Source organism: Sabethes cyaneus, chromosome 3 (assembly GCF_943734655.1).
Source record: "Sabethes cyaneus chromosome 3, idSabCyanKW18_F2, whole genome shotgun sequence".
NCBI lineage: Eukaryota > Metazoa > Arthropoda > Insecta > Diptera > Culicidae > Sabethes > Sabethes cyaneus.
Window position 1 is genome coordinate 136,741,848 of NC_071355.1, and position 118,084 is coordinate 136,859,931.

The following is a 118,084-nucleotide window of genomic DNA, read 5'->3' on the forward strand; positions in this document are numbered from 1 at the left end:
CGAGCACCTCCATGGGGCAAGATAGGCATCTGTTTGATAAATTAATTGAATGACATTCCTATTGTTTAAAAAAAACCTTAATGGTGGTTGGGCTGACATTTTTAAGCAACTCAAGTAGTCACTTTAAAGTCTCGAGATTTAGGGATTAAAGTTTGTTGAGGGATAGAGGGATTTATGAAATTTGCTGAGCAAGTCCTATTTGAAAACCATTGCGTTTTTATCGAATAAACTAGCTGACCCGACAAACTTCGTATTGCCACAAATTAAACTGTGTTGTATATAAATAGTGAATCTCGGATGAACTTTGTCTGCTCGTGTTTCGCAAGTTTCTGAGGAGTAGTTCATGGGTGGTTTAATATACAAATTTACCTCACAGTAACGTAGAAAACAACTCCCCCCATTGCTTAGTCTGATAAAACAAAAAGCGGGTAGCATTTAAATATTCGCCATAATTATATAACATTCTGCCCAATTGACCAAACTCGTGACTTTAGTCATGACCTTGAAATGCGGTCAGGCATATATTAATATTTTTTTGAAACGATGATTCTACAATTGATGAAGGGACGGTAAGGGAAAGTAATGAAGAAGGATTTTTTTCGGGAATGAAGGGGAAGAGTGGAAAGGAAGGGGGGGGGGTAATAGGTAACTATGCTTAATAAGTTGTCGTTGTGACTCCTATCTTTTGTCCAATGCTGGAAGGTGCATGGGTCGAACCAAGCTGTAATCAGAGATTATAACCGGATTTGAACCCACAACACCTGCCAGGGCGTGTCGCTCACTGGTACCCGTGTACCTTTGAACCACAGAGTCGCTGGACAAAAGAAGTCTGGACAACCCCCCTTATTAACCATAGCGACACGGGTTGGTCTATTTTTAGACACAAATTGTGCCTCTTCCTCCACCTACTGTATCTTTCTTTCTTTCTTTCTTATCTTTCTTTCTACTGTGTAAGACCTGGGAAAATAAATAAACCTAGATAGAGGTGATCTCTGCGCAGTGGCCGGCGCTTCCGACGGCGGTCACCGGAAACACTCGCGGCCTGCGGCGGTCTCGCCCTGAATCATCTAGTTTTACTATTGATAGCTTTTGGTAATCTTGTTATTGACTAATGTTTTTTTTCCTTGTTGGGTACATTTTGCACTGCGACCAGTTATTTGATCTATTGTGGCAGGCCCCTGTTTGTTCTACGCCACATCACCCAAGCAACCAGAAGTTTGAATATTACTTGACATTCGAACTCGAAAGTTCACAATTCGTTCAAATTCAGCTCCGTGGAACTTTGTTGCTGATTAGTAGTGTATATCAAGTATACGTAGAACTAAATGCTTTAAAAAGTGCTGCTAAATTTTAGTTTTTTCTAAGTTTTTGACAGTTTATTTCGAAGCTGCTTTGCGTTCTATGCAGCGAGCCCAAGACAGCTTGAAAGTTCGATTAATCACTTAAAATGACGCTGCTTAGCAAGTTATAGATTAATATACATAAAGCTGTATAGCCCTCGTTAGACACCATTATTCCAACTCTTGGTTGCTTGGGCAGGGTGTCGTATCACTATTAGTATGAGTGATTTCCACTTGCTGATCGACACTGTCCCAATAAGATATTATACAACGAATAAAGTTTATTGCCTTATTGGGAGAATTCATCCATACATCTGAGGGTTATATTAAAGCCATGTCAAAGAAAGTTTTTCTTTTATGAAGTAGAGCCACGCAATTGTATAGTAGATGTTCCGCATTTTCACTTTCTAGGTTACAGAAGCGACACGTATCATCTTTTAATTTTCCTAGCTGTTTTAAGTGATATTTACTTGCACAGTGGCCTGTTACGAGGCCACAGTAACTACGTAACTCCTTTTTAGACAGGCTAAGAAATTTTTGGGTTATTGTTTTATTAGGAGATATAAATTTCTTTGATTGTCGAGCTGTCAAGTTTTTTTTCCAGATATCATCTATCATTGATTTTACCCAGTTTTTTAATTCCATTCTAAGGTACATTCTGAGGCCCCACAGAATGGTTCTTGTCCAATGAAAGATTTAATCGATCCAGGTTTTGCATTCCGCTTTTTCCTTGCTTTTTCATTGCCTTCAATTCCACAGTGTCCAGGGACCCAAAACAGATTTACTATGCTTTTTCTAGCCACCTGCTGTAGCAATTCGCTATGACTGCGTGAAAATTATTTCCGACATATTTCTGTCTTTTGCACTCTTTAACAAATCGCTATTCTGCTTCACGCAACTCGAAACTAATGTAGGCGCCGTCATAGCGCATTGAATGCATTCCCAAACCAGTTTAGATGAACACGAAACTGACTTCAGTGCTTTTAAAGCAGCCTGGCTGTCAGAAAATATGCATATATTTGCATGTGTATAATTTCGTCGCAGACAAACTGTACCACATTTAATAATTGCCTGCATTTCTGCTTGAAAAACAGTCGGCCATTGGCCCATGGATATTGATATGTCGACTCTGGGGCCCGTTACACCAGCTCTAATTTTGTTGTTTAGTTTAGAACCGTCAGTGTAGAAGACTATTGATCGTGGTCGATTATTGGACCCACCTAATTCCCACTCCGTGCGACTTGTTTCTGTCACATGGAATAGTCGTTCAAAGTTATATTGCCTATCCATCCAGCCCTCATGCTTTAATATGGGATTAATTTTAAATTCCTTTAAGATACTGGCCCCTAAGGTCTACATCAAATAACTTTTTTGTTCTCTTTAACCTTAGTGCATTTTTCTCAGCTTCTAGTTGAACAAATAAGTACAGTGGAAGCAAACTTAGATTAGTGTCTAACGCTTTTGATGGCGTACTGCTAGTTGCTCCGGTTATGGAGACTGTAGCTAATCTTTGCAACTTCTCTAGTGAGCATATTCAATCTTTGTTTTCGGCCACCAAACTAAGGCCGCATATGTTATCCTGGGTCTTACTATTGCTGTGTAGATCCAATGAATCATTTTAGGTTTCAGTCCCCATTTATTTCCGAAAGTTTTTCTACTTATCCATAAGGCATTCATAACCTTATTTAACACTTGATCCAAGTGTAAATTCCAGTTTAATTTGCTATCAAGAATCACTCCTAGATATTTCACTTTGGGAGAAATATTTAATTTTGTTCCTTCTAAGTACAAGTCAGGTATTTTAGTTTTCCTTCTTCGCGTGAAAGAAATAACAATAGTTTTGTGATGGTTTATAGAAAGACCCTCATCTCTGCACCACGATATTGTAGAATACAGAGCATGATGCAATCTATCTTTTATAACTTGTTCATATTTCCCACGAACAATAATTGCAATCATCAGCGAAACCAATTATTGCAAATCCTGACGCTTCAAGATGTGATAGTAGTGCGTCAATAACAAGTGACCGTAACAAAGGCGAAAGAATTCCTCCCTGTGGGCAACCCTTTACAGTCTTTACCATGACTGTTGACATTCGATGGCTACTAGTTATTTCTCTTTTTTGTAACATTTGACAAATCTAATCTACAATTTTATCGAAATTACGTTTTATCATAACATTTTTCTAATGTTTTATGGAAGAGTCTAAAATTTCTCGAGTTCGATTAGTTTTTGAGTTACTCAAAAATTTCTGTTTTATGTGTATGAGAGTGCTTATCCCCCTACAACAGGGGTGAACCATCATAAAACCATCATAAAAAAAATTCCTGTCTAAAAACCCCCGCATGCCAAATTTCGTTTCATTTGCTTGATTAGTTCTCCAGTTATGAGGAAATGCCCATGCCAAATTTTGTTCCATTTCCTTGATTAGTTCTCGAGTTGTGCAGAAATTTGTGTTTCATTTGTATGGGAGCCCCCCCACCCGCTCTTAGTGGAGTGAGTGGTCTTTAACCATCATAGGAACCTTCCCCGACCCCAAAAACTTCTACATGCAAATTTTCATGTCAGTAGTTTTCGATTCTATAAGGAACATACAGACAGACAGAAATCCATTTTTATAGGTATAGATGAGAAATTTTGTATTTTATTATCTTGAATGTCAAAGCTCCAAGAGGGTCACTCCATACAAGCATTTTTAATTTCAAGGATGTTATGGAATATCCCTTTCTCTGGTTTTTTGCTGATCATGGTCTTAAACGGGCTCATTTCATTGCCTGCTGAAACATTTTGAGATATCATCCAAGAATTTACATCGGCATGTCATGGTTTTGTGCGTTTCTTCCATTTCTTCTAATGGAATAACCTTCACATCCATCCACCTCATCAAGCGTAAGGGAGGCACTGTGCGACGATCCTGTAGCAGAAACGACGATAATATTGTTCCTGAAAGACTGCAGCTTATTCGACCAAATTTAAATTGAATGCTTTGGCAGAAATAAAATTGAATTTCTTTACTTTTTACAAAGAGGCGAACCAGCCGCAGACTGAAAACCTCTCTAATATAGAATTAAAAAAAAAACCTTCACATTCAACGTGAATATTTTTAAAAAGTTATAAAATAAAAAAAAAGATTAGTAAATATTTTTAAACGATTCAATTGGGAAAGGAAATGTTGTTACATCAGCCATCTTCAAAATATCAAAAACACTCCAGCCTGGCACCAAAGTAAATTGATATATACCAGGTATGTGACCATCAAGGGTTGCATTAGTGTGTGTAGAAAGAAGAAGAAATAGTTCTGAAATATGGTGGAACTTGCATGAAAATTAAAACTAAATTAATTGTAATTAATGAATGCAGTTATATTATTCCAGAGAAATATTTGAACATTTACAATGAAATGTAAGGAATATATTTTAAAGTCATTTGCACTTGTAGCCTTCTTTATTATGCGTAAAAAATTTGAGAACATGGGTGACTAACTATTTCGATGTGCAATTGAAAAATGAATTAATGTTAATGTAATACTTCACGATCAATGCGGTATACGGTTGCTTGAATTAAAACACGTTCCATCCAACATTTTGCTTGCATGATGCTCTTGAATATCTGCCTTTAATGTCTTCTTTTAAAAAATAGTTTTATTCGAATAGATGCTTGTGCTACTGCTTGAAAATCCTTAAGTTGAAGTCACTGTTCCAAGATGATACCTTTTTATCATAAATTTACCCGTCTCAACACTACGTAGAAAACCATAAAAAGTAATCTTAGATTGCTACAAAACGGTCTTAGAAGATAATTAACACTTTAAAAGCTTACCAGAAATCAGACGAAAAATATCGCGGGCGGATAACAATGTTGCTCATGCTGCTTATTGAACAATCATGTCCGAGCATTTTAAAAAAAATCTTTTTTGTTTTACTACTTGTAGGAAAGCGATATAACGACATTTCTTTGAGACATCTTGATACCGCTTTGACGAAAAAATTTCCGCTTGCAATTTGGAATGTTGCACTTCATTGTATTCATGAAAATACATACTAGAAATAATGTTCTAAGCATAAACATAAAAGCTGTAAGAAAAAAAAAAGACAAATCTTGCGTATCCAACGATTTTTTAAAAAAATTAACTAATTTTCCATACAAAATGCTCGAAATCTCAGAACTAGTGTAGATGTGTTAGTGCAAAGTGTATATGACAGCTCGCATTGTCATATACCTGGTATATATCAATTTACTTTGGCCTGGCACCTCTGCCAAAAGTGGAGAGACAGTACCAGCAATCTATCTGTCAAGTTAAAGCTGAACTACCACATACTAGTGTGTAAATTAGAAGGTGGATGTGCACAAACATGTAGGCAATGCATTGCCACGCTCGCACACATCTTTTCCCACCAATACACGGTGGTCCGGAATCGAAAAGGTGCGGACATTAGCAATTGGGTAAAAACACGCCGAGGACCCAAATCAAATCCCAACCCCGCAGAAGTCACGAATGACATAAGCCGTTAAAGTTACTATAATCTAACAAAAAAAAATTGGGTGAAAAATGCGTAATTTTTCAAGGGTGGTGTCTTCGGACACCGGAGTTTTATAATGAAATAAAGCGCATTTTTCTGCACTATTAGAGTAACCATGAATTTAACTATTAGGATGATACGAACTTTTGTTTTTTTTTAAATAATTTCAACAAAAATTTTTTCCCCAAAAAGCAGCAGAACATACTAAAATAAGCAACTTTGTAGTAACTGTATGTAGTATGTAGTAACTATCTATCTCTTACGGCTTGCGAAATATAATGATGTGTTGAAAAAGTGCACATAAAAATCAATTATGCTCAATAACTTTGCACACGATTGTTGACGTAGGACTACGTCTTTGATTTCTATTCTATCTATATGAGGGTGTACAATCCGTACAAAACTTTGGGAAAATGAATGTGGGGTCGGAATGAGCAATTATACCAAATTCGGTTGAAATCGGAGGTGACCCAATACAACGGATATGATCACTAGAGGGGGGATGACCCCTAAATAACCTTGAAAATTGAATTTTTCAAAACACTCAAGATATAATATTTTAAGACCTTCTCTAAATTAATTGTTTTGATTAATACTAGCATCCTGTGAAGAGAAATCTGAGGTGCATGTAAGTTAAACAATAAGTGCCTTCGGACATAGCGTGCAGCGGCTTTGGTAGGTGACAGACAGGCAGCTTTCGAGTCACATCCGTGGCTTCATTCTAAAGGTTCCAAACTGTCCTTTTTAGGACGAACTAATTCATTTATGAAGAGATACAAATTTTCTTTACGAATCGTAATGAAATTTCTAAATGTAGCTGTTTTGTTAAATCACGAAGAACTTTCTTGTGATTAGATCTTTGAAAGGTAAATTTGTGGCGGTGAACCCGTGTCCAAATAGAATTGCTACAAGTTGTGTTACACGTCATGGATAAATTCAATATAATAAACTTCGAAAGTAATCTATTTTCTGTGACTTCTGTCTACCGTACTAAAACGTATTGAACAAATTTATCTAAACGATCATAAACATAAAAGTCTATCCTTATTACAGATCCTACCAGTAGCGTTTGTCCGGTAAACAATATTCCCAATAGTGTGAATCCTCACACCAATAACCCATCTAAAGGACGAGAGTTTACAATGGATATTACGAGTCAGAAATTTGAGAATACAAGACTAACAAACGGACCTTTCCAGGTCCACAATTTAAGTTATCTGAAGAGTTGAAATTACGAATTTTTCACATGTCAGAACACAATCCTTTAATGCGCAACTTGGGTATCTATACATAAAATTCATACAAAAATCGTCGCTTTTATCATTGGGAGACGAATTGCTCTACATTCGTAGTCCTACGTCGAGCCTGCGCCCTTGTCACTAGGCATGGACCCTTGTACTTTTTATTGCTTTCGAGTGTTCTCTGAAGACTGTTTGTTGCTAGGATGCATATTTATTGAGTTATTATATTGTTGATTGCAAAGAAGATTGTCTAATCAATAAGTGCGCAATCGCTCATAAAAGTGCTATTTTGGCTTAAATCGTTTCGGTCTCTTAGGTGCACTTATTGCTTGGAATGTAACGAAAAAGTGCGCCGAAGATACCAATACGATTTAATGCAAGATCGCACTTTTATGAGCGATTTCGCACTTTGGAGGGTACAATTTTCCTTGCAATAAGCAATAAAATTTATGAAAAAAAACGCACTAGGATTCAAATTTTTTTTCAGCTCCGTGCAACTTCGCGCAAACCAGAGAACTATTAGGTGAATGTACTATATTTTGTCTGTAAAAATAAATATTTCCATCAGGAGATCTCCAAAGGAATCCCAGAAAAAATCAGTTGAAAAATGTGTTATGTTTTGCTAAAACTTTTGTCGGGAGGAGTGCGCTGTTGCTTATCATTTGTTTGGGCGCGAGGAAGAGAAGAATGTTCTTGATGGAATGTTTTTGACAAAACCCACTCTGTTTAAGTAGAATATTTCATCTATATAGTTGAAATATTTCCAAATTCACAATGTTTTGAAGGGTTCAGATAATTGCAGATACTTTTTTATATTTCAATTCTACTTATTCGTTTATTTTTGTTTTATTTATTTGTTTTTGTATTTGACCGTGAAAGAACTCATTCAATGAGAAAATAGGTTTTGGAATAGCATCCTCGTCCTGCATGTATATAGGTAAAGCAAGTATGGTTAATCGGAATCCTAAAGATAATTCATATTCATCGGAAGTATCGTCGAACCAAGACCGAAAAACTCATTCAGTTATATCGCCGTCAAAAAATCAGACACGAGAGGGCGAATGGGATACGAATCATTGCAATGTTGCAGAACACGCTAGTAATCAAAGTAGCTCGCTGGCATGCCAGATGGATCCTTCATCTTCTGTGATTCTGCATCCACATAATTTGTCAAATATTCCTAGCACATCCAAAAATTGGATTGATATGTTAAATTTCGATAGTTGCGGTTTACCAACAACATCTTCATTTCAGAGCAGTGTTCTCAAAGATAGCAATTTCAGTACAAATGTATTTTTTCCATCTGCTATCGATATCGATCGATCTTCTAGTGATATTTTATGTGTTCAGAAATCCCATTCATCGAAGTCACTCAAACAGCATAACCAATCAAAAAACAAGAAACCGAACCCAACCGAGTTCACTGCCGCTTGGTCTCGCAATTGCACTCTTTCTCAACCGGATGTAAATCGCTCAGTTATTAGCTGTTTAAACACATTACAAGATAACAAAGAACACTCTCAACAAGACCAATAACGTGAGTTTCATTTATTATTATTTATTTTAAATGGTATCAAGTTTTTTGCAATAATTTGCAGCAATTAGGCTTCTCAAGAAATCTTATTTTAGCAATTTCATTTTCTTTTCAGACTCTTAATAAATTAAATTTTATTTCCGGTGGCTTACGCAAAACATGAAAATTGGATAAAAAAGACAGGTATCTTATACATATTAATAATAAAAATTACTGCATTTGCTATGAGATTACGTAATCAAGAAATAATGTTTTAATAATTGTTTTGAGAGTTTTCTATACAACAAATGAGTTATAATCGCATTGATTTTACTCGTGAATCAGATGTTGATATTGCAGCAATTATACAGATAATGTAATTACCACAAATTGCTATTCAAACATACACTTCCTTGCGGGGCAAAATGAGCACCTCTTTACAGAACAAGATCGTCCCTGCAATAATTGTACATATATCCCTAACTTTAAATCAGCAACTGTTTTAGCATAAAATGTTTGTAACCAAATTAACATGCATACTTATTTATTTTCAATAAAAATGCATTGTTTAACGTATCTCAAGTTTTTAGTCTTAACCTTGAAATGCGGTCATACATATATATTAATATTTTTTAAAACGATGGTTCTACAATTGAAGGGACGGTAGGGGAAAGAAATGAAAATTTTTTGGTGAAGGAGGGGAAGAGCGGAAAGGAAATGGAGGAATATATTGGTAGCTACGCTTGACAACAATATGCCACGACCATGAAATTGAGAATGCATTTAATTGCATATTAATACAATTTTATTACTTTTGTCTGTCAAAGAGGTTTCACGCGGTAATGGCAACCTGTTTAATATGCATATTACCCGTCATACATGCCGGAGTAACGCCGTTGAATTGAAACAGCGATACCTGTGGCCAAAAGTCTTCCGGGGTTTTAACGCAGTAGCCATTTTTTCATTTATTTACCCAAGAAGAGTTGACAATCCAGGGAAAAATTTGGCCAACGTGCATACGTTGTCAATTATGTTATGCTGGCGAGTCTTCAACATGGTTTTAAACTATTTAAAACAGTACGGAAGCATAATGGAAGTACGGCAACAAAATGGATGATGAAACATCTAATCCGTGCACTCGAAGAAGTTGCCAGCAAAGCATGAGGTTCAAGCGCTTGAAACTAAAAGGTAGAAACAGCCTCATCACGCCGTCGTTGATGGGAGCTGCGAATCCTGCCGTCCAGGCTGTCGTGGCAATGAAAAAAAATAACGAGATTCGATCCAAAAACTTAGCGATTGCTAGCCTTACGCCTGAAACCATCACACCACATGATCCGCTTGAATGTGTGATGGAAAAATGCGAAATAAGAACAGATCGGTTGCTGCGCATGCAGTTTGAAATCATCACGGATATTAGCTAACTCATCATTTATTTTGGATATTAGCCAAATTGTTTCACGTCGTGTGCCTCCTGAAATGTAATTTTGTACATTCGGCTTTCGTGGGGATGTTGTTTGGGATGTATACTATCATGTGATATTATGATCTCAACATTGGAAAAAATGGCATATTAGCCAATTTTTCATTTATGGGCAGCACAGAGGAATTCGAACTTTCAATGAACAACTTTTTGTAGTTAAATAAAAGAGCCCAAATTTTTCAAAGAATTTATACACTATTATATAGTTAATGGACAGCTTTAATTTCTGATATTGATTATTTAGATCATACGTGAAAAACAACGATGATTTAATAGATTTTAGAAAGCATGGTTATCTAACCTTGCTCCACAAGGGTGGTCATCTTGCCCCGCAGATTGGTAAATGCACAAAAATCGGTGCATTTTTGCTCGTGAATATGCGTTATAACTTTCAGTATCAAATATACATACCGGTTATAGAAAATACCCTAAAAGAGAAATTATCGAGGGTTTTGAGATTTTTGGTATAGATTTCTATGTATATAGTTTATAATAAGCTTAAGGTAGGCATCTTGCCCCGTGCTACTCTAAGTTGTCGTTATGTTGCATTAACAGTCAGAGTATCTGTGCTCGTAAGCTATGTAAGCTAGATGAATTACGTCGAATCCATTCTGTCTCAAAAGTTGATATTGCTTGTGTTTATGAATCTTGGCTTAACAAAAAAAAAAAACTGCTGATAAAATAGTACCTGGGATACCTAAAATCGGGAGTAGATTAACCCTCAATTGATCAACTCAAAAATCAACGCAATCTGATCAACCGGGTACAGGTGTACCAACTTGCTGCGATTTTGTTCAAATTTTGCATGCTTGTTCGTTTTCTGAAAATTGAAGACCTATACTTTTTGTTTGGCGCTTAGGGTTCCCCCTTCATGACTTAGGTTAGGGTGGTGCCACGAATAATCATCCTTGCCATTAAACCTATTTGAAAAAACAACTATTGAATCACTCGACCGATTTTAATAATTTTGATAGCAAATGAAAGGTATGATAATGAGCTTTAAAAAAACATAACCCAAATGAGCTTTATGTTTTACATGAAAAATATTGGATTGAAACCCAAACTTTCGCATAATTTCAAATATATTGAATTTTGCTGTTTTCATGATGTGATACTTAAAAAGATCTCAATTTTTCTATAATTTCTGAAAGTCTGAGTTTCAGAAGGGGGGGTTGCCCCCCGCAGTGGCCGGCGCTTCCGACGACAATTATCTAATTATCTAATGTTAATATTGATAGTTTTTGGTGGTCTTGTTATTGATTAATGTTTTATGAAAAAGTTTAAAATTTCTGGAGTTCGATTAGTTTTTGAGTTACACAAAGATTTCTGTTTTATTTGTATGAGAGTCCTTATCCCCCTACCACAGGGATGAGGGGTCTTCAACCATCATTAAAAAAAATCCTGCCCCAAAGCCAAATTTGGTTCCATTTCCTTGATTACGTTTCGAGTTATGAGGAAATTTGTATTTCATGTGTATGGAAGCCCCCCGTCTTAAAAGGGAGAGGGATCATTATTCCCCTCCTAAAGAAGAGAGGGGTCTCAATTCACCATAGAAAAAAAAAATTGCCTGCAAAAACACCCACATGCTAAATTTGGTTCCATTTGCTTGATTAGTTCTCGAGTTATGAGGAAATTCGTATTTCATTTGTATGGGAGCCCCCCTCCTAAAAAGATAAGGGGTCTCAATTCATCATAGAAAAAAATCATGCCTCCAAAAACACTCACATGTCAAATATGGTTCCATTTGATTAATTAGTTTTCGAGTTATGAGGAAATATGTATTTCATTTGTATAGGAGCCCCCCCTCCTAAAGTGGGGAGGGGTCGCAATTCACCATAGAAAAAATTTTTGTCTCCAAAACACCCACATGTAAAATTTTGTTCCATTTGCTTGATTAATTCTCGAGTTATGCAGAAATTTCTGTTTCATTTGTATGGGACCCCCCTATTAGTGGGAGGAGGGGTCTCTAACCATCATAAGAACCTTCCCTGGCCCCAAAAACCCCTATATGCAAATTTTCACGCCGATCGGTTCAGTAGTTTTCGATTCTATAAGGAACATAAAACAGACAGAAATCCATTTTTTTAGGCATAGATTTGTATGGGAGCCCCCCCTCTTAGTGGGGGGAGGGGACTTTTGCCATCGAGAGAACCTTCTGTAGCCCCAAAAACCCCTACATGCAAATTTTCACGCCGTTCGGTTCAGTAGTTTTCGATTCTAAAAGGAACATAGAAACAGACAGACAGACAGAAATCCTTTTTTATAGGTATAGATTTTTTGTGCGGTACTAGTCAACATGAGTTGTCTAATATGTTGTGCCGGCGTTTTTAATGGAAATGCGAAGGATGCTCCAAAAACTTTTATGCTGCATTTATTGGAATCAAAAGAGAACATGAACAGATTGTCAAGGATTACATGCTCTCCGCCTGTAGTAGTTGCCAATCTGGCTTCAGTATCGGTTCGTTTGTTACTTTCGGAACAAATCAAACAATGAACAATGAAATCAAACAGAACTGAATCATCGTTCAACTTTAAAACTTCAGAATGAAAGCGTTTTTCACGAAGCACTTGACTGGTTAGAGCAGTTGTTGCTTACAGACTGGGTGGTGGTGTCGTTTCACGGGGTCTCCGGGAGATTTTTCTTGGCAAACTTTCAACCCTTTTGTACGTCTGGTCACTGGGCGTGTGCGAAGCGAACTTTTAAATATTACGTAGAGAACAAATGAACCTAATGGACTTTCATAACTATTTTTGATGACACAAAACAGCTTGGTTAGGCAGATCATACACTTTTTTTTATTTCTTTTGATAGGAGAGGGGGGGGGGGGTAACTTTGCATGCATCAAAGACGCTTACTTGTAGCACTTTTTTTTTTATTTCATATATCACTGTTCGGTATCGTTGCGGTCGGGACGAACGGTGGTCGACTTGCAGGCAGGAACCAGGAACGGGACCGGAACTGACGACTGGAACGGGAACTGGCAATCACGACGGCAGGAACGACGGGAACGGGTTTAACGACGGGCACTGGCACGGGCACTGACGGCGCTTGCAAGCCGTATCGAGGGCGGCAACTCGGCCGTGTAACGGGTGGCCTAGTGTTTCGGGTCCGGGAGTGGTAACGTGCACATTATACACCTTCTTCGCGAGCGACTTCGCACTGTCGATTGGGGTTTATAACGTTTTTCGCGGTCGGGGCAATTCCTAAAGCCCCAGTCCCCGGTTTAGTCTCACCCAGCGTCCAAAATGGCGGCCACCGTCCTAATGTCGCACTCGCGGGATAACTGCAGTTTTATTCTTCTTGGGACTGGGCTTTCTAACGTGAATACTACACTTATCCCAATCGGCTGATCCGGCCAGGAATTAACGTTCGTGTAGTTCTTCTGGCGGATCGTGCTACGGATCTACAAATCCCACTAAACTGTTCAATTACTGAAACGCGGTTCAAAATGACGGAACGACGCTGCCGCTAAGCTTCACTTCCACGGACCGATTTTATCAAGCAAAAAGACCTCGTTTGCGCCATCCTGCCGCTTGTTACATTTCGAAATTGAATCAACAAAATGCCGCACAATTGCCCATTGTGCACAAATTATCATTACGCAGCCCAATATCTGCAGTAAAGTATGTGCGTCAAAAATTAGACCACCTCTCAATTGGAACTTGCGTTGCGTTGCAACAATTGCGTTAGAAGGCTCTTTTCGTGCTAAGCACCCGAACACACTCTTACAGATAAAGCCTCAGTTTCCGGTGAACCTCTAAGCAGGTGAGTTGCCACTAAGTCTAATGTGCCAGATAACGTGGTTTATCGAATACAACGCCCAGTGATCAAGAAAAGAACGCTCTGTGCAGGTCGGTCGCGCCGATCTGGGGTAGTCAAGTGCGGTGTATACGTTTTTTCCGCAAAATACGACGAGATTCGAGTTATACTTGATTCCGGACACAAACGCACAGGTAGCTATTACCTTCAATCATTATTGAAGTCTGAACTGCAATTATATGGTTCACTAAATTCACCAGTCAGCAGTCGATAACCATCGTTCCATCAAGGACAGGTGATAGCAAGGACCCACGTGCAAGATCACAGGCAGCCAGCAGACGACAATCATCGCTCATATTAAGGACCCACTGGCAAAACCACGGGCGAACATTGGGAAGGCTTATCGTCTCACCTAACGGAAATCGTCGATACCTCCGTTGAGAGCCACCAGGTGAAACAAAAACCCGTAAAGAAGGTAAACCATAACACCGTTCAATTTGATTCTGGTCAATACCGCTGCATTCGTTGCAGGGCTTTTTTGTGGGTCACTAATCGGCCTTTCAACGACACTTCTTCAGTGTACTCAGTCGGCTAGGCCAACACTGGCTATACGGTGACTTAAATAGATAGCCACATCCCTGGCAAAGATCAAGCCCTGATCAAGCAGAGCAGTAAAGCATCGCGGTGCACTGATTCTGTGAAGTTTAGTTAGGCGGACGAAGTCAGTAATAGATCGGCGGTGACGGAGCAGAGCTCGTTCACCTTAAATGTCGTAGCAGTCATCATGGGGCCCCAAACGCGATCCAGGTGATGCCTGAAGTAAGAAGAACAGGCAGGTGTAGTTCTTAAGAAACATAGAGTTAAGTTGTGGCAATCGGTGTTCATATCATTAAACTAAATGTCTCGTATACCTGCGCATTTTTGTAATCAGTAGCTAATCACTGGCAATCCGGAGGACACTAAGGTAATTTCTCGATACGCGGAGTGACGTGACATTCGACACACGGGTTGTCTTTACGCTTCATTTCGTAAATCCGCAACACGCTTTTTATACCCTCTTGCGGTCATTGGTGTTCGTGATCGCTCCTCTCGATGACTCAGCAACTCGATGACAGTTCTTACGGCGGGCTAACAATATTAAGTTGGTGTCCCGAGCAAAACTAATTTAATGGTACTTTTATGGTAAATGTTGCATGTAGATTTTTTTGATATTTTTGTTCAATTTTCTACCTAAACCTAACCTGAACTAAACCTAACTTGAACCAAATACAGAATACAGAATAAACGTCCCTCAAACATGCAAGCATGGAGGACTGCCATTTATTCTGCCTTCAGACATTTACTAACAATATTAACAAAAAAATGACAATGTTTCACAGGGCGTAATTCAAGCTGGCCCAGTGACCAAAACGTTTTGTGATCACAAGATAAATCACACAGTGATGGCCAAACTGTGGCCCGCGGGCCGCATGCGGCCCTTCAAGATGTTTTATACGGCCCGCGGACTGATTTGAGAAATGGCGGACTTACGAGTAACTTTTTTGATAACACAGGGGTCACTCAAATCAGCCATAATGCCTCGTGCATTTTGTAGTTTCGAATGCTTTCCGGTTTAAATCTTGTGGTAATTCCCAGAAAATGGTTTTTATTGCCGCATATTTTGCATTTTGTTATGCGCAGGAATGAGAGAGGAATTTGCGGCCCGCGACATTTATGGGGCGATCTTGTTTGGCCCGCACCATGCCTATGCCTGGGCACCACTGGGTTAGAGACTCAGCTCGACGGCATAAAAAATGTGCTAAGCTTAACAAACAAAGGTTACTCTACAACTGCCACTGCTACCATAATGAAGAACCATATATCGTCACTGTCCGACGATATGATGTTTACATTTAAAAAAGCGTAACAGGGTCACTGAAAGCGACATTTGCTGTTCGTTTCACTCTGCACAGCCGGTATGCTGGCAGATGGGTATTATTTTCAAATCTTAGCCAGATTTTTGCAAATAATACCCACGCCGGCAGTAGATGTTGGCTACTGTCAAACACATTGAGTAGGGATAGGGTTGCCAGTCCCTTGGGTTCTCCTAATTTGGTTGACGAGCTTGTCGATCTGGATTTAAATTTATTTGCTTCAAAATCGGTTGAAGGATCAAACTTAGAATCGGGACCATCAACAAATTCGGGATGGTGGTGGTTTAATGGACGGAATACAATGTGGAAAAGGTGGAAAGAAAATTGGGATCATCACGATAACGTAGCTTATAGGCGCAACCGGCGCAATATAAATGCCAATAACAACATCCATAACAGCAACTTCAACAATTGACCAAACTCGTGTTTTTAGTCTTTGATCTTGAAATGCGATCAGGAATTCATATTATTTTTTTTTTTTTTTTGAAACGATGTTTTTACAATTGATGGAGGGATGGTAGGGGAAAGTAATGAAAATTTTCTGGAAAAGGAGGGAAAAGAGTGGAAAGGAAGGGGGGGGGGGTAAGGCGTGGTACACAAATTACGTAACGCAAAAATTCCGGATTTTTTACCCCCTCCCTCCCCCATGTAACGATAAGTAACGCTTGGCATAACCCTCCCATTAAATTACGTAACGTTGACCAAACCCCCTCCCCCCTTGACATTTAAAAAAATTACATAAATCGTATACCTATTTTTTTATTTTAACGAATTGAAGAAAATCATATTAAAAACAACAATCAGGCACCGATCCATGTTGAGGTCAATTGGTTTTCAACCATAATATTGTTTCGCCAGCACTAAAATTGAACTTCCGAAAAAAACGGCAAATGATTTTTCTGCCGGTACGGTACGTACATTAAACTTAGTGTCGGAGGTAGTGCGCTGTATAGCAAATAAGACGTGCTTCACAGCGCACTACTTCCGACACTAGGTTTAATGCACGGTACGGAAAAAAATGGTGCCGTTTTTTCGGAAGTCCAATTTTGTCCTGGTTACACAATATTCGGAAATGTAGTAGGAACGTCTTCATCAGCTACAAACTAGAATTTTAAATTTGAATCTCCATCAGTCTAAACCAATTCACTATTTCACGCCATCAACACGTCCTTTCTTCGTTTTGCAGCTATTTTTTGGTATTCATAATTTTGTTACGTAACTGTTCTTCTGACTCCCCCTCCCCCCGTATGTAACAAAAAGTAACGCAAACTCGACCCCCCTCCCTCCCCTCCAAGCGTTACGTAATTTGTGCACGAAGCCTAATAGGTATCTAGGCCTAACAAGTTGTAGTTGTGACTCCTACCTTTTGTCCTATGCTGGAAGGTGCATGGGTCGAACCAAGCTATAATCAGAGATTATAACCGGATTTGAACCCACAACACCCGCCAGGGCGTGTGGCTTGCTGGTACCCGTGTACCTTTGAACCATAGAGGTGCTGGACAAAAGGAGACTGCGCAACCCCCAGCTACATTAATAAGGGGGGTTGCGCAGTCTCCTTTAGCAATTTCATTTTCTTTTCAGACTCTTAATAAATTAAGAGATTGAATTAGATGTAAGTTTTCGGCATTAACGACGCTTGACTCACTAATAGTCAATGAGCACATAACCAGTTGTAGTGGAGAAATTTTAATTTACTGTCAAAATTTGAATAAAATGAAGAGAGTCGTATAAAGGTAAATGAAATTTATAGACAGGTTGAAGCTTGTACTTACTTATTCAGCCGAGAGCCGGGGTGGCTCTTGCCGTATCAAGAATTCCTCTCCATTTTACTCGGTCCTGGGCTACTCGTCGCCAATTCGTTGCGCGTCTCGACACACGCAAGTCGGCTTCAACCTGGTCGAGCCATCTAGCACGTTGAGCCCCTCTATTCCTGGTGTCGGTGGGGTTCTTGAAGAGAACGGATTTCACTACACAGTCGACCAGCATCCTTGCGACGTGGCCGGCCCACAGTAGTATCCCAACTTTCGCCAGGTGTACGATGGGAATCTCTCCAAGCAGTGCCTGTAGCTAGTGATTCATACGTCTCCGCCACTCTCCGCTTTCCGTCTGTACTCCGCCAAAAATAATCCGCAAAACCTTTCGTCAAAAACGGCAAGTGCACGTATGTCTTCCGTAAGTAAAGTCACTGTCTCAAGTCCGTAGAGGACTACCGGTCTGATTAGCGTTTTGTACATCGTCAGCTTTGTGCGGCGGCGTATGCTCCTTGATCGAAACGTCTTGCGAAGGGAAAAGTAGGCTCGATTTACAGCTTGAATGCGTCGTTGGATCTCCTTACTCGTATTATTGTCGGCGGTGATCAGAGATCCCAAATATACGAACTCATCAACCACTTCCAGTTCATCGCCGTGAATAGACACAGTCCGTGGGAGGCAATCGTTACTTTCTCGGGAGCTTCTTCCTACCATATATTTGGTTTTCAACACCTTAATTTGTAACCTTATCCTCCTAGTCCCCGTTTTTAGTCTGGCGTAGATTACCTCCGCCGTCCCACGGTTTCTAGTAATGATTACTCCGAAAAACCTTACGCGGGATGTACCATTTCACGGAAAATCTTTTCGTGGAAAGTACCATTTCGCAGGGGTGATCCTCTGCTTACTCGCTGTCGCTCGTTCGGGTCCAACTGAAGGAAAGTAATAGAGGTCAGTATACCTAGGAAAATAAATAAATCTAGATAGAGGTGATCTCTGCGGAGCGGCTGACACCCCCCGCAGTGAACGTCGGATCGCCGGCAACACTCGCGGCCTGCGACCGTCTCGCCCTGACTCATCTAGTGTTGCTATTGATAGTTTTTGGTGGTCTTGTTATTGGATAATGTTTTATGGAAGAGTATAATTTCCTCGAGTTCGGTTAGTTTTTGAGTTACGCAAAAATTTCTGTTTTATTTGTATCAAAGTCCTTATCCTAACACAGGGGTGAGGGGTGTCAAACCATTATAAAAAAATTCCTGCCTCCAAAACCCTCCACATGCCAAATTTGGTTCCATTTGATTGATTAGTGCTCTAGTTATAAGGAAATTTGTATGTCATTTGTATGGGAGTCACCACTCTTATAAGGGGGAGGGGTCCTAATTCACAATAGAAAAAATTTCTGCCTTCTAAAACCCCCACATACCATTTGCTTAATTATTGCTTTGCTTAATTGCTTTGTATTTCATTAATACAGCAGCCCCCCCTCCTAAAGGGGGGAGGGGTCCTAATTCACCATAGAAAAAATTCTTGCATCCAAAAACCCCCTCATGCCAAATTTGGCCCTCTGGTTTGCTATCATCTAAGATGTGCACCAGACAAATGTTTGAAAAAAATTTTGATCACGTTTCTACAAAAACATCACGCAGATAAACAATACGTGTTTTGGCCGGATAGAGCATCATCGTATTATCCCAAAAAAACAATCGTTTCTGAAATCCCGTTCGATCCCATTTGTACCCAAAAACCACGACCCGACAAATCTATCTCAGTGCGCACAATCGAAGATTTCTTCGGGATTTTGAGTTCCTTGGGGTGCAAAAAAAACTGGAGAGCCACGAATTGCAAACAGTTGATTGGTAGTTGATTCAATCAAGAGATGCATTCGCAAAGTTGACATGACGGCCGTACAACGCTCCTGTTCCGACATCAAACGGAAGCTTCGCCGAACAGCCGATTATGGACCGTTTTCAAATGCACACTAATTTTTTTTAAACAATGGACAATGTATCTTTAATTTTGGTAAATAAGATCTTCTTCAAATATCTTTGTCTTCTTTTGACAGCTTGAGAAATAATTCCAAAATTTTAGTTGTCACCCGTTAGATGACGAAAATGATTCTCTTTTGATAAATACCCATTGTAGGAGACAATGAAACGCTTCATGCTCTTTTTGACAAAAGTGCAGAGATTTGACTCCATCAAATAAACCATGTCAGAAGTTGTGACTCATCACAACAACCGATACTTAGATTATTTACTAATATGTCGGATGATTTCTGCGAGACTGAGGCACCCGCTCCTGTACGGAAAAATGAAGATTTTCATACTGCCATTAGAATATTCAATATTTACCCACAATAACAGCATTTTGTTAGATAACGATATATCTGAATTATACTATGATTTTAAACTATAATCTATTAAAAATAAATTAAGCTCTGTCGATTGGCAAACTTTGATTCGCAACTTGAATAATGAACAGGCTGTTGATGCATCTACCATCTACTATGATGGTAGGCACCTAAGAAAAGAAAAAAAAAATCAAACATTTTCAAAACTCCGTCATGGTATAACCGAAAAATTATTAATCTTAACAATAGAAAACAGAAAGCTCATAAAGCCTATTAGAGTGACTAGAATGATGAAAATCTTTCAATTTATCTAGCGACTTGTGATCAGTTGAATTTTGAAATTAAAAATGCACATGAAAAGTATCACAACCAGGTAGAAAACAACATTAAGTCATACCCAAAAACTTTTTTCAACTTGACCAGAGGAAATCAAAAGTCAAATCATTTTCCATCAAAACTGCAACTAAATTACAAATCTGGAACAACTGCCAAAGAAATCAGTAACTTATTTACTGATTTCTTTCAGGATGTTTACACAAAACACTATGTCGTCATTATGAATATTTTTCATACCTTCCTGACCCACTAAGAGATGTCACAGTAGACTATATCCCTTAACGAAGTCATGCTTTCACTCAACTCTTTGAATGCATCGAAGGGAATTAGTCCATGCGGACTCCCGCCTGTATTTTTAAAATCAATATCGAAAGAATTAGCCAAACCTTTGTTCTGGCTTTTTACCTCATCTCTAGAATCCTCTATTCTTCCGTCTTTTTGGAAAAATTTACTTCTGATTCCGATTGTCAAATGTGATTAGAAATCAGATATAAAAAATTATCGCGGTGTGTCTGTATTATCATGTATTCCAAAATTATTCGAATCAATAATTAATCAAAATATTTTTTCTTGAGTTAAAAATGTTATTTCAAACAAACAACATTGATTCATTAAAGGTCTACAAATTTGCTAAACTTTGTGACGCATTAATAGAGATGCGATGGACAATGGTAGTTATGTTGAAAAGTTATATACTGACTTTAGTAAAGCCTTTGATAGCGTTGATATTCCACTGTTACTATTTAAATTAACAAAGTTATAGGTTTTAGTCAAAGGTGGGTTCAGTCATATTCAACGGACAGAACTCAACGAGTAAAATTTGAAGGTTGCAAGCCACAACAGGTGTTCCGCAAGGTTCCCATCTCGGGCCATTACTGTTTATTTTATTTGTTAACGATGTCGAACACATTTTAAGCCTGGTAAATGTTTTAATATATGCAGACGGCATGAAACTTTTCCTGAAAATATGTAACGCATCTGACCTCGAAGTCTTCCAGAGCGAAGTTGACAACTTTTATACCTGGTGCATGAAAAGCTTATTGGAACTTAATGTGAAAAAATGCATTTCCACTTCGTTTACAAGAAAGCGAGTTCTAAGACAAGGACTAATAAATCTAATCAAAAAACCAGTTGCAAGATTGACAGCATCAGGTTAGAGACTTAGGGATTATACTTGACTCAAAAGAAAACTAACCTTTTCTGATCACTACTATAACATTACACTCAAGTACTTTTTTTACACGGTTTAGTTTTTTGAGTATTAAGAACGGGGTAACTTAGAGACCATTCATTTATTTCTCAATACATTTGGGAGTAGCTCGACATTCCTCACGTAGATTGTAAATAGTTCCTTAGCTGCACCGTTTTCGAGTAATCGAAAAAAACAAACCGTGTAAAAAAAGACTTGAGTGTACGTATAAGGCAAGCAGTATGCCAGGATTTATCAAAAGATTTAGTTTGAATTTTAATGATCTCTACATAATTAAAACATTGTATATAGCATACATAAGACCTTTGCTTGAATACTGTAGTATAGTTTGGGCTCCATGTCAAGATATCGTACTGAATTCATCCAGCCTCATTCAAGCCTAGCGGAAGCTAGGTCGACGGTTCCACTACCTGTTAATTAATTTAGAGAGTCTTAAAAATCGAAGAGAGTTTGCTATACTTACTTTTATAAACAATGTTACACAAAGAGTATACACCAGAGAAACACTAGAATATTTGAATGTTTATGCTCCCACTCGTGCTTTAAGACTCAGAAACTTATTTTATATAAATACTCAAAGAATAACCTATGCCTAAAATGGGCCTATGAATAGAATGTCTTGCTATAGCATGTATTGTGAAGTTATCGATTTGAAAAAACAATTTTTTCTAGTTTAGTTAGTAAAGAAACTTGTTGTAACATTGGTCTACGATTGATTGACGACGAATAAATAAATAAAAAAATAAATCAAAAGTCGGGGCATTAAACTTTGACGATTAAAAACTTTAAAAAAAATCTGACACGTTTCGATGTAAATGATTGAATTTTCTTAATTTCGTCTAAATAATGAGGATCTGAAGCGTTTTAACATTATTTCAAAAGGAACATACCGAAATCGGAGCATTTGTCTGTGATAAAAGGTTGCAACCCGGTTGATCAATTGAGGGTTAAATAAAGTGTAGATATAATCGATAAACTACTGTGTATTACGATGATTTGGTCTGTTTCTTATTGGTGAATGATCAATTGGTTTAAACCACATTAAAAAAATAATGATCTGTATCTATTATACGAATTTCTCTCAATTTCAGGTTATCTGATTAACGATTCTGGTTAAATAGTATTATGTAATGGGAGGATATTCGATAGATCGTATTAAGTATACCTATCTTTTAAATGATATTGTATTGTGAAAATTCATATAGACTGATGCAAGCCATTAAAATTAAATGTACATTTACAAGCAATGAAAGGGCCACATTATCAATGCTTTTTACAAATTATATAAAGGTGTATCTTCTCCATGAATTGTCTTTTTTTTCAACTTTTAATCGATGACGTCCATTTTTATAATCACCTATCACCTAAAACTTGGTTAAAACTACTCAAAATGCCCTTAAAGTGTACAAACTCTGATTTTGTGTAGTTTTTCAACTAGGAACTTAAAAGTGCGTTATTACAGAGAATAATTAAGTTATCGGTAGCAAGTAGCCAAAATTGGTTTTTTTAATTGAATTTTTTACCCAAAATTTGTGACAGTTTTTTCATGGGTTTTCTATCAAATTTTCTCAACGTAGTAAAATCCGTATGCATTGTGTCTGGGCCTTAACCCATGAAATAACCTCCCTCTTTACCTCACTTGTACATATGGTTTCTTTCCGGAAATCCCGAAAATGAAATAATAACAAAGCCTTTTTCGATTATATCAAGGAATATACAACTTTTGATAAAATTAATCGAATTGCAGATACCAGACTTACTTCAGCAACTGTTAGTAAGCGATAATATGCTTCGTTGGTTCAAGTCATACATCACTGAACGCTTCATGTCTATCAAAGTAGAGTGACTATATACTAAAGTGACCAGATTTTTTTTTTGCATGAATGCGGGACATATTGAATGGCTTATTTGCTAAATCGGATTGATAGTAAAGATTAGAAATACTCACAGTAAGAGATACGCGGAAACTAAAGCCAACGATTTGGCATCAGTGTACAAAAACTGCCAGCACTTGCTGCGGAGCAAAATGCTGTAGCAGTGTGACTTGATTGTTTTCAACATGATCCGCTTCTGTTTTGTTTACATCAATTTTGCACAATAGAGCGATATATCTATCAACTTAATCAGTATAAAATGCATTGCAAAGCTTTATACACACTGTGTCCGAGTATAATATTCAAAATGCGTGACAATAGCTTAAGTAGATTTCATTACTATTTCAATACTTGTTAATCAAACATTTCTGGCTTTAGTTTTCAAAAGGTCGCATAATCAACCCTTTTGTATTGGTTATGCGACCTTTTGAAAACTAAAGTCAGATTTAAGCAAACAGAGTGTGTGTTCGATTGGCTCCCTTTTGACAATTCTCGCTGCTCGATTGGCTCTCAAGATGGCTGCTCCTGCGTATCTCTCACCTCTGAGTATTTCTAGTAAAGATGGGATCATTTAGAAATTGGGCACTTCATTTTGGCGATAGCGGCGCTCCCAGTGGCCGTGGATGCTAACTTTTGGTAGCATTGTGTTATTTGTAAACAGTTCTGCTCGGTATATTTTTTCAGTATAATCAATAGAATGCCAGTGTCGCTGCAGTGCGCGTGGTAAACATCACACTTGTTCAGATAATGTATTTACAGTATATATGCATATGTGTGGGTATGAAATGGAGAGAGTTACCTGGAAGGAGCGTCAAACATAGCTCTGGCTCTCTCAAGCTCCCACCTGGCGCCTCCACGCAGATCTAAGTCAAATGATGACGGTCGATGGCCTTACCCGGAAATGCTTCACGTACTTACTGAAGCAGCTAAGCTAGGAGGTGCGAACTAGAGCGCCTGTTCTCCAGGTGAGGGGCGGCTCACACAGCGTCTGTCTCGTAACGGGCGGCTGAATATGAAATGCTGTATCCCGCAAGCTATACCTAAGATGGCAGACCCATCAGTGGGATGTAGGTATCGCGACCCCGGTGAGGTAGTATACCGAAAACTCAATTACCACGAACAACGAACAAAGAAATTCAGGACGGAACAATCGGTATAGGACACGGCAAGGGACAAGGAAACGATTAAGGGATAACGATTGGAAACTTGGTACCTGGAATGTCCGAACTCTCCATGAACCGGCACGGGCTGGCTTGCTTGCTCGAGAGCTGCATCAACTCGGAGTGGAGATCGCTGCTATTCAGGAAGTTCGGTGGCCAAATTCCGGAGAAAGGGAGTTCCGTGCAGTAGACCCTATTGCAGGCACTTCTTTTAAGTACCACATCTACTACAGTGGCGGTAAGAAAGCTGAACATGGAGTCGGTTTCGTAGTGTTGGGAAAACAAAAGCAACGAGTTATCCGGTGGAGGCCCGTAGATGACCGTATATGCGTGTTGAGGATTAAGGGCAAATTCTTCAACTATAGCCTAATCAACTTATACGCACCGACAAATGATAAATCCGATGATGCTAAAGACGAGTTTTACGACAAGCTTGAGAGGACCTATGGAGAGTGCCCAAAACACGACGTGAAAATCATCATCGGACATGCAAACGCGCAGATCGGGAGGGAGGAATTCTTCCGTCCAGTTATTGGAAGACATAGCCTGCATCTGTCGACCAATGATAACGGTCTGAGGCTCATAAATTTTGCCGCGGCCAGAGGGATGGCCATCTGTAGCACCTACTTTCCACGTTTGAATATTCGGAAACAAACCTGGAGGCATCCAAATGGAGACTCTAGCTCTCAGATCGATCATGTCTTGATTGACGGTCGACACTTTTCGGATGTTATCGATGTACGGTCTTTTCGTGGACCAAATATCGACTCTGACCACTATCTCGTAGTGAGTAAGATTCGCGCAAGGCTGTCGAACACGGCGAAAGCTCGCACTGAAAGGACGCTGCGTTTCAACATCCAGCGGTTAACGGCAGACGGCGTTGCAGTGGAGTACGCCAGGAAGCTTCACCAGCGAATCGCAGAACAGCAGGTAGAAGAAGAAGATATAAATGGGCTGTGGAGGAACATCCATGGTGCCATCCAAACAACAGCGAGAGAGGTGGTAGGCACGACGCGTGGAAGACAGCGTAACAGCTGGTTTGATGCCGAATGCCAGAGAGTGACAGACGAAAAGAACCAGGCCAGGAGTCGCATGCTCACTGCGGCAACGCGTCAAAACAGAGAGAGATACAGAGAGACTAGAGCTGCGGAAAAAAGAATCCATCGTCTAAAGAAACGCGAGTACGAGGAGCACGTGCTTGCCGGCGCAGAGGAGCGATACGCCAGCAACGACACACGGAGTTTCTATAAAACGGTGAGAAGCAGGAATTTTGCCATGCCTGTGATGTGCAATGATAGTGCTGGCAACCTGCTTACCGACAAAACGGCGGTAGCAGCCAGGTGGAAGGAGCACTTCCAGACACTATTGAATGGAGAGGTAAATGAGGAGATCAGCAGGGACAGGATAGAAATTGTAAGCGATGGTCAAGCTGTGGAGCCACCAACACAGGAGGAGGTTAAGAAGGCAATCAGTGAGCTGAAAAACGGTAAGGCTGCTGGGAAGGACGGTATCCCGGCTGAACTTCTAAAAGCGGGGAGCGAGCGGCTGTACGAAGCAATCCACCGGATCATTGTCAGGATCTGGGAGGAAGAACAAATGCCGGAGGAGTGGTTGGATGGCCTCATTTGCCCAATTTTCAAAAAGGGACATCGAATGGAGTGTAAAAACTATCGAGGAATTACATTGCTCAATTCTGCCTACAAGGTGCTTTCCCGTATCCTGTTCTGCAGACTGAGACCGTTAGCGGAGTCCTTCGTCGGCGAGTACCAAGCTGGTTTTCGTGAGGGTCGCTCCACGACGGATCAGATGTTTACCCTGCGCCAGTTGCTAGACAAGTTCCGGGAGTACAACTTGCAGACACACCATCTGTTTGTGGACTTTAAAGCGGCGTACGATTCAGTTAAACGAAATGAGCTGTGGCAGATAATGCTAGAACATGGTTTTCCGACGAAACTAGTTACCCTGATTCGTGCGAAGCTGGACGGATCCAAATCATGCGTTAGAATAGCGGGTGAGACCTCAGCTGCTTTCGTGACGTTGGATGGACTGAAGCAAGGGGACGCACTCTCTAACCTGCTATTCAACATTGCCTTGGAAGGTGCATTACGAAGAGCAAACGTGGAAAGGAATGGAACTATCATCACGAAATCTCACATGCTTCTTGGTTTTGCGGATGACGTCGATATCATCGGAATCAACCGTAGAGCAGTAGAAGAGGCCTTTAGGCCCTTTAAAAGGGAAGCTGCGAGATTGGGACTTACCATTAATACCGCCAAAACGAAGTACATGGTTGCTGGTAGGGAACGTGGGAGCTCAAGTGGTGTTGGTGCCGAGGTGGAGTTAGATGGGGAACGATATGAAGTAGTGGAGGAATTTATATACCTTGGTACACTCGTGACATGTGACAACGATGTAAGCCGCGAAGTGAAACGACGAGTTGCAGCCGCGAATCGGGCTTTCTACGGATTACGTAGCCAGCTGAAGTCCCGTAGTTTGCAAATTCGCACAAAACTGGCGCTCTACAGAACACTAATCCTCACGGTGGCCCTTTACGGACACGAATCATGGACGCTAAAGGAAGCTGATCGGCGAGTGCTTGGGGTTTTTGAGCGTAAAATTCTGCGATCTATACTTGGTGGCAAAATGGAAAATGGAGTGTGGCGCAGACGCATGAATCACGAGCTGTACCAAGTATACAAATATGCTGATATAGTGACGGTAGTGCAATGTGGCAGGCTGCGGTGGGCTGGACACGTGGCCAGAATGCCCGATGAAAGAGTAGCCAAAACTATTTTCAGCAGAGAACCAGGAAGAGGCCGTAGACTCCGAGGCAGACCCCGCACCCGGTGGGTGTGTGCTGTCGAAGACGATGCACGTTCAGCTGGTGTTCGTGGGGATTGGAGAACGGCAGCCCAGGACCGACGTTACTGGAGGACTATAATTCGTTCGGCGCAGGATCGGTAACGGACCGTTGCCACTAAAGTAAGTAAGTATGCATATGTGTGTGTGCCTGAGATTCATCAAAAGGAATCTCATTGTCAAACTTTGACAACCAGCTTAAAATTTCAAATATGGCTGCCAAGTAATGTGATTGGAAACTTCGCTTGCTGCAAATTTCTGAAAAAAATCGGTGCAAAAGGGCGCAGTTGTGGGATTCAATTCATCCGGACGAAAAGAAAAAGAACGTTTAAAAACATTTCACTGGCATGAAAACACAGCGATGAGCGCACTGATGACAGCACCAACGAGCGCACAGATAAAGAACAGATAAATAACAATGAGCAACTTTGACAATGAAGTTCCCGATTCACAGACTTGATACAGATTGTTAGCATCATGTTTACCACAATGAGTCCCGTAGTAAAACAGCGACACTGGCATTCTATATATATTGATTCTACTATTTTTTCGCAGTTTAAAGGTAACATGATTTCGAGATATTCATCATGCAGGAGGAGAAATGAAAGTAATTATGTGCGGTCACCTGCAGAATCCATCAGCGTCGGCTCGGGAGTTGGCGGGACTGACGGATTATCCTAAAAGTGTGGTGTGAGAAATTGAGGGGTGCAAGGAAACACTCAGGGCTCTCCACAATATGCAGGCCAGATGTTGGAGTTGAACTCTTGATCGTCAACTGCGGTTGAGAGTCATTTGGAACGTCAAGGCTGATCTCAGCATCACGGATTGTGCTTCGGCGAAAAAACTGAATACTGCACTGTACGGTAAATCTGTCTCGGAATGGCTACAAGTGTTACAGAGCAAGTGAAAAGCCCAACAGAAACCTCAAACAATAAACAAATGCGATGCATATGTCTGAGCTTCGAAGAAGGTCGATTTCAACCAAATCCAGGGGTGTAATTCTTCATGCTCTGGCTTGCGGTAGGATTTCGAGAATCGAGTTTGTTTTTGGGGATGGGTTCGTGATAAAAGGTCATGACTTGGTAAGGGATCTGTTTCATTGGCATCCGTGTGAAAACCAGTGTTTTGCGACGCATAAGAATTTGAAGATACACAGAGATAGGTGCTTCACCAGGCGGATTTTGTCTTTCATTAAATCCCATGATAGCTTGCCGCAGTTTCAGCATGCATGCTACAATGGACAATGGACTTCAGTTCATCGCAAAAGAGCTGAGTGCACCAAATGTTCATTCAGTATTGAAATACTGGGGGATAATGAAGCGAAAGCTGAAGATGAAGAGAACAGTCACCAGCGACATTGGTCAGATGAGGTGTTCGAGGTGCCGGCTGGCCGGGGCCGTGACTGGGAAGGGTGTGCGCCGGCTGCTAATGATTACTTAAAATTATCATTGATTACTCTACTGATTACCATTGATTACCTAATTAATTCGTAAATGATTACAAAAGTAATCTCTGATTACTACGCACTTATACGCCTTACTGGAAACCCCTTGGCCAAACACATCAAAAAATATCCATGTACCTTTATCAATATTTCTTTGTGCTGGAGTTACATAGCAGCGATGGCAGCGACATCAAGATTTAGTTTCCCACTTACTGCTCGAGGGGTGCTCTATTGAAGGATTACTCGTAGATTACATAAAAACCTTTTACACACTTTGTCAATTACCTGGTAGTCTGTTCTCTGTGGTTAACGTAGCTAGAGAAAAAAAATTGAGTGTAGAAGTCTAGGGGTTTCCAGTAAGGCGTATAAGTGCGTAGTAATCAGAGATTACTTCTGTAATCATTTACGAATTAATTAGGTAATCAATGGTAATCAGTAGAGTAATCAATGATAATCTTAAGTAATCATTGGTAATCATGATTAATTTATAGTAATCACAATTGATTGATTAATGGTAATCAGAGGTAATCAGTTAAGTAATCAAAAGTAACTTTTTTCAAAGGTGCGTAGTAATCATTGCTGTTGGAAACCCCTTGGTTGAAGTTAACTATTTATCATAGCCTTGTAGTGTAGTGAGACAATTCTGTACTACCCAAGTAACCAGTAAGCACTAAACACTAGTCCTTTGACAACATTGTATAAGCATACAGAACTATGATTAAAAGCTTATTTTTTATATACCGTGGACCCCCGTTCGTTTGACCGTTTTTAATCTGAACACTTTTTAATTTGAACCCCGTTGGTTTGCACGACGTGCAAATTAAAAATGGTTCAAACGTCATATTCAATATGACATCATTTGCTTATGCAGACAATGCACATAAACACGATTTATTTTTTTTAGCTGATCTAGCGTGTTTAATCTGTTTCACATTGCGTTTTCCCAACGATTATGGTAGAAATCTGATCGGAGAATGAATATTCGCTGCTTGCAACTGCCAACTGAATCAAACCACCAAAACAATAACAAAGAGCAGGTCAGCCAGTTCACACAAGTTCTAGCATATTTAGGGTTACCAGTTGTTCAAATTAAAAACTAACCCCGTTAGTTTGCATGAGGAATCGTTCAAATGAACGGGGGTCCACTGTACTTCTGTAGAACTCATAATGCTAAAAAGGCGAAATAGCGGGTTATTAAAATGCTACGCCACAAGCATTCAATAAACATTCAATTGAACATTCTTTTTGTATCGAAATAGTATCGACGGTATATCGTTTACTTGTTATGGAAAATAAAAATAGATTCGGTCGGGATTTAAAAACAAACTAAAAAAGCAAGCGATTTTTTTATGCATCTCAAGGGGAGCAGCAGGATAAAAATAACCATTTTTTGTAATGCTGAATAATGTTACCACCTACTAGACAGGGCTCGAACCGTGAGTTAGTCATGTAACCTCATTCGTTTCCTTGCACCTTTGCTATCTGAACCATAGCGGACGTGATTGTGATTGAGTGAGTTGAAATATGCTAATATGCTAATATGCTAGCGTCACCACCACTATAGTTTCCCAACTAAATGATTCTTTTGATTTGCACACTGACAACCTTTGGCTCCTCTGGCGCTAGTATATATGGACTATAAGCGTTATGCTAGCGCCAGAAGCTAGCTGTTGTGAGTTTAGTGTAGAATTTTATGCGCCTTTAGCGACATGAACACTATAGTTTCCCAACTAATTTGACATAAGTTTTATCCAAGTGGGGACCTTTCGCTTGGATGTCTGTTCTCTGTGGTGATATTCCCTCTCATATCAAAGCTACTTGCCCTGCATTACCAATAGGGTAGAAAAAGACGGCACCCGTTAGGTAGAAGAGGACACGAATAGTGGCCGTAGAATAACAAAATAAGAAGGCAAGTACAAGCCGTTTATCAACACTTACGGCTCGTTTTAATGCAATTGACTAAATGCATCACATTGTTATGTTATATGCGCATATATTGCTTTCTTTAATGCTGATTTACGTGAATGCTTCTATGCATCAACAATGTTAATATACGTTTTATAAGCATTAAGATTGCTAATATACAAAAGTTTGGCACCAGGGATGTAGAATTATTTCCAATATATGGTTTTGGATTAATGCTTATGGTTACTTGGGCACAGAGAACAGACATCCAAGCAAAAGGTCCCCACTTGGATAAAACTTATGTCAAATTAGTTGGGAAACTATAGTGATGGTGTCGCTAAAGGCGCATGAAATTCTAGACCAAAATCACAACAGCTAGCTTCTGGCGCTAGCATAACGCATATAGTCCATATATACTAGCGCCAGAAGAGCCAAAGGTTGTCAGTGTGCAAATCAAATGAATCATTTAGTTGGGAAACTATAGTGGTGGTGTCGCTAGCATATTAGGTGATTTTAATTTGAAATTTTATCCAAGAATTCCCGAAAAATTTGTTCCTGAATGGATGTCTGTTCTCTGTGAGTTGGGTATTTTGATATTATCTTAAAGCTCGTTTGAATAACCTTTCCGCAGACAGCAACTTTCTAGATAGTCAGCAGCGCAAGATACAGCCTGTATAAGAATATTACATATACAAAGGCGCTACGTAGTGAGACAATTCTGCGTCTATTTTGTATACCACCTTAAAGCTGGCAGTCATTTGAATAACCTTCCCGAAGACCGCAACTTGCTAGACGGTCAGCAAAATGTAAACAAACCGAGTGAGGGTTTCTTTTCTTATGCTAGTCCAGCAGAAAACCCTCACTCGGTTTGTTTACATTTTGCAGATTGGCCTTTTTAGCCAACTTTTAAGGTTCAGAATTTTCTTTGATTACACAATTTTTCATGAATCGTGCAAAATGTTTAGAAAGTAACTGGGAACGTGTTCACGTGACTGAGACCAATAGATTAAGTGAGTTCGTGGGGGTTTTCTGGCCTTTTAAGAAGTAGCATTAATAGATGGTAGATGGATTTGAAATCATAGTGGTGTATGTACATTGTGTGAATAAATCGTATATTTTGACAAAAATTGGGATACCATCAAATGTCTTCATCTGCCACACCTTTTTAAACCTCATTGGGTCAGAATGTGATTCCAGCTCAATAAGGTTTAGAAAGGTATGGCAGATAAAGACATTTGATGGATTAGTAGCGAAAAATCAGAAAACGACGTCAAACTACAAAAACAAAGCGCGTTGGACAATGGGGTTTGTTTTTGGAGTTTGACGTCACGCTTCATCGTGATTGGTCGATTTACGATTCCACCCATACCATGATGAAATTTCTTCACTGCACATAAACCCGCTTAGGCACGTCCGGCAGAAATCAAACAAAAATCTGGCAGCGAAAAACTTTTTCTGCCATACATTCTGCCGGATTTCTGGCCGCCGTCACCCGTGAAAACTGGCAGAAATGCAACAACAGTTTCGGGCAGAAATTTCGCCTAACGGTTCTATTTTGATTTTTCTGCCCGATTTCTGTTTGGTTTCTGCCAGCCATATCGAACAGTACCGGTGCACGAACCGGTTCGGCCGATTTTCCTTATTTGTCAAGGGGTCGGTCACTCGGCACAGCCGTTTTTATCTTGGCGACTTGAAACAAGCTGAACTGCGCCGATGCTGTACCGAAAGTGCCGAACTGCAAGATTTGTTAAATTCGTTATAATCTGATAGATCTGGCAACCCTGCGAGATGATTTTGACAACTGGCCCCATAAATGTTATTTTTATAAGTCTTTAGAGGTGTGCCGCTTGATATCTCTGGAGTGCCGCGGTGCAATGTGCTGAGTGTCCGACCCCTTGTTATTTGTCTTATTTTTCATTACTAAAGATAGAATGTCATCCTACAAATTACGTTAAACCAAATTTATATTTATTATTGTAACTTTTTATTTACATTATTATATAAGCACACACACATAAAGTAGAGATGGTCGGGTAGCGGAAAATTTGCCCGAAACCCGCACCCGTACCCGTACCCGCCGAGTTCGGGTCGGGTTCGGGTATTAAAAAAAATAATTTGCGGGTTCGGGTCAGGTACGGGTTCTCAATTTTTGTTTTTGAAACCGGGTACGGGTCGGGTCGGGTATCTCTATTGACCACATTTAACACTAAAGATGGTCGGGTACCCGGGCCCGTCCCGTACCCGACGGGTTGCGGTCGGGTTCGGGTATCAAAAATAATAAACTTGCGAGTTCGGGTCGGGTACGGGTTTTTAATTTTTTTCTTAATCGGGTACGGGTTGGGTTCGGGTATTCAAATTTCCATACCCGACCATCTCTAACATAAAGCACATAAATGGCGCACAAAAGAACACCGGTACTGGAAACAATTTTCTGAAAAAAGGTCTGGTTATAAATGCATCACACTAAACAGAACAAACATTTTTATGATTATAGTTATAGATGAAGATTTTTTGATATGTTTTGTGTGGCTATACGAACGAAAACTGAAGGTTGCAATCAGGCTTGTTATTTCCTCACTCATTGTGCAAAAAGTGCAACTTTTTTTGTTCCACACAATGAGCAGAACTGCTTTCATAAATGAGAAGTAAATCCACACAATGAGAAACAGACTAAACACAATGAGAAAAACTGACGTGCAGAAAAATTTCTTAATGCGCTCTTTAAATGAGCAACTTTCGGTTTTGCTCCCGGTCCTCTCGGTAGCTACAGCAGTAAACCTGGAAACAAAAAAAACCGGTGCGCGTACAGCAGCTATAGACTCCACCCCATCGGCAGACAACCATGTTTTCGCCGCCAACATCTCGTGTGTGCGAAAATGAGATAGCATGTCAGCACAGCGTTTCACTCAACTGCCAGCAGTCTGATTTGGGCCCGCTGTCAAATTTTGAGCCCCGAACATGCTGTCGCTGACGTTTACTGCAGTTCGATATAGAGATGTCGATGGGTTGATAGACTCAGAGGCGTCAAGACAATCAAAAGTCGTTATATTTTGAATCTTAGCGGAGAATTGCCTTTGTTTATAATGGGACTTTCCTGTTGATACGCGTCAAGAAGCAAATGTATGGGAATTCAAATGTTGCCATATCTAAATAACATTTTTCGCACTGTTGCCGTTGTGACATGCCTAACCATATAATGCAGTTGCGTTCACGGGCAGCCAAACTCAACTGAATATACTAAATGTAAGAATCATGATTCAACTGCATTAATGGATTAATATTTTTCTGATGGCAATGACCGCTACTGACAATCGTCGTTTTTTCTCAACGCACTACCCATGTTAAAACTACCCGTAGTTGTCATACGTCAGCGCATCGTATCAACTTATTCAAAGTGTATTAACATTCTCCTCAATGAGTAGCACAGTGTGCGGTTGCTCATACAACTGCGTTCAGCAAGAAAGAGCACAGTTAAAATGAAACGGAGCAGAATAAATCGCGTTGAAGACTGAGCACAGTTTGAATTTTTCTCTTCTCTTTTTTTCTTCTGAGGGGGTGCCATCCATGATTGCAAATATAAATTTGTAATTTTCTTACCTAGAATCGGAAACTGCAACGAGCAGCTCAAGTCATCTCTTGTCGCTTGTTATGACATAAACAGAATAGAGCGAAAAACGAAGAAGATGAAGCGGTTCTTAATGTCAAAATCAACCGGCGCCATATTGATTCTGTTCGATTCCTGCCAGGCATCCGACTTTTTCGTAAGCGGGCACCACTTAACCAACATTGCCACACCTGTATATATCTGAGAGAGAGTCGCGGAGACGGTCTTCTTTTTCTTATGCTTTGGCTGTTCTTCTTCTTCCTATTACGTTTGCTTTCATGTTCGGGCAAATAAATTAAACTTGTGTCTCATTGGACGTGTGAAGTGTGCATTTTATAATAACATATTTTGGTGTTAATTGTCACACGGGCATTTCAGTTTTTGCAAAAATGTTAATTTACAATTGAGACAAACAAGACTAATTCAATTCCGAATGTGTTTTTCACAAAAACACCAGCAGAAAACTTATGAGAATTAATAATACTTTTCCATTTTGGGACAACGATAACGACTGGCTGCATTTGACAGATCGTACTGGCTGCATTTGACGTTAGAATTTTTCCTCTTCGCGAATCTCTCTCAGGTATATATCACATTTATTTTAGCTAGATCCCGCTTACGAAAATTTCGGATGCCTGGCAGAAATCGAACAGAACCAGTTTTCATTTTTCGCTCGATTCTCTTTATGTCAAATGTGACACTTTGAGGCAGGAGAAAAGTGGTTCATCAGTTTTGCAGTTTCGGGCAAAACGTAAGAGAACAATATAGATCATTACACGGGAGCTCCTAACCACACTTTTTTGACAGCACTTGGTGGTTTGCTTACATGGTGTTAAAGTTTGAATTGAGTTTTCTATCTTTGTCCGGCAGATAATGATACAAAATTATAGTTTTTATTTAAGAGAAAGCACCTTACATGCATTTTATAGCACCTGTTGCAGTAATCCTTCACGAAATTTCAAATCGAAAACGCTGGATGTGACAAAAAACATGTAAACAAACCACCAAGTGGTGTCATTTGACGGCAAAATGACGTCATCGCAAAATGATCTATTGTCAATTGCAAGGAAAATTGTACCATCCAAAGTGCGATATCGCTAATAAAAGTGCTATTTTGCATTAAATCGTAGGGTAGCACCTAGAAATACTCAGAGGTGAGAGATACGCGGAAGCAGCCATCTAGGGAGCCAATCGAGCAGCGAGAATGATCAAAAGGGAGCCAATTGAACACGCATACTGTTTGCTTAAATGTTTGATTAACAAGTATTGAAATAGTTATGAAATCTACTTAAGCTATTGTCACGCACCTTGAATATTATGCTCGGACACAGTGTGTATAAAGATTTGCAATGCATTTTACACTGATTAAGTTGAAAGATATATCACTCTATTGTGCAAAATTGATGTACACAAAACAGAAGCGGATCATGTTGAAAACGATCAAGTCACACTGCTACGACATTTTGCTCCGCAGCAAGTGCTGGCAGTTTTAGTACACTGATGTCAAATCGTTGGCTTTAGTTTCCGCGTATCTCTTAGTGTGAGTATTTCTAGTACAGCACTCGTTCGCTAATTGCACGAGCAGACCAGTGCATCTAACGAATTTCGTTTTTTAATTGCACTAAGACAGAACTGTCAAGAATATTGGGGGGGGGGGGTGTGTACCAATGTTCGTTTTATAATTGAGCTTTGCAACTCTCACATAAAATATACATTTATTCGTGCCATTATAAGCGGGGTGACATAGGACTACAAATAAGTGCGTAATATGAAATAGTCCGATCAAATGAACCCAATTACAAGCAAATTGTAACTCGAATTGATATTATCTATTCAAATGTTATATATATATATAAGAGCTAGCGACAGTTGAAAGTTTTTACCATAATATTATTTCACTCTGTTATTCTGGCATGAAAAACACATGGCCGAGGAGTATAAAACAATTGCAAGCCTTATGCTACAAGATTCGAATTTACGACGACTGCTTTGTTAGATTAGTATCGTAACTCGAGGCTAGCTGGGATGACGATAATTAATGACATATTTTAGATATTTAATATTTCGCCAGAATATTCATATTAAATATTAATATTATTTAAATATTGTCAATTGCAAGGAAAATTGTACCATCCAAAGTGCGATATCGCTCATAAAAGTGCTATTTTAGCTTAAATCGTTTCGGTCTCTTCGGTGCACTTATTGCTTGGAAGATAACGAAAAAGTGCGCCGAAGATACCGAAACGATTTAAGGTAAAATAGCACTTTTATGAGCGATATCGCACTTTGGTTGGTACAATTTTCCTTGCAATTGACAATATTAAATAAACGAAATTATAACATAGATTGTGTGGAGCATAGTTTATTGTTCATGCTTTGTTATGTCACAGATTTGTGCAATATGGACACAATAAGTTACACATAGCGATTATGAAGCGTGGTATGCCTTTGGTTCTCCAAGTTTACAAAAAAAAATTCTGTGGTTGCTGTGATGTTTGCTAGTTCTGTCAGTGGTCAGTGCAATTCTGTCGTCCTCGTGCAAAGTGAAATTTTCAGAATTATCTAAAATGGAAAATACGTTGAAAACGCAAATGAAACGAAAGCATGTCATCCTGACTTTAGCGGAAAAGGTACGTATAGTTGAAGAGGCTGAAGAAGGAACCGAATCTCGTGAGATAATCGGGAAAAAATACGGCGTGGCAGGTACCACCGTTACAAGGATCTTGCAAAATAAAGCTGCGTTACGTCTGAAACTGAATCATTTCAAAGAGCATGGTGTGAATAACAGGAAAACTATGAAGGAACCACTTTTACCATTGTTAGAAAAGGCTCTGTACGTATGGATTCTGCAACAACGTGACGAAGGAATTATTGTCACATCCGACATTCTGCGAGCTAAGGCCGAGTTATTGCTTGGTTTACTTAAAGAACGTGGTGTTTATGTAAACCAAACGTTCACTTTTTCGGAAGGATGGGCGCGACGCTTTAAAGAACGTTTCGGGTTGCGCATAAAGCGTGTTGTCGGAGAAAAGGTTTCCGCTGATCTACCCGCTTATTTGAAATTTAAACCTGTCTTCGCCAAAAAAATCGACGAAATGCAACTCAAACCATCGCAAATATATAACGCTGATGAATCTGCTATATTTCCGAAGCTGCTGGCGTCACGTAGCATAATAACATGCAATGAAAAACAAGCATATGGGCGGAAAGTTAATAAAACCCGCTATACGTTTATGCCATGCTGCAACGCCGACGGTTCCAATAAACTAAAACTGTTGTTTATTGGAACCGCTGCCAAGCCACGTTCGCTCCCTCATAAGGCCGAACTTCCGGTGGAGTACTGTCATTCAAAAAAAGCTTGGATGACGAGGCAACTATTCCACACATGGTTCTACGAGCAGGTTGTTCCGTCTGTGCGAGCTTTTTCCGCGGAACAAGGCCTGCAACCGAAAGCTTTACTTGTGCTCGACAATTGCACGGCGCATTACGATGGCAGTGACAACCTGGAATCCGACGATGGGCTGATACAGGTAAATCGGAATTTATAACATAATTATAGTAACTACCCAAGCAACAATGTGACTTTTATTGTCCTCATAAGAGTGTAACAAAACCCAAATTGTTACTTGGGTATAAATCTGAAACAAACTTAACTTAAAATATTGCATTGGCGTCACTTTTTAGGCTATCTACCTGCCACCGAATGTGACCTCCGAATGCCAGCCGATGGACCAAGCCGTCATTAATGCCATCAAAACCAGATACAAGCGCAAATTGATGTTGGCTTTGGTCCTCGAAAACGACTATTTACCCTTTGAAGACAGGTAGAAAAAAATTAGTCTTCTACAAAGTATGAGCTGGCTGGACGAATCCTGGAAAGAAATCACACCAAGAACCATCAAAAACTCATGGAAAAAATTAATAGATCAGTTTCCAGAAAGTACCGGATGCTCTACGCAGGAGGAGTTTGCAATATCAGATATGCAGACTCTTGCTGCTTCAGTGGATACGTTGGCAGGAACTACTACATCTGAGGAAGATTTAAAGCTTTGGCTGAATGACCGTATATACGACGCTAATAATAACCCGGCTTGGACTACAAGCGAAATCTTTACCGATGAGCAAATAATGCAATCGATTTTGGGAGAAAGCAATTCGGATTACGGTGCTACTGATGGTGATGATGTAGAAACCATGATTGATGCTTCATCGATAAACGTTGGAGATCATTCAGAGACCCTGTCATTCGCCGAAGCTCTCCAATCTGTTGACTGCCTTATTCGTTATTTGAAAGACGATGCAACCCAAATAAGTCGACTGAATTTAATAAGAACTACAATTGTCGAAAACGAATGGCGTAGGCGCAAGATTTAAATAATTTTATTATAATAAAAAACTGATAAAATTTTAAAATGTTTCTCCATTTAGCATCCCCTTACCAAACTTGACAGTCAGACGTCACAGTGAACTTTGACGTTTAGTTTGACTTTTAACCGTTTTTTAATTGCACTTTCGTGCAACTAGCGAACGTGCAATTAAAAGGCAGTGCATCTAGTGAACGTGCAATTAGCGCACAAGTGCTGTAGCACCTGGCTTGGCACCAGGAGAGAAATGACTTGAGGGAAACTACCTACCCAACCGCGGACCTACCAAAATGGAATATTTTGCGGGTTGAAATATTTCACAAACGAACTAATTTGACAGCGCTAATCTTTGATGTGGCGGACACTGAAACTAAAATCCGGAACTTACCTACCAAAATGATTTTCTCAAAGAAAGAGTACAAATAACAGAACCAAATATGCAAGACTGTTCACCTCGAACGAAATTTCCCACAACCGATAATGAAATTTGGCAAATTGGAAATAATAGCTGGGACATTGGCCAAGCAGGAAAATATTAACTTGTTTGGCCCAAATGATATATGTGGCTACAGGAGCACATATGCGAAAATTTAGGATTTTCCATATATTGGGTACTTGAGTCACACTAAGACCTATTGCGCGACTCCCACAACTGATAATGAAATTCGGCAAATTGGAAATGGTAGCTGGGACATTGGCCAAGCAGGAAAATATTAACTTGCTTGGCCTAAATGATATATGTGACTACAGGTGCACATATGCGAAAATTTAGGATTTTCCATATATCGGAAGCACTTGAGTCACACTAAGACTTATTGCGTGACTCGCACAACTGATAATGAAATTCGGCAAATTGGAAATGGTAGCTGGGACATTGGATAAAAGCAGGAAAATATTAACTTGCTCGGCCTAAATGATATATGTGACTACAGGAGCACATATGCGAAAATTTAGGATATTCCATATATCGGAAGCACTTGAGTCACACTAAGACTTATTGCGCGACTCGCACAACTGATAATAAAATTCGGCAAATTGGAAATGGTAGCTGGGACATTGGCCAAGCAGGAAAATATTAACTTGCTCGGCCTAAATGATATATGTGACTACAGGAGCTTATATGCGAAAATTTAGGATTTTCCATATATCGGAAGCACTTGAGTCACACTAAGACTTATTGCGCGACTCCCACTATCATTTCCAATTTGCCGAAATTCATTTTCAGTTGTGGGAGTCGCGCAATAAGTCTTAGTGTGACTCAAGTACCTGCACTGAGAAAACTTTTCGTATAGTTTCTATGTGTCCCACATATAGATTTTTGCAATGTGCCCAGTAAATGATCTTTATGTGCCAAACAGTTATCATTTATGTACAAGCGAAAAATGTGCACATACTGTTCATATGCGCATAATTATTATGTGTATAATTGCACATACTATTCATACGCGTATAATTTTTATGTGTATTTCTGGGAGGATTGTGTTTATATGCGGCTCATGATAATCATATGGGATTTTATATGGAAATTTACTATTAGTTATGTGCAGAATATTTTGAGTGTGGTATATGGAAAATCTTAAATATTCGCATATGTGCTCCTGTAGTCACATATGTCATTTGGGCCGAGCAAATTAATATTTTCCTGCTTGGCCAATATCCCAGCTACCATTTCCAATTCATTGATTTTCCATATCAGTTGGGAGACATGAGCAATAAATCGTAGTGAAATTCAGCCTTTCTTGGAGGAAACCAGTTTGGTAGGTAAGTTCCGGATTTTAGTTTCAGTGTTTGCCACGATAATAATTAGCGCTACTATATTTATCCATCCAAAATCGTCTATATTTCCATGATTTTCCTCACATATACAGCACGCTGGCCTGACAACTTAATATTTTCATGCTTGGTCAATGTCCCAGCTATCATTTCCAATTTGCCGAATTTCATTATCAGTTGTGGGAGTCGCGCAATAAGTCTTAGTGTGACTCAATGGCCTTTGATATATGGCAAATCTCAAATTTTCGCATTTATGCTCCTGTAGTCACATATATCATTTGGGCCGAGCAAGTTAATACTTTCCTGCTTGACCAATGTCCCAGCTACCATTTCCAATTTGCCGAATTTAATTATCAGTTGTGGGAGTCGCGCAATAAGTCATAGTGTGACTCAAGTGCCCCGATATATGGAAAATCTTAAATTTTCGCATATGTTCCTGTAGTCACATATATCATTTTGGCCGAGCAACTCAATATTTACCTGCTTGGCCAATGGCCCAGCTACCATTTCCAATTCATTGATTTTCCATATCAGTTGGGAGACATGAGCAATAAATCGTAGTGAAATTCAGCCTTTCTTGGAGGAAACCAGTTTGGTAGATAAGTTTCGGATTTTAGTTTCTGTGGTCGCCGCATCATAGCTTAGCACTGTCAGATGGGTTAGTTAGTGAAATATTTCAAACTGCGAAATATCTCATTTTGGTTGGTCCGTGGTAGGGCGGACCGAGGTAGGTGAATTCACGCAACATAATAAGAAGCGGAATTCAACTACCTCACTTGGCTGCCTACCAAAATGAATTATTTCATTAGTTTTGGTAGGTCCGTGGAGGGGTAGATAAATTCACAGAAGTGTGAGAATGCATGATGTGTATTTTGGTCGGTGTATAAACCAAATCGCTATTCGCTATGTGCGCGAAACGGTGCTGCCACCTTCCCAAGTTTGTTCTATTTGTGAAGTCTGTGCACAGGTTTGTTAAAGAGTGAAAAGGATAGACAAAACTTTGCACCAAATCTTCACAAACTTTCCATATGGCAGTTCCATGGAGTACAAGAGATCGATTTGTGCTTACATAGCGAATGTAAGCACAAATCGATCTCTTTTACCCTAGACAGACATACAATTGAGTATTTTAGCGGTATTTAAATTCTCACATATTATGATAATATATGATGTCACTGTAAAGTCACATGAAGACTTTTTTAAATTTGATGAGTGAAAGTAATAAAAAAAGCATTTTTTTCATTTAAAAATTTTTTTTTGAATAAGACGATAGCTTATAAGTAAACCATTTTTCTTCTCAGCTCGCCTTAGACAACACAGTGGATAGATAAACTATGGTCATCAGCCGATACAGGTTTCATATGGGAGCTGTCAAAAGCTCGGTCAAAATGAAAAGCTCTATTAGAAAGATAGAAGAGAGGAAGAGAACTTCTGACATCATTTCAATCAATCGGCTTGGTGGATATCTGTCAAACAGCAAATCATTCTATTTTTGATTTTTATTAATTTTTTCATCAAATATTCACTTAATTAAAATAAAAAAAGAACTGTTAGATTCAGAAAACGACGGGCTATCAAATGAGTTAAAAAAAGCAACTTTTTTGGGAAAATTAAAATACCCAATTGTACCAGCGTTGTACGTGTACAGCGTTGTACATGTACAACGGAAGGGTGACAGACATACTGCTGTACGTTGTACGTGGTTGTGCTCATCACCGATAATCTCTAATTGCATGGTCTAAGCAACCCGGTAACAATGTGACAGCTCCCATACTAATCAAACGTACCTAAAACTGCTGGTTCATGGTTCACGACAGATGTTTGAAAGCGGCGTAAATATCGAAGAAAGAGTTTATTATCATTTGTTTTGGCAAAAAATCTCTTGTGCATATAAGATCTGAATTGGTTTATTATTTCAATAGAGTATTTTACGAACTGGCAACATTATGTCAAGCATCAAAACGTTTCCGTGGTAATGACAATAGCAGCATAACTGGTTCTTCTGTCATAATAACATGCTCTATTTGGTTCTGTCATGTAACAGAGTGTTTTTTGTACAACTGCAACGATCTCTATTGCTTGGATTTACTCTTGAATTTTGCTTAACTTGTTCTGTTAACGACAAAATCGATCCAGCAATCATAAAAGAGCATTTCATTTTGAATTGCGCAGCGGATAACTTTCAATGAAACAGGTAATATTTAAATACTTTAGAGCAGACAACTCGTACACAAGAGTGACAATCTTGTAATAAATACCGCTTTTTATCTTGTAAACAAATCAATCAAACAACCCACCAAGAATTCAAACAGTTTTACCGAAAACATGAAACAATGCTGAAATAATCAATACGCACTTTTCAAATCGTTATCCAGACAGCTTTTTGCGTTCACATTTAACGTTACAAAAATTAACATTTCCTTTGGAAATCGAAGGTGCGTCAATTTTGGCCAGCACGTAGAAACGATCGTCGCGACATTTTTGACACTGGCGGGTGTTATGGGAAACTATTAATAACTGTCACTATGTTACGGGGTAGGGTCTAAGCGTTGATTTTTGTTCCTATTCACGAAATGTTAACACAAATTTCAAGATGCCGAGCGTTTAGCGTTAAATCTTTGCCAAAATCTTGCAAAATAATAATTAATTTAAAATTCTGCCTGTTTTTGTTACTACCAGTCATTGGCGCTGCGCGCAGTAAAAATCGAGCAGTTGTAGCTTCGTACAACGGTGAAAGAGGTAGGTACAGAAACCACCGTTGTACCACTTTGCTTGCGTGATTCTATCGTTGTACACGGTGACAGACATACAATAATTGTACAGGTACAACGCTGGTACAATTGTATGTCTGTCTAGGGTATTATACTCTCATGGAACTGCCATATGGAAAGTTTGTGAAGATTTGGTGCAAAGTTTTGTCTATCCTTTACACTCTTTAACAAACCTGTGCACAGACTTCACAAATAGAACAAACTTGGGAAGGTGGCAGCACCGTTTCGCGCACATAGCGAAATGAATGTCGATGTTTTTGGTAGCGAAAAAAACATTGAACATCCCTATCAGATGAACAAATTATGTTCATTTGTTCGTATTTGACAGCACTTCGCATTACTTTGTGTTCAAAAATTAGTCATTAAAATTTTGACGAGTTCACTATAATCGCGCTATCGCTTATCGGTCCGCCTAGTCGGTCGTTCGTCGTTCTTGCAGTTGCATTACAAACAACCCATGTTCGTATATATTGATTTTTCTAGCCAGATTACTTTATATAATAGAGAAAACGGCTTCATTGTAAGATAAGCTTTACTATTTTCAAAAATATTCTGGCCGTGATGTGATGTAATTTGTGGAAATTAATTAATTGTTCCTGGACCGTGTGCCATGGCGGATCGAATGGAATCTAATTGCCGTACAGATTATAGTGTCTTTTGGTGGGTTTTCTCTACTATTTGCTTACCATTCACATTGCCTTATCTTGTTTTCAAAATAATTGATATTGCAAAAGAGCGACGTTATCGAGAGTGTCTACCAGGAAAGGTAATGTTAGATATATTTGATAAGATGTAAGTATTTCTACTGTATTGCTTATAGGTGGTAGTAATTACTGGCGCAAGTTCTGGTCTTGGAGAGGCTCTTGCCCATATATTTTTCCTGGCTGGATGTAAAGTTGTGCTTTGTGCTAGACGGAAACATGAGCTGGAACGTGTTCGGAAGGATTTGTTAGCTCTTTATACGGTATGTTACTGATTTATAACTTACTAAGCTCAAAAGTTAGTTATCTAATAATTTATTCAATGTGACGTACCGTGCCTGTACCATATTCAAGACAAGTTTTAATCATTAACAGTAGTAAACTTTTCGTAATATTGACAAAATTCTAACTATTATAACCATTTAATCACATCTGATGATACATTATAAAAATGCTTTAAATACCTGGCTCTAATTTTGTGAATATTTAACGGCAAATTAGCAGTCATTGATTTTTCGTCGAAGAGCCCAATTTCGGAATCGAAATTAATTTCGGAAAATTTCGGTTTTTGGGCCTAAAATCGGAGTTCTGTTTGCAAAAATATAAATACTGCATTCTTCTTGTCAATCTGAACACAGCGAAAATATTTTCATGAACAAGATTTTTGTTTCAAACAAAAAACTGCTTTTGAAATTGGCAGAATCGATGACGACTAATTTCACCTTAAGATAACTCGAATTGTCCAATATTACAATAATTTATGAATTGTGAATTATGCCCTTTTTAGTAATCCGGTATAATAAGCACATTGATAATAATTTTGCGTTGAACTTTAAAAAAGCACATTCTTTTACAAATCGTTTTGCCTTTCTACTATATAAATATATAGTATAAAGGTATAGAAATCACTTGGAAAACCGGAAATGGAAAGAAGGTCCTGCGGGCCGAATGTTATATACCATTCGACTCAGTTTCGAAAACTGAGCATTTTCTGTGTGTGTGTATGTATGTGTGTGTGTGTGTGTGTGTGTGTGTGTGTGTATGTGTGTGTGTGTGTGTGTATGTGACGCTTTTAATCTCACTCACTTTTCTCGGAGATGGCTGGACCGATTTTAATGTTCTTAGTGTCAAATGAAAGGTCTAGGTGTCCCATTGGTCGCTATTGAATTTCATACTGATCGGACTTTTAGTTAAAAAGTTATGTATAAAAATACGAAAAATATGGGACTTCATTATCTCATAGGTCTCTTCACCGATTTGAACAAAATTGATTGCATATGAAAGAGGAGCCTTGCAAACCCTTAACTTCCAAATTTCATGAAGATTGGACTTGTAGTTTGAAAGTTACATAAAGAAATGTGAAAAAATAGTATTTAAAACATATTTATGTAACATATAAGCATTAATTTAATGAAAAACATAACACATTTTATGATTATTTGAAAATTATTGCTGAGATCTATCAAACGAAACCGAGTTATTTAAAATCGGACGCTTCATTCAAAAGTTATTCAAATTTTAACACTTAAGCACCGTATATTAAACCGTTAAAACGTGTGAAATCAAAACATATCAATCAAATGTTGATTGTATTCAATGTATGAGATGTATGTGATGTATGTGTGTATGTATGTATGTATGTATGTATGTATGTATGTATGTATGTATGTATGTATGTATGTATGTATGTATGTATGTATGTATGTGATGACAATTTGCAATTTTAAAATTTGCAATGAAATTCAAGAAAAGTGAGAAACATGTCAATTGTCTGAAGTTTTTGAAGCCTCTTAGTGGAATACGAACTCTGAAATTAAAGAAAAGAAAAAACTTTTACCGACTAAATTCCACTATTTAATATTTATTCGCGACAGATACGTATACGCTTTGAAATAAGACGCTGATAAAGCCTGCACGTCGTAGGTGAACTACGTATCTGTTGTAAATAAATATTAAATAGTGGGATTCAATCGAAAAGTTTTTTCTTTTCTTTGATTTCAGATTTCAATTGTCATTTTCTTCACTTGCTGTTACTCACAATTGTACAAGAAAAGCAAAAAGCGGAGAAAAGCAGTTTATTTAAGCATGTAGGTATAGTGGTGTATATAATCAAAAATACTAGTGAGTTGATTTTTCCAAATAAATTTGTACAAATTCCAAACAAATTCTGCGCATCAATAGATGCTCTTTTCAATCAATAGATACTAGAGCTTAGAAATGTTATATGAAAAATAGGAAGTAAACGTTACACGGTAGAAATTTTGTAAGATTTGTTTTCGTTAGTGATATTTTAAAGGACAGATGTCTTATGTCATGTATCATGTTTTAATAAATAAATCAAAAAAAGACAAGCACTGGGAATCATATCGATCGTATTTCCCATTCTCAAGCATGTTTATGGCGCAGCTTTGGCACTATTTTTTGACCTCATCATCTTTTCATGAAAGTACATTCAAAAGAAGCTTAAGTTTTGATTTTCATGCAAAAATAATTATCTGAAGGAGTGCTAGCTAAGAAATAGTTCCATTTCTCGTTTTCATATCTAATGCTCTATTCAGTAATTTTTTTCTAATTCAGATATATTGCAAAATTGAAGCCAAGCAAACCAATAGTAAAATTTTGAGATCAATCATTTTGTTGTAGATATCCTTTTTCTTCAAAAGCGAAATATAATAATAATTTTTTGAACTCTTGTTTTTCAAAGATGCTAACTTTTGAATGCATGGTATTAATATCAAAATATCAAAAAATCTGCTATGAACAAATACTTCATATTGTCAATTCAGAACAAGTTTCGTATGTGGCTCTGAAGCCCGAAAGTTAAGGCCGTCTGTAGACCCGTTAGAGAGTTAATTTCTAATTTTATATGCATATTCATTCAAGTCTGTAAAAATTATCTTTTGTGTTTACATTATTTTTCTATAAATATTATAAAACTAAATAAGGTGTTCATCAAGTAACATAAATGACGCTTACATGTATTTACGCACCCAAGGAAAGAAAATATAATTATTCTACACAATACGTTGTGAATTTTACTGGCAAATAAGGATTTTGAGGAATACGGAACGGATATTTAAAAATATAGTCTAATATAACATCTATACATCTACAATTAAGTTCCTGAGAAATTAAATAATGATTATTGTGGCAGTAGAAAGGCTAGGTCACGCCGCTAGGTGGATTAATTCGGGTTTTTTTTTTAATGAATGGGTTGCAGTTGAAATATGTATTTTTTTGTACTTTTGAAAGAAAAAAATTAATTACTTATTGGTCCAAATTCCACCGGTCTGACAGAGCAAAGGGATAAAATCAGAGATAAACAGAATCCACAGTACGGATTTGATTTGAGTACAAAATTCGTGTTTTCATATGCAGCGTGACCTGGTTTGAGCGCTAAATGATTCGCAGACCCAAAGGCACTTCTGGTTTTGCTGATCCGTGGGGCTATTTCAATCTTAGCGGTGCCATCGCATTGGGTGTTGTCTGACTACAAAGATATTGAAAGTCTTCCATCTGCTCAACTTGTTGTCCGCTACTGTAAAGTTGGTGGGATTGTTAGTGTTCACTACCATAGACAAGTTTTTGCTACATGACTATGAGACCTGCTGCCTTGAAGCTGTCGGAGAGATCATCTAACTTGCTCATCCATAACGATTAGGAATATGCAGCCCCGTCTCACACCAGCAGTAACAAGACGCCATTGTGCAGCACCTTGCACGAGAATGCCTCGATGAGATGGATTAGCTTATCAGGAACTCCTCTAAGCCTATAAGTACACCCCACGGATAGCTCTTGGTGGATTTTATAAACATAGAAAGGTTGCAATCGTTGATTAATAACATTTTGTCAATTTCTAACGCACTTACATTCAATTTTTTCATATCAAAAAAGGGTCTCGATTTTGGCAAAGGCGATACGCATTTGTTGCCAAATTCGAAATGCAACTGTATAATCGAAACTACAGCTGTAGCGCACTTTTCCAACACAGATATCAAGTTCGTCCAGCCTTAATCGTTTCGAAATTAAGTTCGTCATGCAATTTTTTTAATTTGCTGTATTGCAATACATGGTCTGAAACATTGCTGTAAATTTGATACAAGAAGATAAGTTTAAATTACCTAAATGCCCGTTCTCTGTATATCAGTTTTATCCGTTTCTTAGAGTTTGTACTTCCACTAAGAGTTTCATCAGGGCACAATTACGCTTCTCTAATATATGTTAATTCGCTATGACGGAGCTGTTGATATTTTTCTGGTTTTTGTATGAGAAAAAGAGGGAGAGAAATATTTTTGTTTTTGTTTTCACGCGCACGTTGACCGTTGTGCATGGGATTTCATGTAAGTGCGAACTGGCTTAAAAATCTTTTTCAGCTCCGACAACCGGCACAGCGAATGGCGCCTCAAATCTTATTTCAACATCAAACACTATTTACATATAGGACAGATGCTCCATTAGTCGCGCAGCTAAGCGCAATGTAACTTCTTTTTTCTTGTTTATTGAGGTATATGCTTCACTTCAATTAATGCTTGTGGGATATAAATTTATCAAACACAAGGTATTTGTCACAAGACAAGATAATTACTTTCGTTGTACGAGAAGCTTTATGATGAAAAAAATGAACTTTACGAATCAAATATATTGTACCAATAGTTGCGCTAAAGTTTCCTTAATTAAGTTTGGTGTTTCTTTAATTGTGTTATTCCATATACATTGCTAGGTTGCTAGATGAAAAAACATTGTAGCGCTACTATAGAAATGAGTGCCTATAGTTGTGTTAGATTTTAGAAAATCGGCATTTTAGCAAATAATGCTTTAATTTTAAATAATGTAGTCTAACTACCAATACTGCTAAGAACTTGTTTTATATAATGAACGTAATTGTTTTATTTAAAATGCTACGGTGACGAAAATATGCATTAATAATCAATAGTAGCGCAACTATTGGTACTACCACAACTATTGGATCAACCACCCTGTATGTATTTTAATGACATCAAAAAATTATTACGATAAAATGGCTTGATTGTGCTGCAGGTTGAGAAATTCAAATTTTTGCAAGTCGATAATTTTTTTACATGATTTTATTCATTTTTGTGATATGAGTAAGTTAAAGTTGTTTGAAAAATGATTTTTACCCGACTGCCTTATACTGAGTTGATGGTCAAATGAACATTGACATCACTATGGATCGATCCTGCCTTGTCTTGTCTTGTCCATCATTTTGTAAAGAAATTAATCTAAATGTAATGCTTGACTATTGACACTATACAAATAATTGCAGGCAACTAACTCACTAACTTACGCAAGGCAGCAAACGAAACTATTCTCGGATAAAAGTCGACGACTCAGCAATCTTACAGACAAAATGATAGAAATGGAACTTATGAATATTAAGCGAGGTGACCATATCGGTCGAACTAAAAAATCTGAACATTTTCTGCCCAAACATGCGGATGAAGATTTAGATTCGACAAACCAACTAATTTAACCCCCTTCCACTTCTGTTCACGCTCCAGAAGTTACAAGCCATACAAAGCTGGACAAATTGATGACCGTGAGAATGTACCTCTACAACCATACAGATAACCAAATCTCTACAATGCTCTACAAGTGTTTTTGAGACTTCAGATCAGCGATGACCAAACTGTCCCTTTTAGAAATGATCCGTGTGACATGCGATTTTTTCGATACAGATACAGTATCGCCCAATGCTAGAATGTTCAAACGACAACATCGGTTGAAGAAGAAAGATGGTTTTGCACTCTGGCGTACTTCCCAAGCACAGATTTCAAATTGGACTAGGTTTAATCGCGTTCGTAAAGAATTTTGTTGAGCCGAGAAGACTTTGTCACTCTTTCTGGCGTACTTCCCAAGCATAGATATCAGATTAGTCTAGATTCAATCGTCGCAAAGAAGCTTCAACCTGTTGGGACGGGGAGATTTTGTCACTTTTTTCTTCTGAAAATACGTCAAAAACTATGATTTTGTAACCAATCACGAAGTAAGGATTTCCAGTTGGACAATGCTTCATTATTTCCAATTTTTCAATAGGGCGTACTTGGAAATCAATAAGTTTTTTTATTGGGCTGATGTGTAGAAGATTTTCCGATCGATTGTATTGTGTATGTATGTATGGGGTTAGCCACCATCACCTCAAGGGTTTCCCATTGTATGCAAGAAGAATTACTGCAAAATCGAATTTATCTACCTAGCAACTTTCATGTAAATGCTGTTTGTTAAAGACCAAAAGGGGTTGGGTGGATCTATAAGCAATGTCGCTTATATGATTCCACGGGATATAAGACACTCCTTCCAGCATAGACTTCCAGTTTCTAGATACATAACTTCGCCGTGCAAACTTATCTTGCGTGATGATTTGTGCGCTAGAAGGGCGCGTCAAAATCTTCTCCGACCTTATATGACTTGGGCTGGTTACCACATCCCTCATCCAGTCTTCGATTCATTCGATGCCCTGATGCTCCTTCCCCTTTACGATAATGATGGTATATGGCAATGTAATAAAATATGTGTTATATGAATATACATTATATGAAGATATATAGACAAAAACAGAACAATCTCACCAGCCGTCCTTCGAATAGAAAAGAGTTGCATCATTTGAGTTTACATGAGTGCTTTCATCATTAATTTATTTTTTTCTTCTGGTATCCATGAGCACTATTTAAACTTTCTTCGGCCCGAATTTTCTTTGTACAGTAGGAGATGCTTGCTCCATGAGCTAAAACGAAACAAATCATTAAAATAACTTATGTTAAGCTTACCTACTAACCAGGTCGTGTTGCTCAGCCGTCATCCAAACCCGCAGTTTTAAGATCAGGCAGCCGGGAACCACCCAGCATCGCACCTCCTAGCTTGGCTACTCAAAAGAGCATTACCAGGTATGGCCACGTGGAGGCGCTAGGTAGGGGCTTGGGATGGCTAAAGCTATATTGGACGCTCCTCGTTTGCCTTCTCCATTTCATACCCTAGAAGATTTTCCGATCGATTGGTGCAAAAATGTTGAAAATCGATCGGAAAACCGCTGAGCTATTAGCGTTCAAAACCTATCATTTTTCGTGACGCTCGCATTTTTCGATTTTTTGGCATTGCCCCCTATACCAGCTACCTTCCTGAAAGACGTAGACCTACGTCAAAATATCCCTACCACTCGCGTACAATGTTTCACGAGAATTCCATTAAATAAGCCAAATTCATAGTGGACCAAAAACGACTGCGCAGATAAAGTTCCAACTGGACCGTAGTCGACTAAGCGGGTGCAATGCAAATATCGTATCGGTAAAGCAGACGAAAGGCACATTGATTAAACAGGACGGATATCACTTCGGTAGATGAAGACAAGTGTCGATGATGCAGAAGTATGAATATCGATGATGCAGAAGCAAGATTAGGTCGATAATATTGTAAGCATAAGCGTAGGATATCGCCCTTGTGCTGGCAAGATGAACGTCGATAATATTGTGATGATAAAATCGGTAGCGACTCGTCCACAGGCAACAAAATTCAGCCGGACAACAATATTTTCTTCACACGTTCATGATTTTGCTTGCACTGACGCACACGCAATACGAATTTTATTTAGACAGTATACTTTCTTATTAGACTGCTCGTAATTTCATTGTTGCATACACGGTATGCAATTTATCATGTCACTGAACAACTTATACTACATATTCCTGTATCCTGCGCTTCAATTCCATTTTATTTAGCTACGAAGTTGATGAGTAAAACGTTCAACATGACGGGAGCGTTGGTTCAGCGATCTCACTGAACACGTATACCAACACATTGTTCCTGGTACTAATTCAGTATCAATTGACGAGGTAAAACATTTAACGAGAAACATTTAACATTAAATTTTGAACTTTTTCTTAACGAAAACTCTAGTTGGATACATTTTTTACAAACAGACTTGCACTTACAAGAAAACACGTCTTAATCCTAGGAAACCTAGGTCTTAATCCTTCATATTAATTATGTAGCTTCGTCAGTTAGTGTTCTGCAGGCTTGAGTTCCCTTGGGTTGTGTTGTATTTTGTTTGAAACTGGCGAAGTTTTGGGATCAAACCATCATATGCAGTATTGAAATTGCCGCACTCACGCTGTAGACTGACAGTTTTTTCCTCGCCGAGCACTTTTATGTGGAATATCTCTGCCGTCAGCCTAGTCTCCTGGTCGTCGATGCGTGTTATTATTCGGAATAAAGTGCAAGTCTGTTTGTAAAAAATGTATCCAACTAGAGTTTTCGTTAAGAAAAAGTTCAAAATTTAATGTTAAATGTTTCTCGTTAAATCTAAAGTTTGTGTTACTAATACTTGACGATTTGTAATTTCTGTAATTCTACCTCTAAATAGGCGTCCGAAGATGGCTGAATGAAATATAGTAGGTTGAAACGCGTAACGCAGAAAATCTGAAACTGTTTCATTCCTCACCGAAAAAAATCAACCAAACCCAAACATATAACTGAACAGTGATCCAAACATTAGAAAAAAACTGTTTAATGTGTTAATACTGTTAAAAAAGTGAAACACGGCTCCTTTAATTTTCCGCATCCTAGCCTAATCAATGAAACGAATTAAAAAAATTGTGGAAAATCAATGTTACGTGGGATCTACTTTCTTGATAATCAGCAAATGGATAGATAATTTTCTCCTTTGAGTACATGTCAAGTATATATCAATCTTCAAAAAAAATTCATTAATTTCCGAGATGGTCTATTTTGGAAAATCGATTATTAGTTTTTAAAATATCTATTCAGTGTTAATTTTTTTTTCTTTTTTTTCGAAAATTCAGGATATTTTCTAAACGTTACCCATGGACCTTATTTTGTTGGTCCTTTAATTTTTGAGTAAAATTTTTTTTCATAAAAAAAGATGAGAAAAATAACAAAAATTTATAATTTATAAAAAAAACTGAATCCTTTCCAAAAGCTAGTCTGTGCGTTTTGGAAAAACTAGCAATGCAAAGTTGCTTATTTACATCAACTCTTTACACACACAAAGTTTTATTGAGTTCTGAGAGGGTGCTGCCAACCCCATAGACGAGTTGGGGGATGAGGGATGAAATCCGTCCAAAGTGTTTTTTTCATTCGATGACATTGCACTATGGACAAAAACGAACGCAATTAAGGGACATAAACGACTAAATTTTATTATTTCAGATTTTGATTCTACAGTCTTTTCCGCTTATTTTGATACTACTTTCGTAATGATCCGACCACGGGAAGTCGAAAAACGGTCGAACACATTAGCATACCAGTGCGATGTGGAACAACCTCGTCGGAATAAAACGCTGCCCCTGTAAAACCATGATTTTCAAACTTTATGTGCCTTTTTTCAGAAACTACTCAACGTATCGGAACAAACTTTTTTTTTGCTTTATTGGTAGAAGCTGGGCAAAGACTTTTATAACTTTTAGGCTTTGTAAACGAAACACAACCAGAGAAAAAGAAAAAAGAAGACAAATTTTAATTTTTTCAGTCTTTTTTTTCTTTTTTTTTTTCTTTTTTCTCAAGCTGTGTGTAGTTTACAAAGCTTAAAAGTTATAAAAGTCTTTGCCCAGCTTCTACCAACAAAACAAAAAAAAGTTTTTTCCAATACGTTATGTAGTTTTTGAGAAAAAGGTACATAAAGTTTGAAAATCGTGGTTTTACAGGAGCGGCGTTTTATTCCGGCAAGATTGTTCCACATCGCCCTAGAATACCTATGTGTTCGATCGTTTTTCGGTCACTTCCCGTGGTCGGATCATTACAAAATTAGTATCAAAATAAGCGGAAAAGACTGTAGAATCAAAATCTGAAATAAAAAATTTACGATTTTTTCAAAAAATTTAGTCGTTTATGTCCCTTAAAGATGCTGTCTGCAGGCTGATAAAATATAACTGATCTTATGTAAAATTTTCCTGAGAATCGTATGTTCCTGTTTGTCATCGTTTGGTGTGGTCGGTTTGGTAACGAAACTCAACAAAAAAAAATGTGCTCTAAACTAAATGGGTGAAACCCTATTCGATTTTGCGCACTTTTTTACACAAAATTATTATTAATTAAATTTGAGTTTTGTTTTTTCAAAGCCTTTGCACCAAGCAGTCCAATAAGGGTAAAAAATGTAAAAAATAGGGGAAAATGAGTAAAATGGGGTACTTCCCGATGACAAACAGGAATGGGGTAGGAACCAGACAATTCTCCGGAAAATTTTACATAAGATCAGCAACATTTTATCAGTCTGCATGCCGTATCTTAATTGCATCCGTTTGTTGGCTCATCTTTGTCCATAATGTCTTTAAATAATGCCCATGAAAATTTCGTTTTCAGTTTGCAATAAAATGCCTTTTCAAATGCACATCAAAGCTATGCTAACTGTCATATTTTTTTTTAGACCGTGGAAACTCATTCACCTGTAATTGTACCATTGGATCTTTCCGATATCAATTCCCTCCCGTTGAAGATTAAAGAGATACTGGAAATCCATGGCCACATTGATATTATGATAAACAACGGGGGCGTTAGTGTCCGCTCGGATTGTGTTTCTACCGCTATGGATGTAGATATTAAGGTGATGTTAGTCAACTATTTCGGAACAGTGGCACTGACCAAAGCTTGCCTTCCATCTATGATTGAACGCAAGCAGGGAAGAATCGTTTGCATCTCGAGTGTTCAAGGAAAGTTTAGCATTCCACATCGATCGGCATACGGCGCATCCAAACATGCTTTACAAGGTTTTTGTGATAGTTTGAGAGCCGAAATAAGTGAGCATAATGTAAAAGTGACTCTGGTATCGCCCAGTTACATCAGAACTGCTTTATCCTTAAATGCATTAACGGGAACTGGAGAACAATATGGCAGTAAGTTATTATTATATATATCTACTTATACATTTCTGTTATATGTCAGTTATATATCTGTTGCTTCTCTCTGTATGATTGATTATATATTAAAAGTTTCTAAGTTTAATGTTTATTCATGCTTTGACTTGTTTACCTACCTCTTGTTTCAAATTGTATTCCAATTTTTTCACTATTCATTACATGATATTCTATATCACTTCCGTCTATGAAGAAAAACGAAATTGAATATAAGTTTTTTATTCCGTAAAAGAAACAGGACTTGCTTGAAAAATACTTTTCCTTCATGCTGAATTCTAAATTTATCCACTCATGACTGTGCAAAAGTCCCTCCTATGAAGTGTACTGGTCAGAGGAACGAATGAGTCCTCGCCAGGGACGGCTATAATATGGGATAGTACTGGTGAAATGGTTCACAGAGCGAGTAAAAATATGCATGCCTTGGAAAACAAAACAACTACTCAGCTCAGCTCCTTTCACGAAGAATTTCTAGATCTAGATAGAATTAATAAAAGGGCGAATGTCGCAAATGCAAACAAAACGGGTGAGAGTTATTTTTTGCTGGACCAGGACCAGCATAGGAAAATCAACTGGCTGTGAACCATTTCGCGAAATTTTTAACTTTTTAGTTATAATTTGACAGTTCGATGGTTATTTCTCCTCGAGTGATTAAAATCAGTTTAGAATGCGAACCATTTCATATTTGACAGATTGATAGTTGTTTTACTCAATAAGAGCATATATAAGGTAAGGATGAAGATATGTTTCTATAACAGCGAATTTATTTATTCATTTATTCAGTCCGGATTGGAATTGGATGAATTTTTGATGTTCATTTGCTCCTGTTTGATAGATAAAATTTATCTCATTTCATTTCGGGTTGAATAAACAAATTTTTTATATGTTAAACATCCATACATTGGTGAAAAAAATTCAAGGAAAAATCAGTGAAACACATCGAAGCTCTTTCCTCACCTGTGGCATATCTCATTGGCTCTCAGAAGCGAACCATCGAACTGTTAAAACCTGAGAGTCAAAACTAACCATGCTCCCGAAACCATAACCATTTTCGAAAAACCATCAAACTGCGACATTCGCCCTTTTGTTAATTCTATCTTCAATTACTTTATGTTTATCTAAGACGAAGCGTGACTCGCGTAGGCCTCTGAAATGTACGAGACTGTGGTGGTTGGTGCGCAACGTGATACTCGAGTCAAAAACGTTGAAAACACAAGTAGCTATATATCAGTTTCTATACTAAAATTATTAATATATTGAAGCTTTTTACCTAAAGGTTACGGACAATACCACATTGAAACAGTATTATCCAACCTAATAATAAAAACAAGCAAAATTCTGTAAACAAGTAAATATTTAGCCGAAGTTCAAACGAAACATTGAAACATACTTCTATTTATCAATTTTTATTAAATATAGAAGAAACAAATATAGTGTTATGTTGGAATAATCTTGATAAATCGGCTAAGAAAATGCACTTTGATGTCGGTTTTTACTACTCGCTATAGAATTGAATTTGTTTTGAAGTGGTCAAAGGCAGTGCTTACGGTTTTTGATTAATTTTTCTAAAGATCGACAATTTTGGTTAAGTGATTGGAATTAGGAGCTGATCGCAATGACTTACGGTCACAGTAGTTGTACTAAAATTTTAGCATACGGCCTATTGTCGAGTACCGTAAACGCACCTAAGTCTGCGTACCCTACATTTCAGTCAAAACATTCTTATCCCTGCAAATTTTTATCTTAATTACCACATCCAGGAAAATATGTGTACATAGAGCTATTCATTTGAGAATGCTATGATTTTCAAGGAAAATATGCGGATCGCAGAATTAGCAGTCATTCCCAGAATTAGGTGTATTTACAGTACCTCCGGTTCGTTTATGAAGTAATTTATAAGCAGTTGTGAAAGTTTTTTTTTTCAATAAAAATTTTTAAAAGAAAAATTCAAATTCATAATTCTAATTTCAATTTTACTATCTAGGAATGGATTCAACAACAGCGTCGGGCGCATTACCCAAAACAGTTGCCAAACGCGTTTTAACGGCTGTACTACGTAATGAACAGGATGTCACAATAGCGTCACTTGCTCCAAAGATGGCATACTGGGTTCGACATTTGTGTCCTTCGTTGTACTTTTGGTTCATGGCAAGACGTGCTAAAAAGCTAAATGCATCCCTAGTAGCAGAAAACAAGTAAAAATTAAGTAAACAGAAATTAAAACCAAAGTTCTTTTTTTGCTTCTGTGATTACTACATTTAATTAGTAAAATTTTGATTTTGGCTAATAAATTATGTATTTTTTATTACAGCGTTTTATTTCTGACTAGACGTAGTAGTCCGCGTTCGTCGCCTTGCTTTTGACTGAGACCCGCCCAACTTTCCACAATTTCGGAAAAACACTTTTTTGGTGTGAAAAACTAGATCCACTACAACGAAGATAAACGTGATGTCTGACCAAAATGCAATCTAGATACAGTATTATCATTGGCGATACTAGGGCTCATCTCATTTTTTTCGACCTTTTTATCCGTCAGCATTTTTAAATTGAATGTCCATTAAGGGGGCATAGTACTTTTTACAACATATTTTTTGCCTTATTTCAAATATTTTTTTTCTCGATAACGCGAAAAGCGAATCGATTCGGGTTTTTTGCATTCTAAACATTGCACTTTATTCTAATATTTACAGTTTTGTTTGCATATGTGAACCTCTTCCCCTCTCCCCTACGGCTCCTTGAATGAACATGATCATTCGAAAAAAACATGATTTGCGGTACCATGGATTGGCGCCGGGGGGCTTATCCGAATTGAAAAACTCTAAAACGACATGAAAGTAGATTAAATTATCTCGTGTTTGACCCGCCCTTTTTTATAAATTCGAACGTATAACAAAATGGCGGACATTCAAACATAAAAGTAAGGGTTTTAGTCGAAAAAATTGACTTTAAGAGGGCATAGTACTTTTTCAATTCTAAAAAATCGAATTTTTTTTATTGTTTATATCAAAAGATTAACATTTTTAGCATATGTGTTCGAAACCGTTTCGATGAATTCCAAAAAATGACAAAGTTACAGTCATTTGTACCGCGCATGTCTGGAACAATTGCACAGCGCATAAAAACTTCAATGCCGTTTTTCTCGAAACCAGGTTTTGAAAGTCGGTACCATAAATATCTCAAGAACGGCTCGAGCAATTCTCATGATTCTTTTTTTGTTTTAAAGCCAACAAAATTATCTAGTGTTTGACCCATCCTTTTTTCGATATTGCAATTTTTGTATTTTTGAGAAATGTTAAAGTCAATTTTTTCTACTAAAAACCTTACTTTTATGTTTGAATGTCCGTCATTTTGTTATGCGTTCGAATTTTAAAAAAAGGATGGGTCAAACACGAGATAATTTAATGTACTTTCATGTCGTTTTAGAATTTTTCATTTCGGATAAGCCCCCGAGCGCCAATCCATGGTACCGCAATTCATGTTTTTTTTCGAATGATCATGCTCAAGGAGCCGTAGGGGAGGAGGGAAGAGGTTCCCATGTATAAACAAAATTGTAAATATTAGTATAAAATACAATGTTTAGAATGCAAAAAACCCGAATCAATTCGCCTTCCACGTTATCGAGAAAAAAATATTTGAAATAAGGCCAAAAATATGGTGTAAAAAGTACTATGCCCCCTTAAACATTTCTAAAAAATACAAAAATTGTAATATCCAAAAAACGGATGGGTCAAACACTAAATAATTTTGCTGGCTTTGAAACAAAAAAACCTGATTTAATCCACCTAGTGGTGAAGGGAACCTTTGTTATACAGTCTTACGTGCTATTTGAGATAGAAATCGACACGTCTTCGGAACATAATTCATCCATTGGTTAACGTTGCGTAATGCGTTGGTTTACATAAAATTTTGGAAATTGAATAAGTTTACAAGATTTGAACAAAATAGGAGCACTTATACATTTTGATAGACCCTTTTTTCATTAAATTGCTGAGTAAGTTGTAATTAATGTTAGTAAGAGGAAATATTATTCACCCTTATTCGGGAAGTCTCGTGACTCAATACGACAATTGTCACTCGTCGTGTCCCGCAGTTTGGTTACAGTTTCAAAGCATATTATGGTGTAGGTGATAACGTGGTATATCCAGGAAATACTGTCTTGGGAGCAGCTACTAATGTTGTTGTTCGCCTTTCTAAAATTTTACCGGATTTAAACAATCATATTTTTCGATAATTATTATACGACATTACCATTGATTTTTATCTCCACTCGAGAGGAACGAGAGGGATGTACGACTGGGAACTATTCGGAGTAATAGAATACCCAAAAGCAAGCTGGATATGGATATGGCAAACGGTCTCGTTGGTCGGTATCTAATTCGAATAAAAACTAAAAAGCATAGAAATCTATTAGTACACCATTTATTGAATTTAGCCACGATAAAGCTGCCATAACCAAATGTACATATTTTCCACGGTCTGACATCAGATTTGATGGAGTACAGCATTTCCTAGAACACGATGGAAAAAAACCTATAAGATGCATGGCTGCACAGTGGAAACTCGCGTAAAATTTCGCAAATGTAATATTAATTTGTGTTTCCATGCTCACCGTGAATGATTTTACGATTTCCATCATTCGGGATAAGTATTCTTCAACTGTATGGTGTCGTTCTATTTTTTAATTTTAATAAAATATCTTTTGTTTACAAAAATTTCAGTTAAAACTCATTTTGATTAGTTCCATAAATACTAGCACTGTTATAAATGTTCTGAAATCGATGCCCCGAATTAAATCGAAAAATTTTATTTCGCAACTTTTTTGCTCCCAGGTGGCCAACCCCGCCAATTGGCGGGTTACGAATTTTTATAAATGATCAAACTATTCCTGAACTTAGTAATTAGAGAATATTTTTTTCATTATTCTGGCCACGAAATGAGCATTTTAAAAAATTTTCAAGTAAATCAAAAATTTGGGCACTAGAGGGTTAAAACACATATGGTCAAAATGTTAATCTTTCGAAATTATCAATAAAAAATTTCGTTTTTTTTAGTTTTAGTAGTTGCCCCCTTAAATAATTCCCACGCTTGAACTTAAAAAATTATGCAATTAAAATTGCTTTCAGGTATTTATTAGGTACAGTTTTCTAATTATAGTTTTTTCAAGTTTAAAAAAATAAGTCAAGTTTTCTAGCAAGGGCTGAATTTCTCCTAAGATCTTTGCGTTCATACAGAACAGTTCCACGTGAAATCTATACCTATAACAATGGATTTCTGTCTGTCTGTGTCTGTCGGGATGTTCCTTATAGAATCGAAAACTACTGAACCAAACGGCGTGAAAATTTGCATGTAGGGGTTTTTGGGGCCTGGGAAGGTTCTTATGATGGTTAGAGACCCCTCCCCCCACCAATGTTGCAAATTATCGCATCAAAGAGTACTCACGATCCAGGTGCCTGCGATAATATTCATGCTTTAGTTTTCCCGCTAGTCTCTCTGACCAATGAAAAACGCACAGCTACCTAGATAGTTTGATTCGATTCAGTTCATGAATGGAGAGGTCCTGAGAATATTGTCGTTTGATTCAGCATACTCTCACTCGGCGAACGAATCGAGTTGTCGTTTCGAAGCACGGTTATCACTCGGCAACCGATCCAAACTATGTGGATTGTTAGGTATATTTTTTCATTTTTTGCTTACTGCCCATGTGCTACCGCAGCACAGAATACTATGATATTTTTTTCAAATGCAGACCCGAATGCATTCAACGAAGCACGTGGTTAGATTTAAATTTCCTCATGCCTATGATTCTAAAAAGCGCGCGGTTTCAAAAATTTATTGGTGACCCTCACTAAGAACATTTTCTGGCGGGAACAATGTGAACAATGTGTACACTAACTCAACGAATTAACATGTTCGCTATTGCACCGGAACTGAACCGAAACAAAACGCTTCGGAATTGGTAACAAACCAGTAAAGTCCGGAACAATTTTGACAGCAATTCAAATTATGAAAAAAGATGAGTGTAAATTGTTTTCAATTTCAGTTCTGATATCAATCACTAGTTGAGGTAAAGATTAACAATTTTGAAAAACGCAGATTAGCTCTTTGAACACTGCCGTTGCGCTGTCTTACTTTCCAGATTCCGACAACGGTTTATGAACTGAACAAATTAATAAAGATTCGGATGTATCTGAAAGCTACATCCACTAAGAGGGGGGGCTCCCATACAAATGGAACACAAATTTCTGCATAACTCGAGAACTAATCAAGCAAATGGAACACAATTTGGCAAGTGGGTGTTTTTGGAGACAGGAATTTCTTTTATGGTGAATTGAGACCCCTTACCTTTTTAGGAAGGGGGGCTGTCATACAAATGAAATACAAATTTCCTTATAACTCCAGAACTAACCAAGCAAATGGAACCAAATTTAGCATGTGGGTGTTTTTGTAGGCAAATTTTGTTTCTATGGTGAATTAAGACCTCTCCTCTCTTTAGGAGGGGAATTATGACCTCTCCCCCTTAATAGGGGGGCTCCTGTACAAATGAAATACAAATTTCCTCATAATTCGAGAACTAATCAATCAATTTGAACCATATCTGGTATATGGATGTTTTTAAAGGCAAGAATTTTTTCTATGATGAATTAGGACCCCTTACCTTTTTAGGAGGGGGGCTCCCATACAAATGGAATACAAATTTCCTCATAACTCCAGAACTAATCAAACAAATGGAACTAAATTTAGCATGTGTGTGTTTTTGTGGGCATTTTTTTCTATGGTGAATTGAGACCTCTTCCCTCTTTATGAGGGAAATTATGACCCCTCCCCTTTTCAATAGTGGCGGAGGGCTCCTATACAATTAAAATACAAATATCCTCATAACTAGAGAACTAATCAAGCAAATGAAACCAAATTTGGCATGTGGGGGGTTTTGGAGGCAGGATTTTTTAAGATGGCTTGAGACCCCTCACCCCTGTGGTAGGGGGATAAGGACTCTCATACAAATAAAACAGAAATTTTTGCGTAACTCGAAAACTAATTGAACTCGAGAAATTTTAGAATCTTTCATAAAACTTTAGTCAATAACAAGACCACCAGTAACTATCAATAGTTCCATTAGATGATTCAGGGCGAGATGGACACAGGTCGCGGGTGTTGCCGGCGACTTGCCGTCGGAAGCGCCGGCCACTGCGGGGCAGGGCAGCCCCCCGTGTAGATCACCTCTATCTAGGTTTATTTATTTTCCTAGATCTACTGACCACTATTACTTTCCTTCAGTTGGATCACCCCTGCGAAATGGTACTTTCTACGAAAACATTTTCCGTGAAATGGTACATCCCGCGTAAGGTTTTTCGCGAAATGGTATTCTGCGAAACTCTATTTTCCGCGTTATGGTCAACCGAGAATTGGTGTTCCGCAAAATGGTATTCGGTGAAATCGTTTGTAATGATGGCGAATATTTACATGCTATCCGCTTTATTTTACCAGGCTAAGCAATGGGGGAGTTGTTTTCTATTTTACTGTTAAGAAAATTTGTAGGGGAATGTCCCCGGTTATGAAACAGGTTTTGTTTTTTGGCCATAGCTTTTGATCGAATCATCCAATCTTAAATCTTTTTGAAGCATTGGAAAGTTTAAACGTATACCTATCTTTTTGCCGAAGGAAGTATATGGTTTTTGCTTAAAACACAAAAGTTATAGCGAATTTTCAAAACATGGTTTTTTGTGGCTAAAAGAAAAGTGTCCCCGGTTGTGAAACACCTCGGGAAATCTTTAGAAAAGAAAAGAAAATATAGAAATATCGAAGGAAAATCAAAAATTAAAATCATTTATTCATGGAAAATACCAAAAATACAAAATCATTAATCAATTTCTTCGTTTAATCATCTAATTCTGAATCGCAATGAATGCATGTAAAAAAGCAAGCAATCATATTGGCGCATTTCAAATGCACTGGCCTGTTACATGTGTTATAAGGAATTGAGTTTTTGCTAAACCTAAATGAATCCTGCTGCCATAAAAACTCATAATGCCCCAATTGAAGTAATGTACGATCAGTATAATTGATTTTCTAGATGTTTCACAACCGGGGAACTCGACTGTTTCATAACCGGAGCGGTGGCGATATTGCAAAAAAATTATGGGTCATTCCACGGGAAATTTACAATCAAAATTTTTTTTCTCTTCGGAATATATTTTTTACGTTCTTTGTTAAAAAAATCGACACGTATTTTTTTATTTCGGTGTTACTGTTGGAATTCGCAAGATATGTTTTTTAAAGCATTGTAATCCGAAAAAATTACTTTTTTTTAAATGCTGATTTTAAAAATAGTTTGTAATATCAAAAAATGACTATCTACCAGATGTGTTCACTATTCCACAAGCTTTCAAAATTGGTATACCATACCTCCTCTCGATTGTTTTTCAATAGTTAAATAGTGCAGTTTTATAAACAATTGCAATTTTTTCAAAGTTGGAACTTTTTTTCTCGATTTTTTTTATTTTAAAATATTTGTTGATCTTTCTCGAAGAAGCATACAAAATTTGGAAATGGAGAAATGAAAACTCTAGAAGTTATGAATTTTTATAACGAAGCGCGCACGTTAATGCAAACGACCGGACGAACGCGCGCGCTTCAACGACACGTTACAATTAATACCATCAAAGGCGGCCTCGTTATGAAGCTGCCCGTGGGTTAGAACATCAATTGAGCATAACCGCTCGCTTCACATTAACACACGCGCTGAGACATGAAAACTCATAATTTCCAGAGTTTTCATTTCTCCATTTCCAAATTTTGCATGCTTCTTCGAGAAAGATCAGCAAATATTTTAAAATAAAAAAAATCGAGAAAAAAAAGTTCCAACTTTGAAAAAGTTGCAATTGTTTATAAAAATGCACTATTTAACTATTGAAAAACGATCGAGAGGAGGTATGGTATACCAATTTTGAAAGCTTGTGGAATAGTGAACACATCTGGTAGAAAGTCGTTTTTTGATATTACAAACTACCCAAGAAACATTTATACGCTGAATAAACATTTTAGCAGCCATTATTATTCAGCCATAGCTGAATATGCATCGAATAAAATTTATGTAAACAACTATACAATACTTATTCAGCCGAAATTGGAGAACTTATACAACCTATTTTATTCGAGGCGGAAAAACACTTGTTAAGCCGTTGTATTGCCTCTGTGCGCCTTGTTTCCAGCTTTGCGTAAATTGGTTATTTGAAAACGCGCAAAAGCGTTTATTAAGCTACATTACAGCTTCAAAGCAGCTATTAGCAAGCCCGATGCTTAACTTAGATGTTTAAGAGCTGTAAAAAGGTTTTTATTCCTCATACCAAACCATAGTTCAGCCACAGGTTGAATAAATTCAGCTAAAAAACGTTTGATCAGCCTGGAATTGTTACTTGGGTAGCTACTTTCAAAGCTGCAATGGAGCTTAATAGAGGCTTTTGCGTGTTTTTAAATAACCAATTTGCGCAATGCTGTCAATTCTGTTTTTAGAACGAGAAATAGTTTTGCAATGCTTTTTCAGTCGCTTAATCAACGTCTTATCAACCTTTATGCTGCCAAAAAATAATCTATTTTTAAATTTAAAAAAGAATAGAACGCGTCATATTTATTTTGCTATGGCGTCGTATGCTATGTTTTAAATTTTGAATAACTTGAATTCGTAATTAGCTTGCTATTAAAATTGCATGTCGTCATTTTTCGGGAATTGATCCGCCATCTTCTGATCCATAAGCACTCATCGTATGATCCGCTTCATCTGCATCTGCAGAACAGACAGTGAAAATATCTTTACACTTGAAGCAGTCGATAATGTCGATAACTGACATATATTTTTGCTGCCAGTCTAATTGCGAAACTCTATGATCTGACAGGAGGCTTGGCATACACTTTTCGCTTCGATTTTGCTCTTTTGATTACTGCATCTCCAGCCAAGCAAAATTTGAAAAAGTGATGTATGGGGCGTTTGTAGAATTTGTTATTATCTACAATATTGCTGAAGTAAGCATTACCGTGCATTTTGTATTTATGGTGCTATAAGGTTGCTACCCTCTTGGTAGCAAAAAAGCGCTCTTTTTGCTACCAACGGCATTGCTGCCCTACAGCGCCGTAAATACTAAAGATGAAACTGCAGTTTCTTCAGCAATATTATAGATAATTTCTAGCTCTACAAATGCCCTATTCACCACTTTTTCAAATTCTGCTCGGCTGAGGAGCAGTAATCAAAAGAGCAAAATCAAAGCGAAAAGTGTATGCCAAGCCTGTCTGACAGAATGTGTGCTGTAAACCGAATGAAAGCTTGGTATTAGTTTGTAAAGCCACTTTAACACCCTTAAGCAGCTTTAAAGTAGTTTGATAGCTGTGAGCCTAATGAAAGCGTCAACTGGTTTATAAAGCCACTTTAACACCTTTAAGCAACCGTAAAACGGTTCTACGTTTATGGCTGTTTAGAAGTGGATTGTTTAGCAGAAAAATCCGCTTGTTTATCAGCTTTGGAGGAAAGCTGGTTTGGAAAACTTAAAGTAGCTTAAACATCGCTTGGTCAAACACCATTTGAGTGTTTACTTTATGCAGCTTGGATCGCCTTAAACCAACTCGTAAACAGCAATTCCTCTTGCTGTTTACGAGTTGGTTTAAGGCGACCCAGTGTACAAGATTTTTCGAAAACAGACACTGATGAAGCCTACATGTCGTAGACGAAATACGTATCTGTTACGAATAAATATAAATAGTAGAATTTAATTGGAAAGTTTTTAATTTCAGAAGATGGCGGTTCAATTCCCGAAAGATGACGACATGCATTTTTAATTAGCTTGCATATACGAATTCAAGTTATTCGAAATTTAAAATATAGCTTATGACGTCAAAGCAAAATAAAAATGACGCGTTCCATTTTTGAAATTTAAAAATAGATCATTTTTTGGCTGCATTAAGGTTGATGAGACGTTGATTAAGCGACTGAAAAAGCATTGCAAAACTATGACTCGTTCTAAAAATAGAATTGCGTAAGCATTGCGCAAATTGGTTATTTAAAAAACACGCAAAAGCCTCTATTAAGCTCCATTGCAGCTTTGAAAGCAGCTACCCAAGTAACAATTTCAGGCTGATCAAACGCTTTTATAGCTGAATTTATTCTACCTGTGGCTGAACTATGGTTTAGTATTAGAAATAAAAACCTTTTTTCAGCTCTTAAACATGTAAATTTGGTGATTTTATCAAGCTTCGGGCTTGCTAATAGCTGTTTTCGAAGCTGCAATGGAGCTTAATAGAGGCTTTTGTGCGTTTTTAAATAACCAATTTGCGCAAAGCTGGAAACAAGGCGCACGGAGGTTATATAAAGGGCGATATAATCGCTTAACAAGCGTTTTTTCCGCCTCAAGCGAAATAGGCTGTATAAGTTCTCCAATTTCGGCTGATTAAGTATTGTAGAATTGTTTACATAAATTTTATTCGATGCATATTTAGCTATGGCTGAATAATAATGGCTACTAAAATATTAGATCAGCGCATAAATGTTTCGTGGGAGGGCTGTTTATTAAGATGACAAATCGTTTATTCAGCTAGTATAGCACAATTATTGAGAATGTTGACGGGTTGTGGAGAGGTTGAAGATGCGCCTAATCTGCTTGTGACACTATTATGTGAAGCAGCTGATTTACAGCGCATTGGTTGGCTGCTTAATCATTTATAGAATACAGAGGCCTTCGCTTAAATTTATTCAGCGTCTACCACCTGTATTCAGAGTTAAATCAGCTGTGACCAAATCAGTAGCATTTTAATTCAGCTTCGGTGTTTGTTGGGTATGTTTACAATCAGCGTTTAAAAAATAGTAATTTTTTCGGATTACAATACTTTAAAAAATCATATCTAGCGAATTCCAACAGTAACATCGAAATAAAAAAATACGTGTCGATTTTTTTTTGGACAAAGAACGTAAAAAAAATATTTCGAAGAGAAAAAAATTTTTGACTAAATTTCCCGTGGAATGACCCTAATATAATAATTTTTGAGTCAATTATTTCACCTAAAATTTGTCTGTGTGATGAAATAGAGGTGCAAAACTAGGATTGTATGCCTTCACCTTACCTTTTTTATTCCTTTTGGTACACAAAATAATCAATTGCAAAACATACGAAAAAATTTTTTTGGATGTTTTTTCAAACACTTTTCCTACAAAGCATTGTAAATGTTGAAGTTTGACCATTGTTTGCTCAAAAGTTATATTACCATCAGACTAGACGTTGGTTGTAACTTGACTGCACTAGGATAATAAAAACGTTAAAAATTACGGGTGTTTCACAACCGAGGCCGTTTCACAACAGGGGACAATCCCCTATATTAAAACACCCATGAACTCCCCAGAAACTTGCAAAACTCAAGATTGTGATAAAGGTCATCCGAGATTCAGGATTTATGTACAACACAGTTAAACTTGTGGCAATACGAGGTTTGTCGGATCAGCTAGTACCTAGTACCTATTAGTATAAAATGCAATGTTTAAAATGCAAAAAATCCGAATCGATTCGCTTTTCGCGTTATCGAGAAAAAAGTGTTTGAAAAAAGCAAAAAATATGGTGTAAAAAGTACTATGCCCCCTTAAGCAGTCTCCATGCAACTCGATCTTGGGCCACTTGGGGTTGACATTGAACAAACTTTGAAGTGTAAGTGTAATTCGGCCTCATTGGTTATATTTTTGTGTAATTAGTGCTCAAATAGGAGAAGTGGCTTCTTATCATAAACTGCAGCTGAAATTTAAACATTCTTGGAAACACTTTCCGTTTCCGTAGCAAATTTTGAAAGAAAACCACCAAAATGTCCTGTCCTCGATTAAAACCAATAATTTGGGTATTTTCGGAGTATAAAAAAAATACATATGGATTTCTAGTTTACGTAAACTAATGTTACATAAGTAATTTAGGTGATTTGTCATTTCTTTCCTCATTGGTCGAATTTTCGTATTCCTTTGGCAATATCCTGCCACTTTGCCAAGTTTTCATTGCACATGGTTAGCATTGGTTGTGTTTCCGGAATCAATCTATGGAGAAGTGTGTAGCACGGAATACATATTCCAGTTAGAAAACCTAACTGAGACGCCGCTTGCTCTCCTGGCTTATCACGATCCATCATAGGGATTGGTTTGCGACCTGCTTTCTTTTCTTCGTCACCTTGATCGTAAAATTCGGCGAATATGACCTACCAAAAATTCTCAATTATCATATGCATATAATAGCAATAGTATCACAGATATCGACACAAACCTTAACTGTTTCTGTTTGAACTTCCCAAGGTTTAGCAGAGGCAGACAAGTCAGCTCCGGTCATTGCAATTGCCTGAATGAGCATACGATGTTCTGAGATAGTCCATGAGAATGTCTCATTATCCACTAACGCATTAAGCTTCTCTTTATTTGGGAAAAATAGTGCCAAGTCGGTAGCAAGAATACAGTGCTTGATAAGACTTAAAACTTGTTTGTACTCGGTGCTGCTAAGTTTACTAAAGATGTTATGACCTTCCTGAAATACGAAGAGATTGTAGTAAAACAAATATCGGGAAAAGGTGGTTTATTAATGTACTTGTTGTAAGATAGTGACGGTCTGATTGAAATGATGGTGTTCCATTGTAGACGTACTATAAATAGCGGCCAATGGAGACTCGGTATCCAGCATGAATTTATTGTTTTTTCCGCGATGATCAAGATCATGACATAAGGAGCCAATAAAGAGTGCCAAACACTGTAATAACAAATTGAGATATTTATAGTTTGAGTAGCTATAATGGCTATGATGGTTGATGTTCACGTTATTACTGTCTGAACAGAGAAATGTTCAATAGGTACCAAATACAAAATAAAAAAAAATCTCGGTTAAGGTTCAAACAAGTGTCATTGATTTCTGGGATCTAAAAAGCAGCTTTTATGTTTACGAAAATTTATCATTGTGACTGACAGACGCAAAGAATAAAATGATAATGTTTTTTTTTCGAGTATAAAACTCGCTTTTGAAATTCCAGAAGTCAATGACACGTGTTTGAACCTTAAAATTTGAAGATGGGAAAAAATGAATTGTGAGGCAGAGCCAAACATTTGGAGTTTTTTTTAGAATACATTACATCTAGGTTCGTCTCTGGCATTTGTAGTGGTTTCACAAGTAATTTTCTTTTTCCCTACATTTATTATCAATTGTCCTTTCGAAACACAATTAAAACTTACACGAGAAGATACAATGGATAATAAAATAGGTATGTCACATAACACTGACACCATTGAATTTAATTGATATGCCGATAGGTTGAAAAATGACCCTCAACGCTACGGTAGCAAACTGCAAGATCCACGCTGCAGCTACAATAATGAAGAGCGTTTATAAAAATAAAGCCAACTGTACGTGCCAAGAATCTTAATTTATTTTCTATTTAATCTGTAAACGTTCATCGTAATTTGGTGGATATGACTGCATATATGATTGCAAATATGTCGAAGCAAGCATCAATCTGGTGAATCAGGTGAGTAATTTCAATTGAAAGAACCGCTGCCCATTAAAAGTTAACTTTATTATTTTATATTACTTTTTTTTATTCTTGTGTAAACTTAACTTCATTTAGAAATAACTTTGTTTTATATATCTATTTTTAATATTTTTGTGATAAAAGGTAGAAAAAGGTCAAAGAGAAAAATTTAGAGAAATTCCTTTTAATTCGACTGCAAATCTGCTAAACCGCTCACAAATAATATACAATTATTTTAGAAAAAGTTGATATCACTAAGAGCAGTAGTCAAGAAACGCGCGTTAGCAGAGTCTATTCGATCCTATTGTTCATTTTTTGATACAGATTGGGAAATACTAATAAATATTAAGTGTCATTCCACGGAAAATTTACAATCAAAAAATTTTTTCTCAGGGAAATAGTTTTTTACATCCTCTGATTGATTTATGATTTTATTAAAGTATTATTATCCGGAAAAATTACAATATTTCAAATGCTGACTGTAAACATGGTTGTTAATATTAAAACTAACTTTGAACCAGATACGTTCACTATTATAAAAACTTTCAAAATTAGCATACCATTCCTCTTCTTGATTAGTTTTAATAGTCAAACAGTGATTTTTATAGAAGATTGTAATTTCTTCAAACTAGTTGTAGGTAGTCAAACCATAACGGAAGAGAATACATTTTATTAAAAGCTGATCAAGCCGCGAACTGTATATTCACTTTTTCCTATATCAATAATAATCAAATACAAGTCGCTTTTTACGCGAAGGATACGTCCCGCGTAAATCAAAACCGCGTAAATTCCGAAATTCGCGTTAAAAAACCGCGTAAATTCCGAAATTCGCGTAAAAAAAACCGCGTAAATTCCGAAATTCGCGTAAAAAAAACCACGTAAATTCCGAAATTCGCGTGAAAACCGCGTAAAAAGCGACTTCAGTGTACTCTGATTAAGTATTTAGGCGAAGATTTCCGAAATTATTGGCAATCAGGTAACAGCTAATTACATGCAATTTTGCTTGCACAGAAACAGGAACTGTTTGGAATCACTTGAATACAGCTGGATGGTTATTTACCACCAAATATATAGAGGTTTGCTCAGTTTTCAAACCTTAGTAAAACTTTGGCGAACCTTTATAAAAAGTTAAATTTGAGAGTAAAAGTGGATCACTTGTTCGCTCAGGAAAAGAAATACGTTGTTTAAAATTAAACAAGTTTAAAAAAATAAACAAGAAATTTTTTTGGGCGATTTGAGTTACATAGCTTATTAATCTATTAATAGTAAGACAAATACTTACCTCGTTTGGTCGAAAAATGGATCCGCAATTTTTTATAATACTATACATAGTGTTCGCCACCGAAAACCCATGTGTCCAGTTATGGTATGGTACTCGCCGATAGTTTTTTTTAACAGTTAGTGTAAATCGTATCAAATTAGTCTTGTCGAATCGGCTTAAGCCGAATAAATCTTTAAACATATAAACACTATATAAAGCCTTCTGAAAGTCATTAATTTCAAATGGACTAAAGGCATATGAATCGATGCCAGGTATTCTTTTAGGAATACCAACTGTAAGACATTGGTCTACGTCTTGTTCTGAGCAAGTGTTATGATAACTTAGTACTTCCAAAGCAACACGATATTTTTGTTCTGAGCGCCGGATTTTGTCAAATAGTTTTGCATGATGTAAAGCTGTCGAATGTTGAGATATATAGATTATGCGATCAAAGTATGAATCTTATAATTACCTAATCCGCAGTAGACTGCAAACATTTCAAATGCTTCTTCATCTTCCTTATTAAAATAGCCTGTACGCTTGTTGATCATTTGCACAACTCCGATAACAGTCCCTCGTATGAAGATAGGCATGCACAAAATTGATTCCGTTTTATAGCCTGTTAATTGATCGATAGATCGATTGAATCTCGAATCAGCATAGGCATCAATAATATTTAAAATTTCTCCCGTCATGGCAACCTGTCCAGCTATGCCTGTTCCTATAGGAAACCGGATCTCCTTTGGTACTGTGCTGTTTTCATTGCCATTTTCTCCATTCGGAATTTTATCTTCACAGCCAACGTCGAAAATTGTGGCATATAGCTCCTTATTTTTTTGATCTACAAGAAACAGGGATGCGCGATCTGCATCCACTAGTCTCTGAGCAAAGTTCATTATTTTTGAAACCAGCATGTCCATGCTCACCATATCTTGGAAAATTGACTTGACAACCGCTAAAAGAAAGTCGTTGAGTTTTCGCTGCTTTAATCCAAGTAAATTTAAATGAGCGTAATGTATAGCAATGCCACCCCAGACAAGATAACTGCATCCTATTTCTTCATCCTCCTCGTAAAAAGGAGAACCGCAGTCACGACGCCACAACTCAAGAACTGCAACTAATGATCCATCAGGATAAACAATAGGTTGACACATTACATGTGCCATTTCGCCCTATAAAATTGTCACTTGTAATACGTATGGGTGAAGTATTTTATTTTAGTCTATTACCTTATCTAGAATCGTTTGTTCAAATCGATGATCACAGTCTCCCTTAGAGAAGCGAATTGGCTCTCTATTTCTCGCTACATAGTTTGGAATGGCTGCGTCTGACTTCATTCGCAGCGGTTTTGGATCACCATTTTCATCAATAAAATTGTTACTTAGACAAAGATGTAGAGATTCTGCTTCTGTGTCTGTTAGATAAAGACGAAACCCATCAGCGTTCACCGCAGAGCATATACAAGAAGCTAGCTCCCATAATACGTGCATTTTTGTGGGCTTAAGTTGCAAAGAATTTATTAGATCTTGAAGCATTTGTCGTTTGTCAGCATGCACGCAAAATTTCCAGCGACTCAGGCTAGTTTTTCGCCCGTTTTTTCCTGTCTGTTGAGGAATTTTCCGAATTCGTTGAGTTTTTCGTATCATCCATCTTTCAACTCGCTCCAATTGAATTTCATCCATAATAAACGCATCCAGAAACTCAGGGTTTTGCTGAAGGTATTTTGTAATCTGAGCTTCGGTGAGTTTTCCATTGTTCGAATTAGTGCGATTGTGCAGATTTTCAGTTTCATGTTGTGCTCCTAGAATTAACAATATATTGAGATATTAGTTTTTTACACTCCAACAAAATGAAATCAAATCTATCATTACAATGTGTTTTTCGGATCATTTTGCACTAGGCGTAGGGCGATAAGACCGGCACAAATAAATAAATAATCAAATGATTTTTCATTTAAGTTTTGAAATGATCCCAAAACATGGTTTTTTGATAACGCTATAGTAGTTCGCATCGCTTACAAATATAGGCTGTATGCTTAGAATCATCATTTCGGTACAATTTAAGGTTCAAACATATGTCATTGATTTCTGGGATTTCAAAAGCAGTTTTTATGGTTAAAACAAAAAATATGCTACCGAAAATTTATCAATGCGTTCTTTGAGTATGTCAGAACATTATGATAATCTATTGTGAACATACCTTTTGTTTTTAACGTAAAAACTGCTTTTAAAATCCCAGAAATCAATGACGCGTGTTTGATCCTTAAATGTACAATTCCAATTTATCATCATAAACATGCTTGAGGATGGGAAAAATAATCGATTTCCCAGCGGTAGACTTTTTTGATGGAATGAGTGGTCCCATAAGGGTCAAGTTTGTTTGAAATTTGTTTGAATTTAGGTGCCAAAATCGAGAACTCATTAGTATCTTTAATCCTACAAGTTAGTATATGCTTAACGTATCATTACGTGCGCCCACTTCGGTTAAACTTTGGTGTAGCATTATACTATATAGTATAACAGTATATTTTGTTATTCAGTAAGTTTGGAGATATATTGATAACACATTTTGTTATTGAGTAGGTATTTCAAACATTGGTAGTAAGATTAGTTTAATAACTGATTGTACTATTATCTAATTATGACATTGGATATCTATACCTATAAAAAAGGATTTCTGTCTGTCCCTATGTTCCTTTTAGAATCGAAAACTACTGAACCGATCGGCGTGAAAATTTGCATGTAGGGAGTTTTGGGGCTACGGAAGGTTCTCTCGATGGCAAAAGACCCCTCCCCTCACTAAGAGGGGGGGCTCTCATACAAATCTATACCTATAAAAATCGAGTTCCGTCTGCTCTATGTTCCTTATAGAATCGAAAACTATTGAACCGATCGGAGTGAAAATTTGCATGTAGGGGTGTTTGGTGCCAGGGAAGGTTCTTATGATGGTTAGAGATCCCTCCCCCCACTAAGAGGGGGGGCTCCCTTACAAATCTATACCTATAGAAATGGATTTCTGTCTGTCTACCCGAATGTTCCTTATAGAATCGAAAACTACTGAACCGATCGGCGTAAAAATTTGCAAATAAGGGTTTTTGGGGCCGGGGAAGATTCTTATGATGGTTAGAGACCCCTCCTCTCACTAAGAGGGGGGCTCCCATACAAATGAAAGACAAATTTCTGCATAACTCGAGAATTAATCAAGCAAATGGAACAAAATTTTACATGATGGTGTTTTTGGAGACAATAATTTTTTCTATGGTGAATTGAGATCCCTGCCCAGTTTAGGAGGGGGGGCTCCTATAAAAATGAAATACAAATTTCCTCATAACTCGAAAACTAATTAATCAAATGGAACAATATTTGGCATGTGGTGGGTTTTGGAAGCAGGAATTTTTTTAATGATGGTTTGAGACCCCTCACCCCTGTGGTAGGTGGATAAGGACTCATACAAATAAAACAGAAATTTTTGCGTAACTCAAAAAATATTCGAACTCGAGAAATTTTAGAATCTTTCATAAAACATTAATCAATAACAAGACCACCAAAAACTATCAATAGCAACATTAGATGATTCAGGGCGAGGCGGCCGCAGGCCGGGAGTGTTACCTGCGACCTGTCGTCGGAAGCACCGGCAACTGCGGGGCGGGGCAGCCCCCGGTAGAGATCACCTTTATCTAGGTTTATTTATTTTCCTAGATCTACTGACCTCTATTACTTTCCTTCAATTGGGTCACCCCTGCGAAATGGTACTTTCCACGAAAACATTTTCCGTGAAATGGTACATCCCGCGTAAGGTTTTTCGCGGAATGGTATTATACGAAACTCTATATTCCGCGTTATAGTCAACCGAGAATTGGTGTTCCGCAAAATGGTATTCGGCGAAATGGTTTGTAATGATGGCGAATATTTAAATGCTATCCGCTTTATTTTATCAGGCTAAGCAATGGGGGGAGTTGTTTTCTACTTTATTGTGAGCAAAATTTGTATATTAAAACACCCATGAACTACCCAGAAACTTGCAAAACACGAGACAAAAGTCATCCGAGATTCACGATTTATGTACAACACAGTTTAATTTGTGGCAATACGAAGTTTGTCGGGTCAGCTAGTATTTTATAAAATGAGTTTTTATTATCTCATATGATACAGCATTTGATATTCAATACCTTAATAAATTCTAAAATATGTTATTCCAGATTTTGAATGTTAGTCATGTTAGTGTTTCGTTATTCAAATAACACAATTTGTTATTCGTTTGGTTTTAAAGGAGTAAAATTTTGATATTACTTTTTGTTATTTTAACAACTATGTCAGCCAAAACAAGACAAATTTTGATAAGGGTTGTTTGATTTCCATAAAGCAAAAAGTTTTGTTAAATACGTTAAACTGGCCAACTTACTTGCTTTGTTTGAAAGGGCATAGCCAAGGGCTATGCTTTCGTTGAAAGGGCAAATTTACAGTTTTCGAGTTAAACAACATTTGCGCATCAAATTTTATAGTGCCTGTTCGTGAGATAGGTTGCTAGAACGAACGCGCTATCAAAATAGTGCAGATTTAGTAAACAAGCCGTTTAGTCAAAATAAATAAATTTGATTAGTTGACGCAAGTTTCAACCAAAATTATATAAGCTGCGTTTTATAATGTGAAAACACATCGTTAATAACTTCATTTTGGCAACTTACTTTGATGAAATAGCTAGAATTTTTGTTTTAGAGCCAAGAAAAAATGCAAGAATAACAACATGGTGTAGCATAATAAATAGGTTTTCGGTGATCAACTCTATATACTCTTCGTAACAGTAGCACATAATTTGCTTGGTCAAGTTGCAACAAATGCGTTATAAAACTAATAGACTTATTTCGGTTTGACAAATAACCCGAATAAGATCAATTTTGTATTGCTACACCTGCGATTGCTACCACAGAGAACAGATTAACAGGCTTGAAGATAGTAATCGACTCTTTGTGTGTAAAATCTGCCGGTGGCGCCCTTCAGAAATACTGCTCGGGGGGTACTCCATCGAAGGATTACTTGTTGATTACATAAAAACCTTTTATACACTTCTCGTCGATTAGCTGGTAGTCTGTTCTCTGTGCTGCTAGGTCGCGCCATCTTGAGATAATACTGAAAGTATTTTTATATAAACAATCGTAACTTTTGTTTAGTTTTATCGCAGCAATTCAAAATATCCTTCATAGCAATCTTTCGCTTCAAAAAGGCATTTGTTTGCATGAAAGATCTAATAACAAATGCCAACAAATGCGGCGATTTATGGATACCACTTCAAATTGATGCAATAAAACCAAACAAAAGTATTATTTTGGTTGCATATACCATATATATCCAATATTAAACCCGTTGACTTTACAACATCTATCTTTATTCTGCTTCTTCTATCTATACATATAAAAGTGAGCGTGAGTATGTTCTCCATAACTCCAGAAAGCCTTGTCCAATCTCCACCAAACTTGGCACACATATTCTTTGATATAAGGGAATCAGCACTGGCCGATAAGGGGTGAGGGATCGTAACGGGGAGAAGGAGGCCATAACTCCGAAATGCTTGAACGGTTTTTCACCAAACTTGGCTTACATACTTGACATAAGGAAATCAGCACTGAAAGGGGGGGGGGTGGTTCATGACAGGGGGAGGCTATCACTGCGAAACACCTGGACGGTTCTTCATCAAACTTGGCACACATGTTCCTTGGCATAAGGGAATCATAACTCAGGGGGTTGACAAAAGAGGAGGGTCATTACAGGGGTGAGGCCATAACTTCCAAATGCCTGGACAATTCTTTATTAAATTTGGCACACATATTCCTTGACATTAGGGAATCAGCACTGGGAATTTGACAAAAGGGGATTCGGTAACAAGAGGGGGAGAGAACTAAATAAGTAAAAGAGGTTGCATTTGTCTTGCATTTAAACCGAGTTGTGCAACTAACTTTGAGAAAAGAGGGGGTTCCACCGAGGACGAATATATGGTAAATAATCCTTATAAAATAAACTGATGCATAATTAGCTACGTGACAGAAAGGGAGCTAACTGAGAAGAAACCGATATTTGTGGGACGATGTACGTGAGTATAAATGTCTGTTCCGCCATAGCTCCGAAACTTCTGGACTGTTCTTCATCAAACGTCGTTTGTCAAACACATGTTTTTTGGCATAGAAGAAGACCGGGAGGTTAATAAAAGAGGAAAACGATCTCTTACAAGGGGAGAAGGGCGCGTTTCTTTTGAATTTGGAACGATAGCGGTTGTACAAGTTGTTTTATTTCCGAAAGGGGGAATAGGGTGGCCATCAAAAAGGGGGAGGCTCAAAAACGTAAAAAAGGCTTTGTGTCGATTTATAGTCATTACCGAGAAGAAGACAGATTCACAAGTGATTGGGGCACAACGTGAGAGGAACTGACAAACAGTGTTGAAAGATTCATAGCAGCAAAAAACTCAATGAGATTTCAAGCACCATGAAATTTCAACCTTGATCAGAAGCGCCGAACTCACATATGAATTTCTCTCGCTATTATACGCGCTGGCTCTGTTGCTATGCGATGTGCACCAAATTCAGCTGAGAGCATTTTGCTTAATTCTTCCACAGCTGGCATTTCATACAACGAATCAGAGAGCGAAAGAGAATTAACCGCCAGAGAAAACATCAGCAGCGAAAAAAGCTAGCACACATTCATGAATTAAGATGGCAAACATATTGGCAGAATTTACATTTTTCCTTCGCGGGAATCGACATTTTCTTAACTAGAAAGTAAAAAGCCTAATAAGAATTAGATAAACATGTAGTTTAAATGTGTGTTTTAGTTTAACTTTACGATTTATTTTGAGATTCATTCTCTCACGCTCACTCACAGTTACGTATCGCACGAGAGAATGCCTATGCTGTTCAACGACGAATTTGTATGTATATGTGCATAGCTCCGGGTAGCAGTTGAAGCAAAGCAGAATGTAATCAAGCGGGAAGAGATATGTGTGAGTTTTGTGCTTCTTGCTATGAAAACAGAAAAACTCACGCGTGAGTTTTTTCTGCATAGTTTTTAACATCACTGCTGACAAAGGGAGTAGACATATTCAAATAAAAAAAAGGGGTTTTGTTTCTTGCATCATGAGAGTTTTCGTTACAAAAACAGTACAAATGACTGAGTAACGGGGCCCCGAGTAAGATCGAACAATCGGCTAGTCTCTCAAAAAACTGCTCTAAGTATTCTCATAAGAATGCATAGCAATATTCAGGTATAGCAGTAGGTACACATTTGATCTTATTCGGGTTACTTGTCAAACCGCAATAAGTCTATTAGTTTTATAATGCTTTTGAAAGGGTAATACCCTGACTAAACAAGATCTTTGTTACTGTTATGAAAAGTAAAAGAGTCCAACACCGAGAATCCGGTGTATGTTGGCGCATTAGCATTTTTCACTGGCCCTGAAACCAAATTTTTTGTTATTTAATCAACGTAAAGCATGACTCGGTAAAACGATGTTATTATCAATGCGTTTTTATGTTTTAGAGTGCAGCTATAATAATTTTTTCAGAAAGTGATATTGACTAATCGAATTTGTATATTTTGTTCAAACATCTGCTGAATGATTTAACTCATTTATCAAAGATTTATGCTTTATAGCTTTGTAGAACGCGACGAAAAGTTATATCAATTTCTGGGGCTTGCTGTGAACCATCGAAAAATCCAATTGACTTTATTCGAAGACGTCTGTAACAAGAAGACTAGCAGCTCTGCCAACATTCGGGACACTGATGGTAGCTCGCTCTACCGGCCAAGGTAGTCCCTGGATGCATCTGTGTGAGTGAGCACTTGTATTCGTACAGCCATTCCAACATAGCCGAACAAACACCAATACAGAATTTTTGAGAGCTTACTAACACTTTTGCAAAATTTACCACCTTCGCTAAAAGAAGTAGCGCTGATAGTGACGCTCGCTGTTTATGTAAAAAAATAACAGAGATGCCAGTCTTGTTAGTAATGGGGTCTTCGCTTTATTGCAGCTTTCAGTAAAGCGTAAACAAGCTACTTGCGCTTAACATTATTTTTAAAGAGTTTGTAAAATGCTCCCGATGAATATAGAGTTTACATCCAAATCGGTTTAAAGCAGCATTATTATTGTTATTCTAAACCTTACTTTTAAAACCTTCTGAAGAGTGGGCAGTATGCTTTAAAGAAGTTTTATCAGCTAGAGGTTGAAAAATGGCTTGAAAAAGGTTGATGAGCTCTAACATTATAACGTTGTCCATTTTTTGTAATAAAATTGGTAGAATACATCCGGACTTGGATTTCATTGGTCCAAAAGAGCTAAGTGCCCATTTGATCGAAAACCCCGTTAACAATCGACGTGGCAATTGATTCCAAATTCTGGATTGACACCCTACGGCAGCGGTTCCCAAATGGGGGTTCGCGAACCCCCAGGGGTTCGCCAAAACTTTAGTTCGCTGCAGAACAGTATAGGGAAATCCGTCAGGGGGTACGCGAACCGAAAAAAGGTTGGGAACCGCTGCCCTACGGTAAGACGTAGTTCTACGTCAAAATATCTACGGTTTCATAGCATAGAAATTATTACTTGGGCTATCATCCTGAATACGGAAATTTTCCAGAATAAACACAACCTCTCGTTTGTCGCCTTCCAATCCGTCTCTCTACCCTGCATTCTGCGCGACACTACAAAATCTGCTCCCTGCTCGAAGGACGCTCCATCGCTCTGGGGGCTTTACCGGCCATGGAACCTTCATATCTTCTTGCCTTTGCGACAAATCTCCTTAGCTGTTCAAACAGCATCCTCTCGCCGTCCACGAAATTCGGCGATATGCAGCTTTAGGTAACAAGGATCCATTCCATTCCAGGTTCCGAGTTCTATTTTCTTGATTGCTCGTAGTAATTTGGTTTAGGTAGATTACTAGGGTCACCCTACCAAATCTCGTGATGAGACTGCCACCTTGGCTACAGTGTAGAGACAACACGTTTCTTAATTAAGCCGCCCACTACGGGCCAAACGCTGTCCTGAACTGGTTCTAACCGAGAATGTCGACGCTCACTAGAATAAGGAAACGATGTTCTACCTTGAATGGAATCATCATCAAGAGCCATCCTTGACATGGGATTAGGCGCTGAAAGCTGGCAAACTTTTCCACGTGCCTTATCGGTATATGACCTTGGTTTCCACCGCAATTCATTACCCTATCTCCAGTAAGACTGCTCGTGAACCGGTTGATACCACGGTATGGAATAGGAGTTGTTGGATGAGAAGCTGAGAACCTTTATTGTGCGGATTCCGACCGGATTCGAACCTAATTTTTCCCCCAGGGCCTGTGATTCGCAGATATTGTGTAACTTTTGAATTGCAGCGGACTGGTAATAATGAATATTTATAAACTTTATATAAGCGTGCGGCGTATTTTAAACTTCATCAACACTTGCAGATTAGGCGTTTTAGACATAAATTGGGACTCTTCCGTCGTCAATTCTAGTCAACCTCTGAACGAGAATTTGAATCTAACTGGTTTTCTAATGGGGCGCGAAACTCTCGCTACTTACCGTAATGCAAAGATTTATTACTTTTTACGTTTTATAAGTGCGTATTGGAAAATTAAAGTAATTGGGTAAAAAGAATAAGAAAAATGTTAGCTTCGACATTGTATGTTTTCTATTTGCAGCGGATCTAGCTGTCAGGTCAACTGTTCTGGTAATGCACTCAACACAAAGTATAGGGGAGAGTAATCAACAGTGAGACAACAGAAACAGTGAGTCAACGGGAATAGCTACGTCATAAAACATTCAAGATCCATGATATTTTCATGCAAAGTCAAGTTTGTGAACCTACATTGCATAATGTAGTTTGAAAGAAATTTGTTGATTTTGTAACATATTTTTCAACAAAAATTAGTCTTGGGAGGGTCAAAGTAAATTTTGTTGCAATCATTTTTAAGTGATTTTCAACAACAAAATACATATTAAATTAAAATTAAAATTACTGCATGGCATCACTAATAAGAGTAAATATTTTAAAAAATATGACAATCGAATTGTTTGCTAACTCCGCTAGGTCACTATTTTTCATAAAACATTCCTATTGGCAGGCTTGTCATTTCCTCACTCATTGTGCAAAAAGTGCAACTTTTTTCATTCAACACAATGAGCAGAACTGCTGCTGCAAATGAGAAATACATCCACGCAATGAGAAACAGACCAAAAATAAAGAGAAATATAAACAAGCTTTGGACACTCATTGTGCGAAAAATGAGAAACTTTCGAAATCGCTCGTACTGCAGCAAGCAACGGTACGGGAATTACATTGTTGCCATATCTATCATCCACCATCGTCATATGCAACATTTTTTGCACTGTTGCCGCTGCGAGAAGTCTAAACAGTTTTTTTTGTGCCATATCATGGGCACAATTTTTGGAAAAAAGTGTCTCACTGTAGACGTTTCTCCCCTAGAACATACATATGTGCATACGAAAAAAAATGTACAAAACAGGCATTTTAGGGGGCCATCCAGATACCACGTGGACAGAAAAATACCAATTTTCAACCCCCCCGTACCCCTCCGTGGACAAGCGTGGACATTGACTCAACCCCCTCCCCCCTCCCTGTTTGTCCACGTGGACATTTTTTTCCTCATGAAAAATTGAACAAAACAAATGCATGGTGCTAAATTTTGTTTTCAACTTAATTTATGCAGTATTTATTGAAAAAGCTTACGTAAAAGGAAGCTCCAGTCTAAAGGCCCCTACACAATGCTTACGGAATGCGGAAATTTAAGTTTTTCCATGGATTTTCTGTCAAATTTCCGCAGCGTATTAAAATCCGTATGCAAGGTGTTAGGATAGGACCTAAATTCTTCTGTTCATAGTCATCTTATCTACTGCGAATTATTATCGACTGCAAGAAAGTCCATTTCAGTTTGACTTTCGCTTGACGATTCTTCTCCGTCAAGAGTATCCCTATCTAACTAGAGCACCTCAGCTTGGCTGTCTACTTTGACACAACACAAGACCTTTTCGACGCGCTGTGGTTTGTAAAATTTTCTGAAGACGAATCCTTTCATAATGCTCGGTTCATATATTTACTTTATTTGAGCTTAAAAACAATCACTGATTAATCGTTAATGCTAATATGCTGCAATGCTAATAAAACATAATTCAATATTTCTAATTTCTATTGTTTGTATGAAAAAAATCAGAGGGGTTGTGTATAAGGCACGAACGCATATTCAACGTAGGACTACGCAAAGTTAATATAAAGGTGCGTTTAGAATGGGCAATTTTAGCTACGTTGGGAATGCGATATGTTGCTAGTTTTTGCTCAATGTTGCTTCTGTCGCCACCTGCACATTTGTGGTACGTCGTCATAGTTACTTGGAAACATCAGCAACTGTTAGGAACAATTGCATGCCACTAGTTGCCAATCTAGACACACCTTACTAAAAACACTTATGAGAAAATTGATTGCTAATGGAAATCATAATACTCTTCATTGTCAGTTATGATGGTTCTGAAAAGAACCATTTTGAAAGTTTAAAATTAACTGAAACGATTGGATTGGGTACTTTGTGCTGTAGAGAAAAAGCATAGTGTAAGCATTACAAAAGCATTACATTACATTACATATTGCAGAACTTAGCGTCGTGTAAATTATAAGCAATCTGGCACATGCTAAACCGTTATTTAGAGCAGCGTGGGGTCGAAATCAGACATCATGATAATGCTGATAATTTAAGATTTCTGTTTGACACTGTGAATTAAGGTAATGTATGATATAATCATAAATGACATTCTTTTTCTTACATCTGATTTCCAGTGGCAACATTATCGAGTTGATGTCGCTTGTCCGAATATTTCAACTGGATTGTTTAAAGGGTTCAAGGGAAGAAATCACATTGTCTCTGGTTAAGATAGTGGTGAATTAACACTACAGAGTAACAATTATTAAAAAAATTGATTTGGCTAATCAGAAACTTACTAGCCGTTAAAATCAGGTACAAGGTGTCATCTCCTTACCGGTTGGTAAGGAAAAGCTCCTGGCACTAATTTCGATATGGAAATAACTTCATTACTGGCCATCCATGTTTCGCTGAGCGCAAGGATATCTGCCTGTCTGAGAACCGCATCGGTTGAAATATCTGCTGAATGTGCGTGCGTTTAGATTCTGTACGTTCAGGCTCAGCAGTATAGCAAAATGGCTTACGTTAGATATAAATTATAGAAGTTCAGTACCTAAAGTAACCAATTTGTGGTTTTCCAGGCGCCTAAGTTCCGTCCGTAATTCCTGGATTCTCGGTGATGCAGTTCCCTTGGCATGGTAAAACTTAAATATACCTCTGTTATTCGTCAAGTACAATCCTTCAATCGATGTAACTCTTGACATTCCCACGTACACCAACTGCTGTTCCTGTCCCTTGCCATACTTGTACGCGATTTCAGAAAATGTGCCGTCTTGACTCTTGTGTACAGTAAGAGCATTCGCACCTACTAAAGGAAATTGTATACGTTTGCACTTAATGCTACTACTTAGCTTAATATTTGCAGATCGCTTTTCAATAGCTGTCCAATCGGGCTGAAGAACGTCATGCTTAGAGTACACAGCGGTCCTCGATTTGACCCGCAAGACCTTTCCAATGGAGTCGTTTTCAAATTTGAACAATGATAATAAAGCACAGGTTGCGAGTATTTCACATATTAATATTTTGAACCTACATTATTTTTTACAATATTCTATCCGGCAAGTTGAAAGCATGGAATGGTATATCCATAAACAAGCCGAAAATGTTTGATGACTGATCCCGTACCCTACATTTTTACATCTTTTCGGCTTCTATAGGACTCACCTGTTACGTTAGGCCATACGCTGGCCTCTACGTGCGCCGGAGCGGTCACCTCACGCAACACTTCAACGTTAGAGGGACCAGCTATTTCGTGCGATGCAACATCTTACGATGTATTGCCCACTTCAAAATACATTGAATCACTACGATTTCCTTTTCTTCTCAAATGGTAGAATTTACAGTGCACTGCCACCGTCAACGCTGGCCTCTTGCTGGTCCAGATAATGCCTGCTCACGGACTCGCTTGCGGTATTTACGCATATATTTTGCTTGAAGCAATTGAGACATTGTAGAATCAGATGCACAAAATCACTCACTTCTCACTTAAATTGATTGTATGTTATTAATAACAATTTCATATGGTAACTATGGCGACGATTGAACGAATACTGTAGGGAATTTGGAAAAATTGTTCAACTTTACGTGGAAATTCCAGAAGTTACATACAAAATACAATCTTCTAATAAAAACTATACAAAAGGCTGATATTTTGTGATTCGAATGGTATGCTAACCATAAAAATATATTCAGAATTGGCTGAGCTATAAGCGTTCAAAATCTATCACTTTGTCGTGTCGCGGTCATTTTTGCTTCTCCAACGTGCCACCCTATTAAAGTAAGACGTAGTCCTACGTCAAAAAAAACTTGTCCACGTGGACATTTTTCATACCCCCTCCCCCCTTCCGTGGACAAGCGTGGACATTTTCATACCCCCCACCCCCCTCTAAACTGTCCACGTGGTATATGGATGGCCCCTAGACAAATGTAAACATGCTATTGCGATGTTATGTTATTGTTTTCTAAGCAAGAACATTGCTACTCAAAGTCACATTTTGTGTTGTTTCTTTTAAATTGTAATGTTAATGGTGTAGACTGTATAGCTATTGTGACTTTTAGCAGGGATGGTTCAATCACTTTGTTTCAATTTTGATTCATTTGACAGTCGAACAAAATTTGCCAAAGTTATATATGAGCCATTTTAGAACTAGCTATTATCTACAATTTTGCTGAATTAAGTTTTGCTGTATCTTTTGTATTTACGCTGCTGCAATGCTGGTAGCTCATTAGTAGCTAAGTTAACGTCCACTGAGTGTGTCAAAGTGATGGAGCTATCCCTGACTTTAAGTCACAAGATTTTAACGCAAAATACTTGAACAGAACGTTTGGAATAATACCAATTTGTTGTGTGACGTTAATAGTTGCTAGTCACTGCACTGGTAAAAATGTTAATAAAATATTCACACACTAACTTCAAAACATTACTTACGCCGGCGATTCCTCCATAGTCCAGCAAGATTGCCGACAATTCGTGTTACAATTTCCATCTAATTTCAGCACTCTGCAAATAAAAGGCGAAGGCAAAAGGCTGCGAATTTACACTATCCTATCATGCGGCACTTTCGATTTTTGAGTTAATATTTACGCTTTGCATAAGTCTTTTCTTTTGCATGGTGACACTGCTAGACGCCAGAGTGCACGTGATGTAGAGTTACATTATTAAATTCAAAGCGTGCATTTTCAATCGGGAATAGAGCTATGTAATAGATTAATATAATTTTTTCACTGCTAAAACATATCATGCACAATAAGGTTCTAAAAATAGCTTAAGGTGAAATAAGTCGTCATTGATTTTGTAAACTTCAAAAGAAATTTTTTTACTTGAATCAAAAATTTTGTTCATAAGAATATATCCGCCGTGTTCAGATTGGCAAGAATCATTTTTAAATACAGAATTCCTGTTTTGTGTCCAAAAATTGTATCCGAAATTGGGCTTTTCGAGGAAAAGTTAATGACTGAGAATTTCTCGTTAAAATAAAAGAATGAATGAATACATTCTAATTTATTTACTTAGCAGTCATTTTTAATGGTATTTTCAATCGGTATGTTGGTTCGTCCGAAATATCATTTTAATGTATGGATTTCTGATAACTTTCAAAAGTATGAAATACTGTTGAAATACATAATTCTAATCAAAAGATAAGACGATTATATTCTACGTTGATAGTTGTGTATTGTAATTTTTGGGATTATGCGGAAAAGAAAAACAAAATAAACTAATTCATGTATTATGTTGGCATCGTTAAGCTTTGGTAAAAAGGATGAACAATTTGTTTCACAATAAGCGTCAGTCCAGTTGCATGGAAAATTATCTAAAGAATCAACAAGTAATAAATATCGATGATCTAATGTCTAGTGCTGATGTGTTTCCTACGAATTTTTTTAATGGGGCGAGAGTATACTTAATACTTTCAATATGTTGGATTTCATTAAATCGCTTATATTAAACGTTAATTATAATCAGTCATATGTGATTCTGATATACTCATTCTAACAAAATATAATTTCGTCTTGTGTTGAACTGCTTTTATAATGGTAACGATAGGAAAAAGCGGAAACACATCCTCTATCGCTTTAAGGGTGTTTTTATCACGAATTTACGGATTGCACATATTCTGTTCTTTAAACATGCTAGACACTGGAAAATAGTCACAGTCACAATATCAGTTTTGGTATTACACATCGTGCACTTTACTTTTATCATTAAAGTTTATCTATTGATGACAAATGACAACATCGACGCTTTATACCGTGGTTCGCTTTCGACGCAGCAGCACGGGCGCACAGTATCGCTACGAATGAAATAACAAACTGAATTATATTTTTCGATTGGGGGTGAATGCTACTATCACAAATCAACCCCACTTCTCGCACATGTACTCCGCACCGCCACGAGTTACTTCTTCATTAAATTTCAAGATGATTTAAAATTTAAGAAAAGGACAGTACGGTAATTATATGTACATAAGAAAAATGTCAATTAGGTATGTATTCAATTAAATGTTATGCCACGCGTTCGGAAATTTTATTGAAATTCGGTCAACGCGAGTAACTAAATGAGCATGGTTTTTTGATTGTTCAAGATCTGGTTTTCAAATGGTCAAATCAAATGGTTCAAAATTTATTTTTTTCTATGCATACATACATAAACATTTTCTTATTCTATTTTCTTATATACTGATCTACAAACACGCATGAGCGTAAACGTATCCATCAATCTACGTTGTCCTTAGGTTTCACAATAGACTCAACTATGAAGAATCCAAAAAAGATTGTACTTACCAGTTTTACTTTTATGGTGTCTTTTTCTGATGTGCTGAGGTTTATGGTGATTTGATGAAAAATTAGAGCTCCATCTTTCTGGAGGAGTTGGAGATGTTCCTGCAACAAATTGGATACATGATACTACTTAGTTTAATGAATTCGAGATACTGCACGCTTACTTTTCAAAACTGCTTGTTATTAATTTGTAAAGAAACTCAATATCAAGAACATGTTCGATTCAAATTTCAATGCAAAGAACAGATACAGCTATTATTTTTACTCCATTATGGTAGTCATGTCATGCAATTACATACTATATGGTGCTCAAAGATATTCGATTGGGTCGGTTAGGCGCTGTCTGTTTTTCTTCACTTCTGTAAGAAATAAATTATATCTGATAGCCTTTTGTTTTAAAAAAAGCTCTTTTTCAAAATATTGCTTTTTATTATAATGTGATCAAATTTTCAAAGCAACGTCTGGGCAACCGTGAATCTGAAAAAAGTTAACTATAGACTTGATTGAAAATAATTGCCCAGTTAGCTTCGAGGCACGATGCTGGTCTGATAAGCCGGTCGTCGTATGTTCGAATATCGGCTAGGTGCTGCTGCTAAAAACAGTAGGATCGTTGCCCTCGCCCCGTAATTGTCCTGTACTGAAATAACCAACCAGGAAGTTTGTCGATAAAGGAGGGTGTAGTCTTAAGAGGAAAACGAGAAGTCATTAACTTTTCGTCGAAAACCCAGTTTCGGAAGCGTTCTTCTTGCCAATCTGAACACAGAGAATATATTTTCGTGAACAGAATTTTTGTTTCAAACAAAAAGATTGCTTTTGAAATTTACAGAATCAATGACGACCCATTTCTCCTTAAGCCAGGTATACATCTATGTTCCCCGAAGGCAGCTCCGAAACTGTGGTAGCCCTCCCACCTCACATACTATATATTGATGCGATCGCATCATTGTTGCCAGAGTATGGAATAGGGGGTATAAATCTGAGGTTGGTAAGTGATTATCTAAAGAATCGATCGCAATATGTTAAGATTGACAAGAGCAAGTCAGCTTCATTCGCGGTCTACTCTGGCGTGCCTCAGAGGAGTCATCTAGGACCATTGCTTTTCATCACAGTCATGAACGAGCTCCCGGAACTTCTCATTGGAGTTTACATCTTAATTTACGCTGACGATGTGAAGGTTTTTCTCCCGGTGAAATCTGTTAAGGACTGTCGAATTCTTCAGGATAGTGTACAACATTTCATCGGTTTTTGTAAAGCGTTCGGCCTAAAAGTTAATACGAAGAAGTGTAATCTGGTTTCATACACCCGGGAAACAAATAAATTGGTATTTGATTATTTCATGGAAGGGGAAATAATACCAAGAAGAGACCATGTAAGCGATCTTGGCGTAGAAATGAACAGCGAGCTTAACTTCATCCGGCATACTGAAAAGGTTATCGCAAAAGCAAACTCCTTATTTGGCATGATCAAACGGCTCAGTGGAGAATTAAAGGATCCGCATACTATCATATCATTGTACAATGCCTTGGTACGAAGTGGTGTTGAGTACGCAAGTGTAATATGGCAACAATTCTACGAAGTGTATAAAAAACGAATTGAGCAAATCCAAAAGAAATTTATTCGCTATGCCCTGCGGAATTTAGGATGGACCGGAGAGATGCCTAACTATAAATCGTTGTGTTTGGAACGGAAAGCTTGGAGAATAGAAGGCGTACAACAGATGCTCTGTTCTTAAAGGACATACACGCCGGCAGGTATAATTCGCCATATTTATTAAGGGGACATACACGACTAAAATTTGAGAAAAAATCATTATTTTTTTATTTCAGATTTTGATTCTGCAATCTTTTCTGCTTGTGTTGATACTAAATTTGTAATGATCCGACCATGGGAAGTGGTCGAAAAACGATCATACACATAAGCATTCCAGTGCTGCGTGGAACAACTTCGGCGGAATAAAAAGCCGCTCCTAGAAAACCACGATTTTCAAACTTTATGCACCTTTTTCTCAGAAACTACACACCGTATTGGAACAAATTTTTTTTTGTTTTGTTGGTTAAAGCTTGGCAAAGACTTTTATAACTTTTCAGTTTCTTAAGCAAAACACAGCTAGAGAAAAAAGAAAAAGAAGACAAAATTTTATTTTTTCAGGCATCTATTTTTCTTCTTTTTCGTTATATATATCCTAATAGATCACTATTGAATGATTTTTTGATTGGACGTTTAATTTGAAAGTTATGAGCAACCGTATACACCACTCCAAAATTAACAATAATTTATAATGATTTTAACCAAGATAATTTACCTAATTTCAATTATTTTAATATCAAACGAGAGGTTTTGACAATACGAATATATATGCAAAATTTCATAAGAATTGGTTGTACCGGTCAAAAGATATTAACCATCGCCAACTTTTGTAACACAGTTACTCGCGCGCACAATAACCCCAAACCAAAGAAAACGTGCGCATTAGAGTTTTGACTGGGAAAACTTGGTTTTAGGTTTATCGAACCTTTGGGAGAGTTTCTTGAAATTAAAAGCTCTATCGTCTGGTGAAATCTAGATTTTGATTAATCCTACTAAAAGTGAAATAAAAAAAAATATTTTTCTTCAGTGTCAATATAACACATTGATGTGTTCTGCAAAGTTATAGAGCATATTATTACAAGAAATTTTGCTAAAGACAGTAACCTTCTATCTCTGCAGCTAAGATAAAAAAATCTTATTTATTGTATAAGAATTTGTGAAAAGTAATTTTTATATTTTTGCTCTTTTTGTAATTGTTGTATGACTTTTTCATGTATTACAAACTTGTACAAATGATAAAAATACACAACTTTGCTGAATATAGTATACCTCTATGTTTGCTTGTTTAGGAAATGTAGAAGTTTGATTATAAAAAATACCTTAATTTTAACTACGAATTACTCGACTAGCAGCAGATGGATACATTTTAAACATTTTACATTGGCTGATAGTTTTGCTGCATACAGATAGCATTTTTCCATATGAAGAAATGAGAGAAAATTACAGTTGGGGTCAATTGCGGTACACCTCGCATGCTGATTGCTTCGTTTCTGTGATAGCGGTTTATGCTGATCTATTTTCCCAACAATTTAAATTATTAATGCATTGAATAATTATGACATTTTGCTCAGAATAAGTTCAGTGACCTTTTGGGATTTGGGCTCTAGGAAGTAAACTTTCAAAGAAGTTATGCCTAGATAAAGCAAGAGCACCATAATTGCAGAGCAGATGCGCTGAACTTCCAGGTTCAGAGTTCCAAAAGCGGCAGGTTTCGATTCTTTAAATGCTAAAGAGCGGGACAGTGTCCAGTTAGGAGTCCCGTGATTGTGCGTAGTTCACTACGAGTTAAGTCGAGTAGTTTTGACGTAGAACTACGTCTAACCGCAGGGTGTCAATCTAAAATTTGAATTGAAGCCAGCGTCACGAAAGAATGAAAAATTTTGAACGCTTACAGCTCTTCCAATTTGGAACGGATTTTGATGGTTCGCATACCACTCGATTCATAAAAGATGCAGCAATTTTATAGCCTTCTTGAAAAGATTGTTTTACAATCGCTACATAGTGAACCTTTCAAGTTAAAATTTTCCCATATATTTTCCATGTGATAGCTTGCTTTCCAGGCACGGACGACAATTACATTCACCAAGCTTGTGGTTGTGGCTGCTGCTGCTTCAAGACAGAGAAGCAGAATAAACTTGTGGCGGTTGCGTAGTCCTGTTTTCTTGAGATGTAAAAACTATTGAAATGCCATGAAAAGAAAAGTAAAACCATTATCGTCATTCAATCGCTGCTAGACTACCGAGCTAATTACAGTAACTTTCTACTTCGATCTAAGCTTGAACTTCACCAGTGGTAATCCGTGTTAGATATCGCCGTTTGGAAATTTATTGTTTGCTACAAAGCAAAGCAAATTCTAGGTGCTCATTCCGATTTGGAAATTTGATCTTCTGTTTTTATACGACTGACTTCGCAGCCAGCTGTAAGAACGCAGGACAATTGTGTGGCTAGTGCAACGATTCTATTGACTCTATAAACCTCTCCCAGTCGAGACTAGAACATGCGATGTCTGGCTTGTTAGACCAGTGTCGTATTTCGAGGCCAACTAAGAGGCTCAGGCTTTTTGCTTGCTACTTGACGCTGCAAACAGGCGACGTATGCAATTATGGACTGGCTAATGTAAATTATCTTTCGTGCCTTGACGGTTGCAGCTGCAGAATGAGAGAGCAGACAAGAGCGTTCAGAGCTTTCAATATGTTCAGATGGCAAAGAGTAGAACTAAATGACAAACAAACAACAAACGTGAAGCCGGATCAAGAAATGGCTCTTATTAATGCTTATAACATATTATTTTGAAGATTTAATTGTTTTCCTAAAATTTCATTAAGAGCTGGGTGCGTGAGGGATATTTCTATTCTAAATACAAATCACAAAAATGCTTCAATTGTTTAGCAGTATTTACCTTACGCTGTTTTGCTCCATACATAGGTCAATATGGTGCGAAAAGTTTTCTTTAATATTCAAGTTTTTTTTTCGCAAAATTCCACCTAACATAGTTCTCCGCCAGCTACGCGGTTTTGTTTGGAAGATAACCTTTCTGATTTTTTTAGATACTGTAGGATTTGGATAGATAAACTGTTCAACTGTTTAGTTTACAACCCTGTGTATTTGATTCCAACGTGATGCTTTCTTAACAGCATAATTTAGGTGGGCAACCCAGTTAAGTTTTTCATCCAGAATTATACCCAGGAGTTTGATTTCATTAATGAAGCTCAGCCTGACACTAATCAGTATAGGGAATATAATAATATGCTTTCTTCACCTAGTGAATAGTATAACGAATTTTTTGTGGGGTTTATATTAAGCCCGACTTGTAAGCATCCTGACAGTACTGTGTTAAACTTTCCTCTGACGATAAGTTCTACACGGACTAAGCAATACTCAAAACCAAGCTGCGATGTCTTGTGAAGAAGTACGTCGGCCATCAGTGTCCAAAGCAAGAGGGAGAGAACTCCTTGTGGACATTCTTTGATTACCGAAATCGTGACCAACGTATGTCCCAATGAAGCTCTGATTTCTCTGCTCGAAAGCATAGCTTGAATCTAGCTCACTGAGTGTAGTCGATTTCGTTGAGAAAGAGAGCCGTAATAATTGAAACGAAAGACGTGTAATCGAAAACTCCTTCAATATCAAGGAAAGCACAAAGTGCCATCTGTTGATTTTTTTCTAATGTTGGGTATTTTTATCACTGCGACCATTTGTTTGATCTATTGTGATATAGTCTCCGTTTTATTATAGCTATGTTGTCAAGATGACGCACCACTATCAGAAGTGATTGTCATTGTTTGACTAATAGCATTTGTCCAGCCCGGTAATGCACTTCGGATGAAGTGCACTACTTCGCTGGGAGTTGTTCTCCAAATATCAGAGGGTTCTAACAGCCCTCTTTCGAAGAACCCTAATCTTTTATTGAGAATTGCCGGACATCGCCATAACAGGTGTTCCGAGTCTTCTTTTTCTATGCCACAGAAACGACATATATCATCATGAAGTTTTCTCATTAGCTTCAGATGATAGCGGCTCGGACAATGTCCTGTTATAAGACCAGTATAAATGCTTATAAATCTAGGGGAATTGCACAAACATAACGATTGGTCACGTTTACCAGCTCCTATATGAAGGGCCAAAAGGGAATCGGTCGGCAAGCAACATCACTCGCACGTACCAAGGGTAATAAAGAATCTCCTTCCTAGAAACTAGATCACATGAGTCAATCGTTAAGTAGACCCTCCGAATGCAGAATGACCCCAATAGGTGGGGAGATGGGCCCGCTCATTATCTACAATGTGTTGTTAACCGGGCCAAGGTTAACCCTAGGAAGTTGACCACTTCACTCTCCCTAAGCACACTGCTTCAAACAAGTACTCTGATGGACCCTCCCATTCATTAATGTTATTGGTTTTGTGTACTTTAAAGATATCATTTTTTTGAGTGATCTTCAATTATTTCAGTCATTGCACTTATTTATTGTCTTTGGCTTATAGGTAATAGTAAAATAAAAAATATAAATATTTTTTATGTGAGTGCTCTGGTCCATAGGACCCGGTTTGTCTCATGATACAATTATTGGCTCTTTTTTATAATCTTGCTGTGTTATAATTGTATATTATTGGATCATAATTATGTATTAACTTTACAATACTATCTATTTTCGCTTTTTTAATATTTGGAGTGGTTTCATTATGCTTTTCAAGTTTAAGAAATCCGCTATATTGACATAAGAAAAAAACTATGAGAAATTAGTTCACTGACACCGAAGATTATGTGCGATAACCTATTCGATTCGTCCGAAAACGCGCGAGCAGTTATTAGATACCGATAGATATTTGTTGCTATGCGCAAAAGCTTTCCTGTAACAAACGTGTCAATTTGGCCTACTATCGCTGCGCGAGATACCTATCAATGTCAAAAGACGTAAATATACAAAAAACTTGAAGCGTGTGTAGCGATCCGACCACTATAAATGGTCTGAAGGGGGAATCCTAAGCGCCAAAAAAATAATACAGGTCTAAAATTTTCAGAAAAGGAAATTAATGTACTTCGAATTTAAACCAAATCGGAGCATTTTTTATTCTGAAATTACAGTGGAATCTCGAAAAAGTTCATTTTTCTGAGTAGTATGTGGAATAATGTTTTGTGAACGCAAGTAATTCCGATCAGCTCCTAATTCCGATTACACAACTGAAGTAGTAAGAGGCGAATGCATGAAAGTGTAAAACCTCTCAAATAAAAAAAACTAAAGTAGTCGATTTTTAAAAGATTGAATCAAAAACTATAGTTAATGAGAATGCTCATGATCAAAGCTGGCTCTTGAACTATGAATTTTAGTTCAATCTTTTAAAAATCGGCTACTTTGGCTGAGTGATTGGAATTAGGAACTGAACAGAATAACCTGCTTTCACGGTATGTGATAGTTTCAATGGAAGGAAATAACAATATTTTTATAGAATGTTGTTCCTTCTTGTTAATTTAAAGAATACATGTTCCTTCTTGGTTATTTAAATATAATCTTAGTTTGCACTTTTTAGCATGTTATCAAAAGTTCTGGAGTAACTATCTACCCACATCGAACTGTAGTAGCAACTAGCTGGTATAAGGGTTCAACCTGATAAGACGCGACTCTGTATGAAATGGCGGTATTGAATTGAAAAAAATATTAATAAACGTTACGTTTGTGAACGAACGCTTGGACAACCAATAAATCTTAAATCTCAGAGACGTTAAGGAAAAAATAACTTTATAAAGCGCTGAATGAAGAACTATTATTTCCGAACAATTAACTTTTCTGAGAGTTAACTTTATTGATTGGTCAATTGAGAGTTAAAAATTCAACCGAACTAGTTATATCTAATTTGCACGACCAAATCATACAATAACGTTATTTGAATTGAACATGAGATCCTCACTATGGAGCTGAGGTCAAAATATAAAGTAAGGTTCAACTTGTATCATCATTATTAAAGCAAAAGTAGCACCGCAATTAATGAATTAACAATTAATTAAACATGGATAAAATGGTGGTTACAAAGAACTTGTCGCTCAATGAAACAAATAATAACCGCTAGTAAGTTTTCCTTTTAGAATCAAATTTTGAATCATAATCACAATCTCCGTTGAAGCATACGATTTCAAAACAACCATAAGATTTCATTTGCTAATAAAACTCTTGAGTAAACATGTGTGAAGCGCTTGAGTCATCTTAGGAAGCTTAGGAAAGAGCATTTACGGTTTTTTGCTTATAAAAGGTCCATTTTTATGTTACCGTTTCTCAAAAAGTAACACGGTTTTTATGACGAATTTTGAATTAAATAGGGCGGTTTTTTGTATTTTAAATACCTTTTTCCGGTAATTTTTTTCAGATTTTTTTATTAACACGGTTTACTTTTACGACGAGTTTTGAAATAACACGGTTAGTTTTTACGACAGATTTGGATTCAACGCGGTTTTTACATGGTATTTTTACATGCCACGTATCCCCTGTGTAAAAAAGACTTGACTGTATTATTTAATGTTATGTCTATATTCACATGATAGTCACAAGTGTCCATATCTTCCTTCTGTTTTACTTCACATTTATGTAAATTATAGTATAATGAGTATTCGTATCAGATAGGTAAAATAAGCGCAGGAATTAGCCATAATAAGCAAAAGCTATCTCACCAAATGTTTCGAAGTGGGTGAAATGATATTTTAACTATGCAGACAACTTATTTCCTAGTTCAAATATCTCTTAATGAAAGGAGAGAAGATAACAAAACATTTGTTAGTGGAGATTTCTGTTTGTGTCTCATCTACATTAACATTAACGCGAATCTATAATAAAAATTCAAAACATACTAATATAGGATAATCCTACCTGTATTAATCATCCTTATAAAAACCAATTGTTCGTCCAATACTCTGCAGCGTCTACCTTCCACTAAGAATATATGCTTTATCAAAAGATGTTGCCTCCACGACTAACACTTTGATACTAATAGTAAAAAAGCAGTAACATCAACTTAGCCTGTTTTATTGATGCTATTATATCCAAGGACATGTCATCCTAGGGCTATATCCTACATTATAACATAATTTACATTGTCGCATTGGTCACTCTTCTATTCCTTTAATTGCTTCACAAGGAGTAAAACGAAAAGAAGGATCACAGTTAAAAAGTGAACTCTTAATGTTCATATTTTCCATCCTGTGGTGTATAAACCGCAAAGCTAAGTGCTCTACTATTTGTTATAATTTTTATTTCTAATTAATGTATACATATTTTGTTTTTTTTTGCGTTAATTTTTATTTTTATCTCTACTACAAAATATATACCTGATCAACTTTGCTGTGCCCTCAATTCAGAAATAATAAAACGTAAATTTGTTAACATTTATATTCAGAGTAGTTACAGCTCTGCTTTTTTAGGTATATAATACATGTTATTGTATGCTTATTTACTTAACAGCAAATGTTTTCAACAAAATGAAATGCAATTCATCTTGATTTCATGCGTTCAAAAGTTAGACCTACAGATGTACAACTACTGTTGGTGGAAACCTATCGGTTTCGTCATTGAAGCCAATCTACATTATGCGTGGTGCAAGGGCGTTCGAACATAAGCGTGTTCATAGTTGCATAACTGAGATCGATAAATAGTACGGATATTTACCATGTTTCAGTATAATATGTCAAAACAGGGATAGCGTAGGACGGATAGTTTGAAGCTAAAAATATCATCAATTCTAAACAGTTACATCCAAGCGACGAACACAATAAATTCAAAACGGGGAACACTCTCATCTGATCTTTTTCAATTACGAAGGAGGGCGACATACCCGCATTCATTTTGGATCAAATTTGTACTTTCCTCTTGTTTTGATACACTGAAACGTTTGACCATCAACTGACAACAGTTCCCGGGAATCTGTAATTCCAGCGAAATGTCCGGTAAAATGTGTGAAACTGTTTATGTAGGAAGAACAATTACGATTATCTTGAAATGACACAGCGGGCCTTTTTTCACACTGCGAGAAAAATCTTCGCTCCCCCACAGTGGCCGGTGCTTCCGACGGCGGGTCACCGGCGAACACTCGCCGTTGCCTGCGGCCGGCTCGCCCTGAATCATCTAGGAAACGTTTGCTACTAACATGGTTTTCCGCGAAACAATATTTTCCGAAAGGTTTTCCGCGAAATGGTTCTTTCCGCCAAACGGTTTTCCGCGGAATAGTCCTTTCCGCGAAAGGGTTTTCGGCGTTTTGGTATTTTCCGTGAAATGGTATACCGCGAAACGGTACTCCGCGATATGGTCTTCGGCGAAATGTTATACAACCTTTAATGACGTCATGCTCATTTGGTTGCACCTTTTGACAGTTCGTTTGGATACAAAGGATTCATCTTCACTAACCTATGTTCACTCTACTATCTATAGTAAAAACCTTTTAAAAACTACTGCCTTACCAGACTCACAGCGAATATACGTTGTCCTCGCGGGTTCGTCAAGATTAGGTATAGACAGACAGACAGAAATTAATTTTTATATACATGCACAAGGAAGCGAAGGTGTTTTGGCCAATCAATATAGTTTTTGCCCACCTTTTAATATTTTGTACATTTTATCACATAAACTTTAAAACCTATAAGTAGATCATGTATGGTATACGAAGAATGACTACTTCAAAGTGTTTTAGGCTTTTTGCTTTCAGCAAATTGTTTCATTTTGAGGTAGAAGGTAGTAAATTTAAAATGAATCCAGATTGTTTCAGACTCGTCACTTGTAGACTCGGCATTTGTACAATATCAATAGGAAATCGATAATTGGAGCCATCTTTAAAGATTTGTTAAAACTAATGTTTATACCTTTTTAGCACTCAATTAATTTTTTTACAGCAAATTATTTTTAAAGTTTTTGTCATCCCTCCTGCGTTGGAAATTGGCTTGAATAATCGGGGGGCAAAAAAATAATATATGAGATATGAGCTAATTTATTTTTACAAAAGCAATTGCCTGAGAAACTCAAAAAATGAGCGTACGAGTTGAGTTAGCGCTTCTAGCACGAAACAGAAATGGAATTTCGAACAATGGAATTTTTGCAAATCGTCCAAAAAAATGTTCTTTCGTTTTTGTTTTTTATTCGTAGATTTTTGCATGGAAACTAATGACGTATGTATATTAGAGTGTCCCAAAATAGCACTATGTCAGAAAACCGGTGGACTCACCCCTCAAATGATAGCTTAGGGTGTCACAACAAAACTTTTATATGACGTCAACATTGGTTGCCGCGATTTAGGGGTCGCACATTTGAGTTTTATGAAAAAATGGCATTTTTCAGGAGTTAATTCAGAATATTTTTAGAAACGTTAAAGTAGGTGAAAAAAGGTACTTAACTATTTTTTTCACAATTATTGGGATCTGATACATTCATTAAAAAGTTATGGTGGCATGTCTGGAGTCATATTTGGTTACAAAAATTTATTGAATTTGGCAAAAATTTAAAATTTTCGGAATTTCATTTAAATAAACGTCAAAACAGGATATCGAACAGTATCTCAGAGTAACGTACGTATACTGTATAGATGGGAAATTTTATGACGAACAACTTTGCCGAAGAAAGTATGGACGTATCTTCAAATCTCGCTGAGGTATTCACGTTTTTCTGAAGGCGGGACCAAACATATTTTCGCAATTTTCAAATTTAAGTAGTAGCACGTGTAAAAGGTAAATAATAAAACTTGAAGTGTCTTCTAAACGTTACCTACGTGTTGGATAGGAAGAAATATGCACCTTCCACAGAATTTGGCACCATTTAGACTCAAGAATCACTTTAAAAAAGGGCGTATTTATTTTAATAGGTACTATGTTTGAAAAATCGTATCTCCCGAAACTAGGGTTGCTCCAAAATGATGCCTAAGCGTGAGTTGTAGAAAATTGATTTTTCAACCTGAAAAAATAAACACTGAAATTTTTTTTGACCCTTTTTGTTCTATCAGTAGATGGTAGAATCAGCAAGGTGTATTCAGACAAATATTAATTCTAGTAATATTTATTCTAGTTGCTAACATGGTAATATAACGCGGATAACATATGAAAACGGCACGTTTATAATAAAAATATAAAATATATTAAACTTTTTTTTTAATATCTTAAATACGGCTGCATTTAGAAGCTAATTATTATTTTGAACACGTGTTGTCAAGCACATATGAAGTTGTTTTTCAAATTCAAATTACATATGTGTATAACGAGAAATATAAGAATAATAATAAGAAATATAATAATAATCTTAGGTTACAAAATATTCATAAGAGTCGTTGTTCTACAAAATCCTTTGATAAATGTTGCACCATTTCAGAAAAAGTCTCAAAATGTATCCAATCACCACTATTTTTCCAAAAAACCTGATTTAATCCACCTAGTGGTGAAAGGAACCTTTGTTATACGGTCTTACTTGCTATTAGATAGAAATCGACAAGTCCTCGGAAAATAAATCTATTGGTTAAGATTGCGTGGTGCGTTTGTTTACATAAAATTTTTGAAAACTGAATAAGTTTACAAACTTTGAACGAAATAGAAGTACTGCAAAACGGGGAAACATTGATCAGTTCAGGGAAGTTGGCAGTAGTGGTTTATTTCACTTATTTATGCGAATGGTCCATTTGATCAATGTTACCCCGGTGATCAATGTTAGCCCGTTTTACGGCACTTATAAATTTTGATAGTACCTTTTCTTATGAAATTGCTGAGTAAGTTGTTACTAATGTGGGTAAATGCAAGTAAAAGTAAGTTGTAAGAAGAAATAATATTCTTTAACATATACATTGTGTAGTAAAGGTCTAGTTTATGAGTTTTTGAACTATGCATAATTTCCTGTCATGCCATTCTATTTGATTCACAATAATAAAGTTTTCTTGAATAAATTTCATCAATTTTTATTAACCTTCGGTTACTCACGCTGTTGTATTTTGTACAACACGTGTAGGTTTTTGAACGCCATAGTGTTATAAAGTTACAAATCGTTGTTTATCTAACGTATATTTTTCAATAAACTTGTTATGAGAAAAATGTCATAATTATTCAATGCATTAATACGTTAAATTGTTGGGAAAATAGATCAGCATAAATCGACATTACAGAAACGAAGCTAGCAGCATTAAGGTGTACTGCAATTGGCCCCAACTGAAATTTTCTCTCGTTTCTTCATATGGAAAAATGGTGTCTGTATGCAGCAAAACTATCAGCAAATGTAAAATGTATAAAATGTATCCATCTGTTTGGTAGTCGAGTAATTCGGGGTCAAAATCAGAGTCTTTTATGATCAAAGTTCAAAGTAGAGGGATACTATGTTCAGCAAAGTTGTGTATTTTTACTGTTTGCACAGCTTTGTAATACACAAAAAAGTCATATAACAATTACAAAAAGAGCTAAAATAGATAAACTGATTTTACAAATGCATATACCATAAATAAAATTTCTCTAACTTCGCTGAAGAGATAGAAGATTACTGTCTTCGGCAAAATTTCTTGTAATGATATGCTCTAAAACTTTGCAGAGCATATCAATGGGTTATATTGAAACTGAAGAAAAATAATTTTTTTATTTCACTTTTAGGGGGATTAATCAAAATTTAAATTCTATCAGACGATAGAGCATTCAATTTCAAGAAACTCTCCCAAAGGTTTGATAAACTTTAAACCAAGTTTTCCTAGTCAAAAGTCTAGTACGTACGTTTTCTTTGGTTTGGGCTATTGTGCGCGCGAGTAACCGTGTTACAAAAGTTGGCGCGAGTGTTAATATCTTTTGACCGGTAAAACCAATTCTTATGAAATTTTGTATATATATTCGTAGTGTCAAAACCTCTCGTTTGATATAAAAATAATTGAAATTAGGTAAATTATCTTGGTTAAAATCATTATAAATAATTGTTAATTTTGGTGTGGTGTATACGATTGCTCATAACTTTCAAATTAAACGTCCAATCAAAAAACCATTCAATAGTGATCTATCCGGCTATATTACCTGCCAAATGAAACTAATAGCGCATAAATCGGTTTGGCCATCTCTGAGAAACAGGCGATCATTTGAACCTTGTCAAAACTGGTTTTTTAAGGCTAACTTTTAAACCACTTGTTTGTTTTCAATAAAACTTGGCACAATGTTTAGCTATAGTAAGAGCTTTCATTTGGTACTAAGATCGTTGAAATTGATTGTGTGGTTCCGGAGAAAATCGTGTCACGTAGTTTTCACATTCTTGCTTATAACTTTTAAACGAAAAGTCTGACCACGAAACAGATAGCACAGTAATGTTCTCCACTATAATACCTTTCAAACAAAAGTAATAGCAGACAAATCGGTTCAGCCATCTCCGAGAAATAGGCGATAGAAAATAAGCAGCGCACACACACACATACACACACACACACACACACAGACATTGCTCAATTCGTCGAACCCTATCGATTGGTATATGTGACTCGGCCCTCCGGGCCTTAGATCAACTTCGTGTTTTTCGACCAATTCCTAAACCTTTGTTATATAGTATAACAAAGGTAAAAAATCGATATTTTAATTTTACATTTTTTCCTGACTTTGGAGCATAGTGAATTTTTTTCAATATTTATTTTTTCATGTTTAAAACCCAATTTTCAAAAACTCACGCTTAGGCTTCATTATGAAGCAAACCTAGTTTCAGGAGATACCATTTCTCAAACATAGTTCCTATTAAAATAAATACGCCCTATTTAGAAGTGATTCTTGAGCCCAAATGGTGCCAAATTTTTTTGAAGGTGCATGTTTCCTCTTATCAAAAACGTAAGTGACGTTTAGAGTAAACAGTTAAAGTTTTTTCATTTACCTCTTTCACCTGAAACTGCTAAAATTTGAAAATTACAGAAATGTGCTTTGTTCCGCCTTCAGAAAATGGTGAATATCTCAGCGAGATTTAAAGATACAGCTTTACTTTTTTCGGCAAAGTTGTTCGTCATAAAATTTCCCATCTATACAGTATAGCTACGTTGCTCTAAGATACTGTTCGATACCCTGTTTTGACGTTTATTTAAATGAAAATTCGAAAATTTTAAATTTATCCCAAATTCAATAAATTTTTGTAACCAACTATGACTCCAGACATGCCACCATAACTTTTTTATGAATGTATGAGATCCCAATGATTGTGAAAAAATAGTTAGGTACCTTGTTCATCTATTATAACATTTCTAAAAATATTTTTTTGAATTTACTCGTGAAAAATGCCATTTTTTTATAAAACTCAAATGTGCGACCCCTAAATCGCGGCAACCAATGTTGACGTCATATAAAAGTTTTGTTGTGACACCCTAAGCTATCATTTGAGGGGTGAGCCCCGGGTTTTCTGACATAGTGCTATTTTGGGACACTCTAATGTATATATTAAAAGTAAGAATAGATTTGGTTTTCACGTTTAAACTTCTAGTAAAAATGCTTAAAACCCATATATTTTTGCTCAATTAAAAATATCTCTGTTTTTTTGCCGCCTTTAAGTAGCCCAACGCCGGGAAGACAAAATCGTTTTAAAGTATTTGTAATGGCCTAACATCCAGTTTAAACCATTTTCATGCTCAAACAAGTGCTAAAGAGTGTTAAAACAGAACTCGAGATATGGCGGAAATATGTTGGCATATTCCAGAGAAAATATATTTTCGCCATAACCAATTTTGACAAGCCTTTATTTACTCTTCATCAGTTGTATAGTGTATTGTAACATTAGTTTGATTATCTCCATCCCGTATAGAAAAACAGTGCAAAAACCAGAGAAGAACCGGGCCACCGATTGCCCTCGGAACTGAAGAGGAAATAGATTTGCTGAACTGGCCCGGAAAGGGTTTCCGGTTACCAAATACCGTGCGATGAGTTATACGTTATATTAAGCAGAATCCGGACAGGGAAAGTCTAAGAACCGGCAAACCAAGTATTTATTTTTTTGCAGCTGATGCATGATTTAAAAGTTTCCTGAGCCGGCACAAGGAGCTTGCCATCCGGAAGTCGGAAGGTGTCACAAACGCGAGCGCCAACTTTGTAGAGCAAGACATACGGAAGTGGTTCCGGGAAGTTCTAGACATTTTGAAGGAAGATAGTCTACATAAAATTCTGCGAAGCGCTAAGTGTATCATTACGCTACCATAAAGCCGTTAAAGAACATAAGCGGAAAGGTGCCGAAAAAAGCTAAAAGAAGATTGAAAAGCGAAAGAACAGAGAATCAAAGAAGTCGAATATCAAAAGAGCAGTGAAGTTCAAACAAGAACAGGGAAAGAGAACGAAGTAAGATAAATAGAAGAGGGAAGATAAATTTCAGAAACCTGAATAAACTGATCAAATAAAATAAAACTATTTTTTTTTTCTTTTTAATCATTTTTGGGATTAAACAGTGTATTTTGCAATGTCTTGAACCTTATTCGTAATAAATTTTATTAACTCGTCGATATCTGCTTCCTGTATGTGACATTACTGTTGTCCGGAGCGGTTACTCTATCTAATAACCGTAATAAAGACCAATCGAGGTACGCAGAAATCGAATACTTCCCATGGCAACCAACATTTAACGGCTGGTTCTGTTTGGAATAATTCAGTTCAAGTCGAATTAAAAATAAGAATTTTAAGAAATATTATATATATACATTACATATATAATATTTCTAATATAATATCTAATAATATTATTATATATATATAGCATTATATACACTCGAAATTACTCAAAAGTTAATGTGCGCACACGGATTGTTTAAATTATACTTCAAACTCAGTCTAAAATATGTTTCCCCAACCCCAAATCTGACTTACCATTAACACCGCCAAAACGAAGTACATGGTTGGTGGTAAGGAACGTGAGAGCCCAAGTGGTATTGGTGCCGAGGTGGAGTTAGATGGGGAACGATATGAAGTAGTGGAGGAGTTTATATAGTTTGGTACACTCGTGACATGTGACAACGATGTAAGTCGCGAAGTGAAACGACGAGTTGCAGCCGCGAATCGGGCTTTCTACAGATAACGTAGCCATCTGAAGTCCCGTAGCTTGCAAATTCTCACAAAACTGGCGCTCTACAGAACACTAATCTTTCCGGTGGCCCTTTACGGACACGAATCACGGACGCTAAAGAAAGCTGATCGACGAGTGCTTGAGGGTTTTGAGCGTAAAATTCTGCGATTTATACTTGGTGGCAAAATGGGAAATGGAGTGTGGCGCAGACGCATGTATCACGAGCTGTACCTAGTATACAAATATGTTGATTTAATGAAGGTAGTGGAATGTGGCAGGCTGCGGTGGGCTGGACACGTGTCCGGAATGCCCGACGAAAGAGTAGCCAAAACTATTTTCAGCAGAGAACCAGGAAAAGGCCCTAGACTCCGAGGCAGACCCCGCACCCGGTGGGTGTGTGCTGTCGAAGACGATGCACGCTCAGCTGGTGTTCGTGGGGATTGGAGAACGGCAGCCCAGGACCGACGATACTGGGGACCATAATTCGTTCCGCGCAGGATCGGTAACGGACCGTTACCACTAAAGTAAAGTAAAGTAAGAAACCCGAAATCTAAGATGGGCCAAATCTATATATATAAAAGTGACTATTCCAATCTGACTATTCCATTATAACTCCAGAACAGCTTGACCGATCGCCACCAAACTTGGCACACATATTCCTTGATATACGGGAATCAGCACTGGGGCGTTGATAAGAAGGGGTATCGTAACAGGAGGGGGGAGACCATAACTCTTAACCCTCTAACGGGTAAGACCGTCTGTAGACGGCCTTCGCTTTTGGAGCTCCAGAGCCGCATACGAAATTTGTTTTTAATTGGCAATATCGAAAATGTGTTCTAAACAGACTTCTTGACATTTTGATACTAATATCATAACATTCTGACCATGCATTCAAAAGTTATCATCTTTCAAAAACAAAAATTCTGAAAATAATTAATGCGCGAATTTTCCTTTTTTTACTTTTGGACATTTAGAACAAAATGATTGACCTAAAAAGTTTTTCTATGAGTAAATTTCATGCATTATTTTAATTTTGTAATATACCTGAATTGCAAAAATATCTGGGCAGAGCGTTAGACATGAAAAAGGAAAAACAGAAATTAGACTTTTTCTTACCTGGCGCTCCTCCAGATAATTATTTTTGCAAGAAAATCAGAACTTAAGGTTTTTTCGTGTGTACTTTCATGATAAAATAGTCATTAGCTTGATCGCATCGTTTTTACGATGTTGCCCGTTAGAGGGTTAAATGCCTGGACGATTTTTCACCAAACTTGGCATACATGGTCCTTGACATAAGGGAATTAGCACTGATGGGTTGACAAGAAGAGGGGGGATTCATAACAGGGGAGAGGCCATAACTCCGAACTGCCTGGACGGTTCTTCATCAAACTTGGCACACATTTTCCTTGATAAAAGAGAAGCACTGGGGGGTTAACAAAAAGGGCGGGGGAGGTTCCCTAATAGGAAGGGGGTATCAGGTATCAGCATCGAAATGTTTGTACAGTTGTCCCATAAGTGACGGTGGGACAAAACGGGGAGTTGATGACCGGAGGTTGCTGACAGAAAGGTGGAGTAATGCCCACATGACTGTAATAATTTATCCGTACAACAGGGAAAATCACAATACGAAGCACTAAACTGTAATGCTGGCGGCTGTAGGTTTGCCAAGTGTAATTATACACCAAATCATAGTGACCCTTATAAAAATTTCGCTCTATTTCGCCTGGCCCACTCTTTATTACAGGGCGGCTCGAGTGCACTCTATCAGCTTTAGAATTCTTGCTAGACACGCAAACAAACAAAAAATAACAAAAGGACTAACAATTAACTCACACGGTGCGTAATCTCCCTGATGGCGGCGGCGGGCCCGGCCGGCTATCGGTGTGCGGTGCAGATAATACAAACGACTGCCAATCTGGTATCTGACTATCCACTCGGAGGGACCCACTTCAGTATTGGCCCTCAAACAGCAGTTTTCCTTTCACTGACACTGCACTGTCTTCCGCTGGTTGCTGCTGTGATTCTACGGGTAATAGCAGAGCCCCACCGAGACTCTCGCGTGCAAAGGCGCTAACTTTTACCGGCCTTATTTATCACACGATAATCCCACCTTCTGCTCTAATTTTTATACAACGGTGGGATTTTGTTAATGAACCACTAGCACTTTTCACGGGCCGACAGCACACCCAAACAATAGCTGCAATTTATCTTCGCACCAGATTTTAGGAACCGACCGCTGTGTAACCGTTATTCACTGCCACTCGACTTATCTTTTTCCGCACCGTTCGAGATATCACCGCACTATCGATCTTTTCCTTTTTGACGCAAGCCAAGATTCGTAGGAAAGGAGCGAAGACCCCATTACTAACAAGACTGGCATCTCTGTTATTTTTTCATATAAACGTCGAGCGTCACTATCAGCGGTGATTCTTTTAGCGAAGGTGGTAAATTTTTGCAAGTGTTAGTAAGCTCTCCAAAATTTTGTATTGGTGTTTGTTCGGCTATGTTGGCATGGCTGTATGAATACAAGTACTCACTCACACAGATGCATCCAGGGACTACCTTGGCCGGTAGAGCGAGCTACCATCAGTGTCTCCCGAATATTGGCAGAGCTGCCAGTCTTCTGGTTATAGAGGTCTTCGAAAGGAGCCAATTTAGCTTTCGTTGCTCTAAATACACACTTTTCCTACCCGCCAGACGAACTGTGCACGCCCACGATCGTAAGTCTAATCTCCCGTTCTAGCCGCGTGCATGCCCTTTTCATCAGTCTCCCGTAACCGTACTTTTCTTCCGTACACGCTGTTCACGCATACATAGCTTCGTCTGTTGCCGTACTCAGCATCTATTCAGCACCGAGCCGTGAGGGAATTACGCCCTAACTATCCCTACCAATATTTACATAGATCATATCAAATTTTCTACACAGAACAGAAGTGGAAGTCCGAACGATTCGGCGATCAAAACTGGTATCAGAGACCTTTTTGGTTTTCTTGTTCTTTGGGAAGGTTTTCGCATAGAAGTGAATAACAGCAATATAAGCAAAACGCTCGCTGCCAATCGCATAGCAGATTTCACATGCTTTCGTGTGCATTCGAAGGCGTTCATGTGTTTTCGTGGGAAAAAGTGACTCGCTACCGTCAGGTTCGCTAGTATCTGTAGAAAGTAGCGTGTACGTTAGAGTGTCCCAAAATAGCACTATGTCAGAAAACCCGGGGGCTCACCCCTCAAATGATAGCTTAGGGTGTCGCAACAAAACTTTTATATGACGTCAACATTGGTTGCCGCGATTTAGGGGTCGCACATCTGAGTTTTATGAAAAAATGGCATTTTTCAGGAGTTAATTCAGAAAATATTTTTAGAAACGTTAAAGTAGGTGAAAAAAGGTACTTAACTATTTTTTTCACAATCATTGGGATCTGATACATTCATAAAAAAATTATGGTGGCATGTCTGGAGTTATATTTGGTTACAAAAATTTATTGAGTTTGGCAAAAATTTAAAATTTTCGAAATTTCATTCAAATAAACGTCAAAGCAGGGTATCGAACAGTATCTCAGAGTAACGTACGTATACTATATAGATGGGAAATTTTATGGCGAACAACTTTGCCGAAGAAAGTATGGACGTATCTTCAAATCTCGCTGAGGTATTCACGTTTTTCTGAAGGCGGGACCAAACATATTTTCGCAATTTTAGTAGTTCCACGTGAAAAAGGTAAATGATAAAACTTGAAGTATGTCTTCTTAACGTTACCTACGTGTTGGATAGGAAGAAATATGCACCTTCCACAGAATTTGGCACCATTTAGGCTCAAGAATCACTTTAAAAAGGGCGTATTTATTTTAATAGGTACTATGTTTGAAAAATCGTATCTCCCGAAACTAGGGTTGCTCCAAAATGATGCCTAAGCGTGAGTTGTAGAAAATTGATTTTTCAACCTGAAAAAATAAACACTGAAATTTTTTTTGACCCTTTTTGTTCTATCAGTAGATGGTAGAATCAGCAAGGTGTATTCAGACAAATATTAATTCTAGTAATATTTATTCTAGTTGCTAACATGGTAATATAACGCGGATAACATATGAAAACGGCACGTTTATAATAAAAATATAAAATATATTAAACTTTTTTTTTAATATCTTAAATACGGCTGCATTTAGAAGCTAATTATTATTTTGAACACGTGTTGTCAAGCACATATGAAGTTGTTTTTCAAATTCAAATTACATATATGTATAACGAGAAATATAAGAATAATAATAAGAAATATAATAATAATCTTAGGTTACAAAATATTCATAAAAGTCGTTGTTCTACAAAATCCTTTGATAAATGTTGCACCATTTCAGAAAAAGTCTCAAAATGTATTCAACCACCACTATTTTTCCAAAAAAAAAATCGAGGTTACCATTTCCTGTATATTTTAATTTTACATTTTTTCCTGACTTTGGAGCATAGTGAATTTTTTTTTCAGTGTTTATTTTTTCATGTTTAAAACCCAATTTTCAAAAACTCACGCTTAGGCTTTATTATGGAGCAAACCTAGTTTCAGGAGATACTATTTCTCAAACATAGTACCTATTAAAATAAATACGCCCTATTTAGAAGTGATTCTTGAGCCTAAATGGTGCCAAATTTTTTGGAAGGTGCATGTTTCCTCTTATCAAAAACGTAAGTGACGTTTAGAGTAAACAGTTCAAGTTTTTTCATTTACCTCTTGCACCTGAATCTGCTAAAATTTAAAAATTACAGAAATGTGTTTTATTCCGCCTTCAGAAAACGGTGAATATCTCAGCGAGATTTAAAGATACATCTTTACTTTCTTCGGCAAAGTTGTTCGTCATAAAATTTCCCATCTATACAGTATAGCTACGTTGCTCTAAGATACTGTTCGATACCCTGTTTTGACGTTTATTTAAATGAAATTTCGAAAATTTTGAATTTTTCTAAAATTCAATAAATTTTTGTAACCAAATATGACTCCAGACATGCCACCATAACTTTTTTATGAATGTATGAGATCCCAATGATTGTGGAAAAAATAGTTAGGTACCTTGTTTCATCTATTATAACATAATCTAAAAATATTTGTTTGAATTTACTCCTGAAAAATGCCATTTTTTCATAAAACTCAAATGTGCGACCCCTAAATCGCGGCAACCAATGTTGACGTCATATAAAAGTTTTGTTGTGACACCCTAAGCTATTATTTGAGGGGTGAGCCCCGGGTTTTTTGACATAGTGCTATTTTGGGACACTCTAATGTACGTGTTTGGATTTCTACTTCCACTTCTGTTCTGTGTACTAAATCTAACATTCCTTCCGTAATTTACACCCAAATCAACAAAAAAAAAAACTAATCGACCGGATGTCCGAACCGTTGAAGTTGTTTGGCCCTGGTGTGAAAATGATAAAAGCATTCGCGAAGTGAGAAGCACTTCGTCGTCATCTTACCCAGTCAAGGGTTGAATCCTAAACCCAATTCTATTTAAAAATTATATACAGCTCATTTTTTAAAATACTGCAAGCTTCAGTATCAACTTTATACTTGCAGGGGAACGGTTGTCGTTTTGTAAATTTTTTCGACTGCCCAAATGTTGTTTTCAATTTTTTGTGATGTCCACACTAAATACCCTGACCGGAGTTAACTTCGGACTCACTCATTCCTCAACAATCATTCATTTGAATCAATATTTGCATTCAAATTAACTCCCCAAACATTTTCTTTTCAATCATTCACACTTTGTTTCATTTATTCTATCAATCCTCCATTCCCTACTACATTCATACGTTCACACAACCTTAGTATGCCACCCTAGCCATTCTATACAACCGCTGTATTTTACGTCCCTGACCCCTGTGCATCTCAAAGAACATCCTAATCAAGAACTCGTTTGAGAGGGACCTCAGAATGTCTCTCGCCTAACACGGGAAATAAAATTTATCCCCTCAGGAATTTATTAAATTACCCGGGCATCGAAATAACGTGAATTCCAAATTTATTCGCGAATCACTATCCTTTCGCACTTTCTGTAAGTCTACATCCATACAACGATCAGTCTCAGATGAAGATTCGGATTCTGGTCTTGTTTTCCAATAAGTCGTTGCACGGAGATGGTCGATCGTATGTCGCGAGAGTCCGTATCTCCGCAGCCGAGGGAGGAGAGGATTTCACTAGGGATATAGCCCCAAATAAGGATAATAATTGTGGAACAAATTTCCACAGAAGGAAACCAACTCAACTGCTAGCCTTATCGTGGTCCCGGACAAGGCTTGAAGTGCTGCTGTTATGTTTGCCTTCGCGCCCTAGAGCCGATTTCGAGGCGGCTCGGAGATTAATCCGACCAAGTCGAGATCAACCCATTGGAACGTGTCTTGGGAGAAAAGCAAAACTTTTGAGCACTATGTTATTACTTCGACACCAATGTGATGCATGGAAAACGTATTGCAGGTTATGAAGGACCATCGTTCGGCAGTGTCGGTCTCCCATTCCTAGAGAAAGGTGGAGATCTGGTCCGTGGACTAAATCCAACGTTAAATTATTTGAAGCCAACGGCTACCTTCGGAAAGTTCCCAAGTGAACAATCCATTTGAAGGGGCACCACCGGTATAAAGTAACGTATCAGTCGTTACGCTGGTTTAAGAAGATTTGCGGGTCAAACCCCGAGATTTTTCTCCGCCGAATCAACCAACTCGTAAGAAGAGGAACCCTTTTTGGAGGCGATTTTTGCCGGTAAGTATTGAGGTCCAATCTTAGCATTATAAGGCTCGAGAACATATTTCATATTTCGTCGGTACACAATTTGACCGACTGCGAATGGTTTCGCGAACTGACGATGTCGTAAATTGTATTGGTATCGAACACCTTCGCTTGCCTTACTAATGTTTTTAACCACAACGCTCCGGATTTTCTCCAATTGATCCTGTCTTGATTTTAGGTCGTCTTCCCCGGAAATCCTGGAAAAGTCATCTCCTGATACCATTTCCCAACCATGAATGAGAAAATGGGGACTGAACCCGGGGACTGTCCGTGCGGGTCCCAGTGTTTGAAAATCTGCTGCAAATTGTGGTGCAGCTCGTTATCGACTCAAGACAGTTGTAAACACCCGCAACTTTGCGGTTGGTCCGCATCGATTCGGAACTCGATCAGTTTCGAACGGACTTGTGAAACGATACCCTCGGACCCGCTTACCGTTCAGATAATCAACAGCTACATCTGCAGCTGACTATGCAGTATTTCCGCAACATTTTTTGCAAAAAGAATCTTCAAGTGTGTTTAACGGGAAATTAGCAGTCATTAACTTTTCGTCGGAGAGCCCAATTTCGGAAGCAGTTTTTAGGCCCAAACGCGGGGTTCTTTTTGTAAAAATGTAAATACTGCTTTCTTCTTGTCAATCTGAACACAGCGAATATATTTTCTTGAACAGAATTTTGGTTTCAAACAAAAAAACTGTTTTTGAAATTGACAGAATCGATGACGACTAATTTCACCTTAATCTATCAACGTTGTATGATTACTAGCAGAAACCCCCGCGCGTCGCCTCGCGTCTAATTGAGAGCAAATTAGAGGTACGCTATGTAACTCTATGAGGTGCAACTACGTTACTTTTGCTCGTCTTGAATGTAATGTGGTATGATTGGTTTGAGTCTTTGCTTAAGGTGAAACTAGTCGTCATCGATTCTGTCAATTTCAAAAACAGTTTTTTTTTTGTTTGAAACCAAAATTCTGTTCAAGAAAATATATTCGCTGTGTTCAGATTGACAAGAAGAAAGCAGTATTTACATTTTTACAAAAAGAACCCCGCGTTTGGGCCTAAAAACTGCTTCCGAAATTGGGCTCTCCGACGAAAAGTTAATGACTGCTAATTTCCCGTTAATGTGGGCGATTATTACCACGAAAATACATATCGCGCCCCTCGTTTTGGCGACAGACAAAAGCCTCTTATATTTATGATGATTATTGATCTGCACAAGTCAAATGTAAACAAGTTTGACATTTGTAGCACAGTACATAGCAAAACAGAACATAACCTGTAAATATCCAGTGATGCCAGCGCCAATACTTGTCTACACTGAAAAAACTTTTCGTATAGTTTCTATGTGTTTCACACATAGATTTTTTCCATGTGCCCAGTAAATGAACTTTATGTGCCAAACAGTTACCTGTTATGTGTTTTTAAAATTCACCTTTAAAATTTGCACATACTATTCATGTGCATATAATTTTCATGTGTTCTTCTGGGCGGATTGTGTTTATATGTGACACATAATAATCATAAGGATTTTCATATGGAAATTTTCCATTAGATATGTGCGGATTATTTGGAGTGTAGGGACTATAAGGTCTGTTGTGCAGAAGCATCTGATAAATTGATATACAACCAGCAATTTGCTATAGAGGTTCAGTAGTATCTGATAAGGGATAAAATTGATTCACCCACATTCCGATATTAGGGTACAGTAGAATCTGTTAGAATATACTGCTTCATGCTATTTTTGTTGGAGATTTTCATAAAAATAGGCTGATTATAAAAGATACTATTTAAGTTCTTTATTCTGTTGGAGATATCCATAGAATAAATTAAACAGGTGGAATCGAACAAAATAGACTGTTTCATGCTATTTTTGTTGGAGATTTCCATAAATAAAAATAGGCTGATCATGTTTCAAATCAAATTGCGAAAGATACTGTTTAATTTTTTTTTCTGTTGGAGATTTCCATAGGATAGATTAAACAGGTGGAATCAGGGAATTATTAAATTCAGGATGGAATCAAGCCTCAGAAGGGCAGCTATTCCAATATTTAAAGGAGATGAAAAATCTTATCCTTTCTCGAAGAAAAGGTTAGAACATTATTTCAAACAAGATGACTTATTTTACGTGTTTGAAAGAACTCCTCTGAGAGAAGAGCATGCGCAGCCTGTAGAAAATACCACAGCAGAACAAAAACAGGAGCGTAAGTTCAAGTGGGACAAAAGATTAAAAGATGACTTGTTAGTGGTCAATGAAATTTTATTGGCAATAGATGATGAGCCAATGGGAAAGATTCTACAATGCGATTACGCCAAGGAAATTTTAGACAAGTTGTAACGAGCATCGAATATTTTTTGGTAATTAAAATATTCTACAATTGATTCTTGGCGGCAATAAACATTTCCCACATAAAAAACTACAAGGTGTACAGCCCTAAGGGTTGTACGAAAGGGTGACGTAGGACTATATCAAATCATTAGATCAAAGACTAATGTAAACTGCATTTCTGGCATATGTATGTTTATAAGAATCTGTGAGTGCCCTAGTTTAAGTAAATGTCTAAAAGATAAGATCGAAATATTCAGACTCAATTGAATGCAATGGTTGCTTTGAAAATACGTGGATGGGGTTGAGAAGTACAACGCCTGCAACCATTAAGAGATCTTTTAAAAATCGCTTGTGTGCATCGTAAAAGTTTAAATAATAGTAAAGAATGACCAGCCCACAGATCATTCTATTAAATATGATTATGCGTAGCTTGACATGTTTCAATAATCTTACTTTAACTCGCTTGTGGTCTTTAAAAGGGCCATTGGTTACAAATAACATTAAAGCCTAAGCACGTTCATCGCAAATATGACGTGCCATTCGAATGTCCTTCTCTTTTGACATGAATGGCAACAGGCACGTAAGTTAGCGGCGTCGATTCACTGTCTCTTGCTCCAAGAAGGTTTTACTAGTTTACTTTCACAGCTTACCGCTTGTTCCAAAGCAGAAAATGTGGCACATACGCAAAAATTTCTGTATTTTATTTGTATGAGAGTCCTTATCCTCATACCACAGGAGTGAAGGGTCTCAAACCATCATACAATAAATTTATGCCTCCAAAAAACCCCACTTGCCAAATTTGGTTCCATTTGCTGATTAGTTCTCGAGTTTTGAAGATATTTGTGTTTCATTTGTATGGGAACCCCTTTTAACCCAATGCCCTTCTGGCATTCAAAAAAAAAATGGGAACCCCTTCCTCTTACGCCCTCCATAAAAATGCTCTTTTACCCCCTACATCAAATTACTGGTCATTTTATCTATCCAACGAAATATAAATTGTTCACTTTCGTTCAGTAGTTTAGTAGTTATTACCATTTAAAATCTTTCATTCAAACGTTACACTTCTATTTTCGTTTTCACAAGGTGCTACCCAGTTCCAGTATAGTAAACAAAGACGTAGTCCTACGTCAAAAACTAATTAAATAAAAATCCCAGGAGAAACAATATTCGAGCAAAATGACTGCGCATGCTTTGCCCTATATTAGTGCATTTAGTTTTCGGTAGATGGCACTTGATTTCGGTAGATGGCTATATAAGTTCACTTCAATATATTGTCAATTGCAAGGAAAATTGTACCATCCAAAGTGCGATATCGCTCATAAAAGTGCTATTTTAGCTTAAATCGTTTCGGTCTCTTCGGCGCACTTATTGCTTGGAAGATGACGAAAAAGTGCGCCGAAGATACCGAAACGATTTAAGCTAAAATAGCACTTTTATGAGCGATATCGCACTTTGGATGGTACAATTTTCCTTGCAATTGACAATAAAATACCTATGCAGAAGTTCGAAAAAAAGAAGGATCGACATCTTGGTCCCAGCAGGATAGGAGATACTCGGCCATTTCGTTTGCGGAGCGATCGGCGAGCAGAACGCGCCGTATAGTGTCTGCAGCACGGTCTGCAGATTTTTTTCTAAGTGGTAATAATTTGTGTTAACGTGGCGTAACTTACGAGACGAGTTTGATTAATTGTTCTGCTCAAAAAACTGTTAAAACTCTTAGAAGGAAGGTGTAAAACTTATTATTTAATGAAGTCGGGACTTGTACCTTATATTCTGTTGAATAGCAAGCCTGTTCGACAGGCGGCGACTCTGGGATGGAAAATCCCACATTTCTTCTGGTGCGATAGTGCAACGTCCGATTGGCTGGTGCCCTGGCCACCACATTTATACATGAGCGACGTGACGAAAACTGCAACGAAAAGGGCAGGAGCCACAACCCACTACCTGACCGACACGCGGTGCGGCCGCGGTATCCCGCAGTGTCCGTATCCATAAGCTACGGATCCCGATGAAAGGATCAGTTAACAGGATCAGTCGGACTTATAACCGTCCGCAAAAGTCTCCTGGGCGGAATTGGCCATGCTACCTTTCCCGACCATACTCACCAGTCGCATTGGATCGCCCTACGTAAAATGATAACCAATAAACCTAGTCGCTAACGCAGCCAGTTCACCCACAGCATAGTGAACCTTGCGTCCAGGCACGTTTAACAGTGTCCAACACCTGAATATGCTAGCATTAAGATTCCCGCATGAACGCCAATCAAATCGAACGAAGAGAAGAGAACGAGGTTAGGAGAATTGGTAGGGAAATTTAGGACAGGAAAATAAAGAATGGATTCAGGAATAAATCGATGTTTTATCTAAAGAGACAGAAGGAGTTTTACGTTACGTTAACCGCGTGGCGAGAATTGGTTTGATATTCATTTCCGTTCACCGTTCGTTATCGTTTCCGATTATCGCATTCTTCCATCCTGTTTTCTATTCGGTCGTGATATTGCTATAGAATGAAAGGTGTTTTCCGTCGCAGAAATCAAGCCGTTGACTGTCGCGTATTTCCAAAACTGCAAACGTGCGAGGCTCGATCATAGAGTCCATGCTACACAAAACACATTACTTAATCAGGCCACAGATAATTAAGACGCCTCACCATCATATCTCTCCTTCTTCATAGGATATAATATCACTCGCGGTTAATAATCTAGAACGCAGTCCTCAAAACGACGTGGTTTTCTAATAACACGTTGAGATCTATTTCGCTCCAATCTCAGGTTGTCGTCGTTCACTTCAGTCTGAACTAGCTGGTCACTCATAAAACTATCTTGGCATCTTAGCATTGAATCCGAATCGGCTTCATTCTGCTGACTTGTTTGTTGTGTACCGACATCGAATGATTTCTGCGGTTCAGATCTCATCTCTTCTTCTCCTTTAACTGGTGTACTCACCCTCTTCAAGTGGCTCGAATTCCTATCATATTGTTTGAGTGTATTATCGTTTTGAACCGTTACCCGCGCACCATGTTTTGCCGTAATTGTCATCATGTCTGAAGGAAAAGTGGGAGCAAGTTTGTTCTCAGGCAATACGTTTTTCATGACTACCTTGTCACCAATCTCCAAATTCGACACTTTTGCTCGCCGGCGTTGATCCTCCATTATTCTTCCCTTATTTTTGCTTTGTTGATCTTTACTTCTATAATCTGTTGGTACCGTGTACCTGGTGGTGCGCAACCTCGATTGTCGTACGCAGACAGAGGAGGTGGAACACTCGCCGTGTGGTTTCCGGCTACCTAATTATGCAGTTCGGCGCCGGTTTTTCGGAGGACGTGGCTGCGGGGTCTGGGCACACCGGGAGAGAGATATTTTCTCTGCTGGCTTAGCACACACAGAGAGAGAGAGAGACTCTTAATCGGTCTGTTTACACAATCTGCAGTTATGCCCTTTGACGGTTGGTGCCGAATTGTACGTTTGGGCAAAAATTGAGCCACGAGACCTGATCCTGCCGTGCGAGTCGGCAAATCAGTAGCCCCTAAGTCAAGGTCTAACTCCGTGCCTATGACTAAATGACTGGAGGGGTGAAAACATGTCAGTCGCGAACGGAGTGCTTTGGGCATCTTGCCCCTACTGTGCCGTGCGGGGCTGTGGTACGGTCGATCTTTGTTGTCCCTTGCGATTCGTGGGAACAACATAGGATTCCTGCACAATTTCCCTTATGGGTTCTACGCCAAGTGCGTTCTGGCCAACATAATTGGCTTCGCTTACAATTTACTGTCTGATCTGTGTTGGAGATTGTTTGTGCATATAATCCGCTAGTCAAATAGTTAGAGTTGCACAAATAAATCTTCAACACAAACGGGCAGCAAATTTGTATTTATGCGAAAAACTTTTTAATGGCTCTGTCACCATCGCATTGGTTCAGGAGCCATATTTTCGCAAGGAGTACTTTCATTCGATGGATATTGGAAACCAGAACTTTGCTGTTTTCAGCAAAACTGGTATGACAAATCTTCGTTTGATGCCCAGGGCATGCATATTGTTGCAAAGGTCAATAAGTGCATACCTTATCTCTGAGTTGACTACTTGAGATATTTGTGCAGTCACAGTAGAACTGGTCGTGGATGATGTCCATAGGCGCTATGTCTACTGTTCTGCATACTTACCACACGATGAACCGTCTCCCAGTGATGATTTCAGAAATGTGGTGAGATACTACCAATCTAATGGGCTTCCGCTCATTGTAGGCAGTGATGCCAATGCCCATCACATCATTTGGGGCAGCTCGGATATCAATCTGAGAGGCTCTGATTGGATGGATTATTTGAGTAATACCAACCTTGGAATACTCAGCATTGGCAATTTGTCCAACTTTCGAGGATAGGATAGGAGAGGATATAACACTCTGTTCGAACAGGATCAGTCATGAGTTGGCACAATGGCATGTTTCAAATGAGACACCAATATCTAATCATTGCTTTATATATTTTGATCATTTGGGTGTCTCCTTGAACGCTGCAACATTTCACAATCCGAGATTTTGCTACTGGGAACTCTTTGAGGAGAAACTGGCGACGAAATTTCAAGGATTCGAACCGACGATTTTGTCATCGATCGACTTGGATGTGGCTGTAGATGTCACAACATCTTTTATTGCGGAAGCTTTGAAGTAGCCTGCCCGCTAAAAACTATTAAAACGACTGGAGGAACACCATGGTGGAACTCTCATCTCGCGGAACTAAAGAAACGATACAGGAGAGCCCGGAATAGACGTCGTAGGGATGGCATAGAGCCTTTCAAGCAAGCCCGGAAAGCCTATGCAAAGGCTTTACGATCTTCAGCACGCACGGGCTGGCACAGGTTCTGCAGCAACGTTTCCAGTTTCGGCGAGGTAAGTAGACTTAATAAAATACTGTCAAAATCGAAAGATTATCAGGTTAATAACATTAGAAGTTCGAACGGCGAATACTGTGCGAATGACTATGAAATCCTGGAATGACTCTTTTATAGTCACTTTCCAGGCTGTGTGGAAGCTGAAGTTCGAAACGATCCAGAAATCGTTTTAGGTGGCTTAGACTCATGGGCTTTTGCTCGGAGACTTGTCACAACTGAAGCGATTGAGTGGGCCGTGAACAGCTTCTCTCCATATAAATCTCCTGGAACAGATGGAATATACCCTATTCTACTGCAGATAGGATTCAAGTACTTCAAACACATTCTGAGAAGGATGTTTGTGTGTAGTATTGCTATTGGGTACATCCCAACTCAATGGCGTGAAATAACCATTAAGTTTATTCCTAAAGGTGCACGCGCGTCATACGAGCAAGCAAAAAGTTTTAGACCACTCTGTCTAACGTCTTTCTGGCTTAAATCACTTGAGCGGATTGTTGATCACCACATCCGCGAAACAAGCTTAGTAGAAGTTTCTCTTCATTCAGCACAACATGATTATCAAAGTGGCAAGACTACAACCACTTTATTACATGATGTGGTGGATAAAATTGAGGTTGCTTTTTCACAAAGCGAATCTTGCTTAGGAACTTTTCTGGATATTGAAGGCGCGTTTGATAACGTATCTTTCGCTTCCATTTTGGAGGCTGCTCGTTATCATAATGTGCCTTCAATAATCATAAAGTGGATAGAACAAATGCTTGGTAACCGATTGCTTTTTTCGTCCTTACGGCAAGCAATGACTATCTCATCCTAGTAGTTGGAAAGTGCATAAGCACATTATTTGACTTAATGCAGCAGGCGCTACGCGTCGTGGAAACGTGGTGCCGAGAAACTGCACTTTCAGTAAATCCGAGCAAAACATCTATCGTCTAATTTTCAAGACCTAGAAACACCAATGGAGCTCGCGCTCTGCGCTTTTCGGATGTTGATGTTGTGAACGAGGTGAAGTACGTGGGGTTGATTCCCAACTCCAAGCTTGACTGACTCCCTCATAATTCGA

General features: G+C 37.7%; 3 protein-coding genes and 1 long non-coding RNA gene across 4 annotated transcripts; 3 read left to right on the forward strand and 1 right to left on the reverse strand.

Moving 5' to 3' along the window:
* The first annotated feature begins 7,980 nt into the window (after positions 1 to 7,980).
* Positions 7,981 to 22,696, forward strand: LOC128744261 (uncharacterized). Its single transcript, XR_008412377.1, has 3 exons — positions 7,981 to 8,638; positions 8,751 to 8,818; positions 22,503 to 22,696. It is a non-coding gene; the product is annotated as an uncharacterized LOC128744261 (long non-coding RNA).
* A 14,128-nt stretch (positions 22,697 to 36,824) lies between these two features.
* On the forward strand, positions 36,825 to 38,085 carry LOC128740179 (jerky protein homolog-like). The gene is made up of 2 exons (XM_053835707.1): positions 36,825 to 37,787; positions 37,942 to 38,085. Exons 1-2 carry the CDS (start codon positions 36,825 to 36,827, stop codon positions 38,083 to 38,085), a joined length of 1,107 nt encoding a protein of 368 aa, XP_053691682.1.
* A 5,469-nt stretch (positions 38,086 to 43,554) lies between these two features.
* LOC128742628 (dehydrogenase/reductase SDR family protein 7-like) lies at positions 43,555 to 56,988 on the forward strand. Its single transcript, XM_053839046.1, has 4 exons — positions 43,555 to 43,931; positions 43,986 to 44,129; positions 54,260 to 54,725; positions 56,728 to 56,988. The coding sequence occupies exons 1-4, from the start codon at positions 43,776 to 43,778 to the stop codon at positions 56,940 to 56,942; spliced, it is 981 nt and encodes a 326-aa protein (XP_053695021.1). The 5' UTR covers positions 43,555 to 43,775; the 3' UTR covers positions 56,943 to 56,988.
* A 10,709-nt stretch (positions 56,989 to 67,697) lies between these two features.
* Positions 67,698 to 84,696, reverse strand: LOC128740180 (probable 3',5'-cyclic phosphodiesterase pde-5). The gene is made up of 7 exons (XM_053835709.1): positions 84,639 to 84,696; positions 71,754 to 72,325; positions 70,997 to 71,696; positions 70,546 to 70,940; positions 68,333 to 68,491; positions 68,018 to 68,272; positions 67,698 to 67,952 (listed from the first exon to the last, which is right to left on the reverse strand). Exons 1-7 carry the CDS (start codon positions 84,694 to 84,696, stop codon positions 67,698 to 67,700), a joined length of 2,394 nt encoding a protein of 797 aa, XP_053691684.1.
* Between the last annotated feature and the right edge of the window lie 33,388 nt (positions 84,697 to 118,084).

What these genes read in the sequence shown, in the direction of transcription:
- LOC128740179 (XM_053835707.1), top strand. Translation starts at nt 36,825, where the DNA reads ATGGAAAATACGTTGAAAACGCAAATGAAACGAAAGCATGTCATCCTG. An exon ending in CCGACGATGGGCTGATACAG is followed by an intron (nt 37,788 to 37,941) that starts GTAAATCGGAAT and finishes GTCACTTTTTAG; the next exon opens with GCTATCTACCTGCCACCGAA.
- LOC128742628 (XM_053839046.1), top strand. Translation starts at nt 43,776, where the DNA reads ATGGCGGATCGAATGGAATCTAATTGCCGTACAGATTATAGTGTCTTT. An exon ending in ATTTGTTAGCTCTTTATACG is followed by an intron (nt 44,130 to 54,259) that starts GTATGTTACTGA and finishes ATTTTTTTTTAG; the next exon opens with ACCGTGGAAACTCATTCACC. An exon ending in AACTGGAGAACAATATGGCA is followed by an intron (nt 54,726 to 56,727) that starts GTAAGTTATTAT and finishes TTTACTATCTAG; the next exon opens with GAATGGATTCAACAACAGCG.
- LOC128740180 (XM_053835709.1), bottom strand. Translation starts at nt 84,696, where the DNA reads ATGGAAATTGTAACACGAATTGTCGGCAATCTTGCTGGACTATGGAGG. An exon ending in CCATTTTTCGACCAAACGAG is followed by an intron (nt 68,492 to 70,545) that starts GTAAGTATTTGT and finishes TTGTTATTACAG; the next exon opens with TGTTTGGCACTCTTTATTGG. An exon ending in CCGTCACTATCTTACAACAA is followed by an intron (nt 68,273 to 68,332) that starts GTACATTAATAA and finishes TTCGTATTTCAG; the next exon opens with GAAGGTCATAACATCTTTAG.